General features: G+C 48.5%; 1 protein-coding gene and 2 long non-coding RNA genes across 5 annotated transcripts; 1 reads left to right on the forward strand and 2 right to left on the reverse strand.

Annotated features, from left to right (window-relative positions):
• Positions 1-1,468: 1,468 nt before the first annotated feature.
• LOC311523423 lies at positions 1,469-60,000 on the forward strand. The gene is made up of 3 exons (XR_014712334.1): positions 1,469-1,568; positions 7,362-7,468; positions 59,672-60,000. It is a non-coding gene; the product is annotated as an uncharacterized lncRNA (long non-coding RNA).
• Positions 55,971-73,727, reverse strand: LOC311523424. The gene is made up of 3 exons (XR_014712335.1): positions 73,612-73,727; positions 72,636-72,932; positions 55,971-57,696 (listed from the first exon to the last, which is right to left on the reverse strand). It is a non-coding gene; the product is annotated as an uncharacterized lncRNA (long non-coding RNA).
• Positions 73,728-81,555: 7,828 nt separating this feature from the next.
• GLYCTK (glycerate kinase) lies at positions 81,556-101,236 on the reverse strand. 3 transcript variants are annotated; one of them, XM_084633387.1, is made up of 6 exons: positions 101,099-101,236; positions 96,182-96,544; positions 90,079-90,501; positions 89,513-89,664; positions 86,228-86,403; positions 81,556-84,550 (listed from the first exon to the last, which is right to left on the reverse strand). In XM_084633387.1, the coding sequence occupies exons 3-6, from the start codon at positions 90,450-90,452 to the stop codon at positions 83,648-83,650; spliced, it is 1,605 nt and encodes a 534-aa protein (XP_084489513.1). In that variant the 5' UTR covers positions 90,453-90,501; positions 96,182-96,544; positions 101,099-101,236; the 3' UTR covers positions 81,556-83,647. The 3 variants fall into 3 exon arrangements, with proteins under 3 accessions (XP_084489513.1, XP_084489514.1, XP_084489512.1); XM_084633388.1 differs by lacking the exon at positions 96,182-96,544 and having other exon boundaries at positions 101,099-101,227; XM_084633386.1 differs by lacking the exons at positions 96,182-96,544; positions 101,099-101,236 and adding an exon at positions 93,504-94,600.
• Positions 101,237-144,179: the final 42,943 nt, after the last annotated feature.

Below are 144,179 nucleotides of genomic sequence, written 5' to 3' on the forward strand. Positions count from 1 at the left end.
CAGAGAAAGCAGTTGAAAAATAGCTTGATATTTCTGTGTTTCCCTTTGACACTCTCCAGATTATCATTAAATGATCATTAAGTTAAAGGCCGTGGAAGATAGTTTCCTGATAGTACATGAGCATGTTGCCTTGAAAAATGAATAGTAACCAAACTGGAAATATGAGCCCGGATCCTCAGCTAGTATACATTGGTGTAGCTTAATTGACACTATACCAACTGTCAACAGCTACAGTAGGGAAATGTATATTTTTTTTCAATTTGTTCCACCCTGGAGCCTTAATATTCTACCTGTGCTGTCAGAGCTGGGGGGAGGGAATCTTCATGCACCAGGAAAGGGCCCCGCTGACCAGGAGGCAGGTGTTTGGTGCGGATGATGCTGGCTGGACCTAGACAAGGAGGAGTTGCACACTGCACCATGCATGGTCTGGCCAGGTGTGTCCACAAACACCCCCCAGCTGCTTTGGCACCTCCATGAACTGGGAACCAGTCCCTGAGGGGCAGGGACGGCTTGAATTTCACCTGCAGCCATTTTCCAGCATGCAGATCTAATTCGGGGCCCAGGATGGGTGGGTAGGCAAGCAGCTTCCTACCCCTACTAAACCAGGAAGCAAATTACCTCCTTCCCCATACCTCTTCCTCCACAAAAAGCTGGGTTGGGGGCTTTCCCTACAGAGCCTTTTGACATCTGCCCCCAGTTTCAGAGACTGCTGAGCTTTCAGTTAACGAGACCCTCTCCCCAACCCCTGCACTTTCTTCCCCCAGCCTGCGCAGGCCTGGGACTACCAAATCAATCTAAGGAGGGTGCTGGGAGTGGGGAGGGGCGGGGGGTCAGATTCCAGGGCAAGCCCTCAGTTTTGTTCCCCTCCTGGCTGCCTTTGTCCTGGGCTCACTTTCCCCTTTTGTGCAGCCTTCCCTTCCCTTCCCGCCCGGCGGGTTGCCACAGCGATGAGCAAGCACGGCCTAGCTTGCTTGGTTCCCGGCTCACCCTCCCCTGCCGCAAAGGGACAGGAGTGCTGGGCTCCCAAGCGCTGAAAGGGAGGGTATCTTTCCAGTCGCTCCCCCGCCCCCGCCCCGTTGCACGGCTCAGATACTCGGTCTTTTCTGAGGTCTGCTCTACACCTACACATTAGCTGGACCCGGCAATGCCTCTCGGGGCGGCGGCAGGGAAAAGGGATGGAGGCCAGGTGCAGCTCCCGCTCGGGAGAGCCCCACTGGCTGGTCGCGCAGGGGCTTTGTTCTTGGCAGGGAACGTCGCGCAGGCCGCGGCTCTGCAGTCGCAGCCCTCCACGGGCGCGCGGCAGGTTTAGAGCGGGCGAGCATGTGCGGAGTTAGGGGGGAGGCACTGCAGCCTGCTGATGTAAAGCAAAGGGAGGATGGCTGTGCACTAGGAGCCCCCCTCCCACTTCCCCCTGCCCCTCCTCCCCTCAGCAGGGCAGGGGGGCGGTCGAGCGGAGGAAAGCAAAGCCAGAAGCAGCTCGCTATGGCAAGTGCAGCGGAGGCAGGTGCCCTCTGTTCGCCCTCAGCTCACCGGCGAGTGGGAGAAGAGGACGAGGCTGACAACCTCAGGTAGGACCTGGGGTTTGCTGGCTTCCTCCAGCTGCCCTGACTTTCAGCGGTCGCATCCTGGGGAAGATCCAGCGCAGAAGTCTGCGTGCATAGGGCGGGGAGGAGTAGGTAACAGCTTCCCTAAAGGGACTATGAGTTTTTCGGGTTTCTCAAAGTCCTACTGTCCGAGCTATAAATAGAGACATTTGCAGAAAAAACCCCTCCCCCTTCCAGCTGCATTGAAACAGATTGGGAGATTTTCGGGGAGTGGGGGTGGAATGGGGCTGTTTGGCTAAAATATGTGTGTGCTAAGCAGGGGCTCTGAACAGCATTGGGGTTGGAAGTGAAAATAAAGTCGGGGGCAGAGGAGCGGGGCTCAGAGCTGCCTTGAGAACCTTTAGCTAGGACAGTGGTTCTCAAACTTTTGTACTGGTGACCCCTTTCACATAGCAAACCTCTGAGTGCAACCCCCCCCCCCCATACATTAAAAACACTTTTTTATAATTTAACACCATTATAAATGCTGGAGGCAAAGAGGGGTTTGGGGTGGAGGCTGACAGCTCGTGACCCCCCCCCCCATGTAATAACCTCATGCTCCCCTGAGAGGTCCCAACCCCTGGTTTGAGAACCCCTGAGCTAGGGCCATGTGTATGTAGAGCAATGGGACTCAAACGCTCCACTTGGAATGAAATATGGACATCATCTCGGAGCAGCCAGTGCTTGGCTGGAAGCTGTTGAGAGAACATGCGGCCGGATAGGATCAGAGGAAACATTAGTGTAAAACCTGACAGCAGCCTTGCAGATTTCTCTTCAGAGCTCCAGGAAAAGTTTATTTCCACTGTGTTCAATTCACTGGTTTTGCTCTGACTCTAAGATATCTTGGCAAAGGGGGACAACTTAAAACTTTACCTAGGTGTAGGGTGATCAGATAGCAAGTGTGAAAAATTGGGACACTTTTTTTCGGGGGGGGGGTGTATAGTTGCCATAAGACAAAGCCCCTAATAGCAGGAAGGTGCCAATAATATGGGAACATGGTCACCCTACCCAGATGGGTTGGTGCTGCCTTAGTGCTTGGAGTATGGGAGAGCAGTGGGTTTCTTAAATTTTGGAGTGAGAGGTAGATAGAAGCAGCTGGGTGAGGGGAGGTTACTGCCTGGGTTTGCAGACTATGCTTCCCTTTGATTTTGTCTCCAGTTTCTCGTCTTCCTAGCGCAGTCATCTGGAACAGAATCCTAATTGCATTGTACTGAAAACTTAACTCCTCCTGCATTTCAGACCTGAAACACACATTCTCTCTCCCCCTCATCCCTTCCACACTCATGAACAGCTCTTCTGATTGCTTTGTGCCCAGAGACCAGATTCTGATCTTGTTTACACACGTGTGAACATGGAGTAAACCTGTCGATTTCAACAGAATCAACAGAAACATTCCAATTTACATCAGTGCAACTGAGATCAGAATCTGATCCGGTGTCTTAAATATCCCATTTCCTCCTTCTCCTCGGTGTTCAGGCTTTTGATCTATTATCTGCACCTTTCTGAATATTCCCTGATACTCATATTCTTCTCTTTCTCCATCTTTGTGTTCACATCTCTCTGTTTGTACGTGTGGGATACATAAATACACGAAGAAAACACATTGTCAGTGAAGAGTATCTCCACACACACACACACACTTTCCTTTATTGTAACATCTCTCTTAGCTCCACAACTAAAGATCTGTCAGAGTTTTCTTTAGTAATATTTCTTTTCAATAGGTTTGTAACTCAGCTATTAAAATCTACAGTTGGCTGGGATTTGGTGCAAGGAGTTCTAGCCTGAAATTTATCCGTTTGTTTTACAGGTGGGGAAAAAATGTGGACGTGTTAAAGTTATATGAGTGTTTCTTAAACAAAGTATTTGGTTTCCTCCACATTTCTTAGAGCAGGGGGAAAAGCTGAATGGTTATAGCTCTGCAATCTGACAGGGACTGGATTTGTAATAATAAATACAATAAAAGGAGCAATAGTGTTGGGGTTTGTGCATGTGCGATCACATCTTCCATTGCATTATTCAGTCTGCATATCTAGATTAACACAGGGCTGGAGCGATACTACGCGCTGATACCACTGGGTAGTGATGTACGCAACATGCTCTAACAAGAATACACCATTTAAGATGCTCTTGACTGGGTATATTTTATGTCTGGTGAGATCTGCATTTTCTATCACATTTCCCCCCAATAATGGATCCAAGGGGTATACAGGATCAGTGATCCACCTTAAAAACAGTGCTAGGATTTAGCGCTCATTAAAACTAGGGAAATAACACTGGTTTGTGTCAGGCATAGCGCAGAGAAGCACCAGGCATACATCCCTTCTGCTGGCACTGCCAATGCCCCTCAGTCCTGATCTGCAGCCCCTTGCTGTTCCAGTTCTGGCTCCCACACACAGCCCTGCCAATGCCCCTCAGTCCTGATCTGCCGCCGCCCTGCTCTTCCAGACCTGAGCCCCACACAGCCCTGCCAATGCCCCTCAGTCCTGACCTGCACCTCCCACCCCTTATTCTACTGCTGGGACAACCAGCCACGCCAAACTTTGGCAAATGAATAAATAACCACTAGTGACAAGGCTGAGACTGTTCACCTCATTGTCCCTTGCCCCCTAAACCTGGACTGAAAGCTAGACCTTTGGCATGTCAGTTCAGAAAAATTCAGGGGTGGGGGGGGAGTTTGTATCAGCATATAGGACATATGTGATTGCATCATATCCTGCAGTCAGGGAGAGGGGTCTGGACACCATGTCCCATAGCAAATGACACCTCTGTTACTTAGATAAAAGGTCTTAGTGCATGGGGACTGTGCCCAGCAGCTGTCCAGTCACTGACACAATGAGAACTTCTAGGGCAGTGGTTCTCAAACTTTTTTCTCGCGGACCACTTGAAAATTGCTGAGGGTCTCAGCAGACCACTTAATGGTCTTTCCAAATGTTGTTTGTACCGTTAGCTAACTATTGTAAAGTGCTTTGGATAAAAGCTCTATATAAAAAAACCCTTAATAATAATAAATTTTTTTTGTTCGACAAATAAAAGCACACAACTCATATTTTAATATCACTAGTCTTACCTTTCTATTGCAATGGATATGCCCTCTCTCCCCTGCCATGGCGGCCCCCAAGCTGGGGCTGGGAAAGAGGGGGGTCTCTCCCTCTCTCCCCTGCCACAGCAGCCATAGAGCAGAGGCTGGGAAGGAGGGGGCGGGGGTCTCTCCCCAGCAGCCACAGCCCTGGAGCCACTGCCCCCTCCCACCTACCCCCGATTTTCCTCGAGGCCACAACCTCATCTTACATGTGCGTCTTCTCCAGGGTCCAGACCAATGTTCCCTCTAATTTTTGACAGGCCGTGTGCGCAAAAAATTTCTTCTGTGCAAATTTTTGTGCACTCAGTGTTTCGCTGTGTGCGCGGGGTTTAGGATCTGTGTGGCTCCACTAATTAGGTGGGTGGTCCTTCATTCTCTTGTGTGCGACCGCCCAGGCGTGCAACTTAGAGGGAACTATCCGCAGACCACCTGAATGGAGCTCACGGACCACTGGTGGTCCGTGGACCACGGTTTGAGAACCTATGTTCTAGGGATATTCAACTGCAGGTTGGGGGAAACGTAGGGAACAATGTTCCCTTCACAGAAATGACTAGTGAAGGGCTTCTAAAATCACAGATGACAGAGATGGAAAAGACCTGTCCATGCCAAGGAGCTAGTACAGGATCAATCCCACCCAGTACATTCTCAATCAGTACTTGATTCAGTAATGTTTTTTATGACCCAAGAGCTGGAGCTCCCTCCCCTGCCTTCCCTTGGGCTCCCTGGCTGTGCTCCCACGAAGGCATTAGGGAGTTTATTCAGAGATCCTTTGGAGGTCAGAGTGAGCTCCTAAGGCTGACACCCTGCCATGGATTCACCTGGTGGGTGGCACAAGGGTGTCCTGTCAATGGGTTGTCTGACTGACCACTGTGTGTGTTGTAACATCAAGGCGCAAAGGAGTCAATGGGCAGAGAGTTGACCAGACTCCAGCATTCTCCTCTGTTGGATGGGGGACTAAGTCATTACTGTAGATCCGGACTAATCCTGAAGGGGTCCAGCTGTGGACTCCCACTGAAGTCAACAAAATTGCCATGTGCATAACCAGGATTAGCCCCACCATCACTATATACCATATAAGATATCTCATGGGCATGTGATTTTGTGATTCAGCGCCGGTTCCACAACTGGAGCTCCATGTCCTGGACCCACGGAAGTCATGGCTAAGATGCTCTTGGGTCTCAGGGGAGTGGGGCGTTGAGCTTATATTTGTTCAGTGCAGCTGGACGGCTGGATGTTCAACTACCCAAGCTGCTGGTGCAAGTTTGGGGGCAGGAAAAATGTGGGTGTTGTGTTTGGGGGCAAGGAAACCTACAGCCTAGGTGAGTATAGGATAGATTGTAGCTAGCATAAACCAGAGTAGCTTATTGACTTCCATGGAGCTACGCCGATTTATACCAGCTGAGTACATGGCCAATACTCATTAGCCAGTGAAGCAAGGAAAACTTCCGCTTTATCTCCAGAATGGGATTTCTAGAACAGAGGGGCAGCTCCTCAAAGCAGCTTGAACCTACACTGTATGTGTGTTCTTAACCATTTCTTCATAAAATCAGTCTTGAGTGTGTTGCCTTAGTTTTGTCTCTGCTCTCGAGGGTCCTTTTTTCATGGTCCATGGCTTTGCCATCTTTCTGTTTACTCTGTCTACTGAAGGGCTCCTACTGAGACACAGGGCTGGATGCTTGGGGACGGTACTGCTTCTCTTACAAGCCCAATAGGGAGGGGATCAAGCTGCTGACTTTAGAACTGGACCCAGATCCCCAATGCCCTAAAAAGTATTCGGACCTGGGGGCAGCTCTCCTGTGGGATACACCCTTCCATCAGTGTACATGGCTAACTCCCAATGACACTAATGAGAGCTGTACAGGTACAGAGAGGGGAGAAGATACCAGTCCACCCCACCCTACCTCTAGCGCTGCTGTTGACTCCCGTTGAATGAATGTAAGTTACAGCCCGGCCGTGTCAACAGAATACAGCAGAACAGGGACTGCAGTGTACTGGAGAGATGCGGGAGGCATTCTGCTAAGACTCCAGTCCTACTCCCGAACTGCTATTGTCCTCCAAGAACCCCAGCCCCTTCGCAGCTCTGAGGAGTCTGATTTTCTGCATATCCGTGAGACGGTGGCTCCTAACTGCTCCTAACGGAGAAGCATAGCTGGCCTTCTCACATCCCACCCCACAGAAAATGCAATTAGGGTCTGATCCAAAGCCACTGAAGTCAAAGGACAGGCTCCTATTGGCTTTGGATCAGGCCCATAGAGGGTAAGCCACGCAGTCCCCAAAGCATTTGCCTTTCAGTATAACAGGGGCTAGTTCTGCCTGTCCACTTCTGGTCTCTCTCTTTCTTTTTGTTCCTCTTTGTCTTTTGTCTCTGTGTCTCTTTCACTTTTCAGCCCCTGCCTTTTTCACTCCTTGTGTTAGTGCCAGTTTTTTCAGACCCTCTCTCTCTCTGTTGCTCTCTGTTCTTCTCTCTCTCTCATGAACAGTCTGTCTTTCTTTCTAACCTACTTCTTTGTTTCAGCTGAAAAATTGCTTCCCTTCTAAAGTTCACCCTGATAGTTGCCCTGGCAAATCAATCCTCTAGAGAACAATCCTGCAAAGGTTAGCCCAGGAACCAATGACAAACCTCCTCTTTCCCTCCAGTCTGAATTCCTTACCCAGGAGTAACAGTGGGCTCTTCCCAATAAATACCTGTCCCTTTCCAGGGATGGCAGAAGCCAGTGGAGAGAAGACGTCGTCTAGATTTACGGGTCACAGATGCAGCAGTTTCGAAGCACCCGTAAGAGCTACGCAGCATGAATGAAGTGCACAGGTACATTTCTGTACACGTTTTTAGTGTGCATCTGTGGTACAGTTGTGTGTGTTGCTGTGGTTGTATCAGTGTTTCAGGGTGCTGAAGTCAGAGTTATATGGGTGTTTCAGTGTGTGTTTAGCCATTTGTCTCTCTCTTTGTTAGTTTTGATTGCAGGATATGCTGGGTGTTCGTATTGCTCTCTCAGTGTGTGTGTGCGTGTGCATCTCAGTATGCTTGTATCAATGTCTTGGAGTGTTTGCACTGAGGTCTCAGTGTGTATTTATTCTTTCCATGTGCTTGTTTTACTGTCTCAGTGTATTAGTACTGATTTTAAGGCGTGTTTGGGTGCAGTGTTTCTGTGTGGCTGCTGAAGCGTCTCAGTCTCTTGGTGGTTTGGGTTGCAGCATCCACCTGTTTGTAGCAGCGTCTGGGTGTCTTGGAATGTCTGGTTGCCGTGTCTCGGTGTCTCAGCATGGCTGCAGCCGCCTCTCGGAGTGTTGGTTGCAGTGTCTCAATGTGTTTGATTGCAGTAGCTTGGTATGTCTGTTGCAGTGTTTGGTTGCAGCCCCTCTGAGTTTGTTGCAGTGGTTCTGAGTCTCAGTGTGTCTGCTGCGGTGTCTTAATGCATCTCTGGGTGTTTGATTGCAGTGGCTCGGTGGTTCAGCGTGGTTGGTTGCAGTGGCTTGGCATGGTTGGCTGCAGGGGCTTGGCATGTATTTATCAATGTGTTGGCGCACTGGTGGCTGGGTGGGTTAATGTGTATTGTGGTCTATCTCCGTGTCCAGGTTTGTGTGTGTCTGTACGTCTTTGGTTTTGTATGTGTGTCTTTGACACTGATGGTGGGTCTTCAGGAGTAATCCCCAGTGAACTTTGGTGGAGAGATGTGTGGCCTCTGCCTTTGCTTTGGATGTTTTCTCAGGAGCCTTTCAGACTAAAACACATCGCCAGCTAAAGGAAGAAAATGTATTGCATGAACTGATCAGTAGTTTCTGTGTCTGTATCACAGGCTGATTTTAGGAGGCATGTTCTTATGGTTTTTAAGAAACTGCTTTTGGAGCCAAAACCTGTTGACTTTGAATAAGCCTGTGGGATGCAACCCCACTGAATTTTGAGAGCAGAATCTGGCCCTTTGGCTATAATTGGAGAAGGGAATGAGTAGGTTTGTCATTATCTTTCATGTGTTAAGGAGGTTGGATCTGGAATTTCAATAAGTCATTTTTAATTTCATGCCATCACAACAAGACAGCGCTTGCTAGCATTACAGCTTAGATGCTAGTTCAGTAGCCTGGGTGGAAAGGGTGATCCCCCAGGCTTGTCTGTCTCAGATGTCCTCCGTAGAGCTAGACATACCCATCCCTGAACGGCAGGAGAAGCTGCTGTATGTCCCCGTTGAGGGTCTTCAGTAACTCTGCTAGCTTCTCCCCTGACACAGTTTAGAATCAGGTAGGAAACCAGATCCAGTATATGAGAATACCAATAGACCAGGATCTGCTTGGGTCAAATTTTACTACAGATGGCTCTCAGGCTAGAAATAGGTATGTTCTAGCTAGGTAATGAAGCAAGTGTGGGTGCTGGACTGTACCTTCTGCAAGGAGCCTTCTATAAGACATCATTTCATTGTCTGAGGCAGTTAATACCCGGTATCTTCCTTCTTCAGTCTAGGTCTTTCTGTTTCTCTCTTTTACACTATGGATGGCTCTGAAAGAAATAAAATAAGGAAAATTAGAGGAGAACTGACCAAGGAGTGGACAGAGCTCAGAATTCCCTGTGGCGACATTCCTTCTTCAGAGCATTATAAAGACTGTGTGTAGATTAGATTACATTTAAGAGAGAGATGATGTGTGAGTGTGTAGGTTTATGTGAGTATGTTTTTATATCTATATCTATATCTATCTAAACATATGAGTGTGGGCATACATATATATATCAGTGTGTGTGTGTATGGATAGATAACTACATACAGATATATGTGCAAACACATACAAGTTTTATTTGCTTCTGGTGGCTTCACAGGTTTTAAAATCAAAGAACTAAATAAATATAGGCTGTAGTCGGGTGGAGGACAAGTTGGGTGATGAGCAGAGCTCCAAGAGACTGAAGCTCCATTTCATCAAGCGAACAAAAAGGGAATGGACTGAGAAAGCTGTGAACTATCAATAGCAGAGAGAATGTGAATAGAAACAGGGTAGTATCAGTGCTTAGAATTGATACTGTACACATTCAGATAGACAGACAGAGAGAAAGAAATGAAAATAGGGATTGCATAGCTGGATAGATGAATTAAACCCAAGAAACTGATTGCACTCCCAGCAATTCATTACAACTATGCCAGTCGGAATAAGAATATGGCATTCAAGCGGACATCCCAAGTGGTATCCAGTGACCCATGTCCCCTTACCCAGCCTCCTCCTCCCTTTCCTCCTTCTCCATAAAGAGCTCCTGCCAAATCCTGTTGTAGGAGATATAATGCTGTGTTCTTTATTGTGCAGTAACTTCAGTACCAGGGTGGACGCTGCAGTGAGTTAGAGCAGGGGCTGGGAACTGGCGTTTTGGCAAGAAGGTTTGTTTGGACAGGATTTACGTTTTCTGTTTAGCGAAACTCTGGGTTACTGTTATTTTCACTTGTCATGTGAGCCCTGACTTAGCCCCATTATCATTGGCAACAGTTGCTCTGGCTTTAAAGTCTAATCAGTGCTAAGCCCATGTAGACAACAATGGATGAAGACGATAATTATGATTATTGTGCCCAAAGGTCCCAATTGAGATCCAACATAGCTAGGGACAATCCCTTGCCAGGTGGGTTTACATCTAAAGACACAAACAGATGGAGAGTGGTGGATGCAGATAGAATATGCAAGCCGATGAACCTGGTGAAGAATTGGCCCAGCTTTGTTAGTTACATGGATTGTGGGGGAGGGAGAAAGAGGTTGGTTTTGGTTTTGTTTGGGTTGGGGGTGAGATTTTTAGAGTTTGTGAGGAAAGGAGCAGAGGAAGGAAAGAAGGGGGAGAGGAAAAAAGCACAGCTTGTCCCCCGCCTAGCAGGCTGGCTTCCTCAGGCATGACGGCAGAGGTGAACCATAAGGGGTGATCTGAAGGAGGACAAGGGAATAGTTATTTGCTCAGGGAGTTTTCTCCAGGTATAATGGGCAGTGTAGGAAAGGGCACAGAGGTGACAAAGGGAGAAGCTTACTGGTGGGCACTGGAGCCTGGGGATGCTCACAAAGGCATGTGGTACCTTAATTGTGTCTGGCATTCTGTCTTCATCTCTGCTACTTACCCATCCCCCCCCACACACCAGGGACCGACCCAATCCACCCCACATCAGCGTCCCCATGTATTCACGGCCACTGCTGAATGCTGCTCACCTGGCTACATCCCTCTCCTGGCTGGCGGTGCGGGAGGAGATCATCTCCAGTCACGCCACTTGCTGCCTGCATGGGCAGGATTTGCACCTCTCTCTCAAACCACTCCTGACCCACCAGCGGGCTGAGATGGATGTGTGAAGGGACGGGGGAGGCAGCAATTATCCATAGAACCAGTCACTACCCTGGTTGCCCAGAACGCACCATCACAAGCTGCAGACTACCTTGTCTGTGCAAATTTCATCCACTGGAGAGCTGTCTCCCTCCTAGTCTCCAAGACCTTCCGCAGACTAACCCTTGTCTCTTCCTGCTATTCAGCCTCTTACGTACACTTCTCTCTGTGCAAGTTCTCGGTCTTTCCAGCATATCAATCTCCTGTGCTTCCCCCAACATCTGAAAGGCCTACGTGATCTCCTTCACCTCCTCTCAATCTCCTGTGCTGCCCCCAACATCTGAAAGGCTCAGTCACTCCACTGGCCTATGACAGCCTAATCCATCGCCTAATAAAACACTCAGATCCTTCTCCTTGAGCTCCCACTTTCCCTCTGCTCAGTCTCTCTCCCTGAAACAAGACCTTCAACCCTGCCCTGCCCTAGCTACGGTCACGCCTTGTAACAAACACATGTAACAAACACACACTGTGCTGTTTCCACCAATGGATTGCAATCCCCCACTTATGCTCTGGCACCAAGAGTGCTCCAGCACCACTTCCTGTACTGAGGAAAGCCACCCTTTCCTCACACCACCTGCCCAGGGTGTCTCTCACATTGAACCCATCTCCCAACAGTAGCCCCCCATGCCCATGCCTAGCCCGGAGAGGGTGGAAAGCAGACCAGAGTTGACCCAGGTTACCTCACACAGGATTCCCACCTAGGACTCTGTGTCCCTCTGGTATCTATTCTCACTTCCATTCCTCTACCTGGAACAGGCTCCCACACTACGATTCTCAGTTATTTCCCCAGCACATGGGGTGCAAGAGGCAGGTGAGAGCCTCATGACTCCCTAGAGTCACCACACCTTACGTGGGTCCCCTTAGCTATTGCTGCCCAAGTCCATTTCTTCTGCATCCCTGACCCTGGACTTATGGACCTTGCAGGTGCTACTGTGTCAGGAGGTTCGGTTAAAGGCCCTGTAAAGAACATGTGCCTTGGGGGCTCTCCATGGGGGGATTCAATACAAATAGATGATAGCAGCCCTGGGGTGAATGACACCCGTGGATTTCACCATCCCTTGTTTGTTCTTTAAAAGCCTCTCCCTATGCGAACCCAAGCCCAGTGAGGGATGGGCCAAAACTGGAACCATTTGTCCAAGTGCTTCTTTCCTCACACTGGACTAGTGGGACCCAGCTCAGAACAACTCAGGGTTTTGTTTTCCAAAACATGACCAACCACATTCAGCAATACCCAACACCATCTCTGCTTTTGCCTGCCCCTAATACACAAACTCTCCCTAACCTCCATGATACAGTGCCATAACTTTCCTGGAGACACTCCCCTAGTGTCTCCACCTCACCCACTTGGCTCAAGACTAACTCACAGATCTGCAAGTGCATTCCTAGATCCCTTCTTTTCTGTGGCCATTTATTTCAGCGTCCCTCTTTCTCCATTTGACCCATTCACACTAAGAGAAGGCATCCATGAACTGGAATGCCTGCTGCGGCACTGGGTTTTGCCTCAGCAGATCTGGGTTGTAATCCTGGCTCTGCCATAGACCCTCTGCCTTGTGATCTCAGGCAGGTCATTTCATCTCTCCGTTCCGCTCCTGCAAAATGGAGATAATAATCTATCTGGTCTATTTGTACTGCAAGCTCTTTAGGGCAGAGACTTTCCCTCCCCATGGGGGCGTGAAGCACCCAGTGGAGCCCTCATTTTGGTTGGGTCCTCTAATGCTACCATAAAACAAATTAATGATAATAATGAAAACTGAGGAAATTCAAGGGCCAGACACCTTTCCCATCCCCTCTGAAGGAAACAGCAGGAGATGACCTGTATGGGCAGAGGGAACCTTAACAAGGATATCTGATGCCTTGTCAGAAGGGGAGGGGCATTTTCCAATGAGGTTCTCTCTGTATCTGTAGCTTTATTCTTCTGGCTTTGCAGTCCTCCTCCCTCGTGCTGCTGTCCTTTGGCTGATTACAGCCTCATGTCCCTACATATTCATTTTCCTTTCATTGCTCCTAGTCTGTTTATTGTGCAGTGACTCTGGGAACCTAAGGTGACCCTAAACATGGAGAATAGAAGATGGCCTTAGAGGCAATAAAAGTTTTATTGCCATGAGTTTAAGATGACTGTCCCCCTTACGAACAGGGGAGGGATTCAGATAAATGGCAGCTAGATCCAGAAAATAATTAAAAAAAAAACAGTTGCAAAATCACAATTTCCCCCTGAGCCCTACCTATCCAGACTCCTTGACCAGCCTCATCACGAAATGGACACTTCTTCCTAATCCCTATCTCCATGAACAAACGTAGGGCTGGACAGAACCTCAAGAGATCATCTAGTCCATCCCTTTCCATTCCCAGTTTCTTCCTCCCTTTCTTCTCCCCACCACCTTCACATGTACATCGACTCCATCTTCCTCTCCAAGCCTCTCCACACAGACATTTGGGCCAAAGTTTCCAAAATTGTCCATCAATTTTGGGGGGGCCCGACTGGAGCTGTATGGGATATTACACTGATGTAGAGCCGTAGGTGCTCAGCCCCCTGATAATCAGACCCCAGATTTGTCAGATTAGGCACCCAAAAACAGGCCCCCTAAATTAATGGATGTGTGAAAATGTTGGCCTTAGTTACTGACTGATTCTTTGCTGTTTCTCCAGCTCCAGAGCCATCAGAGCCCCTGGGATCCTCCAAAGATCCTGATCCAATCCACCCCACTCACATCTGGTAGGGTCAGGAGTACATTATGCTGTTCTTCCCCAACAAGAAACTATAGAAGTCTTAAACCACATACACACACATGTAATGGACCATGGGGGCACGCTGTATGTACAGACATCCTGGTCATCAGTGGGGATCAAACTGAAACCCACCACATGAGCTGAGAGCGACTAGCAGGCTACTAAACTTAGCGGGGCCAGCACTTAGAGAGAGACGGGATTACATATACTATGCCAATGAATTACACACACGTGCACCCTCTACACACACAGCATCGTGCATATTGTTTACATGGCCTGTGTTCCATCTAAGATTTTGTTACATTCTCTTCACTTTTCATCCTTTTTATCCCCACCTCTTACTGCTTTCCCCCTTGTAAGTGCATTAGTCACTATGGAAACAATGATGTCATTGATGGGGCGGGGTTTAGGAATGTCCACAACTGCAGAATAAAGTCAGCGTTTAATGGCTGGCAACACACAGCAGGGCTTGTGAAATGAATGGCTGCTGTTTATGTGATGGCTATTGCAGACATTTATGCCACAGAAAATTTTATCGTAGAGCAATTTCCCTTTCTACTTTATGTCCTTTTCCTCCATTGCTCTTTATCCCATTCAGGTTCCCTCAGCATCTGCTCAGATAAAATTCAATGTTCTTGTTTCTCTCCCCTTTGGCCCTAACTACCTAGATAGGATGCGGCCGCTATGGTTTGGATGTGCCCACAAACTTCACATGTTCCTCTATGTCCTTGGGATCTGTGCCTAGCAGACTATGCACAACTATTGCAATAGCCAGGAACTCGGAAGTTCTACTCCTGCTTTTGGCATTAGACTTGCTGTGTAGTCACTTTGCTTCTCTGTGTTGCATCTTCCCCATTTGTTTTATTTATTTGGGTTATAGGGACACTTAAAGGCCCCAACCGAGATCAGGTCCCCTGTTATAGAATCCTAGAAATATATAGCTGGAAGGGACCTTGAGAAGTTATCAAGTCCAGCCTCCTATGCTGAGGCAGGACCAAATATACCTAGACCACCCTGCTTTGTCCAACCTGTTCTTAAAACTTCCAGTGATGGGGATTCCACAACCTCCCTTGTACGCTTGTTCTATAGTTAGAAAGTTTTTCCTAATAACTAACCTAAATCTACCTTGCTGCAGATTAAGCCCATTGCTTCTCATCCTATCTTCAGTGAACATGGAGAACAATTGATCATCATCCTCTATATAACAGCGGCTAACATATTTGCACATTATGCTAGGTGAGAAGAGTTCCTGCCCCAAAGAGAATATAATCTAACCAGACAATGGAAATATTATCATCCTCATGTTACAGATGGGAAAGTAAGGCACAGAGAGATTAAGTGACTGCCGCAAGGTTACAGGAGGAGTCTGGGGCAGAGCAGGGAATCTCCTGCATCCCAGTCTTAACCACAGGTTCCTTGTTCCTCTCTAGACAGGGGATAATCAGTGACGTTCTTTGCCACCCCTCACAGAAGTGTTGTGAGAATGAATGTTTCTGAAGTGTTTTGGAAGACACTGTAACATTAGAGCACACCTTCTTTGTACCATCAACTGTATTGTGCCCCATTTTTAATGACTGGATTTATTTGTTCCATTTGACCTGTCCAAAACTAATAGAAAAAATATACAGTGGAAGGACTGCAGGGCATGGTCTAGGAATCCTGTGCTCCCCACCAGAGAGACACTGAACCATGCTTCTTTGGTGCCCTGGCTCCCCTACACTGTGCGTGGCAGTAGCTGTAATACAAAATAAACTAGCACCGGACCCTCTTCTCCCTCCTCCTCAATCTTCCTCCATTTGCTGCTGCAAACTCTTTGCTAAGCTAAGTGATGGTCTGATTGCTTCTGAGCTTTCCACCTGTTTGATCAGCATTTCTGCCAACATTTCATTCCTCCAAGCTCTGAACGAATCCCATTCTTTCCTCCCTGCTCTCTGGGCTGCTCATTTTACCAGACAATGCCAGTCGATTTTTCACTTCTGCACAAAAGCACCTCAGAATGCCTCTTGACTGTGGGGCTCAATAGCATATAAAGTTCACCTCCTTGCCGTTTTCTGCATAGATTGATCCTCTGCACTTTAGTACCTGGGCCTGAATGGAAGATGTTTAACAAAGCAATCTCCCCTTCCCTTTCAGCCTTGTGTTAAGCTCATTCATTCACCTGAACAAGGAGAACTGTCTTACCCCACTTCCCTTTCCACTGGAGCTGTGCTGCTCTTCAAACAGCCTTACCTTCTCCCATTTGCTAATTTAATCTCTCTCCCCCACTCAGCTTTTTCTGTCCACTCTGCCACTTTCCTTTCTCGTTATATTTCTTGTCCTAGCTTAAGGGCAAGGCAAATTCAAACAGGCTGTAGTTTGCCAGTTCTGATCCTGTCATACTGACACCGATTTAACAGCCATGTCATCACATCAGGATTATGATCCAGTTGAGACTGGGATGGCATAGCTGGAGACAATATAGGGACAGTCACATGAATATGTGGAAGGAATTTCTCCTTGGATGCTCACCAGTCAGAGGCTCTTCTGGGATGGCATTGTGACCCACATATTGACATATTAGAACTATCAAATTCAGATCCCCGATGCTCAGATTCAGTTAGTAAATCTGAACAGAACTAGGGTGTATTTTTTTTACCATCTGAGCCATTCACCCCAACTAGATTAACACGAGTTATTTCTAACAAACAGTATCTGATGAATTTCACCTTTTTCTGCCCACAAAAAGAGCGTGAAATTCTCAAATTTATTTGTAGAGTTGGCTGGGAAATTTCTATCAAATTGAAATTTTGCTGAAAATGTTTTGACCCTCTTGCTATTTGAAATTACTCACTCATTTCTCCAGCTAGTAATTCTTGGTCTGTAGATTGTTTGCAAACAGTTCATTGTGAATATTCAAGAATCACAGTTCTTACTGCATTGGTAAGCTATATAAGACACATGGTTTTCTTTCTATTCCCCAGTTGGATACATTGTATAACTATCAGAATCAACAATGGTGCAAAATTGGAAATCCGAGTACAAAAATTCACAACTCACAGTTCACTCCAGGCAAATGGACAAGCCTCTGAGCTTCAAATCCACTTCCCATGGGCATTCATGCTAATAATGCTCACTGTCCAAAATATTCATGGAAAAGCAAACAAAAGAGGAGCCATGAACTCAGCCTATGTGAATTAACTAAAAATGAGATTGAAGAGTGGTGGGAATTTTGTGCAGTACTCACCCAGCTTTTCACCCAACCATCTCTGCCTTGGCCTCACCTGCCTATTACTTGTTTCTCTCTCCTTTGGCCCTACCTACCTACATAGGTAGTGCAATTTATGTTGAGTGAAGAAGGTAAAGTCAATAGAGTGACTTTGTAGTATATGTCTCTACCTTACCTCTCTGCTACCTTCACTCCTCTTTATCAGTATACAATAGAAACCTTCTCATAAAAGCTGTAAAACCCTAGCATGTTGTACATTGTGCTTGAGTTGCTATTATATCGGAGAGAAAGAGGAGGATGGACAGATTACCTTGGCCTTTATTTTTCTGTTGTGTGCAAAGAAAGCCCTGAGTGAGCTTGCTCATGGGAGAGGCGTTGCTGGAGAGAGGCGTATGAATACTCTTTTCTTTCCCTCCCAGTAACCAAACTTGTCAGCTCACAAGCTGCTCCTGAAATCGTCTCCTGGCTCCCCAGGGTGTTTTAACGTCCTTCACACAGCCAGGCCATCCTGTTCAGCACATTCGTTCTTCATATTCGCAGGACATTTTAAAAAAAGAGGGTTTAAGGCCCTTTGAAGGCTGATTCTACAGGGTGAACGCTCTTCATTTCAAAAGGGCAGCTTTGCTGGAAGCGGCGCCCTGGTCACCATGTGGGATGGCCTCCTGTGCCAGGCAGTCTCTTGAAAAGAATACAGGAAATATCATTTCCCAGTTCTTTTCAGTACCAATTTAGAGTCAAACTTCCTTAAGGCTGGATAATAGAATGTGTCCAGGTTCAGGTGACATCTCCTGAACTCTTCCCTCCCCCCACTTTGCTGTGGCCATGCCAAATAAGGGATATGCCCTCACCTCATCCTTGTGTCCAGAGTATCAGGTGGTGTTTCCTCACTCCCATCTTTGTCTAGCCCCTCTGCATGGTCTCCTCCCACCGTGAAGATGTTTGCTCATCCCCCCCCAATGATCAAAGCGGGCTCTGGATCCTTCACTGCACCTAGACATCTTCACTGCACCTAGACATCCAGAGAGCAGCAATGAGGGGCGGGGGATATCTTCTGCTACCTTTGAGCAAATGATTATGCCTATTCCAGGCCAGTACAGGCACAGAGACAACAATTCATTGCCTCCAGACTGGGCTACTGCATCTCAGCCGAAGGCTTACCCAGTACAGATAATAGATGGTACAGCAAGTGCTGCGTGAGGTTCTAAGTACAGCTAAGCCACGCGACCACATCCCAGAAGCTCTCTGCACTCTGCTCTGTCCCCCAGTGGAATTTCTTGTCTGGTTCGGATTCCTCATTCAGATGTAAAAGCCCCAGATGGTGACAGCTTCTCTCTCCACTCCCCGCTGTACCTGCCGTCTCAGCCAGGAGGTGCTAGCTGGTGAAGTGCAGCTCTCATCTCAGGACAGTCAAGTCCAGGGTGGTCTTAGGAAGGGCCCAGGGCTCTGGATAAAACTGCAGGAGTTCCCGCTGAGCTCAGAGGCTGCAAGATGCACCTGCGTACGCTAACAGTTCCTCAAACAACTGTCATAAGGCATCTTGGGCAGGCAGAATAAGACCCTGTCAATCTAAGAAGCTGGGCTAGAGACTGAATAGAGGAGAGCTCAGACTTGTAGGGGTCATTTCAATTCGGTAGGGCACCAATACTCCAGCGAGGAATGTTAGAGAAATGTCTATTCACCCGTAAAATAAAGTTTCTCCCCCAATTTCTGGGTCAATTGCGTCACCTGGTTTCTGTGTCCATTCACCCTAAGTGACAATTGATCCTTGTCCAGTCCCCATATTGACAAGTGCTCTATATGTCCAGTCCCTCTTGATGAACATCTCCTGAATTGGGTCCATTCCCTGTGCAGCATAGGCACTCCTCATGCAGGCACATGTGGCGGTCAATTTATGCACTCAGCAGAAGCTCCCACCCAGCCATGATCCTTAACCACCGGTTTACCTCTGAGAGAGAACATTGGCCGAGACACCCAGGTTGTATCAAACTCCTTTTGTGAAGTGCCTTGTGCACCCTCCATCAGCAGGGAGCTAGGCAGAAAACCCTCGAAAGCATGCACCAACCTTAACTGGGCATTGCAGTGTCACTTCTAGGTTTGGCCTCAGGTCCTACAAATCTTCTGGCCCACAGTTGAGACAGCTCCCCACTGGCATGTGGCAATGAAGACAGCAATACAGCAATAACATGCGCAATGTAAAGGCAGTTCATTAGTGTTCATCTACTCTCCATATGCTGTGACATGCAGAAAGCACATCATGCTGAGGCATGGCACATCCAGCTCTGGCTCCCAGCACACAGCCAGAGACAGGCGCACCTTGTTGTGACCAATGGGACCTTAGACAGAAACCCTGTTGTCACTCTCTCTAGTCTCCTTCAGATCACAGTGCATTCTGAGTGCCTGCCTCCAGAATTTCTGGTGTGGGAACTGAATGCGACTTTGGATAGTTAAGCCCACTGAGGGATACATCTCAATTTTCAGTGCTAGGTCTAAGCCCAAAATTAATCTCTCCCAAACCTCCCATTTCTCCTCCTACTCCTCTGGCACTGTTTGTAGCCAGATAATAGATGAGACTTAAGGACTGTCCTTTACTCCGGAAATGACAGTCTTCAGACCACTGCAGTGATGAGTCGGTGAATGAATATTCTCAGTGGAGTATATCCCCATCTCCCTGAGCTCCCTGAATTAAGAGCAGGCCTTTGGGATTCTTAATGGGAACATGCTGAAATTACCTGCGGGACATGACTACAGAAGTTCCTCTATTTGGGGGATTGGAGAGGGAATGCGACCCTACAGCTGCCATCTCGTTAGCCATTTGGTATTTAGCTAGTAGGCAATTAATTAATTAATTAAACAATCACTACCTAGCACTTCACATTTTAAAAGCATTGCTTGGGCACCTAATTAAATAAACTGTAATTAACTAACAAAACTTGATGGTGCTCCCATTTTGTCCTCACCTTTGCCTGTACTGTGTGTATGAATTGCAGCATTTACGTACAGGGACTTGGGGACACAGAGTCATCTCACTTAAAGGCACCAAGTTAAACTTGGATTTGGGTCTTTTCTCCCTTGTGTGTACTGACACATAGCAGTGGTGCTTTGTGTCTGTGGATCTGAGCACACTGCACTTAGTGTGTCCTTGGTGCTGGCTACTGCTAATTTGGAAGCTGTCTCTTCAGACCCTATTTTGTTTGATCATTTCACTGCGGACAGCTGGATCTTGGCCTTTTTCATGTCACCCGCAAGCGTCTGATCACTCCTGCCTGTGCTGGCTCAGGAGACATACCAGGCCCCTATAACTCCGGTGTCAAAGTCACACAGTCTGGCTGCTTGGTTGCTATGGCGACCGCACATTTTGGGCGGGCAGCCTCATTGAGGTCGGTGGTTGTCATTTCACTGAGTGAGCTGGATAGCTGGAGAGGCACGTCCATGCCTCTGCTCTACCTCGGTGGGGCGGGCTGGCTGCATGTGATGGGAGCATGTTCCCAGGAGGAACACGCCCATGGGATCACAGAGATACAGGGCCGCTGTTATGGACCGGGATGTAGGCGGTCTTGCCCAGTGGTCAGAGCAGGAGTCAGGTCTAGAGGGCAGAGCAGGCATCCAGGTTGGGGAACGAAGCTAAGGATCAGCACCAGAGTCAACTGCCAGTTACCAGAGCCAGGGGCAAGCCAGAGTCAGAACCAGGAAATTGGAGCTGAGGGTCAGAGCCGAGGTGAGATGCCAAATGCCAAACCAAGGGTCAAGCCAGAGTCAGAAGTCAGAGGCAAGGGTCGGAGCCAGGACTGGTCACTGGGGACTGGAGGCCAGGTGCAGGGGCAGGAACTGGAGGAGAGGCAAGGATCAAGCCTGGAGCACGGTGGGAACAGGAGTGAAGGCACGGGTAAGGCAGGAGCCAGGAATCAGGAACAGGGTTAGGTGCAGGAGGCAGACACAAGCAGGGTCCAGCGCAGCCACAACAGGAAACCACCTAGTTGCTCGGACAAACTTCCTGTGCCTCCTTCTGGCTTAAATAGCTTAGCTGGACCAATCAGTGGAGCCAGGTAATACTACAATCAAGATTCCCGTAGGTGGTGCCTTGATTGGGGCTATAGTCCTAGTAGTTTCTCAGCCCACCAGGGGTATGTCTACACAGCAAAGGCTGGCCCATGCCAGCTAACTTGGGCTGTGGGGCTGTTTCATTGCTGTGTAGACTTCTAAGACCATCCCACTCCACCAGATCCTTGAGCCTGGGCCCCAGCCCAAGCCCAGAAGTCTAAACAGCAATGAAACAGCCCCACAGCCTGAGTCCGAGTCAGCTGGCATGGGCCAGTTGCAGGTTTGTCTTTTCTGTGTAGACACAACCCAGGTTTCAATAGACACTGGGTGGAGGTCAGGATGCGGCGGCTGTCTAGGGACTTCCAGGCCTGGATTCAAGACCCGGCACATCACAGCCATGTGCAAAATCCAGCTTTGACTACACTCACAGGCTGGTATGGTTCAGGCTCATCTATGGCGGCCAATTTGTACTTCCATGGGAACTGATCTGCTTCTTCCTTTATGCCAAAGCCCTTGTTAGTCCAAGCCCTATAGATTCCTGCTATGGTTCATTCCTGTGCTGGCCAAGCCCAGGTGAGAGTGACAGTAACCTGCCAACTGGTGACTGCAGTGCCTGCCCTGACTGCAGGAGGGCTTCTGATGGAAACCAGCTCTTAGGAGGCTCACGCAGCTCCTGGCCATTCCCCAACGCCGGCTATGTGCACTCCATTATCCTTAGTCTGCAGGATGCCCCAGCTGGTGTGTTTTGCCTCTCTCCATCCAGGAGGTTTTCCGCTTGCATTTCTTTCACATTATTTTCCTCTTCGCTACCTCTCCCTGCTTGTGAAGGAAGCTGTTTGAGCTGAAGAATATCTGCCCCTAATCTAGTGCCAGCCTTTACCTAGCCGGGCTGTTCATGCAGAGACAGCGGGTAGGTGGACTTGCGCTGATGCGGCCCTAGCCATGTCAGGATTGACAGCATCCGTGTCTCCATTCCCAGGAGCAAGAGGATGATTGTAAAAGGCTACAGGTAGCTCAGGGTATGTGTGCTGCATTTCAAAGAGCATGAGCAGTGGTGGGACGTGGATACAGATCAAACAGCAGAAGGACAATTCTGGAGCTAAACAAGCCCCCTCAAGCACTCAGCACTTCCACCTTATTATATGTATAGCGGTAGTGCTTAGAGGCCTCATTCAAGATAAGGCTCCATCATGCTAGGCACTAAGATGACACAGTTCCTGCCCTGGAGAGCCTATGATCTCACCTTAACAGTAACATCCTGTGACTGTTTTCTACACATTCATTATTCAAGACAGCTTCCCATTGGGACAACCCCAGCAGAGGCTAGTGATGTGTGGAATGGCTGGCAAAGGGTGCAAGCAATCTGCATCAATCTACAGTAGCATGTAAAGATCTCACACACAGTATCTGCACCTCTGCCCTGAGCATCCACTGGACAACCAGCCTCAAGTAGACAGTATCGGTAACTAGATTACAGGGCTTGGCTTTTATGGAATGACTGCTTACTCTACCTCTTAGTGGGATGTCCTAGTGAAGTACCTTAGTATTATTTTTGTATTACCAGGACCCCATTGTGCCAGGTGCTGTACAAACACAGAACAAGAAGCTGGTCCCTGCCCCCAAAGAGCTTACAACTTCTACCCTATGTTATCTACTGTAACTTGGATTTAGTAATTTTCCCCAGCATAACACAAGCAAAAGCACTTCAGTGGCCTACAGTTTTCTATTCCTGGTTGTAATAATAAAATAAATAATTATAAATAATAATCATCATCATCATTATATGCTCCAAACAGCATTGTCCCCAGCGTGGATCGTATACATTGAAGTCTTGTGTCTTAACCAAAATCCCATTTTAACTGCATTAATTTCATTCCTCCCCCCAGCCCAGTTTCATCCAGATAAACAAGGTTTCAGAGTCCTTTGCATTTCCATCCCAGGCTCCATCTCAAAGCCCTTCACAGGCTGAGTGAATGGAGCCTGAGGCCGATACAGTATTGTCCCCACTATACAAATGAGCAAACAGAGGGACAAAGAGGGGAGGTGACTCAGCCAAGAGGCCAGTGACAGAGCTGGGAACAGACCCTAGACTTTCTGATAACCAGTCCAAAGCACGAACCTCTAGACCGTCCTCAAACCCACTGCTCTTAGGATATGTGGCCATCCAATAGGGGGGAAAAATGGGTGAGAAACCAGTTGAGGATCCATCTGGCAAGAATATTTCTCCGATGTTCCCTGTCTTTCACTAGTGCTTTTTGTTTGTTTGTTTCTCCTCTGCCACTTTCTAGTGACTTGAAGCTCTTAAAACATGGGGCTTAAGCCATCATGGGGGAGAGGGGTTAATCATCCAAGTAAGTAGACTGAGGAACAGAATTGGTTTAAGCCCCATGTGCCCAACATGTGGAACTGTCATCTCCCAGCTGGGCGCTGTCACTGTCTGGACCTTGCCAAACACAGCTCACTTCAAGACACTCTTCTGTCTCTGGAGGTTAAAACAGTGGGTGTATCAAACCAGCTGAACTTGCTGGAGGGCTACTCAGACAAAGATGAAGGTAAAGCAAAGGGCCCAGAGGTTAAGGTCCTGCTGCCGAGAGAAGTGCTAAGCCAAAGATGTTATTAAAAAGGCAGTCATGCAGCAGGCTGACTCCTGGAATACCTGTGAAATCACATTAGAGCCAAGAATGGCTGAGTCCGAGGTACGTGTGATAAGGAAACAGCCTCATCTTTTTGGTCCTTGATGGAGACTGGAGAGAGTGTTAATTCCGAAGCTAGCGGTTAAGATTCAAAGCTAACCATTTGCATTGAGAAGGCTTATAGCATTCCCAGGAGAACACCAACCATGGCAAATGCTCTCCTGCTCCCTTGAATCTGAACATCTCACAAGCAGACTGGTCTTTTACTTTCTTTGTTTTGTCCATACATTGATGGCCAGTGAATGGTGTCGGACTGAGCACACAGACTTCTTTCCCCATGGAATAGCTACATCCCAGGCAGCAGCAGTATCCACCAGTCCCAAGCAGCAGCTTCCCCCATGGCCCCTCACCAGCATGGCCCAACCTTGCCCAGGACATGGAGGTAGGAGGAAGCTCAAGGCCAGTTCCCAGTGAGAACACTGGAGAACCCCTGCCCCAGTGAGAACAATGCTGAGTGCTATATGTCTAGCCACTTCATTGTAGTACCTTCCTGTGAGCCAAGCTCTCCTGGAAATCTGGCCATCGGCATCCATGGCCCCTCCAGCTCTTTGACTCTGCTGAAGCTGCCAAGAGGGTGCCGATTATGGCACTGGTTTTTGTCATAGATACAATGAAATGGTGATGGTTTCATTTACGGTGTTCAATTGCTGATTTCTGCCACCATTTTACGGTTAGCTAGTGCTGGCTGTGACCCTCCTGTGCCTGGGTCCTATTACGGTAGTTTATGTAGCTCATGGCAGCAGCACACCCCCAGATAGTGTAATTATCAGCTTTCCTCCCTAGCAAAGTGCATTGGCTGGCCTTAATACAATTAATTAGAGCTTAATCAAGTTCTGATAGCTGGGCACAGAACATAGCAATTTCAGCCTATGTAGCAAGATTTATTAAGAGGTTAAAGTAAATGAGGAATAGAAAGAAAAAGAAATGGTCCATCAGTAATAATACAGGAGCGCGTCTGAAATCGAAGATGAGCTTCAGCCGTGAAATGCAAATTTCTCCCAGGGGTTTGGATCCAGTGTTGTTCTTTTGATGCAGAAGGCTCTGAGCTGCTAGGAATGGATCTGAATCCAAACATCCTAAAGTCCAAGGGCCTTTGTGTCTGGCATGCTGGTCAAGGTTCATCTCTGTTTAACATATAGTTGTTTCTCTGATTGATTAGCTCTTATTGCTGTTTAGATGGGTCATATCTATATATAGATTCATAGATATTTAGGTCAGAAGGGACCATTATGATCATCTAGTCTGACCTCCTGCACAACGCAGGCCACAGAATTTCACCCACCACTCCTGCGAAAAACCTCTCACCTATGTCTGAGCTATTGAAGTCCTCAAATCGTGGTTTAAAGACTTCAAGGAGCAGAGACTCCTCCAGCAAGTGACCCGTGCCCCATGCTACAGAGGAAGGCGAAAAGATGCTTTACGAGCCATGGGTTATACAACACCAAACAAACCCCCTGCCCCAAGCAGCTTACCGTCTAAAACAGCAGGTAGGGAGGACACCAGGAGCAGGCACTGCTGTTGGCAGGCTGCGTGGAGGGGGTAGCCTTGTTTTAAGGGGGGAGGGGGATGGCAGGCACTTGGTCTCCATCAGTGGGGTAGCATGGATGATGGTTTGGAATCAGGAGAGTGAGAAGGAGCCAAAGGGAACAAGTAGGGGAAAAGCTCTGGAGGGGGTGCAGGAGAGGAGGGTCAGGGTAAAGGGGCAAGCACAGTTAAGAAGGAGTATGAGTGTGAGAAGTTCACGGTCGGTGCAGAAGCCCTGTGGAGAGATCACAGAGGGGAGCATGGTTAACAACCTACAATAAGGACTAGTTCCACTCTGGCGGGGAGACAGAGCAGAGGACCTACAGGGTCTCCCAATCTCCCAGTCTTACGATTCATGCAGCTGCGCTAGAAGCTGGCAATTCCCCACTCTGAGGCTGACATCCTTTACTCCTTATCTGCGCAATAAACAATAGATAAGTCTCTCTCTTGCCAGATTGTCACTTAAATCTGTTGCTGGCAGAGAGGTTCCACGGCTATTAGACATGTAGCTTTAGCAATAATCTAATCTCTTACAGCTACGACCATCAATAATATCCAAACTTTAGCCACTAACACACACACGCTCAAGAGGGTTATGGCAATGGGGCTGGACTCCTAGACTAGTTAGATACATATATTTAGGACCAAATTTTACCCACCCTTGGAGACACCTGGGCAGGGAAAGATGAGGGAAGAAAGCTAACAAGCAGGCCAGAGGATTCAATGAGAGCCAGTCAAATCCTGGGGGCAAGAGGGGGGTTGAGCAGGTGGTCTCCAAACCCTATGATCTGTGGGGAAGGGATTATTCTTCTGTGCTGCTGCCCTGCCCCATCACTCCCCTTCCCCCACCACTCCATCACAGGATACCTGTAGGAACCATGCTGCCAGTGCTGATGGGGATCCAGGCCTGGAGCATTAATGAACATGAGGCTCTTCACTTGGATCCTCACTCGGCAGGGGAGTGGGACTCCACTCCTGCCTTTCCCACCCCAGCCCTGCACCCCCAATCTCTGCAAGGCTTCCCTGGGGTCTGAGAAAGGAGGGGTGATGCTGTGGAGCTGGCAGTCCACGTATGCCCCAGGTGACGTCCCACCCTAGCAGAGTCCTTGCAGACACAAAAGGGACACAGGCCCTGTCCACATGCAGGACACGCTTCCCAGTGTAACTTCATTGGCGCCAGCCCCTAACATCGACTGGCTACACTGGCACAAAGCAGGGTTTACCCCATTCTGGTTCCTGGGGTGCGTTGCTGGATTAAGGTGCACCATGGCAAGCCTCAATTTACAGCATGCTGCTGTCTGCATTAGCGGATTGCACCAGTGTGAATTTTTTCCACACGGACATGGCCTGAGTCTTTTCCTTGCCCCTAGTTGCCACCTCCCATCCCTGAGCAGGGCCCGCGGCCTCTCCCCACGGTCTGCACTGCCGTCTCTCAGTTGCCCTCCCGTTCATTTGGCTCGCTGTCTTGGGATGGCTCTGACTGGATACTTCAGGTTTTGTGGCTGGAACCTTTCCAGCTTCCTTCACCTGAAGTTTTAAAGCACAAACAGTTCAGTAACCTTCTCTGCCCGAGGTAGGCATCCCATCTCAGCCTTCTGCGACTGCACAGCGAGGAGTGGAAGGTGGGTGGGCAGGGCCAGAGGAGAGTGGAATGGATTTAAGAGGGTAAGATCTGAATGACGAAGGATTAAAGGAAGGGAGCAAACAGACCCACTAGGTCACAACCCACACAGCACTACAAGAATGATTCTGGCTTCCTGCACTTCCCCAGGAAGATTATTCCACTGGATCTTATTATTGGGAAGTTTTCTTTGCTACTGAGTCTCTTAATTTCATTCCATTACTCCTAGTAATAACCTTCTGCACCATACTAACATCACCTCCCTCCTTGGCCTTTCTATCCTTCAGATAGTCGTATTCTCTCTCTCACTTGAGTCATCACTTAGTCACGCTTTGCCTATTTAGCCCTTTGACTCTTCCCCAGTAAATCAATCTCTCCAGCTGTCTGATCACCTGCATTGCTCTTCTCTGAACTCTCAAGATCTTTCTGGTAACGCAATGCCTAAAACTAAGTTTCACGTTGCAGCTGTGGATGAAGCAGAGAGGCTTGGCCCAAAACGGTATTGGCAGTTTGGGCAACCACATCACACTGCAAATTCCTGTCTCAGTCACTGTCCTCTCTCGCTCCTAGGTCATTATTGCATCTCAGGGCTGTCCCTGGAATGGGAGTAGGTGCATTTCAGATTATTCTTCCACAGCGTAACAGGAACTTACTGTTTGTCTGGGCCATGGCCCACATGATTCTAGCAGTGGCCAGTACCAGTCGATTCAGATCAAGAACCCCCTGGTGGACAATTATAGAATAACCTTCCCATACAGGATGTTTCTTGCTAACCCCCATCAGTTAGAGTGGCTTTTGCCTCCTGAAGCGTGACCATTTATAGCCATTCTTTATTAAAATAAAATAAATAAATAAAGAGTTCTCCCACCTCCTGTACTGGTGGATCCTCTCCTCCATATAAATGGCTAAACCTTATTTGAATCTTGCTAAGCTCTTGGCCTCAGTGATTACCTGTAGCAACGTTAGCATGTTTTCCCAAGCTGAAGCTCAGTTGGGTATTTTCTCACCGTGTTTCTAATCTCTCCCAGCTCCTGTGTCTTATTTTTCTATCCTCACTGGTGTTTGCAACTCCTCCCAAATTAGCATCATCTGGGAATTTCATTAGCATGCTGCTTAATCCCTCTTCCGGATCATTAATGAAGATGTTAAATAAGACCAGCCCCTCCCGCCAATTCCTGCGGTCCCCCCACTAGACACTTCTCTACTAAATAGAAGCTGCCATTTATCATTAGCCTGTGTTTACAGTCTTTTAACTGGTTTTCAGTCCACACGGCAGTGTTCAGATCCAAGCCAATTTGAATTAATTTTTCCAATTAAGGTTTTGTGAGACATCTTCCCTGAGATCTGTGGTTGATTAGAAGCAGGAGGATGAGGATTAGTAGGAAGTATGTGATGCTAGCACAAGAGTTTGAGTGTTGTTGCAGGAGACCCATTAGCATGTCATAGTAACAGGGCTCGTAGTCACAAGCAGCAGCATTGCTCAGTGACCCTGAATGTTTAGTGGGCTTCAGCTCTGCAGCAAACCAAAGCTAGATACAGTCAAGTTCAGATCACTGAATGCATGTTTCTCACAAGGCGGTGCCTTCCCAGAGGGAGCGGTGTGTGTGTCAATGGCTTTCTCTGAGTCAAGGCAATTTAACATACCTGGAGTGACCCCCCCCATACCAAAAGGGTTTTGTCATATCAAGAGCTCTCCACTAGGAACTGGCCTGAAACCAATTCATTTCACACCAGTCATCAGCTGGTGTTAACTTCCGGTTCCTACTTCACCTGGTTTGGATTTGATCCAGTGAGCTTCGGAAGCCCATACTGTCAAAGGCATCACACATGAGCCTTGCAAATTATGGCTCTCTCGATCTCATGTTAGCCAGGCAAGGGCCAGTGCTTTATTTGTAATGAAAGAGGTGTCAGGGCTCGTGCAATTAGGTGCCAGGGCTCAAGTAATTTTTTTACATTCATAACTGACGCAGCAAGCCCAGAGGTGCTGGGACTATGAACTGCCAGGCCTAGAGGTGCTGGGACTCAGCCCTGGCACAGATTAAGCCCTGGGAACAGTGCAATAAAGGAGCAGAGGACTTTTATCCTTTCCAGCTCCACGCAGGGGTGGTAGCAGCTGTATTTGAAGGAACTGAATTGGCAGGTTCTCTCTCGGGTTTGATATGAATGGCTAGTCAATGGAAGGTCTCTGGGTTTAAACACTGATTTCAGATTTCTTGAGGTGGGGACATGTGGCCATGGGAAGTTTTTGGGGAGGGGAAATCCGGTCCCAAGAACTGAAGGATGAGCTGGGCCATATGGCTTATATGCTTGTGCTTCACACTAGGTTTGGCAGGTTTAGCTGCTGGTGCTGGGCTCATCGAGTAGAAGATGCTGCAGACTTCGTGGCACAATAGGTGGTTCAGCAGGTGGCAGTAATATATATGCCTGCTCTCCAAGCCCATAGGTAAAAAGCAGGATTGTTATATTCTGTCTTTGGCTGCCCTTCCAATGAGTGCCAGCTATGGCTAGGGAAACATATCTCTCCTCATCTGATGCAGCCTTCGCTACAGGACACACGTCTTATATTCTTCTGTGCAGTGAATTTACTGACTGAGGGATGTGTGAAGCAGAGAAGGCAGCAGGAAGGGCTGAATAGCGATGGTTATTCACCGGGGAAGCATGGTGGAGGGGTAGGAAGGAGCAGGGGACTAGACATCAGAACTGTTGGATCCATCTGAGCCTGTGGAGCCAACCACTTGGCCAAAGAGCAACAGCAAGAAGTCTTCGAACAGGCCTATTTTCTCCCCACACCTCTGAGGTGCTGAGGTTATGACACAAGCAGCACAGGGGTTTTATGCAAATAGAAGAAGCCCAGGATTACCAGCCACTGCTCCTTCACAGGTGGCTGAGGAGCTGCTAGAGTCATCTCTAACTCAGGGGATGCTGCTTGTAGAGAGGGGTCTGGCTCACTGCTCTGTAGCTGACTGGGCCTCCAGTCTCCCACGCTGCTTCATTATTCCCACCCTGTGCACCTGTCAGAGCGCCAGGCAGGGAATTAACCCCCTGGTGGTCAGGTGGGGCCTAACCACTCTGCAAAAGAGTTTATTCCTGGCTCCCTCTGGACCCTGCCTCTATCCGATGAAGTGAGCTGTAGCTCACGAAAGCTTATGCTCAAATAAATTGGTTAGTCTCTAAGGTGTCACAAGTACTCCTTTTCTTCTTGCAAATACAGACTAACACGGCTGCTACTCTGAAATAAAACACACATTGACTTCAAGGGTGTTGGATTGGGCCCTAGGTCATGTTGGCAATGTCACCGCTCTGTGCCTCAGTTTCCCCATCTGTAATATGGAAAAACAATACCTACCCCATATGGGGTGTCCTGAGACTACACTAAAGCTCTCTCAGATCCTTGGGTAGAGGGGGCTGCAGGAGCTCAAGCGACTGTTATACTTTAAAGAATTAAGAGTAAATGAAGAAAAAGCAAGGTGAGGTGAAGGAGCCAGGGGAAAAAGTTAATCGCAGGCCAGCTCCTCAGCTGGTGCAAATCAGTGGCGCTCCATGGAAATTAGTGATTATTATTATTATTATTTTTATTATAATTATTATTCGTGGAAATTAGCTGATCTACTCCACCGGCAGAGGACCTGGCCAGTACTGTAAGTGTGTTCCATCAGGCTGGGGAAGCAGAGAGAGTCCTGTTGTTCTGGAATATTTTATCAACCCCGAACAAAGCACTGGAGAACACACTGCTGGCTGGAGCGCTGGGCTAATAGGTCTTAGCCATCTAGGATTCTATTTGCATTGTGTCTGAAAGCATCAGCGCACCGTTCCGCTCTCTGAGAACTGGGGGTGGGAACTGGCGCTTGGCCTCTCAGTTCCAGGCATGCGGAGCTGGGTTGCCGCCAGTATTCTCTCCAGTCGTACAATGGGAAGGTTTTTGAGAACAGGCCTGTGCCCCACAAGGACCATTAGCCCCAAGCCCAGCTTTCTGGCTGGTAGGACTGAGAAGCAGCAACGGGGTTTTGAATACATTTGGCCGTGGAGTGTCTGTTTGTTGCATGGCTCAGCCCCAGAAGAGTGCAGTGTCTCTCTCAGCTGGTATATTGATCATCCTGGAGGGCTTTATGATTATGACTCACCCCGGCCTTTCAGCCCATTGTTATTTAAATTATTTCACATTAGGAGGCAAACAATGGAGGAGGAATGTCAAAGAAAGCATTGATTCATCTGTCACATGGGCTCCCTGCCTGTTCTCTGTCCACCTGTCAGCCTCACTGCAATATCGGTCTGTCTGGTTTATCCAGCCATCAGAAAGACTCCTGCTTTATCTGGACAGCAGTACATGGTCCAGTTCTGGGGCCCGTGTGCTGCTTGCTGGGCCCATTAATCAGCCAGACAGCTCCACCATCATCACACAGCCATCAGCTAGCTCCGTGCCCGGTGCCATCTAAACACTGCGCCTGTGCCCCTCTCTACCATTCCAGCTCCCCAGCACATCTCCCCCCCATGCCCTTCATCTTTCGGTTGTAGCATGTGCATTTTATTCGGGGAGAGAGGGAGACTGTGCTGCGTAAAAACCGGTTTAGGCTCCAAGCTCTTTGCAGCAGGGAACGGTTGCTGGTTGGCACAACTCACCTGTTGAGAGAGAGAGAGAGAGTGTGTACACAGCCCTACATGAATAACAGTAACAAATAAAAGGCCTGCATCTTCCACCTTCCCTAAAAGGCAATGTCTGTAGCAAAAGCTTTGGGTGTATGATACAGTTCCAACACTTTAAGAGGTCACTAAAACTCAGGTCTGGGGATGAAGTGTCATCTGGTCACTGCTACAGCCTGGTTAAGCTCATGTCTGCTCTGAATACTTTCTCCAGGCTTTTTTTTTGGGGGGGGGGAAGGGGGCACAGGGTGGGGGCTGCAATTTGAGGCCAGATCCAAACTCAGATCAGGGAGCAGCCTGAGAATTTTGCAACTTGCCTCTATTCTGGTTCTTCTGCTGCACCCACCACCATGGTGAATGCCCCTGAATGTAGAGACCAACCCCTCCAGCCTTGAGCTTCCCACTAGTTGAAAAAACAACCAAAGCATCCCTTCCTTTATTACAAACCTTGTGATCCTTCCCCCCCACCGCAAATAAAAATGCCTGTCGATCTTTGGCTTTCGTTGGAGCCCTGTCACCCCCTGCTGGAGTCACTTTAAGCGGGATGATTTTTTTTCCCTAATGACGGTATTAAATATTAATAGTTCAGCACACCCACATTTCTAATCCATGCTGTATGGTGTGACTAGCACTGTGTGCAATCAGTGGCACAATGCGTGCCCTGCAGTAATGAGACCAGGGCAGACAAGGCCAGCGCTGGGGTCTGACTCGGAGAGATACAAGGGCCTGCACAGTGTAGCTAAAAGGAGGCTTGCCAGTTCCCTTATGCTCGTCGCCCTTTCTCCTGTGCCGTCCCATCTGCTGCTTCCATCAGGGAGCCACCAACTCCATGCCAGTTCTGCCTTGAGTGCCAGCCTAATTGATGGCACTTGGCTTCCTCCTGGCCTCCTTGCTGGCTCTGCTGCTGGGGCTGGCAAGTAGAAGGGGACTGGGCAAAATGAGCTTTGGTGCTTCCACTTGTATGAAGTGGCTAGTGGGGGTCTGCAGCTATGCTCTGCTGGGTGGAATCTGAACAACTCCTTCCCAGGAACAGAACCAAAAGCCTCCTTTTGCCACCTGAGCTCGAAGAGATTTGCTGGTAGCAGTATAGGCCCTGACACATACTTGAGCAGTTCTGTTTCTGACCAGTAGGGGGCAATAGGGCACAAACCCACCAGCCAGTTGGGTGAGAAGAGATGCCTGGAGAAGGCTGGCTTGGAACCAGCTGCTATGCTGTTACACACCATGGTGGCACCGCTCTGGAGGTAGGAACTTGGTCAGCTTTCATCTAACCGCTAGAGCTGGTTTTTTTAGGAGCACAAAACATCAGAAGTGTGAACCAAGTTTACCAGGTGCACAGGATGTCTGACTGAGCCTGGACCAATAGCACTGAGTGGCATGACCTGCCCCATCTAGCTCAGTGAGGGATTAGCTCAGGCACCCAGTGATGATCAGTACATGTCAGTCTATTATTTATTACAAAGAGCTCCACGTAAGCTTGTCTCTCGCCAGCAGAGGCTGTTCCAATACAAGATATTACCTCCCCCACCTTGTCTCTCAAATATCTTGGGACTGACCCAGCTACACCACCCTGGCATATTTCATTCATGTCAGAAAGGAGAGGGAGTGTCCCAGATCTGCAGAGTTTCCTGTGAGTGGTCTCTTCATCTGGTACCAAAAGTGGGCAGCATTTGGGAAATGCGCCAGCACTTCCTCACCCAGGGAGTCCTGCAGAACCCATGGGCACATTCAGATCCCTCTGAGTAGGAACCAAAAGCCCAAGGAGCCAGGCGAGCTCAGGGAGCTGCACGATTTACTATGGGCAGTGTCACTTTAGCAACTCCCCATGTGTGGAGCTTATTTTATGGGTGGAGCACAGAAGAGTCCCTCCTCCCTTTTTTGCCCTGACCTAAGGACAGGTGTTATGGGCTACACAGGATCAAGTAACTGTGGATATGTCTATATTGCAATCCAAGACCCATGGCACCAACCTGGGTTGATTGACTTGGGCTCGGGCCACAAGGCTATACATAGCAGCGTAAATATTCCTACATAGGCTGGGGCCCGGACTCAGAGATCATAGAATATCAGGGTTGGAAGGGACCTCAGGAGGTCATCTAGTCCAACCCCCTGCTCAAAGCAGGACCAATCCCCAGTTTTTGCCCCAGATCCGTAAATGGCCCCCTCAAGGATTGAACTTACAACCCTGGGTTTAGCAGGCCAATGCTCAAACCACTGAGCTATCCCTTCCCCCCCAGATCCTCCTGGCTTGATACATTTCAGAGCCTGAACCTCTACATTGCTATTTTTAGCCCTGCAGCCCAAATCAGTTGATCCAGGTTCTGAGTCTAGGTGCGGCAGGTCTTTCATTGCAATGTAGACACACCCTGACTTATAAATCTGTCCACACCACTGACAAGCTAGGAATCAGTAAGGGCAAATGAGGCGTGGACATAGCTCTTGCTGATCTGTTAGGCACAGTGGCCATAGGCAGTGTCTATGGTAGCTGGCAATATGGACTCCTGCTTCTTTATTAGACAAGATCATGACTGGGGCGTGTATTGTGGATGCTGATGAGCAGCATGTCTGATAAAGAAAGGATCCCTGCAGCCAGCAGCAGCTGCCTCACTTTATTCTAGGCCCCCAAACACCACATCAATATCAAGGACAGCAGATCTGCTGAACTGGTCCGTCCCACGCTGGCTGGGTGCGAAAGGACCTAGTTGCTGGCTAAAGGCTGCTCTGAGTCCCCTACAAAGCTGATGCGCACAGCCATTCAGAGCAAATCTCTTAAGCATCTCCCCATTCACTGGGACCACCGTGCCGAAAGCAGCTAGCCCGTTATCCTGCCAGCGATCCGCACTGCCCTGCCCTATCTCCCCCTACCATAGAAGGGTCTGCATTTAACACACAGCAGCAAGTATATATAACTTGATACCCTCTTGGCTGCTGTCTTAGTGCCTAGAAAAATTCCTCCTTGCCCAGGGAAGAAAAGGCTTAAAACTGGTACAGGTAGGGACCTTGGTGCCATAGATGGCAATGGAAAGATGGGCTTGTGGTTTAAGTAGCAGCACCGGCAGGAAGGTCTCTGGGCGTCTAGTCCTGTTTCTGCTACTGACTCATTGTACCAGCTTGGGCAAGTCATTTAACCTTTGTTGCCTTCTCTGTGAAGTGGTGATTGTGACATGGACCATCTCACAGGGGGCCTTGGGCTTAATTCCAGGGATCATAGCATGCTTTGAAATCCTGGTGTTGAAGGGGACAGTAGAGGGCAACATGATGTTATTACATCTCTATAGATGATGGTGTCATATTGAAGCCAGTGCCCTAGGACATGATCACATTAAAAGACTGCACTATGGGACATTTTCCTTATTTTGGTCTTCTACCTACTGAAAAGACAGCCTGGATTCATCAACAGATCCAAGCAACTTACAAGGAAATCTGGAGCCAAGTTTTTGCTAACGTGGTCCCATTTGAGGTTTTACTTTGAAAAGAGAGGTGGGCCAGGGAGGGAGGGGTTGGATTGCGCTGTGCCAGGACTGGGCAGAGTTTCTGTTTTGTAATAAGTGTTTTCCATTGGAAGATGGCCAGTTTTGAGAGTGATTTTTGTTCTGCAACATCCATTTTTGCAAGACTAGCAATGGTGTCAACATCTCTCATGAAGAATTTTGTACCTTCCCCCGCTCCCAACAATATTTTTAAATACTTTTTGTTTAATGATAACCAGGTTTTCAGGGTATGAAAAGTTTTGTAACCATTTTCCATTACATTTTGGATTTGAAAACGAATGAAAAAAATCTCTGAAAAACAGATCGGATTTGAACATTTAGAACTGAAAATGTCTTTGAAATTGCAAGAGAAAATTGGGTTTTGATCAGCTCTATTGACAGGTCAAGTTCTGCAGAAGCCAAGCCAGGGCGGGTTCAGATCTGGGATCTGTTGTTATCTGAACCACAAATGTCCAGTACACGTGTGATGGGAGAAGCTCCAGATAAAAAGCTCTGCTCCGGCCCAATCTACCTCTCTAATGTACTTATATCATCCCCATTATAGTGTCAGCACTTAAAGACAGTGAGGTCCTATATTATCCACATATTACAGATGGGGAAACTGAGGCAGAGAGACTTGCCCAAGGACACACATGGAGTCTGTGGCAGACCAGAGAGACCTGGGTTTAATTCCCAGGCTATCACCCTGACCAGTGGTGAGTGACCACCAGATCATTTTCCTCCTCTCTGGGGGTGCTGGTGGTAGCAAATGGTTTTGCAGCACCACTCCCAAATCTCTCCTCTCCTCTTCCCCCCCCCCCATACACTTTACCATCCTCACAGCATTTGTACAACTGCAGGCACAGAGAGCACAGCCTGCAAAGGGATGATGAGGGAGCAGGGCAAGAAGGGCTCAAAAGAGGAAGCAGAGAGGAGTCTGGAATCATAGAATCATAGAATCTCAGGGTTGGAAGGGACCCCTGAAGGTCATCTAGTCCAACCCCCTGCTCGAAGCAGGACCAATTCCCAGTTAAATCATCCCAGCCAGGGCTTTGTCAAGCCTGACCTTAAAAACCTCTAAGGAAGGAGATTCTACCACCTCCCTAGGTAACGCATTCCAGTGTTTCACCACCCTCTTAGTGAAAAAGTTTTTCCTAATATCCAATCTAAACCTCCCGCACTGCAACTTGAGACCATTACTCCTCGTTCTGTCATCTGCTACCATTGAGAACAGTCTAGAGCCATCCTCTTTGGAACCCCCTTTCAGGTAGTTGAAAGCAGCTATCAAATCCCCCCTCATTCTTCTCTGCTGCAGGCTAAACAATCCCAGCTCCCTCAGCCTCTCCTCATAAGTCATGTGTTCTAGACCCCTAATCATTTTTGTTGCCCTTCGCTGGACTCTCTCCAATTTATCCACATCCTTCTTGTAGTGTGGGGCCCAAAATTGGACACAGTACTCCAGATGAGGCCCCACCAATGTCGAATAGAGGGGAACGATCACGTCCCTCGATCTGCTCGCTATGCCCCTACTTATACATCCCAAAATGCCATTGGCCTTCTTGGCAACAAGGGCACACTGCTGACTCATATCCAGCTTCTCGTCCACTGTCACCCCTAGGTCCTTTTCCGCAGAACTGCTGCCTAGCCATTCGGTCCCTAGTCTGTAGCGGTGCATTGGATTCTTCCATCCTAAGTGCAGGACCCTGCACTTATCCTTATTGAACCTCATCAGATTTCTTTTGGCCCAATCCTCCAATTTGTCTAGGTCCTTCTGTATCCTATCCCTCCCCTCCAGCGTATCTACCACTCCTCCCAGTTTAGTATCATCCGCAAATTTGCTGAGAGTGCAATCCACACCATCCTCCAGATCATTTATGAAGATATTGAACAAAACCGGCCCCAGGACCGACCCTTGGGGCACTCCACTTGATACCGGCTGCCAACTAGACATGGAGCCATTGATCACTACCCATTGAGCCCGACAATCTAGCCAGCTTTCTACCCACCTTATAGTGCATTCATCCAGCCCATACTTCCTTAACTTGCTGACAAGAATACTGTGGGAGACCGTGTCAAAAGCTTTGCTAAAGTCAAGATACAATACATCCACTGCTTTCCCGTCATCCACAGAACCAGTAATCTCATCATAAAAGGCAATTAGATTAGTCAGGCATGACCTTCCCTTGGTGAATCCATGCTGGCTGTTCCTGATCACTTTCCTCTCATGCAAGTGCTTCAGGATTGATTCTTTGAGGACCTGCTCCATGATTTTTCCAGGGACTGAGGTGAGGCTGACTGGCCTGTAGTTCCCTGGATCCTCCTTCTTCCCTTTTTTAAAGATTGGCACATTAGCCTTTTTCCAGTCATCCGGGACTTCCCCCGTTCGCCACGAGATTTCAAAGATAATGGCCAATGGCTCTGCAAACACAGCCGCCAATTCCTTCAGCACTCTCGGATGCAACTCGTCCGGCCCCATGGACTTGTGCACGTCCAGCTTTTCTAAATAGTCCCTAACCACCTCTACCTCCACAGAGGGCTGGCCATCTCTTCCCCATTTTGTGATGCCCAGCGCAGCAGTCTGGGAGCTGACCTTGTTAGTGAAGACAGAGGCAAAAAAAGCATTGAGTACATTAGCTTTTTCCACATCCTCTGTCACTAGGTTGCCTCCCTCATTCAGTAAGGGGCCCACACTTTCCATATAGGAGGAGGAGAAGAGAAAGAAGGGGGAGGGAAATGGTGCAAGCAGACAGGAGAGGATCTTTCTTTCCCCTTCTCCATGCCTCAGCAGTCCCCCTCCGCCCCGACCTGGTATTTAAACAGAGCAATAGCCAAGGGCCCAATCCTTCAGGGATCTTTCCCTTGACTTCAAAGGGCTTTGGATCAGACTTTGATCAAAAGGATTGCCCTCCTCTCCTCCCCCGCCCCCCCAAGAGCCCACGCTGAAGCTTTCTGCATGGTACTCTGAGCAGAACAGCCACAAGGGGGGAGGGGTTTTCAGATCCCTGAGCCCCAGTGCTGACGGCAACCCACACTCTGTCAAAGAAACAACAAAAAGGCTCACTGAATTGAGGACTGCAGCAACCTCTGCTTCCCTTTCAGGCTTGGATGGCACAGCAGGCCCAGGACACATGATGATTAACTTTTCCTAATGAGTTTTCTCAATTAGCATTTTCGATTCCGAGAGCCAGTGAGAGAGGTTTGCCAGATTTCATATCCCAGGCAAAGAGGAGGTGGGAGAGTGGTGTGGAGAACAAAGAGACTGTGATGCCATAGGAAGGAGAAATAGCTCTTCACCCCCTTGTTCTTTCTAAAGGTGCATCTAGACTGCAACAAAACACCCGCAGCTGGCCCGGGTCAGCTGCCTGGGCCCCGCAGCCCAAGCCCCACAAGCCCATAAAATGGCAGTGTAGACCTTTGGGCTAGGGCTGGAGCCCAGGCTGTGAGATCCTGCAAGTGGGGAGGGCCCAGAGCCCAGGCTCCAGCCCGAATGTCTACATTGTAATTTTACAGCCCTGCAGCCCAATACCCGCCAGCCTGAGTCAACTGACCCTATGGCACCCATTACTGTGGGATCACAGATCTTAGCAATGACTCCCGGAGGTTATATATGGCTATGTTGCTGGTATTACAGTTGCACCTAGAGGTGCCGTGGTGCTCGGTGCTATAAAAGAGGGTAAGAGAGCTCCTGTCCCAAAGAGATGACAGTCTAAGCAGACAAGGCAGAATTATCACCCCTGTTTTACAGAGGGGGACCGGAGGGGCTGAGAGATTAAATCAGTCTGTGGTTGAGCTGGAATTGAAGCCAGACCTCCAGGTGCACAAGACCTGCCTTCCTCGCTCTCTATGGCATAGCACCTTTCATCCCACTCCCGGCTCAATTCTGTCACCCCACTCCCACAGGCATCCCCATTGGCCTCAATGGGATTATTTGCCTCAATAGGGGTAAGAAAACCAGACCCTGTATGATCCTAGCACCACTGAAATACAGCGGCTTCTCAGCTTGGAGGTGGCAGCGAGAGACAGGGGGCCGTACCGTTGGGAGAGGGGGCCATTTTGGCTCAGGGCACAATGACAGGCCCCTGCAGTGGCTATTTAGCATCCGTGCAGAGCGGACCGGCTGGGTTTTGAAGGACCTTGTCCTAGAAGCCTGCATGGAGCTCAGTAACGAGCGGCTGCATTTGTATGCAGCACGAGAGAGCAAGGAGCCAGCCAGAGAGGGCAGAGGAGTGCTGTGCACCGGTCATAGGGAGGCTGCTAGCATTTCTGAGATGCCTTCGCAAAGAACTGAGCACAGGTGTCTCAGATTCTGAGTGCTGCTCAGCCAGCCCTGGTTTCATTAGGAGAGGTTCTTCTAGCCCTGGTGCTCTCAGGCAACACTGATGCATTTGGAAGATAAATAGTCTTTAATTAAAGGAAGGCATCAGCAGCTCGCTTCTACCTACAGAGTCTCTGTGCTCCGCTCTTGTGCCTTTGCCGGCGGGCTCAAGGCAGGGTGGGGGAGGTAGGGGGGAATTGCTGCAGGAAAGAAACGCTCAGATCAGGAAGGGGGCTACAAAAGGGTTTGAGTTTGGGGGAGTGATATTCTGAGACTACCCCTGTTCTGTTCATTCCCTCTGGGGCACCTGGCACTGGCCACTGTCAGAAGACAGGATACTGGGCTAGATGGACCTTTGGTCTGACCCAGTATGGCTGTTCGCATGTACCACTTGGATGACTTAAGCACTGAGCTCTCGTTAATTGTAATCCGATTGGCCAATTCACTTTACTAGGAAAAGAACCAGCTATATTGCACTATTATATACAGACCCTCCCTCTTGCCCACAAGAAAAAAAAAATCTTTGTTTTGGATGAAGGCTGCACGGTTAAATTCACACAATATCAGGAAACTGCAAAAGTTAACACTCTGACGGCAGTGCTAATTTGGCCACACTGCACATCGGAGATGTTCTGTGGTATCCCTTTAACAGCATAGTCAATAAGATACTAAGCTAGATACATAACCAGGAAAACCAGAATAGACAACAGCGCCCACGTGTAACACAGCAGAGTTAACAGCACCGTTAGAACCTTAATGTTTGCATTTCTTGGGCCAGATTCCCAGCTGGTGTAGGTCAGCAAAGTAGAGCCACACAACTGTACACCAAGTAAGGATCTGGCCTCTTAACTTTTTGTGATCTTAACAGTCTCCAAGCAATCTGTTGGCATTTTATTACTTTGTTCCTCAAAAGAAAAAAATTGGGGCAAGAACTGTATTGTATGGGTGTACCGCACCTAGCACAATGGGATGCTTTTCCCCTGGTGGTAGCACGTAGGTACTACTGCAATAAAAAGAAGGTAAGCATTATTTGGCTTGTAGCACTTAAAACTCTTTGCTCCAGAGCCAGAGCTGTGATGCTTATAGGCTCTGGCCTAATACATACTTAGTGGATGTGCATGTTACATGGACACACAGTACATCTGTGACCCCTAATTAAGCATGCACCATACGTCTAGGCTTCTGGCCTGATTTGCAGAAGTCCTGATAACTAGCAGACCCTATTTATGTCAGTGGCAGCTACTGAGCAACTTTCACGTAATCTGTCCATCCATCGACCCCCATTTACCTGACCAAGAAGGATGGCTCAGTGGTTGGGGCGCTGGCTGCCACTCAGGAGACCCCTGGGTCCATTCCCTTCTTTGGCACTCACTTCCTGTGTAACCACAAGCACGGCTCATTAGTCCCACAGCTTCAAGAGTTATTTGGGCACCCGATTTCTGTCGATTTCAGTGGGAGTTAGGCACCTAAAATACCTTTGAGGATCTGGTCCTTATGGTTGGACTATTTGGAGTGAGCCTCCCAGCTCAGGTGGACCGACTCTAGCTAGTGGGGCTTGCGCTTGGGCTAGATGGGCTCACACCTGTGCTCTAAAAGAACAGCTGTATAGACAGCTCTCTGAAGTCATGGCTCGGGCTGGAGCTTGGGCTCTGAAGTCCAGGAATGGGGGTGGATTTCAGAGCCTGAGCCATGACTTCAGAGTGCTGTCTATACAGCTGTTCTTTTAGAGCACAGGTGTGAGCCCACCTAACCCAAGTCTGTCAACAGGCCGAGAGGCTCTCTCCAAAACGCTGTTTAGATGGTGCTTAATTTGTGGCAGGGCTGAGCCCCGGCAGCTCTAGGCGTGGCAATTTATAACCCCGACACCTCGGGGGCTTGCTGCATAAGTTACGAAGGTAAAAAATTTGCCTGCGCCCCAGCACCTCTTTCATTGCAAATTAAGCTCTGTGTATGTAGACATACCCTAAATCTCTCTGCACATCTCTTTCCCATCTGTGAAACAGCACTGCCCTACCTCCACAAGGACTATGAGGAGAAATGTGTTAAGGATTTTGATGTGCTCTAGTAAAGGAAGATAAATATGTACCTCAAAAGAGAAATATTTATCATGAAATTGGAAAAAAAAAACACCAAAAAACCCTCAGATCCTGAGCATTTTACCTTTACTTTCAATTTTGTAAAAAACCTCAAAACCAACCTGCTAACTGTCGGGAGATTTTAATTCACAATTAGACCCATTGGATCCAATTGAAGATTGGTCTTTTCTTTTTAAAGCAAAATCCCTAGAATTTTTGAAAATTTGAAACTTCCTTTCGGCGATTGACTTTCACATCCAAACATGAACACATTTTGAAATTTAGCAGGTTTTCCTGAGAAAAACCACTTTTCATGAAATTGTCACAAAATGGTGGCATGTTAGGGCTAAGACATGGCAAGTGAGTTTGAGAGAGTGTGTGAAAAATATAAATCTGAGTTTCCTTGCAAACCTAACAACTGTTGTATTTTCATTAGCTAAACATACGCTGGTGCCATGACTCAGGAGTTAAGTAACTGCTATAAATACAGCTAGCATCGCCACATGCTAAAGGGAGATCAGGAGTAGAGGAAGATGGGCAAAATGCCCCCAACATGTCTCAAAAGCAATGCCAAGGCAGCTGTGCCAGTCTGATAGGCCCACAATTGTACCTGGGTTATCTGATTTCACGCAGAGAAAAGCGCCAGGAATTTGGGGTCATTGTCAGACTTTGCTTCCCTAACTCCTCATTTACACACACGTACAAAGATGAGCAGCATGTAATTTATTTTAAATTTGATTAATTTAAAGACTTCTGAGAAAGAGACCATCTAAAGGCAGACGTAGCGTAGGCAGGTGTTACAGAAACTTCCCACGCATAGCTATGCTAATGCACCTTGTTCCTGAGGCTCTAGCACCTCCTGCTGAGCAAAGCAACTGCCAGTCAGGCCAGATTCTGTTGTGGGTTTGTAATGCAGATAACCATCCACTGAGATTCAGCGTGAGACCACATAACTCATTCTGCTTCTGTCCTAGAACTTACAGACAGCCCCCAACCTGAAGCAAATACTTACCAGCAACCACACACCACACAACAGAACCACTAACCCAGGAACCTATCCTTGCAACAAAGCCCATTGCCAACTGTGTCCACATATCTATTCAGGGGACACCACTATAGGGCCTAATCACATCAGCCACACCATCAGAGGCTCATTCACCTGCACATCTACCAATATGATATATGCCATCATGTGCCAGCAATGCCTCTCTGCCATGTGCATTGGCCAAACTGGACAGTCTCTACGTAAAAGAATAAATGGACACAAATCAGACGTCAAGAATTATAACATTCAAAAACCAGTTGGAGAACATTTCAATCTCTTTGGTCACTCGATTACAGACCTAAAAGTGGCAATTCTTCAACAAAAAAACTTCAAAACCAGACCCCAACGAGAGACTGCTGAATTGGAATTAATTAGCAAACTGGATACAATTAACTTAGGCTTGAATAAAGACTGGGAGCGGATGTGTCATTACACAAAGTAAAACTATTTCCCCATGTTTATTCCTCCCCCCGCTGTTCCTCAGACATTCTTGTCAACTGCTAGAAATGGTCCACCTTGATTATCACTACAAAAGGTCCCCCCTACCCCCAATCTCCTGCTGGTAATAGCTCACCTTACCTGATCACTCTCATTACAGTGTGTATGGTAACACCCATTGTTTCATGTTCTCTGTGTATATAAATCTCCCCACTGTAATTTCCACTGAATGCATCCGATGAAGTGAGCTGTAGCTCACGAAAGTTTATGCTCAAATAAATTTGTTAGTCTTTAAGGTGCCACAAGTCCTCCTTTTCTTTTTGCGGATACAGACTAACACGGCTGCTACTCTGAAACCTGTCCTAGAACTAGTTTCACCTCAGGTCTATAGAGCTTAAGATTAATCCACAGTACCACCAAACACCTACATGGAATTACTTTTAAACCTGTCTCCATCACGCACATGTGAGGGGCTCCAATGGGCAGAGATCCCAATGCTACTTCAAGACGAGTCATAGACTTCTGACCTGGGGAGTAACCACAACCCATGGTTAGGGTGGGTATTTTCCTAGACATGCCTTTGCTTCACTCTGAGGGCCACACAAACGGTTATATATCCCAGCATCATTCCTAGGGGAGCTGTCTGCAGACAAAGTCTCTTGAAAGGGATGATAACCAACTCACCGTTGGCTGCACTATTGCTCCCAGAGGTGCCATCTCCAAAGATGGACATCTGGCTGGAACAGAAGCCACAGGTCATCATGAAAACAAGTCTCTTCTTGGCATGCTCCATGAGTATCCATAGCCTGTTATATCCCAGCCATTAAGTGCTGTCAACAGAGGACACGTAGTCACACTGATTTGCACCAGCTGTGGATCTGACCCTTCCATGCGTGCTAGTTAGAAACTTGGAGCTAACCCAGGGAAAGATTAGAACAGCAAGTCTGAAAGCATGCAATCTCCATTAGGAATACAGAAGAAATACAAGCTACTGGGTCCTCTACATTGGTTATAAAATAGGAGCAAGATCCTTCCAGGGCTGAATCCTCCAAGGTAGAGCTCATCAGCTTGGGGTGGAAATCCTTGTTTAGGATTCATGGAGACCTAGGTGAAGATCTCTAGAAAACCTGATGGAAGTCCTATTGAAGGAAACTGATAGTTGGTCAGTCTTAACTTCAGGGGCTTGATAGTACCTTTGAAAAATGGCAGTGTCCTAGAAGCTTTTAGGAATGTTGGAGCACTGCCAGTTTTTTCCAAGACTCATATCCCCAAAGTACTGCCTGTTTGTAACCTTCCTTCTAGGAATAAGAAATGTCTCAGACCAACAGAACAGCTGCTGGTCAACCAGGGTAACTGAGACAAGCTCTGCAGTTCTTGTTATAAACTATTGGTATGCACTGCTACACAGAACTCTGTTTGCTTGGAAGAACTGTGACATAGATAAGAGTGACTAGGATAATTAAAGAGGATATGAACAAAGGGGTTTGAGGTGGAGGATGGTCTAGTGGTTAGGGCACTAAGTCTGGGTATACCTCAGTCTCCCTGTGTTGACTTGGGCAAGTTGCTTAGGGTACATCCGTAGTATTTCCAAGCTGTGTACTCTTGAGTTAGTAAACTTGCATTAGATAACATGAGTTAAAATAGCAGTGGAGACCCACCAACTCAAGTTCAACCACAGGCTCCAACGGGCGCTACAAAGCTAAGTTGCTGTGTCTTCACTGCCATTTTAACCCAAGTTAAGAGCCTGCCTTTTTTGCCATGTAGACATACTGTATTCTCTCTCACCCAGATCCTCACAAATATTGAGGTGCCCTATTGCCAATGAAGTCTAATACTTCTAACTACCTTTGAGGATCCTGCCCTGTAAGATGAAGAGGGTCGCACTTCCCTGCCTCATGGAGATGTCCTGAGGCTAATTACATTACAAGTCAGGAGGTACTCAGGTACCATGGTAACAGGGGCCATCTAAGTACCTAAGGACGATAATGCAATGACATGGAAAAGGTTGGCTCACTCTCAGAGGAAATTTCCCAGGGAGTAAATGTATTAGATCTGGGACGTTGACCAGTGTAGCTATAGCAGAATAGCTTTTCTAGTATAATTCCTCCTTGTGGGCACTCGATTCTGGAGTCCTGTCACTTCAGACTAGAGAGTCCCCATGGAGAGCTGGAACATCTATAGCAGAACAGTTATGTTGCAACAGCTATGCTAGTCATTTTCCCTATCTAGACACGCCCTTAGATTGTGGAGTAATCATTCAGGAAAACTGGCAGATGCTCCCATCACTAGCTGGACAATGCACTATGCAATATACTGATGGGAACCATCCTGTATTGCTCATGGGAGTGGGCAACGTGACCTAATAGGTCATCTCTTTTGATTCTCAGATATATGGTCCAGCAGAGATCACCTGTATTAGGCCTCGGTTCTGCGAAGAGATAGGAACAGTCCCATTCAGAGGAGCTGGGCCATTTTGCTGGTCAGGGTGGAAAATGTTTTCGGACCCCGTTCCGAGCACTCCCTCCTCCCCCAGCAGCCAGCCATCAGAGCAAAGACAGGCTAGCCAATCACAGTCAAGCTAACAAAGCCAGGCAACGCAGCAGTATGGCGCCCTCTGGGAGTTAGCACCCAGGGCCACTACCTTGCTTGCCTGCCCCTAGAGCCAGCCTTGCCCATTAGTTTCGAAGTTTAGCTCATGCATAAAAGTCTTCACAGGACTGGGGCTAAGGCCAATCAATAGTGATGGAAGCCGCATAAGAAATATGGAGTTATATTCCCAGCACTCACAATGGGACATGATGACATGCTTCTGGAGTTCATTTTCCCCCACTTTTTATAATCCTTTCTTCCAAACTGGACAATAAATTAAACTGTTTCCTACCAATTTTGCTTTTTTGAAAAATTGCAATTCCTCCCCCTCTACCCTACACCCACGCCCCAGTTACACACTCAAATTAACCTGGCTACCATATTTGGTTTGGCTACTTATTTGTCTAACATCCCACCACCACCAATGGTCAGACTTGTGGATTAGGAGTCAGGAGACTAAGGTTCTGTTCCCAACTTCGTCTATAGCCTTGGGCCAGTAATAGGATTTCCATTCCTCAGTTTCCCCCTTTTCTTAATTATTCTTTATGAAAAGTTAACGGTTTATGGCAGGAGAGAAAGCATGAAGAGTCTGCTGCCAGACAATCCCAGACCAGCTAATGTGATGGGTAGTGTTGTCTGGTGGATAGAGCACTGGGCTGGCACTCAGGAGACCTGGATTCTGGTCTTAGCTCCACCAGTGGCCTGCTGGGTGAACTTGAACCAGTCACTTCACCTTCCTGTGACTGAGGGATAATGATTCTGACCTCCTTTGAAAAGCGCTTTGAGATCTATGGAGGACAAGTGCTAGATAAGACCTCAGTATGATTCCTGCCAGGATTTGGGAGCTCCTTTGCTTCCGCATTGCCCCACAATGCAACAGGTAGCTTTCCAGCCATATTGTGGTGCTTATTTGCGCAGTCCTCAGCTGTAGAAGTATTTCTCCCCCCACCAATTGGCCTGTGTATCAGACCTCCTCCCCTTAACACTATGGCAGGTGGGGACTTGTGATAGGCCTTAATGTATTTTTAGAAATGGTCTCACTTAGGTCACACAGGGCCCTAAGTGACACACAGAGAACCCCAGAGGAAAGGCTTGGTAGGAGAGCAATGTATTAATAATTGTTTTATTACATAGTCACAGCTGGGAGGAATGAGCTCTGGGCAGCAGCCTGGGTCTTGAAACCTCACATGCTGTATTAAGAGTTGCCAGAGAGGGGCAGGACTTTGATTTCCTGGGGCACTATCTGGCAAGGCATTCTGGGAGCTCTGCCATCGGAGCAGGGCTCTATCTGGGACAGCAGCCTGGAAGTGGACTGAGCCAGACCTTTGTGGGTAAAGGAGCAGAGGCATGAGGATTGCTGCAAGATTGTAAGGGGTTGCTTAGCAGGGACCCTTGGAGGAGTTGGGCTCCAGCGGGGAGCAGAGCAAATTTAGTGTTGCCAATTCTTGCAATGCTTTGAGTTTCTTAAAGCCCCACTTCCTGGAGTCAAGGGACTACAGGAGATTATCTGCTTTTATTTTTTAAAACTAAGGAAAGATTCAAGACCTCATGACTGCAGAGGAAAGTTGGGAAATGTGACCACCTAATTGCTCAAAAAGAGCCTAATGTTTATCATTAAAAAAACACCTCACATGGTTTTTAAGCCATTCTTGATTTGGGGGCCTGGCTGATGATTTTTGTACAGTTGGGGTTTGGTGATGCTATGGATCTGTCAGGGCAGCTGAGGCAGGAGGCTCAGCCAGAGCAGCCTGAGCCAGGATTATCTGGTTGAAGTGGCTGGGTCTGTGGGCAGGCTCACGGCTATGATATATGCACAGCCGTGGTCGCTGGGAAGGTGTGTTATTGGGCTGGGCTCCCTTTTGCTGGCTGGCTCTATGGCAACAGAACAAAAGCAGTGTAGAGTGTTTGAATGAAGAGTGGCAACCATTGTCGTGGGCTCATTTGTTTTTATGCCAACTCATTAATTTTAAAGAGCTAATTAGGATTCAATAGACCTTCTTCACCAGATTATGTTCCTTGTAAGTTAGTGAATATTTGGGGCCTCCAGAAGAGTCCTGTTAAGAGCTGTAGCCCTTATGTAACCCTTCTGCCCTCAGAGTTGGCAGCAATAAGGCCGAGTTCAGTATCTAGGGGTTCCGTTTCAATAACACAATGCAAAACCTGCTCGAGCCCCCACCCAGTGACCTGGGACAATTACATACCACCCCCTGGGCACCTCTAAGAGGCAATACTTCCCCTCTCGCAAGCACAGAGTCTGAGTGTAGCAAAAGCCTTTCAATAAAGGAGGGAAACAATGTGGCATTATGTTGGGGAAACACCACAAACAGGATTCATAACACAAACCATGAGCAAAAGACCCATCCCCAAGTAAGTTTGGCAGTGTCCTTTTCCCCTCAGGATCTTAAGTCCAGCAACCCCCCAGTCACCTCACCCACGGTTTCTGTCCTTGGTCAGTGCATCCCCCAGAGTTCAGAAGTTTATCTGCAGAGTTTACTTCCCAGCCCGGGGGGAAGTGAGGGGAGGTATGAGGGCATCTTACACACTCCACTGCTCAGGTCAACGGCCAATTGCCACACCTCTCCATAAGGATCTGTTACAGTCTTCACCACCAGCTGCACTTCTCCACCAGACATCCTGCTGGCCACTCCTCTCCCCTAGCCACCCTGTTAGCCATACCCCTCTACTATCCACTCCTTTCACCACCCTGCTAGCCACTCACAAATATATTCAGCCCCCCCCACAACACACACACACTTAACACAGCTCTCAGTGATTTCAGCTGTTAGTTAGGAATGGGCGGGGGGTCCACACTCAGAACCACTAGTCCAAAGTCTAATACTCAGACTTAGGTATCAGTGATTTCAGCTGTGCTATTACATAGTGGAGAAAAGCAGGATCAAAATAACATTCACAGCCCTCAGAAGGCACCTCACACTACCAAATACACATACCTATCCCCAGCTTCTCTCAGTTCACTAGGCTTTGGGACCCATGTCCCTTGCCTAGCGAGTGCTACTCAGTGGAGGGCAAGACCCTCCATCGTAAAATGCCAAGTACAGTTCCACTGTCCTTGATTCACATAACCAGGATAACAACACTTTATTACTCCTGCCCCAATAACAAAGAGACTGGGGATCCCACAGCAGCCAAAGTGACCATTTGGGCAAGCAGTCCCATCATGCTAGGTGGGGTGGGAGTACCCATGTAAATGTCCTTTTCCACAACTCACCACCAGATGTCAAGGTAGAGCTCATTCTGATTCTGCCTATGCTTGGAAATCCCAAACCAGGACTGTGTCTTCTTCCTTCAATTCCCAGTTAATCCTCTAGCTTCCCTCCTCCACCCATCAATAAAGCCTCTAGAAGCCCAACAACTAGGAAATGCCATTTGACAATTTCACTCCCCGGGGCCAGGCTTCTCATATTACAGGTTATTAACAAAATGGGAGCAGCGAGAACAGAGGGATGAAGAGGTCTGAGGCACACAGCTCCAAGCCAAGGCAAGAACTGCCTGATATGAGCCAGAATTGGTTGAGGGTATGTACTATCACCCAGATCGGGGTAAGTCTGGTGCCGATACTCCTCAACAGTCACCCATGTAGCATCTCAGGTCACACAGATATTCATGAAGGCTTAGTTCTGAAAAATGGAGCTAGCCCCCCCTTTTGATCCAATCGGCACTGCCTACGCATTCATTTAGCTTTCGGGCTCCCATTTACACAGCACTATCTGAACTCCTAGCATTCCAGCACAGTCGGGACTTGATGTAAAAACCTGGCAAAGGTTCCTTGGGGGCCTCTTTTCATCACCTGTTCCCAATTCCTGGTCAGTAATCTGGAGGGGCTCTGGCCAGAATATTATAGCTGTGTTGGGTGAAAACAGATCATTGGGCCAGCCAAGAGAATGGTCTAGCCAATCAGAGATTTTCGAGGCCTGGAGCCACCCTCTAGGACATTACTAACTCAAGAAGGAGCAACTCAAGGTTCAGTAAAGGGCAACTAAAATGATTAGGGGTTTGGAACGGGTCCCATATGAGGAGAGATTAAAGAGGCTAGGACTTTTCAGCTTGGAAAAGAGGAGACTAAGCGGGGATATGATAGGTATATAAAATCATGAGTGAGTGGTGTGGAGAAAGTGAAGAAGGAAAAGTTATTTACTTTTTCCCATAATGTAAGAACTAGGGGCCACCAAATGAAATTAATGGGCAGCAGGTTTAAAACAAATAAAAGGAAGTTCTTCTTCACTCAGCGCACAGTCAACCTGTGGAACTCCTGGCCTGAGGAGGTTGTGAAGGTTAGAACTGTAACAGGGTTTAAAAGAGAACTGGATAAATTCATGGAGGTTAAGTCCATTAATGGCTATTAGCCAGGATGGGTAAGGAATGGTGTCCTAGCCTCTGTTTGTCAGAGGGTGGAGATGGATGGCAGGAGAGAGATCACTTGATTATTATCTCTTAGGTTCACTCCCTCTGGGGCACCTGGCATTGGCCACTGTTGGTAGACAGGATACTGGGCTGGATGGACCTTTGGTCTGACCCAGTATGGCCATTCTTATGTTCTTATGATCAAGGTGACATCATTCTAAGAGTAACACCATAGTATAGCGTATTGCTCTGTCACTTAACGCAGCACTGAATCCTGGTTGCCAAGTCTCATTTTATGCAATTTTCCCAAATCAATGGCATTTCTAAATGCCATTAATTTAATCAGCTTTCAAAACTGACTAATCCTAGTGATTTCCCAAATCTGAGATCTACAGTAAAATGGAGAGATAATTAGAGCATACCACAGCCAGATGTCTGTGAAACACTAACCCATAAAAACAATGAGGAGATGCATCTGAAAAAGTGGGGTTTTTTACCTACGAAAGCTTATGCCCAAATAAATCTGTTAGTCTTTAAGGTGCCACCGGACTCCTTGTTGTTTTTGTGGATACAGACTAACACAGCTACCCCTCTGATACTAACCCATAAGCATTCCCAAATCAGAAACAGCTCTAGATATATTCACTCGCATGACATAGGCCAGGCCGCCCTCATTTCAGTCAAGCCTCAAACTCCAAAATGAACTATTGCCCTTGGAGAAATGCGTACGCTAGTTCCAGAAACATTACTACTTCTCCTTAGAAATTCTGGCTCAGGTGAGCAAAGACTGATGGTGCATTCACCTCTACATCACCAGGTCAGCACAAGATGAAAGTATATTTCTAGGACTCAGTGGGATGCCTTAAGACAAGAGCAGTTACCAAGGAATGATGCTGGCCTGATATGCAGTTGTTATTTTATATAACCACAAAGAAATTTCCTATAGCTACCTAAAGAAGGCTGTCCAGCTCCCAAGAGATGACATTTCCATCCTTTTGCTTCATAGAGAGGCTATGGACTAATTTTCCAGAGGATGCAATACCAATCCTGCTTCTATCCTTGGAGACTATGAAACCATTCCCAGAGGCGAGGGAACAGACTAAATCCTATTACTCCCTAAAGAGACTATTGCAGAGATTCCTAGCGGTTACAGAATAAATCCTATTATCTCTCAAAAGATAACTCCCTGGAGACAGTATATCCTATTGTTCCCTGTATTTAGTGTGAATGCATTCCTAGGGAATGCAGTGTATAGTTTATTGCTTTCTGGGAACAGCATGGACTTATTCCCAGGAGTATGCATCTTTGTCAGAGAGACTGCAGGTTAATTCCTGAGCTGTACAGCTGTACTGTTGCCCACACAGACTGTGAGCTAATTCACAGGCCTGGCCAACCCCAATTTTAAGATGTGCAAGATGGTATAATTGTAGTTTCAGGTTCTCAGACACATGAATAGTTAGAGAGAAAGTATGGTTTTGTGGTTAAGACTCTGGTCCAAGACATTGAAAAGTGGGGATAAAACTGTGTCTATTTGACTAAGCTCTTTGAGGCAGGATCGATCCATTATGAATTTGTCCAGCACCTAGCACAATGAAACCCTGATCTTGAGTGCGGCCTCTGGGTACCACCATAACACAAACACAAAGGAAAATCCCAGTTCATAATTAGTCAAAAATGGTCATGACACCATAGAGGTGGAAGAGGCCTATTAGGTCATGTGATGCATCTGTTTGTAGCCTGATAGGTCAGTGATGCAAAGGTCTGAAAGAACGTTAGCCAAGGAGATCACAACATGCTAAAAATGCAACTTTGCAGGCTGCAACTGAGTTCAGGGAAAACACTGAGTCTTCGGCCAAGTTAGTTAGATGGCCAGCACTGAATAAATAGCCTTTTCTGTCCCTCTAACTTCCCTTCCCTTCCCTTTTAGTATACAAGTTTACAAAGACAAATTGTGCTAGAAGCTTTGCTGAAAACACCAGCTTCAGCTATCAGCAGACACCAATTCAGTTGTGCCTCAAACTAGACATTTAGGTCACGTTCTTGATTTTTCCCCTCCCTGTAATCTGTGGGCCCAGTTCAGAGGTGACCCGTAAGACACTGTGAATCAGACCCCCATACATGCTGGTATTCTCTCTTCCATTCAGTAGGGCCTGATCCAAAGCCCATTAGAATTGGATCTGTCAATTTCAGTGGGTTTGGATCAGAGCCTTAGACTCCCACAGGCCAACTTCCTGGTGTGTGGGAGGAGTGCGACAGAGCCTAGGTTGTTGGGATGTACCTGCAAAGGAGCCAGAAGAAAGTGTAAAAGGATGTTAGCGAAAGCAGGTCGTGGTCTTCTCCTGCCCTGCAGCTTTTCTGGCTACAGATGCCTCCTTCTGGCCCCTTGGCATGTAAGCCTTGGCTCCACGACACTAGGCTAGATTGGCTAAGGTCAGGGCTAGATTCTGATCACACCCCAGCATCAGAACCTCAGTGATGGCCCAATTCTGCATCCCCTACTCACATAGAAGTGTACTTTATGGAAGTCTCACGAGAGTAAGTCTTGAGAACTGGACCCCAAGCCACATTTTCAGTAATGGCCACTGATTGGGGGAGTGGTCTGGATTTTTTTGGGGTGCCCAGCTTAGGTTATCCACCCAGGGCCTGACTTGCAGAGATGCTGATTAGCTGAGGCTGCCACTGATTTCAACTGGCATTGCAGGTGCTCAACACCTCTGAAAAACAGCTCCAAGGTGCCTCAGGCACTGGGACACCCAAAACCAGGGTACACTTTTGAGAATTTTGACCTAAATAATAGAGACTCAGGGGAATCCAGAGAGAACTTAAGCCAGTGAAATCTACCTGTTGAGGGCATCAGAAGAGGTAATGACTGCAGCTTAGACTCCTTGCTGATTTAGGCTCAGTTAAAAACACTTCTGAATTTGGCCCTGCATCTGCCTAAGGCTAGACCGTGAACTCCTCAGTCACATTGGTGAGCAACAAGTCTGGTTGAAGGGTTTTTGGAAGAATGTTTTTCCATTGGAAAAATCCCATTTTAATTGGAAAAGGACATTTATTTTATTGCGAAATTCCAGCATGAAAGATTTCAGAGGGAATTTTCAATTTTATTTCTAAGTTGTGGGGAAATATCCACCTTCTCATTTCTCTTCCCTCCCACCCCCAAGAAGAGTGGAGGGGAGGAGATGAGTTTAAAAAAGATCATTCTTTTAAAGACCACTTTCTCACTTAGAGAGTTAAAAATGGAAAGAGACTAATTGTTTTCCAGTGAGAACAGCTTCAAAGTAAGAGTCGTTCCCCCCACCCTCCAATAAGGAAATTAAAATTTTTCACCCCAAAAAAAATGTAGAATGCAAACAAATCTCTGGGTTCCCCCATCCCATTAAAGACATTCGTCCAACTCTAGTGAGCAATTTGTCACACAACTTGTCCCAGGGCAGTTACAAAATTTGACCCTGAATATTTATGCAAGAGCAATAAGCTAAGTGTACATGCAGGTGTGCAGCAAATGGGGCATTCCAGTCACATACGCAGACTAAGGCAAGGAAATATATTGTGTCCACCAACCTCCATCCCCTTTGCTGCTTCACACGTCTCCCTATTCGTGCTCTCACTTATACTTTGCAAATGGCTCATGAAAGTTCCTCATGCCAAGCGTTCAATGGCCTATTAAAACTAAATGAACATTAGTAAAGGGCAGAAGGCAATTTTCCATGATGCTCAGGCAGCACTATGAATTACTTTAAAATATTAACGTGTTTTTTCCTTCTGATTCCCTTTATATATGCCACAGAGATGAATCATTTGTTTGCCAAGCCAGTAACTCTGAAATAAATACACTTCTGAAAGACTAACCCTTACCCTTTATTCCCCATTTGCAGGCAAAAACAAAATAAAAATTCTTAAAAAGCCATCGCACCTTTGATTTATTTTCAGTGCAAATGAGAAAACATTGGAGATCCTTGGGATTTAGAGAGACAGATTTGGCAGCCTTTCATATTTACTTGGACTGGGAAATATAATTTGAATATCTCTCTCCAAACACACACCCACACAGGATTATTAGTGTAATATATAGAGAGACAGGGGCTCAAGCCTACCACTCTGTTTGAAGTCCAAGAGGGTCTTGCTGCTGAGGTCGCCGAGTGGAGAAACAGGTCTGTGGCATGTTTTTCTAACTATGTTTAAGACCTACAAGGGCTCTACTAGGCAAGGAGGTCCAGTGGATAAGACCCTGGCCTGGAGCACAGAAAGAATGGAGTTCTCTTCCTAGCTCTGACGCAGCGTGACCTTGGGAAAGTCACTCCATTGCTCAGTTAGATATTTGTACGTTCTTTGGGGGCAGAACCTGTCCTTACTATGTGTGTTTGTACACATAGTACAATCTCAACTGCAGTCTGTAGGTGCTACCATAATACAAACAATAAGGCCACCGTGTTTATCTGGTGGCATGCGGGGCTTAAAAACTCCTACAGAATCTAGCAATCTTGCTGAAGAATGAGATTTTGTGGCAGCTAAATTTGGAAGTGTTGGTTTTCAGCTAATGATGTAGAATAATAGAATCAGTATTGCTGCTCCTTGTATTATTTAGTTTGACATTAATTCAATTTATTTTTATTCTCACAACAAAGAACTGATTCTTTGGGGATTTGGGCATTTGAATAAGGGACAGTTGGGGACTTTTAGCACCTAGAGAGTTTAACACAAACATCCAGCTAGTGTGATTTGTTCCAGAGAGATCAGTAGTGAAATAGTCAACAGTATGGGCAGCTAAGCACAAACATACAGAGGGAGTTAAACAGTTAACTCTCATTATAAGTCAGTGAAGGCTGCTGGGTGCCTAACTTCCCTCTGTGACCTTGAAAATCTCCTCCAAAGTTGACAATGAAGATGTCATCTTTAGATTTCAGAATCAACACTCGTTGATATGGATAGGGCAGTTCACATCTCTCAGGCCATTATTTCAACTGGCTACAAGCTAGAAGACATCATTTCATCCATTCATGCCTTCATCTGTTTCTCCAAAGCTATAGCAGCTAAAAGCATAATTTTATTTTAAATGAAAGCTGAAATTCTGGAGCATAATTCTGCAGGCGGGGGGGGATTCTACAGTAAATTGCATGGATTGGGCCCTGACTGTATTAGCTGGCTCTCAATAACATTGATCTGTATAATCTTACACCATTTCTCCCCACCCCATCCCACTCCTTCTACATTTACACTGTTGTATGCATTTTGTCATTGTTGGGTGCTCTCTTTGTAGCTGTCTTCTAAACTTTGATACAAAAGAATTTCAAGATTCAGTGATTTGATTTGTAGGAAACAAGCAGTGACCCAGCCAATGCACTGACCCAACTGGGCATACAACTAGAAACATTAAGCTAGAGATAGTTTCATGCTTAGAGAAATGCCCAGTTATTTCCATGCTTCTATTTAGGGCCTTGATCCTGCAGGTTCCATGGACAGACCCTTGCCTCCATGTAGAGTCCCACTGAAGTCAGTGGGGCTTCATGAAGATGCAGGGATCCACCGACACAGATCAGATCGCAGGGATGTAGCACCTAAGTGTACAGGAATGTCTTTTGCAACTACATGCTACTGCATTGTAACCAATGAATGAACATGTGCTATCAATTATTAAAGGGAATTTTTTGGAGTCCTGAGCTGACTACACCATGCCATTTATAACTACAGCTGCATGGGCATCCTGATACCCACAGAGGGAACATGGACTCATGGAAACTAGAAGCTTCAAGCTGTTCTACGTACCACATGTTGGAACAACAGGAGATTATTCTGTGATGGGTTGGATCACAGAAACCCTCTTGGAGGCTGCCAACTGATGTGCCAAGACTACTTCTGCTTCTGCTTTCCTGCCCTGTGAGCTTAGGACTTCAGTGCCCTGCCTGGTTTGAGCCAGACCTGCTAGCCTGCTGCAAACCCAGACCAAGGTCTGAACCACATCCCCTAACAGCTGTAGGCTTAACTGAAAGCAGCTTACAAAAGTGTTCCTCTCTTTAACACTCAGATGCCCAGCTCCTAGTGGGGTCCAAACCCTAAATAAGTCCATTTTACCCTGTATAAAGCTTATACAGGGTAAACTCACAAATTGTTCGCCCTCTATAACACTGATAAGAGAGGTATGCACAGCTGTTTGCCCCCCCCCCCGGTATTAATACAAACTCTGGGTTATTTAATAAGTAAAAAGTGATTTTATTAAATACAGAAAGTAGGATTTAAGTGGTTCCAAGTAGTAACAGACAGAACAAAGTGAATTACCAAGCAAAATAAAATAAAACACGCAAGTCTAAGTCTAGTACAGTAATAAAACTGAATACAGATAAAATCTCACCCTCAGAGATGTTTCAATAAGTTTCTTTCACAGACTGGACGCCTTCCTAGTCTGGGCACAATCCTTTCCCCTGGTGCAGCCCTTGTTCCAAATCAGGTGGTAGCTACAGGATTCCTCATGATGGCTCCACTTTGGTCTGTTCCACCCACTTATATCTTTTGCATAAGGTGGGAATCCTTTGTCCCTCTGGGTTCCCACCCCTCCTTCTCAATGGAAAAACAACAGGTTGAAGATGGATTCCAGTTCAGGTGACATGATCACACGTCCCTGTAAGACTTCATTACCCACTTGCCAGCCCACAGGTATACAGGAAGCCTTACAAGTAAAACAGAGCCATCTACAGTCACTTGTCCTGGTTAATGGGAGCCATCAAGATTCCAAGCCACCATTAATGGCCCACACTTTGCATAACTACAGTAGGACCTCAGAGTTATATTTCATATTTCTAGTTTCAGATACAAGAGTGATACATTTATACAAATAGGATGAGCACACTCAGGAGATTATAAGCTTTGTAATGATACCTTACAAGAGACCTTTTGCATGAAGCATATTCCAGTTACATTATATTCACACTCATTAGCATATTTTTATAAAATCATATGGAGTGCAACATATTCTATGTTTGTAAAACTCAACTGCCGGAGCAGATTTACCATTAAACAAACAGTTCAGTGGCACAGGGCTCCCAACGACAGGGGGGCCCCCAAAATGCGACCGCACAGCAGGACTCAGGCAGGCAGGCTGCCTGCATGCCATAGCTGGTGGCCCCGCACCGCGCCCAGAAGACACAGGCTGCTGGTATGTTTCTGTGCGCCTCTGGTGGGGGGAGAGGGGGAGGCAGCTCGAGACACTGCCCCCACACCAGGCAGCGCACGGAGACTCGGTGATCCCCCTCCCCTCAAGGGGCGAGCAGAGACATGCCAGCAGCAAGGCTAAGGTGGCTCCCTGCCCACTTTGCCTCCCTCCCTCTGTGCCGCGCCACTCCTGGAAGCAGCCAGCATGTCCCTGCAGCCCCCGGGGTGTGTGTGTGTGTCTCCGCATGTTGCCCCCGTCCTGGGTGCCGAGTCCGCAGCTCCCATGGGCTGGGAACTGGGATTGCCACTTGGACTGTATGGCCATGCAAAGGAGTAAGAGGGAGTAGAAATGCATCCCACCCTTACACCAGGAGTTTGGGTATGCAAGGGTCTGCCATGCTCTCTGCCCCAGGCAGCACAGGGAAAAGAGAGTAGTTTACAGCTGGTACAGGCCACTTCCAGCTTCTCCGAGATCAGCAGGAAGTGGGTCTGCAGGTGTCTTGGACATTCTGTCCCTTTTCGAATCTCTGAACACTCACTACTTAAATCAAACCTTGACGCTGCTTCATCTGTTTAGCACGAGGCTGACTGGCACTGACCTGTCCCGTGCACGAGGGATAGTCACCCTGGTGAAGGTATGCAGGAAGGGCTTGACGTTGCAGAGACCTCTGTTCCTCTCCACTCAGCCATATGCAGACTCACCCTACTCAGACAGGCTGAGTGTTGGGAAGATTGTTTGAGCGGTTGAGAATCGGGGAGTGGCTTCAGACCAGTGTAGAGCTGAGTCCCCATTGAGCTCTGTAGACCAGGGGTGGCCAGCCTGAGCCTGAGAAGGAGCCAGAATTTAGCAATGTACATTGCCAAAGAGCCACAGTAATGTCAGCAGCCCCCCATCCTCTACCCCCTCCAGCCCCAGCACCTCCCGCCCACCGCAGCCCCACCAATCAGTGCCTCCACCTCCCACCCGCTACAATCAGCTGTTTTGCAGTGTGCAGGAGGCTCTGGTGGGGAGGGGGGAGGAGCAGGGACACGGCAGGCTCGGGGGAAGGGACAGGGGCATCAGGGGAAGGGGTGGAGTGGTGGCAGGACCTGGGGCAGAGCAGGGGGTTGAGCAGTGAGCACCTGACAGCACATTGGAAAGTTGGCATCTTTAACTCCAGCCTCGTAGTCAGTGCCTATGCAAGGAGCAGCATATTAACCTCTGAAGAGCCGCATGCGGCTCCGGAGCCACAGGCTGGCCACCTCTGCTGTAGAGTGGTGGCTGGAGGTGGCCTCTGTTTTCCACACTTGAGTTAGATTAAATCACTCTCTCAACTAAACCATTTTGATAACAGAAAACTCCACCGAAGTCTTAAACAAACCAGTAAAATTTTAGAAAGGTTCTTGTGAACTGTTTTTTCCATCAGATTCTAGTGGGGACCCTTGCCAAGTTCCCTGCAGAATGTACCTTCCTCAAGTTTGCTGATGGTGCCCATTAGTGGCTTCCTCAAGAGAAGACATGCAACCTACTACTGCTACAGGGAATCTCCCGAGCTCAAGTGGGAGAGATCTGTGAGTTTTGAGCAGGACAGCCAGGCTTCTAGTCTTAACTAACAATATGTGAATGTGCAATTTATCTAGCAGCCGTGTTTATTATCAGCAGCACATGGCTTCTTTATACTCCAGGCTCTCTCCTGGGCACTAATATTTCTAATGTATCTTCCAGAGATGAAGCAAGGGCCACAGAGTGTTCACCACAAGCCTTTTATGATCTCCAACCATACTGGGCAAGCGTGTTAGCAAAAGTTACCCATGTGAAATAGACAACTATGCTGATAATTTAAGTGTCCTAAATAGGCTTCACAGTCAGCACTCCACTGAGATGAATGGAGGCAGTTATAAGAGCTATGGTTTTAGGCTATCTGTTGGCAGACAATACCACCCCACTCCACACCCCCACCCCCAGCAGCGGTAAGGCCTAGCAATTAGAACTAGTCAGAAATTTTCTCTTGAAGTTCTCTTTCTAGTGGAGATGAGTAACTTTAACAAAATGGAAAATTTCACACCCAGAAAAGGTTGGTTTGGATTGAATTTTGGGGTTTTTTTTCAAATCAACAAAACTCTGGCTTATAACAAAACACTGAAATCAGCTTTCTGTTGCCAAGTTTCAATTTTTGCTTGCTGAAAAACGTTTCGTTTTTCATCGAAACACTGAAAAAAAATCTCAAAGGAAGTTTTGACAAAAAGGAAAAAAGTTAACAAGGCCGGGGGGGGGAGGGAGAATGACTTCATTTCTCAATCAACTCTACTAGAAATTCTTTTAACAATAAACAAGGGCTTAAATTCTGTACAAACTAAGAGGCGGATGGGTGGGAACAGGCCGGGCACTGCCGCGTAAATCTTATTGCTTCTTGCTGGAATTATGCACTAATTCCAGGAGTGCAGCATAAATACTGTTGCTTTTTGTAGAAGCTGCATCAGACTGATCAGAGCAGTAGTGCACGGAGAGACTGGGCTGCGCCTAGAGGACACGCTGGTTCCTAGACAGGTGGCTGGCTGGCCTAATGGGAGCCAAACTCCCTGATGGCATAAATGAGTGTCAGTCTATTGGCCTCAATGGCATTGCACCGGCTAATGCCAACGGCGATTTGTCCCCATGCCTCTAGCCCTGCAGGGCTGACGCAGATGCCTTCTTGTGTTTAGTAGACTAGCATTTCACAGGCAGGGAGCGGGAGGGCTCCGTTTTATTGGAGGGATTCAGAAGCCAAGAGAGGTCTTGCACAGCGTGGCAGTTCTGAACCAAATTATTTTCTTCCGTGCAGACCCTGCATCTCAGCAGTTGTTCCACGCGACCCCCTCAGAATGCGGCTGCTCATCTCTGTTCACCTGGCTGCTCAGCCTGCAGAAAGACACAAACCCAAGGTAGGGATCCTACTGCTTATCATTTTCCAAGACTAAAAGACCAACCCACAGCTGGTGCTTATTGGCACAGCTCCAGAATCTGGCCCATAGATTTTAAGGGGCACAAAACCTAGTGCTTTCTCCTCCCTACTGGCTTTGGGGTTGGAGAGCAGAGTCCTAGCATTGTTGAAATGCTTTAAAAGACTATAGCCCTTCCCGTTCAACATTGCTTGGGTTAATTTCAGAGTCATCAAGCCAAGCATCGAATGACAAATACATTGAGGATGACTAGAAGTGTGGGATCCCCAGAGCTTTCCCGGGGAGGGGGGGGCTTGATTCCTTCAGTCCCACTTTGCATCGCTGACACCAGGAGCACCCTGCTGGGAAGTATCACTCATGTGAGAGCACAGAAATGTTCACAGAGCATAGCGATGGGCATGGTATGGACAGACAGACATAACAACCCTAGTCACCACCACGAGATATTCACGCAAGGATGGTGTGTCTCAACACTGAGCTTTGGGAAAGGCAGCTTTTAAGGCATAAGTTCATGGTGCAAAAACATTTAGCTAAGGGAGCACGGGCCAGATTTTTAAAGGTGTGTAGGTGCCTAACATGGGAACTAGGCACCTAAGTACCTTTGGGGAGCTGGGCCCTGTGTTGAATATTTTCAAACTTGGGTGTCACAGCTCACACCAGTGCCAACAGCCGCTGGGGATGCTCAGCAACCAGGCTACAGCTATCCTTCGAGCACTACAGCCGCACAGCTACAGTGCCACTGCTCTACGCCTGCAGCGCAGCTGTTTCCTACATCAGTGCAACGGGGTTTTCCACAGATATCGTTAATCCTTCTCCCCCCGCAAGAGGCAGTAGCTAAGTCGACAGAAGAGTTCTTCCATTAACCTAGCTTCGCCTACCTGAGAGGCAGGGGCGGCGGATATAATAGGCCGGGGGAGGCTAAGCCTCCCCTGACCCAGGCTGTGGCCCTGCCCACACTCTGCCCTGAGGTCAAGCCCTTGCACCCCTCTCTCCCAAAACTGGCAGGGGCTCAGCTCAGGCCAGCGGCCTGGAGTTTGGGCATGGCTGGCTGGCGGCTCAGGCCGGCCGGCAGCCTGGGGCTCAGGGCAGCAGGGACAGGTGGGTCGGCCTGGGCTCCTCCGGCCACGAGAGGGGGGAAGAGCAGGGCCTCAGGCAGAAGGGCTGGGGGGCTAGCCTTCCTGAAGGGGGGTTCACGCACCATCCATTCTGAGGGGTTAGGTTAATCTAACCATGGTGCTCAGGGCACAACATTTTTCACTGCCCTGAGTGACATAAGCAGGTCAATCTAATTTTTAAGTGCAGACCAGGTCTTATTCAGACACTTTAGACACCCAGATTTGAACATTTATTCCTATATAATTCCTTGAAAATCTGTGTAACACCTGGATGCCGCTGGTGCCTACATATCAAAGTAAGCACGGCCTTAAAGAAAAACTCCAGTCTATGAAAGTTTCTAGTACCCTCCTGGAGAAGGGAAGAGTAGGTTGAACTCAGGTTTAACAGGTGCTGTAAAGATCCAGCGAATGTGGAGTGAGGTTTGTTCATAGCACAATTATTCTTTTTAAACTCATTTCTCTTGAGTGAGGTTTGTTCATAGCAGATTTAAAAAAAAAAAAAGCAACCCTCATTCCTCTTGAGTGACGTTCTCTCGTTAGTCATTTGGAACATCTGTGGAATAGCAATGCACCCAAGTTATCAGCTATTCTGTCTCACTGTCTGATTTTGAAACCTTGGTGACAGTGGAAGCTAAAGAAAGACATGGTTTTAATGAGGGCAGAGGTGACAGCACTTATAAGACTACGGAAATCTCTATCTTCTTCCCAGCGAGAAAGGCTGTGTCATTAACATGCAACAGCAGCCCTGGCACTTTCACTCTGTTATGCACAGGAACTAGATCCCACGTATTTATACAGCCCTATGGGTAGGCTGGGCCTGATTCTGAGCTAGGTGACAAAGTGTAACAGCAGGAACAACTCCACTGCAGTAAGCGCAGAGATGCCTGCATAGAAGTGCTGTGAGAGCAGACTCAGGCCTGTGCTCATGCCACCTCGAGTACTTCTTACCCACATGTTCTTAGAAATAACATGGCAACAATTGATCTTGGATATTACTGGGGAACCTAGGCTAATACAGTGAGGCTCATTGTCCCCCTCTAGTGGCTGGGTCACATATAACATGTTCGTGTACTGCTGCTGCTCCTGTATTTGATGCTGCAGAGGCATGTGCTTTTAGATCCAGAGGTCCTGGCTTCAGTCCCTGCAAGTGACCTAACCTAGGATGTCACGGCAGGTGGTACCAAGAGCCGCACGGTGTTAGAATGCGTAACAAGGTGATTTTGAATGCTAGAGCCTTGAGAAAGGTTTAAAGCAGGGCCTTCAAGAAAACAATACACTTGATCTAAGATGGGGATGGATAAACCACCGGTTTCCTTTTCCCTAGGGCTGGAGCAAATTGCAAGTTGCAATACCGCCTACGTCTCCCCCAATTCCACATCTCCCCCTATGAGCAGTTTAGAACAAAAAACATCTTTATTTGAAAATTTTCAATTGAAAAATATCAGTTTTGCCGCGGGAAGTTTAGAACCTACTTGAAACAAAATTTTCGTTTCCGATTGACATTTCAGACAGAAACAAAAATTTCTCATTTCATCTTCACGTGTTTCATTTCACTGTTTTCTTAAAATCAACATTTCACCTTAAAATGCCATTTTCTATATGGAAGTTTTTTTACACTGCAAACCTGTGATGTAACAACATTTCGAAATGGAGTTGAACATTTCTGCTTCATTTTGAAATGTCAATTTAAAAATGAAATTTTGTGTTTCAGAATTTCCCATGAGAAAATGTTTGTGTCAGAACTGACATTTTGCTTCAAAACAGTTTGGTTTCAACAAAGTTGTGTTGTACTTTCTGCATGAAGAATTCTGACCAGCTCTAAACTATAATTTCTCCCTGCCTTTTCAGGAGGCCTTTAACAAGCTGTTACCCCTTAGAGGCCACGTCTTGACCCAAACCAATCTCTACTAGGCAGTTTCCCTTCCCTTATCCTACTTAAGGAGTTTAACCCATTCACTGTGCACTCTAGCACTGGGTACAAAACCCCCATCACAACTCTTCCAATGCAGTTCCTGCCCTAGACATGATCTGTCTGTCTGCCCTAGACATGATCTGATTTGGAATCTGCAAAACTCCAAGGACCGAGCAAATGACCTAGTGATGTACCTACAGTAACACCATTGTTATCAATATTCATATAACTACCAGCTGTGCACTATCTCCAGTGTAATAATAATGATCAAACAGTTATATAGCGCCACAATGGACTTTTCAATATTCCACAGGTTGACTGTTCAAACTATACAGGAAACACTTCACCCACCTCTGAAATGCATCCACTACCTGTAGATAAATATGACAGCAATATGAGTTAATAATACAGTCAGGTTTTGAAGTTCTCTTCTCCTCTCTTCATTCTATTTTCCCTTCTGGTTTAAAGCCCCCTCCCCATTTTTCTCCTAGTACAACAGCTTGAGCTGCTTTTAGACATTGGTTTAGCCTCTAGTTATCATCTTTGTATGTTTTAGAATAATTACAAATCATGATTCACACAATTATTGAGAATGATTGTTTCAAAATATAGCCCAAATGGTATTTTTAAGTGATTCATAAATGCACCTTTTCTCATAATGCCTCGAACAACAATTCCTTAATTGCCTATGCATATACTTTAAGTAATTTTAAAAATAGCCAAGGAATTAACATAATACATCATATGCCACATTTGCAGCCTCCTAAGCTACTTTGTATGTTCCTTCCTCCCTATCTATTTGGTTCTTTTCCCCTCCCCTATTTTGTCTATATATTGTCACTTAGGACAAAATTGCTATTGACTTCAGTGGAAGATTGCTCTTTTGGGATAGGGACCTGTCTCATATGTGAGAAGTGCCTAGCACATATCAGGAACTAGCTACCTAATAATTATTGTATCAATAAGCAATTGAATCAAAACATAAAAATGTTTAAGAAACTGGCAACAAAATCAGACCTTGTGTTTCTTTTCATTTCATTAGACTAATCAATAGGTTACATGAAGAAGAGGTGTGGTGTATTGTACTATCTGAGCCACAGAAAGTCTGTAGATGCTCCTTGGTGTCCAGCCCTTGGCAAATTGTAATTTTTCATTGAAAAGTTGAATCCTGAACATTTTTGGTGAAAACCCAAAATGTTGTGATTTTGGAAATGTTGCTATGGCGTCTCCTGGGAGTTGTAGTTCAGGTGCCTAGCTCACTCTTTTATCTCTATAGGCTGGGATCCCCTACTGGACTACATCTACCATGATGCACCATGGTCTCCCTCCTTGGAGAGGGTAGCAATGTATTATGGGAGTCCCTGGCTATGCTGCACCATGGAAAATGTAGTCAGGAGGGGGAAAATCAGGATATTTTTTGATCAGTCCCAATATCTGTTAACGTCCACCTATTGGTGGCACTTGAAATTCTTTCTGATTTGCACGCAGCAAATAGAGGGCAATGTGGTCATACATATGGAGAGTCTGAGCAGCTCCTGCTCTGCATCTTTGGTAGCCATTTACACCTGTGCAAAGTGAATGCAAAACCTCCAGCTGAAATCAGCGGGCAAGGACCCCAATCATCCAGAACAGAAATTGTTCATTACAACCTGTTCTCTTCTAATGTAGCCAGCAAGTGAGATTTCCAGGAAACTTAGCTACCTGGAAATGGCCAGCCGCCACACTTTTTTGGGAGAGGGGGCAAATGGAAGACGGTTTAGGTTGAAGTCCAAATTTCAAATCAGAGTAATTTTGAAGGGACCTGTAACTCTCAGCATTTGATGGATTTTCCTCTCAAACGTTACAGAAACAGTCTCTTCTGCCTGCAGAGTAAACCTGGCAATTTTCCAATCAAACCAGTTTTCCAAGCCAAAGTTATAGTAGGGCTTTCTGCTCAAAGCTGATTGTAACACGATGGAGTGGCAACTGCACAATAAATACTTCTCTCTTCCATGGTGTTTTGTGGGCATAGGTCTCTAATCGCTTTACAAATGAGGGCAAGTATTATTATTCTCATTTTACAGATGAGGTATAGAAGGTAGGTCTCCTGACCCCCATCAAGTGTCTTAGCCATTGGGCAACAAGCCAGATGGTTTCATCAACCCTTTAACTTCTCAGTTCCATCAGCAAATCTCCATGGACAGTATATAATATCAGTGTCAGGAGTGAATGTGTCAGGCACCAATTAGCCATACGTTGTTACACTTCAGGAACCAAGCCATTTCTGAGAGCATGGGACGGAAGGCACTGAGAGGCAACTCCTATGGCCAGCAACCAGCCTGAGAAGCTCAGCAAGACACAGGGCAGATGCCTAGGAGCCTGGGGCAGGTAGCAATGCCCCAACACGATCCATGCATCCGATGAAGTGAGCTGTAGCTCACGAAAGCTTATGCTCAAGTAAATTGGTTAGTCTCTAAGGTGCCACAAGTCCTCCTTTTCTTTTTGCGAATACAGACTAACACGGCTGCTACTCTGAAACAATCCATGCAGTGGCTTCAGAGCCATTCCGTGGAGGCTACTGCAGCCCAAGAGCGGAAATAGTCTACGCAAGCCCCTCACCTGGCATAGGACCGGAGACTCCACATAGTGCAGGATCCCCCAGACCCATCTCTCCTCCAGCCTCCACCCATCCTCTGACATGCAAGATCCACTGCAGCACCAGGCTCCATCCTGCACTGCTCCCCCAAATTCTGCCCCTCCTCCAGGCACACTGCTTCCACTGCAAAGGGGCCTTTGCATCTGTGGAGGCAGAGGCAGGGTTTGCCCCTGAGTGCAGGGTGATTGGTCTTAAAAGGATTTGGAATGACATTGCAGTCTATTTAAGAACAGGAAATGTAGCTAGCTGGAACAGCCCAGTGGTCCATCTAGGCTGGTGTCCTGCCAATGCCAGATGCTACAGAGCAAGGCAGAATGCCCCAGTAAAGTAATTAATCTTGCAATGTTGTACCAGGGTGGGAGGGGTCACTCTCTGACCCACTTATGTCCCGGAGCCTGGGGATTGATACCTTTCTCTAACTAGAGTCACTGCGGATGCTAGTCTCTGCCCTGTAAGCATCAAATCCTGCCTTTTGAAACACATGTTAGATCCTCAGCTAGTGTATCTGGATACTGGCTTCAATGGAGATACACCAAAGCACAGCAGCTGAGGATCTGGCCATTAAAATGAGTTTCCATTTGGAAAAGTGACGGTTCAAACAGCATCATAGGGGTCCGTGTTTATTGCCTCTCGCTCTCACAGATTCATTTCATGATTACAAAGATGGTTCTCCTTCAAACTCAGCCTGGGAGCAGAGTGGCAGGGTAGGCTGCTTTTGGCTCACACATCGTCACCAGTAATGAGGAGTGAACAGGCTGAGCTCCACCTGTGCAAACCCATTCTGGTGCTTTGAAGGCAAAATCTGACTGGCAAAATATTTAGCCTAAGCTAGAAGCAAGCCAGAATAGCAGCAGTGTCCAAGCTTAGAAGCAAGCCAGCTCGATTTTCAGATTCCGGGTTACAGGCCAGATGCCTCAAGGGCTGAGTTTGAAAGCTATAGGACTCCCTATTGCCCTTCCTTGGTGCAGAGAGGGTGCATAACCCTCCCATTCCAAGTTAGCCAGTGTTTCATACCCACTTTGCTCTGGTGTAAATGACCACAAAAGATGCAGGGCAGCAGAGGATCAGACTCCCCGTTGCTTCCAGATGTGGGCAGCAGTGTAGATGCATCTAGGCCTGGCGTGCTGTGCATATTCAGTAACACAGTTTTCAGGACACCATCCCCTCTCCCCCGATGCCTGTGTGGTTGCCTCATATTATGTTTATTATGTAAAAAGCAAAGGACACAACAGGACCATAGCTGGCCACCATCAGTATCATAACGCAGGTGATTGCTTCTGTCTGGGCACAGGACTGGCTGGCTGATGCAGGCTGGCATGGCTTGGGGCTGGAACTTGCAGCTAACTGCCGTGTTCTCAGTGGTGCCTTGTTGGGCCCTTCTCCCATCCTGCCCGTTGGCAGTAGATGATACCGTGATTACGGAGCTGTGTAAATCCTGGAATCCTGTCACTCCCCCGCTGGGCTCACGCAGGCTGGATCTGGGACCAGAACTGCCCTGGTGCCCTTGCCACACACAAGGGCCCTCACGTATGGCAGGATTCCTGGAACCCTGACTCCAGGAAAGGGCATGTCACAAAGAGGGAGGATGAAGACATGGGTGCATTGGGAAGGAGAGGAGCTGCCACACAGCTGGCATCAAATCAAAGGGGATATTCCTGAGGTCCTACCAGCATGAATCTAGCTCCGCCATATCATGGCCCAGCTACAGCTGTCCCTTCAGGGTCAACTCCCAGCCACAGAGCCTTAGAGGGATCTGTCGAATAACATGATCTGGCTGAGAGCTTGGGGCTCCCATGGGCTCTCCTCCCACAGCCCTGGGTTGGTGATGCTTTGACATAGAAGTGGGGCTGTTTCCTGGCCTGGGATGTGTCCCAGGGTCCTCCTGCCCCTGTGTCCCACACTCCACTTCAGGCAGTTCAGCACTGTGTGGCCTCCCTGTAAAAATGAGAGCCTGAACATGGCATGATGCTGACTCACCCTGGCTGCAGGCGACTTGTGCAGCTGCCACCCCGGCCTTCGATTCCCACCGCTCACACCAGTTTCAGAAAGGGCGGGGGAGCCGCAGGTCTCACTGGGGCAGGGAAGGGCCCAAAGGTGCTGCTCCAGATCCCGCCTCCCAAGGCAGCAGTGAGGTAGGTGGGGAAGAGAGGAGGTTGGCTGCCCCAAATCCTTACCAGGCTGAGTTTCCCACCAGTGAGACTGGCCGAGGAAGGGCAGCGGCAGAGGGAGAGTGGGGGCAGAATGGGCTCCTGCAGAGCCCCCATCCCTCGGTGCCATGTTGGGGACCATGCCAGAAAGGGCAAGGTGTGCCAGACAGCACTTAGGAAAGGTAGAGGCAGCAGGTGAGGGCTGGGAGAAGAGGGTCAGTCAGACAATTGAAAATCATTTCCATCTCTCAGGTCTTAGCATTCCCAGGCCAGGCAGGTCTCCCACATCTGGGCTGTCCTTATTCATAACCCCTGAGAAGAGCTTGGGGATTTCAGATTCACACCAGAGAACAGATATTCTATCCCCAGATTAGCCCCACCCCCACCGCAGGGCATTGTGGGGTGGGAATCCAGGCCTCAGTCCCCTCTCCTTCCTGTCCTGCTGCTAGAACAGGTGCCCAGAGAGCAAGTCCCCCGCTTCCGCTTCCACTGCCAGATCAGCCAGTGACTTGGCTCCAGGTCCAGCCTTGCTGCCAGAGTGGGAGACCAAAGCATCCCCTGGGTTGCAGCTCAGCAGGGCCCCAAGGCCAACCAGTCACAGCTGCCAGCCCAAGCAGGTGATAACCTCTCTCCCATCTGCACATGGGAGGGCCACATGCCACGGCTCCAGCGCACAGACACTGGAGCTGGGTGGCCAACTGCTTTTCAGTCCCAGTGCAATTTGCTAAGTGCCTGCAGGTTCTGGAAAAACAGTGTCAAGCACTATTCTGTGCGTGTAAAACCCCCGGGCTTCAGGCCCCTTCGGATCTGAAGCCTGCACCTGAGCAGCTAACTCTTTGATGCCTCTTTGAAATGGACGCGGCTGTGATGGAGGCGCCTCTCGAAAGAGAAGCTAGCAAGGCTGGGCTTTTTCCCTCCCGCTCTTTCATTAAATATCTGTTTTTCCTGCTCCGTTTCCATAGCGGGCTTCATAAGGAAGCAGAAAAACATTTTCTTTGCTAAATAGCAGCTTCTCTCTTTCAAGAGCAGCCTCAGCCTGAGCAGGGTCATCATCTCCACAGACATCAAAGGCGCAGCCAGTTGGCTTGAAATGAGACCAGTGGCCCGCGTCTTCAAGTTCCCACAGCAAGCAGCGGCTTAGAGACAGTCTGTGTAATTACAGCGAAGTCCCCAAGCTGCTGACGGTAGAAAGGGCTGCTGTGTCAAAACCGGCGCCTTCCTCCTCAGCAGCTCTGCAGCCCGTAGGCATTAGGGTCAGAGCAGCTCAGTGCTAGCCACAGAAGGTAGAGCTCCCAGCTCAGGGAGACAGATTTGCACCAGCAGGGTTCCAGCTAGTGTGCTAAAAATAGTGTGGACGAGTCAGCTGGAGTTCTCAAGCCCACCAAGGCATCCGAGCTGGAGTTGCAGCCCAAGCCGCAATGTCCACACCGTGATTTTTAGCGCACTAGCTGGAGCCCAGTGGGCAGAGGCTGGAAAGCTTGCTTCCCGCTGCATTCGAGATATGCCTAGTCCTGTAGCCTTGCAACGTGGCGCAGCTGAGAAGGGGCCAGCCAGCTGAGTTCTCTTCTGCCTCATGAATCATCAGCTAAATCCTGGCCTTGCTGCACCTTATGCTTTGGGAGGGCTCCACATCCAGATTCACACCCAGCCTCATTTAAATGCCTCCTGAAAACCAGCCTGTGCTCTGATTATGTTGCTCAGGCTGGGGACCACCTATGGCTGTCAGGACCACTACTACAATTGCAACAGGAATCACAGAGCACCTGTCCCTGCAGTCACCCTGTCCTCTTGCCCACCTGCATCTACCTACTGAATATTATCTAAGCCCTAGATTACTACACTCAAGGGCAGGGACTGGCTCTGCATTATTTGTGCAATAGGGTCCTGATCCCTGGCTGGGCTGGTTAAAGTTCTGCTGTAATAATAATAAAACACATGCCATGCTGATTGTTCTAGGAGACATTCGAACACTACAGGGATGGATGCCAGTACAAGAGAGCGTAGACAGATGAGCTAGTCGTGAATTTGTGGTGAAAATGTTTTTCAATGGAAAATGCATTTTCTGCAAAGTCTTTCCTGGGAAAACTTTGATTTTCACCAACATTTTTTAATTTGCAATCAGGAAAATTGAAATGAGTGGTTTTGTGAAGCTGAAACATTTCCCTTTTTCAAACCAAATCAGAAGGTTTCATTTCAGGTCAATTTGACACTATGATGGGTCCCCCTGAGCTGCCACAGCACCTCGGAGAGTTATACTTTGGGTGCCCATGATGCATCATGGTTTCTCCTCTAGCTGAAGCACGGCATAATGAGAGTCCTGTGACACCAGTGCATCATGGGAAATGTAGTCCAACTGGGGAGCCCAGCACATAGAGGCTAACAGAGGCATTTGACATATAACTCCCATGAGGCTACCCCGTATTTCAGACACAGGTCAATGTTGAATGGATCCGGAATGAAACATTTTGATTCAGGAATGTCAAAATGGTTTTGATTGGGGAAAAAAACTGATATTTTGACTTTTCATCCCTGTATTCAGGATGGAAACTAATGTCAAACTCTCAGAACTGGCCTCTGGGATAGCAATTCCGATTTTCTCTCAGCTTTAATAGACTGATGAATTGTAGATTTTGGTGGCAACAGACAGCTTTTGAAGGGGACAGTGGCGAGGGACACATGGGAAAAAGCATCTGATAGATCCCATGAGATCCTTGGGGCATAGGCCAAACTTCTGTTCATTCTATTGGGTGAGGGCAAGAAAGGGGCAATCTAACCCAAGGAAATTATAGCCATTCCTTGCTCAGTAGATGCATATTTCATCATAGTTGAGCCCTTTAGCAATAGAAATAAGGAGTTGCTGCTTTATTTACTCCCGTTACCGTACAAAGCCAGCCCAGGTAGAATGGAAGAGGGAGTTAGAATTTAGTGCTGCTCATGCATCATCCATAGAGTTGGTTACAAAGTTCTGGGCAGTGACCCCTGTGCAAACCCATCAATGGTAATAGGGGTACGTAGGTGTCACCAAGGGCTGAAATTTGGTTGCAGTGGGGTGACTGAGTGCATCATGGGTGATTACTAGAGCTGGTCAGGAACTGATTTTTCTTCTTGGGGAAGGGAGGAAAAAAACAAAACAAAAAATGGTTTTCCCATTGTCATCCCATTTTTTCTTTGAAATTGTGTGTGCTTTACCCATAAACCTGAAAACCAAAAATGTTCAGCTTCCAACCACTGAAAAATATTCTATTTCTGGCAACCCAAAACCAAAACCAATTTTAGTTTCTAGTAGCTGGGAAAAAATCCTTGGTTTTTGTTTTTCTGATCTGTTTTTTTCTGAAGCCCCGAATGTGTAATGCAAACAGGAGACAAAACACAACGTTTAGTCAAAAAGCTGTTTCCGCCGAAAAAAACATTTTGACAGAAAATGTTCAGCCAGCTCTGGGGCTGGTGCACGGGAAGGAAAGGCCTGACTTAGATCCAGCATGAGCTTGTGTGTGACACTAGCAGTTAGGGGAAAAACCAACTCCCAGGTATGCGTGACTAAAAGGACAGACTGTATGGCATGGAGTCTTTGGGTGTAGAAAGCCATGCAGCTACATCACTACTTCGCATTGGCTCTCTAACTGGCCTATAATTACATAGACAATACAAGCCCATTTATCCAGCCCCTTTAAATCAAACTCCTCTTTTCATCCAAATTTCAGTAAGATCACTCTGGATAATTATCCACTGGGTCCTGCTTTTGATATGCCTCCTTCCCACACAAAAATTGGATAAATGAGGGTTCAGTCTTATAAAATGGTCAGCAGAGCCAGTACATAGTATTGACTTTCCATAATACCACTTATCGTTCCTTGCACCGAGGTGCTACCCCAAGTTTCATCTCGGGCCAGATCATTCTTTCATTGACTAGTAACAAACCTCAGAATTCCCCAGCTCTCCACTGATATATATTTTAGCACATGTTTCTAACCCTGGAGGTCCACAAAATATTTGACCTTTCCTTGGTTGGTGACAGTGTCTGAAAATCACCCATCCTGTTCCTTAGCTTAGTACAATTTAAAGGGCAAAAATCTCATGTTTTGAAAGAAAGAAAAACATTTTTGTGAAAGCTGTTTGAAGCAGCTCAGAGGTTTGGAATCCTAGAAATAGCTCCAGCAAAGTGCAGGTGAGATGGCCAAAGCAGAATGATAAATGCAGGTGATCACACTGATGGCCGTCACTTCCATATGCGTGTGTGTATCGAGAGCTACCAGTAGCGAAAATCCCACAGTCAGTTGGAAAAGAGATTGTGTTGCAGATCTATGATGTGATCAAAGGACTGCTCTTTGCTGCTGAGCTATCATAACCAAATAATACAAACCTAGTTCAACTGTAGGGAAAAGCCCAAGGTAGATTTAAAGCATTTTATCAAGAGACTAGTATGAACCAAAACCCGGTATCCAAATCGCCCTAAACTTTATGGGGTTTGAAATCCCACTCTGAATCTTGCAGTTTATCCCTATATGTGCCCTTAATTAAAGTCAAACAGTTTGGTAGCAAATTAGCAGCCACATACGCTGATCAACTAAGTTACCTCTGATGGCCTAATAAAAATCTTTGGATTGGTTGAATTATCTCTGATGGCCCAATCTCATCACCTGGTGAGGAGTGGTTTCATATGTTCTTGAAAATTAAACCTAAAGTATTACTGTGCCGAGGAGTTTTTTCTTCTGGTTTTCTACTGCTTCTTTCACAAGGAAAATCTGACAAGAGGAGGACCAGGACCATGACACTGTAATATGGTTTAGTGTCCTGTTAAGTTTTAAAGCTTTCTTTGTGCCCATCCCTCTGAGGACAAGCAAAGCTCATCTTTCCTTGCATACACCAGGGGGGGTGCCAACCGATTCGCTCTCTTTCCATGTCTGAGAGGGCTGTTCCTTAGCCTGCGATCTTGCACTCAGGGAAAAGCCAAACTGGGATGTGCTGTCACTAAATAACTTACAATGCAATTGTGAACGAGAGCTGGAAGAACGTTTTTGGAACCACTCTGGTACTCACCAGCCACTTCTTTTCCTCAAAGGGGAAGCAGGTGCTTTTCCTTAGCTGCCATTTCACCTCTTCTGCGTTACCAGCCCAGGTCATTCCTGGCTCCCCACAGGCAGCAGCAGCGCCTCTGCAACAGGCTCTCAGGCAGGGTTGGGGACCCCAATCTTTTGAGTTTGGGATCATGCTGCTGCATAATAAACGGTCACCCAGGCTTATTTTCACTGCCTCCTGTGTCATTCAAGCTGGGCCCAATCCAGCACGCTGGAACCAGCTCATCCTTGCCTGGGTAACTGGCTGATCCAAATGCTCCTGTGGGAAGCAACAAGGGGATGATTTGAAATGCAGCCTGGCCCCACCTCTTTAGTGCTGTGCAACTAATGGCTGTCCCTGCCTGTCAGGTAGGTAGTGTTATCCCCGAGGCAAAGAGCAGTCAAGTGACTAGCCCAAGGTTACAGAAGGAGTCAGTTGCAGAGGAGTTCCTGGTTCCCAGCTACGTGCTTACCCCATTAAGTCCCTCTTAGCCCCACTTATTCTCTCTGTCCTGCCTTAGTGACAAAGTGCCGTCCGGGCCCCTTACTATTACCTTTACGGGCCAAGGCTTTCCCCCCCACACTCTCTCCTCCAAAGCCCTCTCCACACTGGCAAAGCTGAGATCCCTCATTCACCCCCTGTGGGAGCTGTATTGTGGACAGGGCTCGGCCGCAGCACCAACCCCACCCACAGTCTGATCCCCATCTGCACCACAACATCTGCCATTGGTGGCACAGCAGGGGGTGAGTTACAGGTCCATTTGGCCAGCATAGAAATCGTCCTAGCACACAACCCGAGCAATTCTGCCAAGACCCCATCTCTCTGCAAATCCAGGAAGGTGGGTTCTGGGATGGCTCTTGTTATTGTACAGGCAGGGCATGCCACTGAGGGCTGACTAGACCCCTCTACAGGCCGGGAGTAACAGGAGAGAATTGTGTGACCCACTATTGGCACTTACACTAATGAGAAGCCCAAGCTTGGTGCAGAGAGAAAGAGGCCGATACATGTGATTTTCATGCCATGGAGGCAGGAGAAATGCTTGAGAGGAAGCGTTTTTCCATGCTCTGCTCCTCTCGATAGGCAGCTCTGTAAGTATTCATCAAATGGCCTCTAACAGAGTAATAGATCCCAGATTTCATTCCGCCCACGTACACCTTCTTAACAGAATATCTGTGTTTGTTCACTCTGTTGTCTGGCCTCCTGTCAAGATATCCTGCAGCCAGCCTGGAGCTGCTTCTAATGGGCTGCCAGGGGATTTGTTCTCTGACAGGAGTGTGTACCAGGTGCTGACAGCTTGCTGGAAAGACTTGCTGTGCTCGCAGGATTGGAAATTGGTCCCTCATTCTCACCCTGTCAGAGCGGCTAGGTGGTGGACGATGAACCGCGATGCGCTCTTCTGTAGCTTTCCGTTGCCATGTGGGGCCAAGAGATTGTGTCGGGGCTGGCATGTCTGCTGATCGGCGTTTGCACAGTACCCCAGGCCTTGCAGTGTAGTGTGGGCTGCAGCATTCAAAGATGAGCTGAAATTAACCTTCTGTTCCTCTCAACTTCAAATCAGGGAGTAGCCACAGCCAGTATTAGGACTATGCAATCAAGCACCATGGGGACCCACCAGCGCAGCGTCAGGATCAAGCTGAGTGTCTTAAGATGCAAATCTGTTTCTGTGTTTTCCATGATCCTTCCTTTGGGGAGCCATTTATCATGGGGCCACACTAACATGAGCTCTGGTCCCCTTGAGCTTCTTCCCCCAGGGCCCGAAGGAGCCTGAAAAAGCCAAATCAGTAGGTGTGAAGAAATGGTTGCACAACTACGTGGGAGCATACAGCAGGTGTGTGGCATGCTTGTGCTCAGGCATAGGAGAGCAGATGCAGGTGTGTAACACTGTACGGAGGGCTAAGTGTGAGCACAGAGGCAGAGAGAGAGAATCTTTATAAGTTAACACAGCAGTCATACTACAAATATTTCTTCTTCCCTTTCACCAGGGCAGGGAACGTGGCCCCTGCTCCATGAGTCACAGCCTGAGCTACTGAGGAGGAAGACAACTTTAGCTTAGTTGTGAGTGAGCAGCTGCCTTCTGCCCTCATGACATGAGCCTGATTATATGCGAGTGCTCTTCTCTAGAGTAAGGCAAAGTCCTGCCCCTCGGGGGTGGGTAGGGCGTGTGCTGGCCATTCACTGGTACCTGAGCCCTCACGCCAACACAGATTAGCCTGTGCAGAGCAGGAGGAAGCAATGCAGAGTGGAGCAGACTTTGCAAAGGGGAAGGATACACCCGTTTAGCCATGGCTGCAACACCTACCCGAGCTGACTGGGTATCTGGCCACGCCCTGGCAATGGAACAAGCCAGCGTAGAAGCTGAGGCCCACACCCCATTGCAACCCATTACTGAGCGCTAGGCTGAGATCTTACCCTGCATGTGGGGTGGGGTGGAAGAGGCTCCCTATGCACTATTCTCTCCCATGCAGCCACATGCAGGTCAGGATTTGCCCCTTACTGGGGCAAAAAATAGCCTAATTTTTTGTTAATGCATGCACGCAATTGCTGGTGAAAACTGCATGCACGTGTATGAGTCCGCTTTGGATACACAGGTACTGTGCGTGCACCCCGGTGCGGGGCCTGGGGTGCGCCCAGATAGATACGTGTGTCTACAGTCACTAGCTCAGGAAAACACGCAATCTGTAGTAACTGAGCACACAATCAGGAGCACAACTGCAGAGGCTCAGCTGAAATCGGGCCCTGACAGTTTTGAAAAAGCCCTGGCTGGGATGATGTAGTTGGGGATTGGTCCTGCTTTGAGCCGGGGGTTGGACTAGATGACCTTCTGAGGTCCCTTCCAACCCTGATATTCTATTATTCTATTCTGTCACTCTGCATCAGACACAGTGGCCCAGAGCATCACAGCTCTCAGGCACGAGGGGTGAATTTGTGGGCCGAGTGCCATCTATGGTAAAACTCCCATTGCATTGGGGAGGCCAGGATTTCACCTGGGATTCCAAGCAGAGGAGCTGATCCTCTGAAGATCTAGGGTATTATGCTGCTGACAGTCCCCGGGATGAGAGGATGTCCAGCACATGGCAGGATTGGGGCAAGGAAAGCTGCAGGAGCGAGGGGCAGAGGAGAGCAGGACGGAGGAGGGGAGAGGGACGGGAAGGAGAGAGTGCAAGGTTTCTCTGGGCACGCTGCAAATCAGGCAGGGCTGGGTGAACTGGCTAGGATGGAATGAGACCTGAAACTCTCACCTTTGCCCTGAATCAAACCCCGGGAACCAGACAGACATTTCAGCTAACTCCCCCCCACGTTTCTGTGCACTTAGATTCAGTCAGGGTTGGAATGGAGGCTGCAATCCTACCAGGTAGGTTTAATGGGGCAGGGTCTGCGAATGACTCACCACCAAACAGTGCTAGAAACTGGACTGAGCAGGCAGCTCTGCCAGCATTTCCAGCCCCAGTCCTACACCAAAGAGAGCCAGGCACATTTAGATCAGTGTCCAACAACCTCAGACCCTTCCAGCCTCACCATCCCCTGTGCCCCAGGCTAAGACCTGTCCAGTGGAGTCAATGTAAAAGCTGGGATGGATACACGGGGGACAGTTCTCTAGTTGTTCCAAAATCCTGGGCAGGAGCCAGAAGCTGATGCCACAAGGGCATGACACTCATCACTACCTAACGATCTGGAGCGGAGATCTGAGCTCAGGGGTATATGGACAAGCACTCTGCTCCAGAGACCACCCCCCCGGAACCAGTCCACCCTAGGTCCCTTCTGCTTGAGTCTCTGTCTCTCTCTTTTTTTTCTTTGTTCCTTTCCTGAAATGTTTTTCTCTTTCCCCAGCATCCTCCACCTGCACAGACCCGATCAAGACTCCTTCATGCATCATGTTCCAGGGAATGGCTCCCATCTGAGCCTGCCCCAGGGTCAGTTCTGCAGCCAGATGTGCTGTGAGAAGGCATCAGAGCAGCAGCCTCCCCAAGGAAGAGAGAGGGAAGGAGGAGGGGATAGGAGGACATACCTGATGGCATGCCACTCAGAGGCCTGTCTGCTGCCAGCAGAGGAGACGTGTCCTGTGTCCCACTGTCTTTTATGGCTTTTTATTCCTATGTGATTATACTGCTCATTTCATATAGGGATTGAAGCCGTGCAATACGCTGGGGCTGGCCACCGGAGAACATCACCAGTTCCTGCGGACCTCGCTTTTAAAGGGCCACTATCGCCAAAGTGAGCTGCTGGTGCACTGGGTCACTGCCCCCAGTGCTCAGGGGCCTGGAGTAGCCCCTGTAGGAGAGTCCTGGAGTATCAGTAACTGTCTGTGCTCAGCCAGGAGATGCTGCCACCATGCCAGGGTGGGCATCCTAGGTATGTCCACATGGCAATCAGGGGGTGAGGGGGTGACTGCAGCATGTGCAAACATAGCTGAGCTGGCTAGAGCAACGCTAGCTTGAGTAACACTAGCAGCGACGCCCCAGCACAGGCTGGCCGCTCGAGTTCGTCCCCAGGGTCTCCGGTGGGCTTGTACCATCCATGTTGCAGCGGCTTCCCTGTTACTTGAACTGGCGCTGATCTACGGAGCTCGGGTACATCTATGCATGCTGCAGTCACACCCCTCTGAGTGCAGTGCAGTGCAGTCGTCCCCATCCGGAAAAAGCAGGGCCTGTTTAACCTCAGCCCTGCTTTGGATGGTATCCCCACACCTGGCTTCTGCCAGCCCCGCAGAGTCCCTGACTCGGGTAGATGCTGCGAGCCAACCCACCCACTGGGGAATGCACCTGAGAAATGAACAGAGTAGTGGCCACACCCAAAGGCTACCACCACCAGGGGGTTAGGGGAGGGTGGTGACTGGAGTACACTGACACAAACACTGGAACCTGCTCCCAGTGAAGTCAATGGCAAAACTCCCATTGATTTCAATGGAGGCAGATTAGAGCCTTGGCCAGCCTGGTAGGTGTCGGCGCAAATGGGAGGGTTGTGAAAAACACGGCTGGAGTGACTCTGACCAGCTCAGACAAGACCGTCCCAGCAGGGGCCAGTGGAACTGGGCACTCCCTGACTTGTACTCCAGGCTCTGCCACAGACCTACTCTGTGAGTTTGGGCAACTCACTTCACCCTGCATGCCATTTTTTCCCTTCCGCCTCGTCTATTTAGACTGGAAGCTCTCTGGGCCCTGGGCCCTGGTCTGTTAAAAGGCACTAGTCTGGATGATTGACACCTGGGTGCGGGCAACCACACTGCAAAGCCCTACCCATTACTCCAACTGTGCTCCTCCGTGTGCACCACTAGGACTTCTGGGAGCACCTCCCATGGTCCTTTGTGCTGCAATAAACCGAGTCGGTGGAGAACTCTTTCCCAGTGAATGGTGGGAGAACTCCACTGCCCCTGTGAGCATATGGAGGGAATTGTGGGAGGCACTGGAGAACTGATCTAGTGTGCATTCTCACTGCACAGAGGCAGATTGCCAGCTGGAGTAAAAGCAGAACCTGGGCTCTAACTCACATCCCCAGCCAGGCCAATTAGCCTGGCTTGAAAGCACCACTACCCTCAGGGGAGAGGGTTTTATGTGTGGACAGAAGAGGGAGGTGATGGGTAACACCTGAGTTAACTCAGTAACGAAGAAGCACTCTACTGGTTACATAAAGACAGTTGTACCTGCATTGTAGACAGGGCCTTAAAAAACAGAGTTCCAGCTAATCAAATGTTTCTAGGGCTCCAGAACAAAGGGAACATCGAGACTATGATGCCTGGGCAGGATTACCTCTAAACAGTGTTTTCCAAAGTTTCTCAAGAGGCTTCTGTGGCTCTTTAAAGGTCTGCGTAATATCTGTCACAGTAGCGAAAATGGGTAAAATTACACAGCTTGTGAAAGAGATTAAAGGCAGACCCCTTCCGCTCACTTCATAAAGGAAGGCCCCCATTAACACCTTGTGAAATATTAGCCATTAAGCAGCCTCCACGCAGAATAAAACCATCAATATGTATCATTATTGGCTCTTTAATGAAGTGAGAATGGGAGTGCTGGGGAGCTGGGATATTAATGTCTCCTAAGAGGCATGAGCAATGCCAAGGCCAGGAGCCAAGATTTTTAATTTACTGCCAAAAGCTTCCCCCGTTAATAATGTGGTTACTTATCCTGAACATTATCACTGTTTGGCCACAAGTGTTCCATTTACAGAAGTGAGCTGGGCCCTCAGAAAGCACGTGGCCAGCTGCTGCACGTGGCCAGCTGCTGCATCTGCCAATCCTCTCACCCTTGGCCTCCTTACAGGCAGGAGGGGGCTGTACAGTCACTGAAATCTTCCCAGCAGTCGTACCCACTCCTACCCCTGCTTTGCTTCCCTTCTCACTTGCACTTCAGGACTTTCTTTACAGTTAGGAGTGTTCCTGGCTGCACAGAGCCTGCTCTGCATACACATGCTGTATACGTTTCCCTGGAGTCCCATAAAGTCACTGTCCTCACTCCTCCACCTTCATTTATCTCCTCAAGACCCACTTCTTCCAGGATCCCAGGGAGGACAGTCTCTTGAGTCTATTGCAAGTGGCTGGTATCCGTTACCTTTTCAGTGCATAGAATGTATATATAATAATGTGTGTCTGTGTATATAAATAGATTGATATATTCGATTGTAAACTTCTCCCCCATTCTGTCACTTGTCTTACACTGTAAGCTCCTTGGGGCAGGGACCATGTCTTTTTATGTTTGGGGGGGATCGAAACCCCTGGGTGTTACTGTAATAATAAATAAATAATAATAATAATAATAAACAGATTCCGGCCTTTGCAGTTGTCTGACTAGATTGAAGTGGCACTAATATCACTCCAGGATCACATAGGCAAAGCCCAGCTATAAAAACCCCTCCCCTCAGAGTTCATGGAGACAAATTCATTATACTGCCAAGACAGCAATGATGCCTTCCAGGCTCTGAAGGTCAATCCATCACACCTTTGAGATACCTCCAACCTCTCTTGAATGTGGTGAAGGTAATAACAGTACTTGGCAGTTACATACCACTTTGTGGCTCAAGACATGATCCAAACAATCTTCAGACACAAACCTGTGAGGTACGGCAGTACTATTCCCTTGGTACAAATCAGAAGCTGAGGCAGCAAGAGGTTAAATAACTTACCTCTGATCTTGTTACTGGTAGAGCCAGGATTAGAACTCAGGAACCTGAGTCTCCTTTCCCATGCTGCTTTTCATCACAGGGGAATATTTATCTCCCAGGACAGCAGGGATGGCCCGATAGCTACACAAATTGCAGTTAGGAAAAGATTCTGCTCTTAGTCATATTTGTGTAAATGCAGAGTAACTCCACCGAATTAAATAGAGCAAGACAGATTATCATATCCCCTAAAGACCTCTTTACACTGTTCTGGCCTTAAAGTGTGGGTGTAGCCCCAGACCTAATGAAAATGAGAATCCGGCCCAATGACTCCACATGCATGCTGGTGTGAGTAAAAGCAGGATCTGGCCTGGAGAGCAAGCTACTGTTGGAGTCTTCTGCTGCTGGTGAATGGCTTTAGAGCCATAGGGAGCTTTTTCCATCTTCCGCTTCCAGCTTTTATAATCTGAGTTATAACACAGGTAGCTGCAGTTCTGTGCTAAACACAGTTAGGAGGAAGAAATCACATCTCTTTCCAGCTCTATGGCAGCAAGGTTTGGAACCCAGGTGTGTGCACTATACTGATAATAGCACATGGCATTACAGGGCAGCATGGTGATGAAGCTTTCTTTCCTAAACTGAGGACATGCAAGCCCCTCACTGAGGTCAGCTCAGAGATGAAGCTTAGACTACACTGCTTGAAGAGTAAAAATGTTAATATAACCTCACCGTCCTTGACCAATGCCCCCCGTCCTACTTTTTCCTCATTAAAACAAAAGGGAACAGTCGAAAAAACTTGTAGGGGAAAGGAAGCCACGTGAATGAAGATGTGAAATGTGCTTCAAACAGCTGCATGCTTTCATCAGACCTTTTATCAGCCTTCCCCCTCCACAAGATGAGCTCATTTTAATCATTAGTGAAACACTCCTGTTTAAAAAAGCCAGGCCGATGTGAGTGTCTGATTAACAGCTCAGGGACTTCCCTTGAGGAGTGAATGCCAGCCAAAGTTTTCAGAACTCGACTGCGACTGATTTCAGATCAGCATCTCCAAGGGCTCAAGCAATGCTTGGAGTTAAAAAAAAAAAGGCATTCTTTTTCCAGGGCTCTGAGTGCAAGGGATGAAATATGGGGCTAGAGTCTCAGCTGGTGTAAATGAGAATCATTCCATTGATGTCAGAGGAGCTGTGTCAATCTACACCAGATGAGGATCTGGCCTCTAATGTTATTCCTTCCTGCTCTGAGGTTTGCCTCCCCGCTTTTTGTTTTGCATAAATCCTCAAACATTTTTCTGTGCCACTGACCACTCGCGTGATGCCATATGTTTCTGAGATCTCCTCTATAATACATCTGTATGCTGCTAAACGTACCAGCTACAGCCGTACTGAACACACAGGCTGCTGAGCATTCCAAGGCCCTTCAGGTAGAAATCACCTGGTCAACTGCAGAATGTACCAGGTACCTCCAGGCAGAAAGGCAATTGGGGCCCATAACTCATATACACTGGCTGCAGTGCTGAACATTTCAGATAGATCCGGATGGAGCACACCTACCCTGCTGCTAGATCTACCAGGCACAGCCTCGCTTCCACTGATGTCTATTAAATGATAATGGACAAGAACAGCAGAGCAGGTGCAGTAGAGTGCGAGCAACAAAATGGTTAAGGACTAAATTTTGCACTCATGGTAGTTAACCCAACAACTCCAGAGTGACTCCAGATTTACACTGGTTGAACAAAGAGCAGGATTAGGTGCTAAGTAACTAACATGGCTGTCCAACCAATCGTCCTGACCCATAAACAAGCTCTTTGAACATATTCATTTTCCCTTTATGTTTATTCATGCTATTTGCACCGCAGACATGCACAGGGACCCCAATCAGATCAGGGTCCCACTATGGCAGGCACCACACACACAGGGAAATTCAAATGGCATTCTCCACTCCACTGAGAAACCTTCAAAAACCACACACACAAGCCAGAACAAACTTCCCTCCACAGTCTGCACCCTGACATTGTATTCATGCCTCCAAATTACCATATGTCATAGGTCTCCAGCACCTTCCAGCAGAGGGTTTCACAGCACTTTGCAACCACTTGCAAATTTAGCCTCACAAAACCCCTGGGATGTAGGTAAAGATGGTCATCCCCATGTTATAGAAGAATTTGAGCCTCAGAATGTTAGTGACTTGCCCAAGCTTATATCTGGGAGTGTTAGCAGAGCTGGGATAGGATCTAGCTTGTCTAGTTCCAAAAGCTATGCCTTAACCACAAGATCACACATCAGAACATAGGATCTGCCAGACTGGATCAGACTCAAGATCCATATAGTCCAGGAACTTATCTCCGATAGTTACCAGTGCCCAGATGCCTCAGAGGAAGATACAAGAAACCCCTCAGTAAACATGTAGGTCCAATTCTAATCTCTATTGCATAGGGATTGACTTAAACCCAAAAAGCATGAGGTTTTATATCCCCTCCAAGAGTGTTATTAGCATTAACTATTCTTGGATATTCTTGTTATCCTTATAAATGTCCAGTCCCTCTTTGAATCTTGCTGAGCATGACTGTGCAATGACTTCACTGTTTACGGTATTAATAGGATGGTATACTTAACGTTGCAAAGTTAGATCAGCCACACGGCACAGCTACATCTGTCTGCAAACCGTTTGCATCAAATGTGGCCTTTTAAATCAGGGCTGGAATTTCAAGCGAGCTCAGCTCCCATTTAGGCACCGCAATAAGCGGCCAGATCTTCATAAGAGACGAAGACATTGATTACTGTGCTCCTTAGAAAACCTGGCCCCAGGTGTCACGCTGGGAATGAGCTGAATATGACAAGACAGGATCTGAGTTCAATTAATGACAAAGCTGAAGTAGCTGGTGCTCCGCATTGTCCCAGAGGCTGGAGGGACCTGCTGTTTGACAGAGCAATAGCCCCAGCTGCTTTGCCCTTTGATCAGTGTAGCAACAGGGGTCAGGAGAGTTGGATTTACGGATTTTGTGGCCTTTTGTTCTATGGAGTTAGAGGAGTTAATCAGCATGACACGGACTACTGACTTTACCCAGTAAAAAGGTCAATGACTCAGGCTGGAGGCTGTATTGCTTTCTGACCGGTTTGGTGGTAGCACCCCAAATGCTTGTAGCATACACACACATAATACAGCACGCTACCCCATGAAACATCAACCATGGGGCGGAAATGTCACCACACCAGGGCAGAGGAGGTTACATAGTGGAGGAGAAACTCTCGTGTTCCGATGGTTTTTGCACCAGTGAATCTGAATCATGGTTCACACCGTTCTTCACTTCACATGATGTTAATGCCACAGCTCGGTGTGTTTTCGCCATGTATCCAAGATCAAAGGTTCAACCTATGCCATGTGCTCATCTCCACTGAACTTGGAGTGCAATGGATTTAGGGTCCTATGGACTAATCTAATATACCTTGTTAGCTTTGTATGGAATAAGAGTTACAACGGCAACCTAGAGATTCAGGCTGGGTGTCAGATGTCCAAAAACCCCACTTGAACTCAAACTCCCTAAGACACCTTTATAAATCCCAGCCTTATTTGCCTGCCAGTCATCAGCCCTGCATTCCTGAATTCTTTGTAACCACAGCCAAAATGCAGTATGTTAGTGGCTCTTCAGCTGGAAGGTGTTAATGCAGCCCCAATCCCGATAATGCTGGTGCTATCTTACCTTTCTCTGATCCTAACTAACAGATTGAACATGCTCACGGTCACCCACCCATATGCCTCACTAATGTAGCTTTTACAGCCATGATATTAGTGCCCTTGCCAGCTGTCCCTAATTTAAGCAGTCTGGATTTGTCCAGAACATTGGTACCCTCATTTTTCACCAATGCCTCTAATTAAAAACAACTGAGGAGTTCATAGAGGTGCTCTCCTTATCTGTCTCTAGCCCTAATTAAAATAGCCTGGATGTCCATGACATTGGTGCCTGTTAAACCAGTCAGCAAAAGGTGATGTCCATTTTGGAACTTACTGAAGAATGTGTAGGAGTCATTGTTGCTCAGAAAGGTCTCCACATTGAGACCTTCCTGAGCAGCCTTATCCACCAGCTCCTGGCTAGAGAAGGCACCAGCTGCCTCTGTTGGCCCATCTTGCCCATCAGTCCCACAACTGAGGAACAGGACTTCATATCTCCCAAGGAAGTCGCCAGCCCCAGTGGCCTTAGCTCGGTGTAACTCCAATGCTACCTGTAAGGCCAACTCCTGGTTCCTCCCACCCTTCCCATTTCCTCGAAGCTGGACAGTGGTCTCTCCACCAGCCAGCAGGCAAACTGATCTTTCAGACTCCAATCCTTGCAAAGCCTTCAAAGGATCCACAAGGTTCAAACCTGGGATCTCTAGCTCTGCTGCCAGCTTTAGAAGATCTCCTCTCACCTGGTCTCTTAGAGGACCTTCTGCAAGTCCAGCTGTGCTCAAGCAAACAAACTGAATCAGCTGGCTGTAGAGTTTGGCCACTCTACTGACTTCCCCACACATCGCTGCACTCAGAATCAGGGTCCAGTAGCCCAAATCCTCTGCTTGGCATTTGGCCTCCTCTAAAGCTAAACTGTTTGAGCCAATGACAACATTGTAGACATGGGAATAGTCTTTCGGACCGCTGGGATATGAGACGGAGCTGGACAGCACTGTTTCCACAGATCTGGGCAAGATGCTCAGCAGGTTGTATTTTGTCAGTATCTGAAGGCAGTCTTGAGCACTGGGGCAACTGTAGACAGTGGGGCCACTCGCAATAATGTCCACTGGGTTGCCAATGACATCAGAGAGGATGAGGCTTAGCACCTAGAAGCAGAAAGGATGACAGATAAATGCAGTGCCTGCAGCAGAGACTCACTGACATGAAAGAGTGATCAGACCAAGTTCTGCATTCAGTTACACTTTTGCAATCCAGCGGATCTCAATGGAGATGCATGGGTGCAAATGACGGCAAATTTGGCCCATTCTGTTTTAAGATAATGCAATAAGAGCTCTCAGGGCTCTAACCCATGGAATCAAAATGATATTTCATGTTGGACTATAATATAGGAAAGAGTAGGATGTTTTTATGTGACTCTTCTCAGGCTCCTAACCTGGTATAGATTGAATTGGAGCTCCACTGATAAATACAGTGAAAAAGCCCAGAAGTAAAATACGAGGCCAGATCCTCTGCTAGCGTAAATCCACACAGCTCTGTGGACATCAAGGATGCTTTGCTGATTTACTTCAGTTGAGGCTCCAGCCCACTTACTCCAGACAAGTGGCCCCATCAGACAATGGTAGTGCAGTAGTGAGGGAAAGGCTACTATTGAACGAATAAGGAGTCTGAATTTCCTTCACACCACAACGCTGGTCTGTTCAGATTGTGGTGGGGAGTCAGCATTTTGCATGTGCACAGTAACTGGGGGCTGCAGTCATTAACATGGCCAGTGCTCTCATTTGAACCTGTGCACACATTCATTGGACAGTTTAAAGGGGACAAATTTGGCCCCAAATGTAGGTTTTGAAAAGATGAATGAAACCTAAATTCAATAGAAGCATTTCCACTATTGTTCTGCTACCAAGTGACAATGGGTTTTTTTTTTTAAAACAAAGAAAACTGCCCGGTGCTGCTTTCAACCCAAACATCATTGCAGCATTGTGCTAGAGAGCCAGAAAGTGAAACTGACTAGAAATTAAAAGGAAACTGACCAGCCAATTTTCATTCCCTAAGCCACAAGAAATGCTGAGAGTGACCAGATTGCACAGTGAAAAAACAAGACACAACACAAACTGTGTTAACAATCTCATGTGCTATTGAAAAAGGTAAGTAATGATTTTTTTAAATTTGTTTTTGTAAATATGGACCAAATTTTTGAACCCTATAGTTGATTCCTAACTGCATATTCAGGCAGCTAAATAGAAGCAGTGTGATTACCACAGATGCTGATTCCCACTGACTTCACTGGGAGCTGAAATCATCTGAACCAGTGGTTCTCAACCTTTCCAGACCACTGTACCCCTTTCACAAGTCTGACTTTTGTTGCATACCCCAAGTTTCATCTCACTTAAAAGCTACTTGCTTACACAATCAGATATAAAAATATAAAAGTGTAACAGCCAGTATTACTGAAAAATTGCAGACTCTCTCATTTTTAATCACATAATTATAAAATAAATTAATTGGAATATAAATATTGTGCTTAGATTTCAGTGTATAATATATGGAGCAGTACAAACAAGTAATTGTCTGTATGAAATTTTAGTTTGTACTGATTTCACTAGTGCTTTTTATGTAGCCTGTTGTACAGCTAGGCAAATATCTAGATGGGTTGATGTACCCCTTGGAAGACCTCTGCGCACCCCTGGTTGAGAACCACTGATCTAATCATCAGGTCATTTCTAGTGAGGTCTGTTTTGGCCATGACTTTTAATCTCATGGTGTCTCTTTAAAACTGCCTTAGAGCAGAAGCTATGGGCAAGTGAGAAGTCTCCCACACTCACCTGTGCAGGATATGCAGCCCGGGCCAACCCTCCACCCTTCATCAAGGAAAGGGCCTTCCGGATGGTGTTGAGCTCCTGTATGGTAGCTCCTCTGGAAGCCAGAAGCTTGGTGACCTTCTCTTTCTCTTCCAAGAGGATCGGAGGAGTAGGAGCAGGCAGTAGAGCCGATCCGCCTCCTATAATGCAGGAGAAACTGCAGTAAGTGAATGCACGTGTGTAGCAGGGTGGGAGGAACCCCCCCCCCAGCATTCAAAGGCTGGCCTCCCCCAGACAAGGGGCTAAGCGAGGGCATCCTACAGCTGGAGTTTTCCTTCTTCTCTTCCCTCAGCATTCTGTCATAAGGGCATTTAGTGCTGGTGAAAGATGCCAGACTAAAAGCCCTGGAGACTGATGTCTTCTCTTTCTCCACAGAGCAGGCTGGATCTCTATGGCAGTCAGTTTCACCTGTGCTCAGTGAGCTCATTCACAATGGTGCCTGCATTTTATACCTACTTTGCCTGGCATAAATGAGAATGCAGGGTGCAAGGCGAGACAGAATCAGGCCCAGGTGCTACTGTTCTCACTACACTTCCCTGCGAATGTGCCTCAAATCTGACTTCAGTGACCGCTTGTCTGAGAGAGAGGGGACTGCGGACTCCATGGCTCACTCAGTGTTTAGCTGCAGGGAAAGAGAGACACTTCTGGCTTCAGCGTTTCACTGACCTCATTCATAATGAGAGGTTTTTAAAAAAATATAGCAATGTCTAAACCTAAATATAGAACTGCACTACAGCAAAAAGCTTATTGAGAGAGAGAGAAGGATGGAGAGTCACTGAGGAAACAAAAATCAGGCTGGATACTATAGTGATGGGTGCATTAGTAATCTGATTAATGGGAGTGGCAGAGCATGGCTGACGGCATGATTGGGCCCTTGAAATGCAGTGAAAAAGAAGGGGGAAAGAGAACTAAAGGGGGAAAATAGAGGGTGAGTGTGTATAGAAGTGTATCAGAAAACTACCATAGAAGGGCAAAGCCTGCTCTGAGGTTTGAGAAAAAGCACCATCAATAAAATATGACGAACAAGAAAAACAAATGAAACTGCCTGAGTTTCAGGCAATCAGTAGGGATCTGACTGAGAGGCAGAAGCAGCCAGAGGGGCCTGCGTGGAGGTATGCATGCTTTGGGAACTGCTGCCGACAGCAAATCTTGGGATGGCTGACTTAGGGGCCTAGGAGTCTCTTGAAAATATCAGTAGCCAGAGGACAAGAGGAAACTCAAGGGAATCCCCACCAGACATGATTCAAATCCAATTATATCCGTGTCTGGATAATCCTGCAAAATTCTCTCTGAACCATGGCAGAATAAACTGCAGCCAGCTGAGCATCTCGATCGAGACCTTACTCAGCTGAGCAGCACAATCAAGAACCCCACAAAATCCCTAAAGAGCAGCTCCAAGTGCAAGACTGGAGACACCTACTCACAGGGGCATGTATATAGCTGGATATCCACCCAATTAAATAAACCCCACAAGTGCACTGCCGCATTGCTTATGCACTCAAAGCAGAGCACATTCCCTCATTGTGTGCCCCGCTATCTAGGAATGGGGGAATAAGGCACTAAAGGGGCAATCGCTCCTGGAGAAACCTGTGAGTTTCAAATGTATGTGCTTAGGGGCTGATCCTACAAGGTGCGGAGCACCTCTTACTTGGCACTGAGTGACTCCTTTTGATTTGGGGGGTGTGAGTGTGAGAATGCAGAGCACCTCACCCGTGCTATTTGGCCCCTTGCAGGATCAGCCCCTCAGTGACTCCAAGTCTCAGATAGGGCCTCATTTTTCCAACTTGGGTACCTAAGTTAGTCCCCCATGACAACCCACGCACTGATGCCCAAACACCTGGACCTCCTGTACCTGCTGTTCTGAGCTCTGCTGCCACAGCCCAGTGGCTCAACCTTTCCAGACTACTGTACCCCTTTCAGGAGTCTGATTTGTCTTGCGTACCCCCAAGTTTTACCTCACTTAAAACTACTTGCTTACAAAATCAGACATAAAAATGCAAGTGTCACAGCACAATATTACTGAAAAATTGCAACTCTCATTTTTACCATATAACTATAAAATAAAAATATAAATACTGTACTTACATTTCAGTGTATAGTATATAGAGTAGTATAAACATTGTCTGCATGAAATTTTAGTTTGTACTGACATTGCTAGTGCTTTTAACGTAGCCTGTTGTAAAACTAAACAAGTATCTAGATGAGTTGATGTACCCCTGGGAAGACCTGTGTACTTCCCGGGATACACGTACCCCTGGTTGAGAACCACTGCCCTAGCCTACGTGCCCAGATTTAAACACGGGGTACCTCCCATTCTGAGGGAAGAAAGCATCTACATGGCTGTGTGGTCAGATGACCCAGGAGAGTCTGTCTTTACAAATACAAACATGGAAATACAAGACACTGGTTACACTGACTTCATGGTGTCAAACCGATGTAACTCAGAACAGACTCGGGCCCTAGGACCCAGACCTCCATACAGCTCAGGATGCCTCTCCTCAGTGCTTTGCCTTGGGATGGGCTTATATTTGCAGAGCAGCGCTTTCTGATTGCCTGGCACCACCACATGGCAAAATGGTGCCTTGCTGCTTCAAACTGCAAGTCCTGTGGATTGATATTGCTGGCAGGACAGCAGCGAACCACAGGGCAAGGCCTGTGGGAGGAGGGAGAGAAACAGCAACACAACTGGCTGGCCCAAATACTTGGTCTGCCAACACTCTAATGAATAATATAGCATCTCCCATCCCAGAGCGCATCCAACTCTTCACACACAGCCCTGCTGGAATGCAGCCACCTCTTACGTGGGAGGGCACAAAGCAACAGCCGGTGGAGGAGGGAGATTCTAGACCAAGGAATCAATAGTGGATTCTTGTGACAAGTTCCTCTGAGAGGTCTGACTGGGAGAGAAGTGTGTCTGCCCGGGGCCCAAGCTGCTGCCAACTCACAGCTGCTGCCAGAAGACCAGGTACTGAAATGTGAACGCATGCAGTGAGCTGCCACCGGTGTGGGAGTCACATTAGGAACAGCTCTGACCCACTTTACGCCTCTCCTCATCTTCTTTTGCAACAGGCAACTTGACCTAGTTTGCCAGGCATGATTCCGGATCTGTCTCCTGCATGCACGAGGAAAGGCAGAAGCCAGGCTAGAGAAGAGATAAAGGGAGGAAAGATGGGGCAGGAGAAGGGAGGGCAACAACTGACGGCAGTTCCACAAGAACTCACTCCCCGCTCCTGGGATTCCAGACGTTACCTGAGATCAGCACAAGGAGGAGGTCATCAGCTGTCAGCCCTTCAGCTAGCTCCCGAATCATGCTGGCTGCCCTCAAAGCCTCTTTGTCAGGGAGGTTGTGCTTAGCTCCTTCTATGACCTGGATCCTGCTGTGAGGCTTCAGCAGCATCTCCCTGCATGGGTTAGAAAGGTGATCAGGCCACTGAAACTTACACCTATCCACAGCCCACCTGGCAGCCCCACTCCCACAACAGGGATTTGGGGGACAAGGTTCCTTTGCTGATCCTGGTCTCTCCCCCATGGGGCCGGGTACACTATGGGGGCAGCATACACAACCCCAAGGACAGATCCGATGGCCCACGAAGTGGGATGGAGACCAGTCAAGGCTGAGCTATAAGTCTTGATCCCATGGTCAAGGGTTAAAGTTGGGACAGGTGGAGAGGATCCAAGAGGGATTCAGCAGTGACCCCAAGGGGAAAATATATGGCAGGCAGACATTTCTGCAGGAGCCTAGGTCTTTGTGCTTGCCTGTCCCCAACCCTTCTCTACACCCTCCCACCGGACTATCCGGGCACTAGCAGTCTTACTCCATTCCCGCCTGCTGCAGACATGCCCGGATGCCGTGGGGGACACTGACAACCCCCTGAATTAGGTGGTCCCCGAGGATCTTCTCTGCTGCAGCCGCCATTCCCAGCACAGCTTTCCCAAAGCCCACCAGATACAGGTTCCTCCTCACAGGGAAAGCCCTGTCCCTCACGACCAGCCTGGGGCATCCGTCTGTTTTGAGCGCCATGGCCCTTCTCAGCATGGGGGCTGGCAGGACAACACCCACGGCGCTGCGGAAGAGGTGCAGCCCGTGCTCCCAGAGGGATATACTGCGCGGGTAAGATGCTTGGCCCTGACAGGCTGGGATCATGCAGGCTCTACGGATGTTGGGCAGGGCCTTGAGAGCTGAGGTCATGTCTGGCCCACGCTGCCTCTTAGCAGTTGGTCAGCCAGCCACATCCAACCTGTAACAAGGGGAAGGAATGGTTAACTACTCAGCCAGCAAGAGGTGGGCTTTTGATTGGAAAGTGGTGAGCTAGCAAGCTGTGAACCCAGTACAGGACTCAGCCTTGCTCACGCAAAACTCCCACAGAAGCCAATGAGTGTTTGCCTGGAGTAGTAGCTAAGAAAGAAGCTCTGGATTTGGCCCATAGTATGGAAATCTGGCCTCCCAGCATAGGTAAATCCATTATGCTACCCACATCTGCAGTGCACACCCTTCCCCTGTAGTCTGAGACAGCACGATAGCAGTTATATTTCCTTTATTTTCAGACTTCTGCCATTTGGGAGGTTCACAGTCAGACAACCAGATGGCAGCTCCCCTCATCCCCTTGATGTTTCTTACAACCCGATCAAACCCCTGCGAGGGCTGAACATCTGCTGGCTAACTTCAGGTTCATTGTAGATTTCACAGACTGCCCATTACTTTGACTCGCTCATTTCTTAATGACTTCCCAACAACAGAGGCTGTTCTCTACCCTTCAGGGGGAAGATTCAAATAGACCATAGCCTCCAGCCCAGCTTTTAGCTAGGGTGAAGCCCCTCATCACTGTGGTATCCCAAAGCTCATCTAAGATCATTCACTGTTAGTTACTCATTTCCCTCCCATAGTTTCTGCTGGAGCCTATGGTAAAATAACAGGCTCAGCATCTTTGTGGCTGTTTGAACTCCTTGATGATGGTTATGTCAGAAGATGCCAGTCATGGGGGTTTTCACAATAAAAAGCAAATCAACTGAAGACAGAAAAATGCTCCAATTTCTTGGCTTTATTAATGGCACATCATTCTTTAAAATCATGTTCAGACACCAGACAGGCTTCTATGCTTACACAGCCAAATCCTGCGCTCCTCCTCCAGGCAAAACTCCCGGACGGTTCAGTGTAAAGACGGTAGGCTTTGGTCTACTATAAACATTTGGGTCACATTCAGTAACAGTCAAGTTGGGAAGGAGACTCCATCTCATCAGCACAGGGGTATTAAGCCCAATAACTTGTATGCTTGACTAGAGAAGATCTTCCAGACAGCCAGTCTTGATTTGAAGACATCAGGAGATGGAGAATCCCACCACTTCCCTTGGTAGCTTGTTAACTCACTGTTACAAATGTGTGCCTAATTTTTAATATGAATTTTTCTGGCTTCAGCTTCCTACCATGGGTTCTTCTGTTCTTGTGCCTTTCTCTGCTAGATTAAAGAGCTTTTAGTACCTGGTATTTTCTCCCTGGAAAGGTACTTTGACACCTCTGATAAACTAAACAGACTGATCTACTTAAACTGGCTTTTGTAGGCCTTGCTGGAGCCCAAGGCATAACTAGCAGTGTGAACCAAAGGCTGTAAACCAAAGCAGGCTTGGCCTTGGCAGAATAGTAACACACCAGGTATTGGCTAACCAAGTAAACACATTCCTGATCAGAGAGGATGGTACAAGAACACCCAGAATTCTCAAGTACCTATGTAAACCAATTCCTAAGAGACTTTGCAGGCACACACCGAAACCCCCATAAGATAAGGTGGGGATGACCGGATAACAGAGGAGGAGGTTTTGTTCGAATTAGCAGGTACAAGGTGTAAGGGTGGTAACTAACATCATCTGGAGCGATGCTTGTTTGGATTGAGGTATAAAAGGAGAAGTTATAGGAGGGGCAGCTTTGTGTTGGCCGAGGGGACAGAATCCTGGTGTCCTGACTGAGTCTTTACTTTGTCACAGGCATACATAAGTCAGTGTCCCTGTGACACATTAGACAGGGCACAAGTACTGTGCTTTGTTGACAATAAACCTGGCCGAGTGCCTCCGCCACCAAACCAAGCCTGTGGTCTTTCTCTGCAAACATCAAGGTCTGCTGAATGAACACGCTGCACGGTCTGCTAGCGCAGGTGTCATCGGGGCTCGAAGAACAGCTCCGAGCAGCCATATCAACTCTCTGCAGCTGCGTGTGTCTAACAAACACCAGAGGGCCCCTCTAACGTCAGTACACTGAGGAAGTTAGAGAGTACCCTGTTTCACGCATAACCTATCTATATATTTATATGCCACCCCCACCCCTCATCTTCACAGCAGCTATGCACTTCACAGTCATTAATTAATGTAATCTCATAACATCCCCGTGAGGCAAGGAAGTGCTATTATCTCCATTTTACGCATGGGAAACTGAGGCATGGAGTAGCTAAGTGACTTGCCCAGGGTCACAAACGGAGTCTGTGGCAAAGCTGGGAAATAAGCCCAGCTCTGCTGGGTGGGAGCACTCTGAGACTTTCACTGGACTGTGGCAGCAGTCACATGACAAGTTGCTGCACAGCACACTCGTGTGCTGTAGAGTCACACCACAGCTTGCCACGGAAGTAACATGGTGTTCAAACAAGAGCCCAGAAATAACAATGGCCCACTAAACAGGGAAAGTAACAGGCAGAGTTCTTCCAGAGAGCATCAGCCTGACTACACTCAGGGGCAGATCCCACGCAGGAAATGGCCACCTTATTTTGTGAGATGGTCTCTATTTAGGGGGAACAAAAAAAAGGACAATTTATTCCCCAACACAATAAAGAGTGGGGCGTGAGCAGCTGGAGGGAAAATTCACAGGCGACCCAGATAAAACCAGAAAACCCAGCCACATCTCTGGCCAAATTCCCTTCATGCAGTTTAGCAATTAGTAAACCCCAAACAATGAACACATGGCAATTCTTCTGTCTCAAGCAGGCCCTGTTCTGGGTTCCAGCTGGCAAAACTCTTGTCTCTGCCTCTCGTGAGAGTAGCTCAGCCTTTTGAGGATCTGAGCCCAGCCAGGCTTAGTGACACTTGGCTGCCTCGACACAGGGAGCCTCTCCCTGCAGGGAATTCACCCAGGAAAACCACACCACTGTCTGATTCAGAGCTGGGCCATCACTGGGACGAGAGGTGGCAAGGCTGAGGTACCCTGCTGGAGGCACCGAATTACTTGTACACCCGGTCACAGGGGATGAGGGGTTAAAATTACCTTCCAGTTGCGTCTTCCTCCAGAGCATGCACATGTGAATGCTCTTCCAGGAGAGCTCAAGAGTCCAGAGGTCTCTTTATCAAAACACTCCCACAAGGTAGCAAGGGTTTAATAATTAAGAGAGTGAGGCCCTCCTAAAGCACCTCTGAGCTCAGATCAGTGCAGGGCCTCTTTCTGCCACTGAGGAGCTCAAACCCAGAGCCCCCATTAAGAGCCTCCAAACCCACAGGCTCTTTGATAGTCGAAGCAGCCTGTCTGTGCATGCTGATCGAACCCCACAGCGGAACAAGGGCTTGAGAGAAATAACAAGGATTTGCTCAGTGCTGAGGGCGACAGCATTTCAAAGTGAAATAACAAGGGTGGAGGGAAGAGGGCCTAAAGGAGCTCACTTGGTGGGAAAAGGGGAACTCGACCCAAGGTTGCCCTGACCACTGGGCTACAGGGTCATTCCCACACTCACTCTCTCCGGCCCAATGATTGTTCAAGTTAGTGGCAGAGTTGTGAACCCAAGCCTCTCCAGTCTCATTTAGCCTTAGACTCTCCTGTTCCTAGTGGCACCTGTGACAACCCATTTTCCCCACTACCGTCTGAGTCTGTCGTACGTAGTCTCCATGAAAGCAGCATCCTTTCCAATTGTCCTTCAATAGGTCATTCTTTATCCTCTGTGCCTCCTCATGGAATCCAACCTAAGATCTAGGCTAACACTCGAACCACTGGACCATCCTTCCTCTTTGTCAATGAGCCGTTTTCAGTTACAAGATTAAAACATGCACAGAGTCACATCTTAACACTCTTCATAGAAATGTATGATTCTTTACTCGACGTCTGAACTCCACTCAACAGCACATCTATTTCAGAGTTAGGCCAGCAAAAAGGGGAGCTTAAATGCTGCCATTCAGGGCACCATCAGGAACTTTGGGTCTGGAAATGACTTAGCTGCTTGAGCTAGCCAATGCCTAGCATAAGGGAAGTTACGCCATCGCACATCTGGTTTTTCTTCTCTCCACCTGCTGGTTGGGGAAATAAACTCATGCATCTGGGCTGATGGAGAGGATGCTGGAGAAGATGGTGATTTATACTAAAGATGTTATTCTCACATCATTTTAAGAGCGCTCCAATATTAATTTTTCTTGTCCCCTTTTTGGTTCTTTATTCTACATTAGAGCCATTAGAGCCTCAGTGAAAATGATCGAGCCACATTCTGCATGGCCCAGACCTTGCACTCTCCTCAGTCCCCACTGCCTAGCACAGAGGAGGGCAAACTTTTTGGCCCGAGGGCCACATCTGGGTGGGGAAATTGTAGGCAGGGCAGGGGATTGGGGTGCGGGAGAGAGTGTGGGGTGTGGGCGGGGACTCAGGGCAAGGAGTTGAGGTCCAGGAAGGGGTGCAGAGTATGAGAAGGGGCTCAGGGCAGGGGGCTGGAGTGCAGGATGGGAGCAGAAGGGGTTTTGAGGGCTCAGGGCAGGGGGTTGGGGTGCAGCGTGCAGGAGTGGTTCAGGCTCCAGCCCGGCACCGCTTACCTCAAGCGGCTCTGGGGTAGCAGCGATGAGTAAAGGGGCTAAGGCAAGCTCCCTGCCTTCTGCCCCCCCGACCCTCCAGAGGCCGCAGGGACATGGTACCAGCTGCTTCCAGGAGCGGCGCAGGGCCAGGGCAGGCAAGGAACCTGCCTTAGCCCCGCTGCACCATGGGGCTGGCAATCCCATGGGCCAGACAGAAAGCCCTGATGGGCTGGATCCAGCCCGCAGGCCATAGTTTGCCCTCCCCTGGCCTAGCAGAACGTTTGGTTTGGCATGCATCCTTTCAGAAAGTTGTCCGAGAGTCTACATTAAACTTTGGAGGAAAACAATCCTGAGAACTGCCTGTTCTGAGTGAGGATTGCAGGAGGATTGCGAGGGGTTTACATTAATCCCCTTTAAATGAAAACTTCCTGAGCTTCCATTAATGAATGATGTCTCCAATCTGCATATTAATTTGCATAAGTTAACATTATAAAATCTAGCACTCGCTCTTAATAAAGCTCCTCAATCTGCAGCTGCCCACCAGCTTCAAGTTCCACAATTAACTCTCTCAACACAAGACACCAAAAACCTCAGCTCCCAACTTCCATCTTCTAGGGAAGGGACTTGGCGATGATAAATGACCGGCAAAAGACAGTTTCTGATAACTTAGGTAACAACTAGGAATTGGAATTGTAACCCTTCTACCCATCAGAGTTGGCAGCAACAAGGGCCGGGTTCAATCTCTAGGGGATCCATTCCAATAACACAATGCAAACTGGCTCGAGCCCCCACACAGTGACCTGGGACAAATATATACCACCCCCGCTGGGCGCCTCCAAGAGGCAATACTTCCCTTCTCGCAAGCACATAGTCTGAATGTAGCAAAAAGCCTTTTAATAACAGAGAGAAACAATGTGGCATTATGTTGGGGAAACACCACCAACAGGATTCATAACACAATCCATGAGCAAAGAAAAACCCCACCCCAAGCAAACTGGGGCATGCCCTTTTCCCTTTGGTTCTTGAGTCCAGCAACCCCAAATCACCCAAAGTCCCAAAAGTCCAATGACCCAAAAGTCTCCGTCCCTGGTCAGGGCAGCCCCAGAGTTCGAAAGTTTATTTGCGGAGCTTTACCTCCCAACCTGGGTGGAGATGCGACGGGGGTAAGAGGCACCTTACATGATCTGAAGCTGACCGCCCCACAGCTTCGCTTCGCTCCGGCAGCCGCCCCACGAACTACTTCGCTCAGCTCCGCGGCCCACAACCAGCTCCTGCCGTCCACAAACTGCTCCGCATCGAACTGCTTCACCAGCCTGTCCACAAGGCACTCCAGCCATCCCGCAAACTGTTCCACAATATATCTTCAGGCTCCCCCATTACCTGACACAACGCTCAGTGATTTCAGCCCTTAGTCAGTTCAGCTCTTTAGTGAATTCAGCTTGTAGTAGGGGAGCCCTAGTGCTGGTGCACTGTTAGCCCAAAGTGAGCTCAGCAGCCTATAACTAGACTTGTAATGAAATCAAAATTAGCTCTGATATTCCACTGTGGAGAGAGGAGGAAGTGCAATTAGCATGTAAGGCCCTCACCAAGGGGCCCATGCCACCAAGTATTAATATTTGTCCCCATCCTCTCTCAATTCACAGACTTTTGGAACCCATGACCCTTGCCTAGCGAGTGCTACTTAGTTGATGGTGAATCCCTCCATCATAACAAAAGGCCACGTACAGTTCCCATAATCAGGGTAATAACAATTTATTCTTCCTGCCCAAATAACAGAGACACTGGGGATCCCACAGCAGCCAAAGTGACCATTTGGGCAGCTATGGTCTCATTCTAGGCGGGGTGGGTGTGCCTATGCAAATGAGATCAGCCCCTGAAGTTCTTTTCCACAACTTGCCACACCTCACCACCAGATGTCAGGGTGGAGCTCATCCTGACACTGCTTACAGAATCAAACCAAACTTTAGGGGGAGGGAGAGCTTAGTGGTTTGAGCATTGGCCTGCTAAAACCAGGGTTGTGAGTTCAATCCCTGAGGGGGCCATTTAGGGATGTGGGGCAAAAATCGTGGATTGGTCCTGCTTTGAGCAGGGGGTTGGACTAGATGACCTCCTGAGGTCCCTTTCAATCCTGATATTCTGTGATGTGCAAGCAAAGAGCCAGATTCAGGTGAATGGGTCCAGCAGTCAGGTATCAGGGTGAGGAGCATAATCTAAATCATGGAGCAGGTCCTCAAAGAATCAATCCTGATGCACTTGCATGAGAGGAAAGTGATCAGGAACAGCCAGCATGGATTCACCAAGGGAAGGTCATGCCTGACTAATCTAATCGCCTTTTATGATGAGATTACTGGTTCTGTGGATGAAGGGAAAGCAGTGGATGTATTGTTTCTTGACTTTAGCAAAGCTTTTGACACGGTCTCCCATAGTATTCTTGTCAGCAAGTTAAGGAAGTATGGGCTGGATGAATGCACTATAAGGTGGGTAGAAAGCTGGCTAGATTGTCGGGCTCAACGGGTAGTGATCAATGGCTCCATGTCTAGTTGGCAGCCGGTATCAAGTGGAGTGCCCCAAGGGTCGGTCCTGGGGCCGGTTTTGTTCAATATCTTCATAAATGATCTGGAGGATGGTGTGGATTGCACTCTCAGCAAATTTGCGGATGATACTAAACTGGGAGGAGTGGTAGATACGCTGGAGGGGAGGGATAGGATACAGAAGGACCTAGACAAATTGGAGGATTGGGCCAAAAGAAATCTGATGAGGTTCAATAAGGATAAGTGCAGGGTCCTGCACTTAGGATGGAAGAATCCAATGCACCGCTACAGACTAGGGACCGAATGGCTAGGCAGCAGTTCTGCGGAAAAGGACCTAGGGGTGACAGTGGATGAGAAGCTGGATATGAGTCAGCAGTGTGCCCTTGTTGCCAAGAAGGCCAATGGCATTTTGGGATGTATAAGTAGGGGCATAGCGAGCAGATCGAGGGACGTGATTGTTCCCCTCTATTCGACATTGGTGAGGCCTCATCTGGAGTACTGTGTCCAGTTTTGGGCCCCACACTACAAGAAGGATGTGGATAAATTGGAGAGAGTCCAGCGAAGGGCAACAAAAATGATTAGGGGTCTAGAACACATGACTTATGAGGAGAGGATGAGGGAGCTGGGATTGTTTATCCTGCAGAAGAGAAGAATGAGGGGGGATTTGATAGCTGCTTTCAACTACCTGAAAGGGGGTTCCAAAGAGGATGGCTCTAGACTGTTCTCAATGGTAGCAGATGACAGAATGAGGAGTAATGGTCTCAAGTTGCACAGGGGAGGTTTAGACTGATATTAGGAAAAACTTTTTCACTAAGAGGGTGGTGAAATACTGGAACGCGTTACCTAGGGAGGTGGTAGAATCTCCTTCCTTAGAGGTTTTTAAGGTCAGGCTTGACAAAGCCCTGGCTGGGATGATTTAGTTGGGGATTAGGTCCTGCTTCGAGCAGGGGGTTGGACTACATGACCTTCAGGGGTCCCTTCCAACCCTGATATTCTATGATTCTATGATTCTAAGGGCAGGTCTACACTTAAAACACATTGATGCAGCCACATTGCAGTAGCATTTTAATGAAAATGCTCTAAACCAGGAGTTCTCAACCTGGGGTACACGTACCTCTGGGGGTTCTCAGGGGTCTTCCAGGGGGTATATTAACTCATCTAGATATTTGCCTAGCTTTACAACAGGCTACGTGAAAAGCACTAGCAAAGTCAGTAGAAACTAAAATTCCATACAGACAATGACTTGTTTATATTGCTCAATATAGCTTTTGCTACGGTCTCCCACAGTATTCTTGCCAGCAAGTTAAAGAAGTATGGGCTGGATGAATGGACTATAAGGTGGGTAGAAAGCTGGCTAGATTGTCGGGCTCAACGGGTAGTGATCAATGGCTCTATGTCTACTTGGCAGCCGGTATCAAGCAGAGTGCCCCAAAGGTCAGTCCCGGGGCTGGTTTTGTTCAATATCTTTATTAATGATCCGGAGGATGGTGTGGACTGCACCCTCAGCAAGTTTGCAAATGACACTAAACTGGGAAGAGTGGTAGATGCACTAGAGGGTAGCGTTAGGATACAGAGGGACCTAGACAAATTGGAGGATTGGGCCAAAAGAAATCTGATGAGTTCAACAAGGACAAGTGCAGAGTCCTGCACTTAGGATGGAAGAATCCCATGCACTGCTACAGACTAGGGACCAAGTGGCTAGGCAGCAGTTCTGCAGAAAAGGACCTAGGGGTTACAGTGGACGAGAAGCTGGATATGAGTCAACAGTGTGCCCTTGTTGCCAAGAAGGCTAACGGCATTTTGGGCTGTATAAGTAGGGGAATTGCCAGCAGATCGAGGGACGTGATCGTCCCCCTCTATTCGGCATTAGTGAGGCCTCATCTGGAGTACTGTGTCCAGTTTTGGGCCCCACACTATAAGAAGGATGTGGAAAAAATTGGAAAGAGTCCAGCGGAGGGCAACAAAAATTATTAGGGGGCTGGAGCACATGATTTATGAGGAGAGGCTGAGGGAACTGGGATTATTTAATCTGCAGAAGAGAAAAATGAGGATGGATTTGATAGCTGCTTTCAACTACCTGAAAGGGGGTTCCAAAGAGGATGGATCTCGACTGTTCTCAGTGGTACCAGATGATAGAACAAGGAGTAACGGTCTCAAGTTGCTGTGGGGGAGGTTTAGGTTTTATATTAGGAAAAACTTTTTCATTAGGAGGCTGGTGAAGCACTGGAATGCGTTACCTAGGGAGGTGGTGGAATCTCCTTCCTTAGAGGTTTTTAAGGTCAGGCTTGACAAAGCCCTGGCTGGGATGATTTAGTTGGGGATTAGGTCCTGCTTTGAGCAGGGGGTTGGACTAGATGACCTCCTGAGGTCCCTTCCAACCCTGATATTCTATGATTCTATGCTATACACTGAATTGTAAGTGCAATATTTAGATTCCAATTGATTTATTTTATGATTACATGGTAAAAAATGAGAGTCAGCAATTGTTCAGTAACAGTGTGCTGTGACACTTTTGTATTTTTATGTCTGATTTCATAAGCAAGTAGTTTTTAAGTGACGTTAAACTTGGGGGTATGCAAAACAAATCAAACTTCTGAAAGAGGTACACTAGTCTGGAAAGGTTGAGAGCCATTGCTCTAAAATGATGAGAGAGAGCGCGTCTCCCGTCAATTTAGTTAATCCACCTACACGAGAGGCAGTAGTTACATCGGTAGGAGAAGCTCTCACACCAACATAACGCTGTCTACACGGGTGCTTAGATCAGTATAACTACGTCACTCAGAGGTGTGAATAATCCACACCCCTGACTGACGTAGTCATACCGAAGTAATTTGGTAGTGTAGACCAGGGCTAAGTATTAGATAGCTAGGTTCACAGACAGTAATCTGAGTCTGAGGGAGTGTGAAGTGGTGTAATTTACATGCTAGGAGACTGGACAGCACTGTAAGAATGCATAAATTAAAGTAGAGGGTGGTCAAATTTAATTTAGAGCTCCCTACACACTTTTGCTACTCCCCTTTCTTTTGGGGGCATAAAATACACTTCTCGCTGTGACAGGTTTCAGAGGGGTAGCCGTGTTAGTCTGTACCAGCAAAAAAACCCGAGGAGTCCTTGTGGCACCTCAGAGGCCAAGAAAAGCGATGAAGTGGGTTCTAGCCCACGAAAGCTTAGGCCCAAATAAATGGGTTCGTCTCTAAAGTGCCACAAGGACTCCTCGCTTTTTTTCCTCCTCCCACTGAAGCCATGGACCAGCAGTGTACCTTTCCTCCATGGCCAGCACCACCGGGTCGTTCTAAGTGACTTCCCAGGAAGCCGGCGGCACCGGGCCCAGTACCGACACCAGCACCACTGGGACCAGCACTGGAGTCTATACTGGAACCGGCGTCCCCCGCACGGGGCCCTTGTTACGGCGGCCTGGCGGGCGCGGCAGCCTGAGCCTCTGGCCCCCTGCCGGGCCTCAGTCTGTAAGGCCGGGGCGAGGGGGGGCCGGCGGAGACCCGCCCCCGCGGCCCAGGGCAACCCGCTTGGCAGAGAGACTAACCCAGTGCCCCGGGCTACTTCCTACCGCGTCTGGGCGGGGCCCCACAGCGGCCCGGGCTCGGCCAATCGCGCGCCTCCGCGGCCGGGCGGAGCTGGACCCCCAGCGCCGGGAGGCGAAAGCTGCGGCGGCCGCGCGCGCACCGGAGCAGGCACCTCCCATCACGCGCCTGCGGAAGTGAGCGAGGCTCCCCCCGTCCCCTCCCTCCAGGCCTGCCATTGGCTGCGGGCGAAAGGGGGCGGAGCGAGCTGGGCCCGGAGGCTGTGTTTAACCTTTCCGGTGCTGGCTGGCGGCGGCGGTCCCAGGACCGGTCCCGCTAAGATCCCACCATTGGTGGCAGTACAGACCCAGTACTGGTCCCTAGTACTGGTCCAAAAAGAAACCCCAATAATGGTTCCAGTACTGGTCCCAGCAAGTCCCCACTACTGGTTCCAGTATACACCCCAGCACTGGTCCCAGCACTGGATCCAGTACTGGTCCTAGTAAGACCCCAGTACTTGCCCCATTACTGGAACCAGTATAGACCCCAGTACTGCTCCCAGTAAGATCTGAACACAAGCCCCAGGACTGACCCCAATACAGACCCAGTACTGGTCCCAAGTAGACACCCCAGAACTCATCCTAATACTCGTCCCAGTGAGGCCATAGTACTGGTCCCTTTATAGACCCCATTACTGTTCCCAGTTCTGGTAGTAAGAGATCAGTACTGGTCCCAATAACACCATAGTACTGATCCCAGAATATATCCCAGTACTGGTCCTAGTAAGACTCCATTACTAGTTCCCATATAGATCCCAGCAGTGGTCCCAAGTACAGATTCCAGTACTGATCTCAGTACTGGTCCCAGAAAGACCATAATACTGGTCCCATTATAGACCCAGTACTTTCCCCAGTACGAGTCTCATTATAGAGCCTAGTACTGGTCCCAGCACAGACACCAATACTGGTGGTAGTACTGGTCCCAGTATAGACTCAAATACGGGTCCAAATATAGACCTCAGTACTGGTCCCGGTGCTGTCCCTAGTACAACCCAACTACTTATTCCAGTATATATGCCACTACTGGTGCCAGTCCTGGTCCTAATAATACCCCAGTACTGGTTCCAGTCCTGGTCCCAGTAAGGACCCAGTACAGGTCCCAGTATAGACCCCAGTACTGGTACCAGGATACAGTCCAGTACTCATACTCATCCCAGTATAGAACCCAATACTTGTCATACCACTGGTCCCAGAAAGACCCCAGTAGTGGTCACAGAAAGACACAAGTGCTGGTCCCAGTATACACCGCAGTGCTTATAGAATCATAGAATATCAGGGTTGGAAGGGAGGTCATCTAGTCCAACCCCCTGCTCAAAGCAGGACCTAATCTCCAACTAAATCATCCCAGCCAGGGCTTTGTCAAGCCTGACCTTAAAAACCTCTAAGGAAGGAGATTCCACCACCTCCCTAGGTAACGCATTCCAGTGCTTCACCAGCCTCCTAATGAAAAAGTTTTTCCTAATATCCAACCAAAACCTCCCCCACTGCAACTTGAGACCATTACTCCTTGTTCTATCATCTGGTACCACTGAGAACAGTGGAACTCCCTTTCAGGTAGTTGAAAGCAGCTATCAAATCCCCCCTCATTCTTTTCTTCTGCAGACTAAATAATCCCAGTTTCCTCAGCCTCTCCTCATAAGTCATGTGCTCCAGCTCCCTACTCATTTTTGTTGCCCTCCGCTGGACTCTTTCCAATTTTTCCACATCCTTCTTATAGTGCGGGGCCTAAAACTGGACACAGTACTCCAGATGAGGCCTCACTAATGCTGAATAGAGGGGAATGATCACATCCCTCGAGGTGCTGGCAATGCCCCGACTTATAGAGCTTATCCCAATATTAGTCCCACTGAGACTCCAGTACTGGTCCCAGTAAGACCCCAGTACAGGTCTCAGTACTAGTCCCAGTAACAAATCCAGTACTAGTCCAAGACCCCAATACTGATCTCAGAACTGGTCCCAGTATAGACCCCAGTACTGGTCCCAGTAATACTCCAGTACTAGTTCCAGTACAGGTCCCAGTATAGACCCTAAGAGTGGTCCCAGTACTGGTCCCAGTATACAGCACAGTACTTATCTCAGTACTGGTCTGAGTGTAGATCTCAGTACCTTTCATACTACTGGTCCCAGAAAGACCCCAGTACTGGTACCAGTGTACACCCCAGGTCCCAGAAAGACCCTAGTACTGGTCCCAGTAAGACCCCAGGACTGGTCTCGGTACTGGTCCCAGTATAGACCAAAGTACTGGTCCCAATGTACACTCCAATATTGGTCCCAGTAAGACTAAAGTACTGGTTCCAGTACAGACTACATTACAAGTCCCAGTACTGATCCGATTATAGACCCCAGTACTGGTCTCAGAAAGACTTCGGTACTGGTCCCAGTACTGGTCTGATTAGAGAGCCCAGTACTGGTCCCGATTCTGGTCCCAGTAAGACCCCATAACTGGTTACACTGTACATCCCAGCACTGGTGCCAATAGCGGACCCAGTGAGACGCAAAAACTGGAACCAGTAATGGTCCCAGAAAGACCCCAGTTCTGGTTCCAGTGTAAACTCCAGTATGGGTCCAAGTACTGGTCCTAAACTCCAGTCCCAATAAAGAGACCCCAGTACTGGTCACAGTACTGGTCCCAGTAAGATCCTAGTACTGGTCCCAGTATACACCCTAGGACTGGTCTCAGGGCTCGTCCCAGTGTACCCCCCAGTAATGAGCCATAATGGTCTCAGTACTGGTTCAAATAAAACTCAAGTACTGCGCCCAGTATAGACTCCAGTACTGGCCATAGTGCTGGTACCAGAAAGATCCCAGTACTGATCCCAGCAATACCCCCAATTACTTGTCCCAATACTGGTACTGGTCCCAGTATAAAGCCCTGTACTGTTCTGAGTACTGGTCCTAGTAAGATCCCAGTACTAGTTCCAGCACTGGTCCCAGTATACACCCAAATAGTGGTACCGGTACTGGTCCCTGTCAGACCCCAGTACTAGTCCCAGTAAGATCCCAATACTGGTCCCAGTATACACTCCAGTTCTGGTCTCAGTACTGGTCCCAATATAGACCCAGTACTGATCCCAGTATAGTTGGTAGTACTAGTTGTAGTACTGTTTGCAGTAAGACCCCAGTACTGGTCCCAGTATAGACCTCACTGCTTGTCCCAGTACTGGTCCCAGTATAGACCTCACTGCTTGTCCCAGTATTGTTCCCAGTATAGACCTCACTACTTGTCCCAGTACTGGTCCCAGTATAGACCTCACTACTTGTCCCAGTACTGGTCCCAGTATAGACCTCACTGCTTGTCCCAGTACTGGTCCCAGTATAGACCTCACTACTTGTCCCAGTACTGGTCCCAGTATAGACCTCACTACTTGTCCCAGTATTGTTCCCAGTATAGACCTCACTACTTGTCCCAGTACTGGTTCCAGTATAGACCTCACTGCTTGTCCCAGTACTGGTCCCAGTATAGACCTCACTACTTGTCCCAGTACTGGTCCCAGTATAGACCTCACTACTTGTCCCAGTACTGGTCCCAGTATAGACCTCACTGCTTGTCCCAGTATTGTTCCCAGTATAGACCTCACTACTTGTCCCAGTACTGGTCCCAGTATAGACCTCACTGCTTGTCCCAGTACTGGTCCCAGTATAGACCTCACTGCTTGTCCCAGTACTGGTCCCAGTATAGACCTCACTACTTGTCCCAGTACTGGTCCCAGTATAGACCTCACTGCTTGTCCCAGTACTGGTCCCAGTATAGACCTCACTGCTTGTCCCAGTACTGGTCCCAGTATAGACCTCACTGCTTGTCCCAGTATTGTTCCCAGTATAGACCTCACTACTTGTCCCAGTACTGGTCCCAGTATAGAACTCAGTGCTGGTCACAGGACGAGTTCTGCGGGTCTTACTGGGACCAGTAAAGGGACCAGTACTGGGGTTTTTGTGGTACAACTACTGACCTCTATACTGGGACCATAACTGGGACCAGTTGTAGGGTCTATACTGGGACCCATACTGGATCTTACTGGGATCAGTACTGGGACCATTACTGAGGTCTTACTAAGACCAGTACTGGGGTCAATACTGGGACAATTACTATGACTAGCTCTGGGGTCTATACTTGGACCAGTGCTATGACCAGTTCTAGAGTCTTACTGGGACCAGTACTTGGGTCTATACAGGCACCTTCCAGGCACTTTAGTATCTGAGCGTGGCAGGGTCTGTAGTTTAATAGAACTAAAGCTGCACCTTTGAAAGAAATAACAAAAATAATTAAGAGCCCCAGGAGGGTCTGTATGGGGTCCCCCACTTGCTGCGAATAAAGGAGGTGGGTACAGAGTGCCTGGTGTGGGGCCGGACATCCCCATCCATTGAGGTTGGGGGTCTCAGATGTAGGACCAGATTCTCTTTTTAGCTAACCCAGAAGAAGAGGCAGAGAGTGGGTGTATCTAAAGTGGCATATATGGAAGGAAGGCAGGCGCAGTGGCACCTCATAAAAGGACACTGACCCAGTCATCCAGAGATGCCCCAACAGGGTGAGGATTTCCCTGTGGAAGTCAGGGTACTTCTGATTTCTGGGGCTCACACTGGACGACAAACCTTCCCCCACCCCTTTCCTGAGGAGACTATTCAGAGGACTACACAGCAAATCTCCTGGGGGTTTCCGCAGAAGTTGTCTCCTTCCTTGGTCTTTGTGGAAAGGGACCATAGACCTCAAAGGCTGGTGCAAATGGAGCAGGTTTGCTTTAGATATAGGCTGGATGGATTCATGCTCCCAGCAAGCACTGTATTCCCATCATGTTGAAGTGCCATTGCTGCTTCCTTCTCTCATGCTGGAGTGGGCAAGCAGCATGACACTCGCTTTCTAAATATTTTATTATAAGCATTAAAATAGTGACAAGGAAACAGGAGAGAGCCAGGTCAGTTTGAGCAGTTGATAAACGGCACCTGGTTTCTTGAGGTCAGGCTGGAGAGCTTGTGAAACTAGGCTGTCTAGAAACAAAGAGTCTGAAGGGAACCCAGTGCAAAGTACGTAGTCCCGGGCAGCACCGTGCTCACTGCAGGCTATGCTGACAGGAAGGTGGCTAATGCAAACTTTGGTTCTCTCCTCAGAATCAGCTTATAACAAACCAATGAACCTTGGGGAAAAATGCTCCCCTCCCCAAGGCAAAGCCAAATCAAATATTCCTCAACCACACATCAAATGTCTAAGGACCTAGAGCTGATTTGGAGAGGCAAGCTCTGGGAGCCCAGAGCTACTTACTAGTACTACATGAGCTGGCTTCCTAGACAGCATGACTCTAGTTCCCCAAATGGACCAAGGACCAGTATAGTCCAAGTCTGAAGTATAACTTTGCAGGATGGTTTGGGGGACCAGACCAGCAGTACACGCTGCTAGCCTGTCTCCCCAGGCCAGGAAGAGCTACCACCACACTCACAGTTGGCTCAGGCCCTTCCTTCACGCACAGTTTATTCTTCAAACAACTCACAAAGCAACACCCAACCCAAGCAATTCCTCTGGCCAAAGCAGGATGTAGGGACCTACAGAGAACCAGCCACAGAACTCATCCTGCTTCCTACAGCTCCTCCTTCAGACCTTTATAGTAATCACCTGACCACTTCCCAGCTGCAGCTGCTAATCCCCTCTACCTGGCCCAGATACCTGTTCCGAAAGAGGCTGTCTCTGGACAGGGCTGGCTGGCCCCTGACCTGCTGTTCCTTAGTGGGGTAGAGTACCCTCTGACAGAACCTAACAACTGTTTTGCTCTTCTTTCTCTGATCTTCCTTTTCCCTTGAAAAGAGACATCACATACCGAATTAATTCCTCCATGGACTCTGCAGATCAAGGCCTGGGGTACATTTTCCCCTACCTTTAGATTTGGCTAAAGGGCATTGAGAGAGCAAAGGAAGGGGGAAGGACAGCAGAGGGGAAGAATTTGAAGCTTCCCTGTTCCTTTATCCTTGAACAGATCCCTTGATCTACCCTTTGAAGAGTCACCCAGGGCCTGATCCAAAGCCCATGGGAGTCAGGGGCAGTCTTTCCACTGACTTCAGTAGGCGCTGCATCAGGATCTCCATGTGGAAAACACTAAGTGAAGTTCTCCCTTTATCCACATGGTGGGGCCCTCCCACCACATTTTGCAAAGGTGAATTTCACATCTATATGCTGTCAAGATAACACCTGCAAGTGTACACGTGACCACAGGTCTTCAGAAACCTCCCCTGCTGCAAACAGTGACACTGTGAAAGGGGTGCAGCTAGGTGAATCCCAACACAGGCACTAATAGTACAAGTATTAGCTAATTCAGAGCTCTCAGAGGCTAAATGCCAGGAATATTTGAGGTGAAAACCCAGGCCCTCTCCTTAATTTCTCAGAGCTGTCCCCTCAGGCGTCTGCCTCCATGTCCTCTTCCTTCATTGCTCTGCCATCTTGACCCCTCCGCTCACACATTTGGCTCCATCACCTCTTTCCCGCCCCAGGCTTCTGGCTCCATCCATCTCCTCAGTCCCCATGACTACCCTGCTCTGATATAGGAACCCACGGGGAATAGGTTTAATCTCTGGCAGCAGGTCCTGCAACTCTGCACTGAACCCCAGCACAAGGTTTATCCTCTGGAGCTTCCCCAGAGAGGATTCCCCCCTGGGAACATCAGAAAACTACTGTGTAGACAAAGGCCAAGACAACTCCTCCCACCCCACACTGGAATTAGCCAAGGTCAAAAGAAGAGGGTGGAGTTAAAGAGAGGGAAGGACAAGGGAAGCTGATGGTAAAGGAGGGATCGGCTAGACAGGACCCCAGCTCTGACACCCCTTTCCACCAGCCTGCCCTGATGGTTGAGTCCCACATGGAATGCTACTGCCATGCCAACCTGGGGAACAACAGCTCCTCATCTCACTCCTTTCATTTCCCGTTGTAGCCTGCCCTCATCGCATCAAAGACCTTGTGCTGCAAAAGCCAAAACTGTGCAGGTGGGTCTCCTGGACAGGTCTCTATTAGAATGATGGTGGCTGCAAAGAGGGGGATGAGGGAGCTGGAAATAAAGCATGGTAGCACCGTGGGGCAAGGAGGACACATGGACCATCAGCAGACTTTTGCTGGTCGGAATCTCCCAGTTTTGTCTACCCGTTCTGGGGGGTCGGGCTGGCTGCTAACTGCGAGTGCAAAAGGACTCCAGAAGGCTATAGACCTCAAAGGGATGGTAACACACATGTACTCAGCTCCTCAAAGGCTGATTGATTTAAATGGGAATGAGGTGCCTAAATACCTCTGAGGAAGGATGTTGGCCATAGAGAATAGTGAGGCAGCCCATCTGATTGGCTACATTCCCTCCACAGTCAAACTTGTGTGGAAATTCAGAGACTGGGATAGGTTTATCCTTAGTGTGACTCCATCAGCTACTAAGGAATCACTTTAAGGGAGGACTTGGGCCCACTCTTCAAGGAACACCCTTGGAAGGGGAATCCATCCCTCAGAGGAGCAACTCTCCAGGGCATGAGACAAATGACGCTAGAGAGACAGCCAGCAAAAGCAAGAGGCATTTCCCATGTACTGAACTGTGCAGGCACCATAGACACCGACAAAGCCCCTGAACGGCTGTTGGGATCCAGTTCTGCGCTAAAGAGCTATTCATTCCACTGTAACGGTGAATGCCCCACTGGTTTGGCATTGGAGTGGATGGATCTCAAATTCACTCTTGACCTAGCCTGGCAAGGTTCTGCCAATATATTCTGCATGCGGGAGTGGTCTCTGCCTAGCCAGTGGAGTGAGTGGCTCAGATGGATGGGCAGGGAAGGCCCTGAAGAAGCCTTTTCTTTGCATTGGGCTGAGGAGGGCTGGGCAGGCGCAGGGTTTATGTTACGAGGCCTTCACTCTGGAAGGACAGCGATAGCACTGTTGTTCAGTGAGTGGCTGGATGATTGGTGAGGCCTTTCCCCGCAGGAGCTGAGAATGGCTGGTGTGGCTTTTGCAAGAGTGATCACGCCCCGGTTATTATCTCACCACTTAGGCGCCAAGCCAGTGCTGCAGCAAGCGCAGTTAAAAATAGAACCGCAGGAAAAAGTTACAATTAAATAAAATTACCTTTAAACAGCTATTTCGGGGCAACACCGAAATAAAATGAGAGGCAGCAGCCAACAGAATTGCTGGCTCGCCCCGGGGTGCGTGTTCTCAGGATGAGACCTCAGCAGGCACCTGTGCAGTGGAACTGCAGGAACTCCTCCAGCCCTCATGTTCTTGATACCCCCTGCAAGCATACAGCTGAGCCACCAGGATGCCGGAGGACCAGTTCCACTGACAGGTGCTCTGAAGGAAATGCTTGGATTGGGGGGGATGGGGACAGAGGGCTGGGCACACAGTACCTACAGGTCAGTTAGCTATTTTGCATAAACTAAGAACAGGTCCAAAACGCAAACCAAAGCTTTCTGGAAACTCCAGAAAATGTTGCTGGGGTGGCAGGGTGCATGCACAAACCCTGCACTCCTGGGGACTGTCTGGAAACGGAATGGGATGTACGAAGGCACTGAGAGAAAGGCTTAGAGGCTAGTGGCCAGCCTGATTGGAAACCTACCAACAAAATCCTGATTTCATGTGCTTTTCCAGATCGGCTGTGTCAGTGCTTCTCAAACTTTTTTACTGGTGACCCCTTTCACATAGCAATCCTCTGCGTGCGACCCTCCTTATAAATTAAAAACACTTTTAAATATATTTAACACCATTATGAATGCTGGAGGCAAAGTGGGGTTTGGGGTGGAGGCTGACAGCTCACGACCCCCCCCCCCATGTAATAACCTCATGACCCCCTGAGGGTTCCGACCCCCAGTTTGAGAACCCCTGAGCTATGTAGTCCAAAGAAGTTTAGAGAAGACCCTCTCTGTTTGGAAGGGAATAGGATCTAGTGGTTAAAGCATGAGACTGGCATGTCAGAGAACTGGGTAAGATTCAAAACCCAGCTCCACCATCAACTTGCTGTCTAATTGTAAGCCACTCACCTAGCCCCTCCAAATGCCCATTTCCCTCTCTTTAAAAGAAGAGAAATTCAACCCATTGGCAGGGGGATGATTAGGTTGCATTAATTATTGTACAGAGATGCAGAGCTACAGAAGGGAAGAGAAATTATCTAGATGGTCTGAGGTTTGTTCATTCACCATGGACTGCAGGTTTTCTGTGGGACCATGCTCCTGAAATATAGGGAGAACCCAGGCACAGATGAACTTTAAATGCTGTGGAGTCACAAAATATGCCAAGTGTAGCAGTTAGGCTCAGGATGAGTGGGCCTGAGCTCACAATATTGGCATAGAAAAAAGGCGTCTTGCTTTAGCTGTGAAAAGTCCCAGCTTCAAAGCATTACAGGAGCTGGGGAAATTATAGTACTGATAACTTTTTTCCAAAAGACTAATAAAAGCTTGATACTTAATTTACAAATTCCTTTCAATCAGAAGGCTTCAGCAGCACAGTAGCTGGCTAGCTGATGTTCTGTCTATGGCTAACTTTCAGTTCAAGAGGTTGTGGGTTCAATTCCTGACAAGAGCTGGTATGGGCCAGGACTCCAAAAGGTTTCTTTCCAATTCTGCATTAATTTAACACATCTTCACCAAAAGCAGGCACATGATGATGACTGAGGGGTCTGAGCCGGGCTTGGGATTGCACAGCTCTGACCCTGCAGGGGGTTGCATTGTCAGTAATGATTATTCAATCCCCAGGGGGGGATCTTGTCAAATCAAAAATGTTCATAAATGAAATTTTAAAAAAAATTTCTTTAGAAAACAGAAAATGAAAATAAATGTGATAATTGTTTCTGCAGAAAAATCCAAAGAATTAAAAATGGTTCTATTTGGGAAAGTTGTGGACAAAATGCACTCAGTTTTTACGCCAGCTCTACTGCTAACAGACTCCTGCTCTGGTGGTAGTGGGGGAGCCAATAATTTCTGAGACAAGTTCCGTCTCTGCTGTCATCGGAAACTGAGTCTCCAAAGTGTGTAGCACAGTGACAACCGTGAAGGCCGTAAGTGCCTACAGATTTGTTACAATAAGAGGAGATTGAAATTAATCGATCATATGACTGGAATGCCTAGTGCCGGCAACAAGGCTGAGTAAAGCAAGATATTTTCTGGCAGACTCCCTTGATTAAGGTTGGGGTGAACAGAGAAGTATGTCAGCCAATGTGATCCTCCACTGCAGTTACCCTGAGAGCCAGGAGAACCTCCTCTAGATCTATTAGAAATCCAGTCGCCTCTGGTTCTTCGGCAGAAAGTCTGCTCTGCCTAGTACAGTATTTGCTTTTCTAATAGCAGTAGTTTTGAAAGAGATAAGCCAGAAGTCTGAGATTCTGTGGGAAATCTCTCTCACAGTCACCAGGAAACATGGTCTTCTTGTGTAATACAGCCAGGAAGGTGACACAAAGAGGACAGTGCTACAGACAGGTAGCAGGGGGGCCAGGTCCCCTTTCAAATTCAGAGCCCCACTTCAGAGGGAATCGGGGTTAGAGTGCATCTGCAGGGAGCACGGTGGCTTTTGTCTCTGAGTTCCACACTCCCCTGCTGCTTTATATCAATCCTCTCATCTGTCCTTCATTCCAGATCCAAACTCTTCTCCACCCTGCACAAACCTGCGGCTATCCCATGTTCTGTTTTCCCCCTTACCCATATCCACCTGAGACCCGAATTCCCCTCCGCTGCACACAGCCCTCTTATCCCTCATTACAGCTCTGAAGTTTCAATTGCCCTCCGCAGCCCCTGCTGCTATTATACTCTCAGTGCCAGGGAACGTGAACTCAATCTTCACTTTGCTGATTTTCTATAGTCTGTTTATCAGACAGCCCCTTTGTGAACCCAGCAGTTCACATGGGCCTGTGGTGCCAAGTGTAAAATTAATATTGACTAAAAACTCTGGGCCCTTCTTTGTGGGCTTAGAGAAGCCGTCTTGAGTTAATAGGAATGCTACAGTGCTTCACGCCCACCCTCGCCTCTCTGAAACCATCAAATACACTTGGCTTATTTGTAACAGCCGGCATTAACTCTTCGTAGGCCTGGGCTTTTTAGGGCTGGCAGGTGTCTCCTGCAGATAGGTCCCTGCTCTGGGCTGTTCTTGTGGTTGCTCTCAGGCAAGTGTCCTTGGTAAAATCAGCCAGCAGGAGGTGCTAGTGTTTCAAGTAGCTGAGTTTCTCTCCCCTTGGCTCTCCAGTTCCAGCCCATCACAGTGCTCCCCACTCTGTAAAGATGTTGTTTTCCCAATGCAGGTGCCGGCTGACAGCTCTCCTCCCTTGGCACTGGCAATGGCTGTGTGGACTCCCTTCACTGTCTGCCAGACTTGGAGGAACTAGATCCAGGGGTGAGAGAGTAACTGAGTGTCTCTGGCTCAGTTCCAGCCTTGGTTTGTCTGCTGAGACTTCCAGCAATGGGTAGGGGAGCAATTAGCACCAATTGCAGTTGCAGTTGTGACAGGGGTAGCTGTCTGCAGGGTGATGGACTGAGACCACATACCTCTTTCCTAAGGATCAGCAAACAGCCACCAGCTGGTCACCTTAACCTCGGCTACATTCAAAACCAGGACCTACCAGGAGCGGTGAAATCCTTTGTATTCCATTTCCAGTGTCAAGCCAGTCAGTCCCTCCTACTTCTGCCATCCCAGCTCAGACCCCAAGTCCCAGCAGGAACATTCACATCGAAACACCGGCTCTCCCAGAAAGGCTCTGATTTCCAGGCCCATTTTAAGATGTTGTCTTTTCACTGGGATGGGTTGTGCTTTTGCTAGTGCAATTCTCACTGCAGAGCTCTGTCTGCACAGTGAAGATGAGGGGCCTGATTCTCTGTTGCCCTGCATCTTGTGTAGTCATTCACACCAGAGCTGACTGGATGTAAAATGCTACCATTGTGGTCGAGCTAAGTGGCTACATGTGGTGCAGGGTAGTGGAGAAGCAGGTCCGTAAATGTTCAGCCCTGTAACACACACGTGTTAAGGTCTGATTTCTCTTGGAGTTGCTGAGCTACACTTTAGGATTGACATCTTACCAGCTGCCTTAGGGCAGGAGTTTCCAAACTGTCTGTGGCCTACGTCGTGATGCCCAGAGAGTGGGATGCACAGAGTGGGACACTCAAATAGCACAGCTCCTCCTCAGCACAATCCTCCAAGCAGCCAACTGCAGGCCAATCTGCCCCGAGGTTGGGGGATGTTCACATGTGGCTGAGGGAGGGTGTGCGCCTGATTTGATCAAATAGAGAGTGAGGGACTTTTTCCAAGGGTCAGAGATGTGAGATGTTAAGATCCAGGGGGTTTGTTCAGGTCCCTGTTCATAGGAAGTCATGACTCAGTAATGAGCGTTTCTCAGCTGGTGGGTCAGAGGGTTACAAAAGTGCTTGGGGTTGTAAGGCACTGAAAATGTTATTACAATCTAAAGCAGAGGTTCTCAAACTTGGCGGGGGGGGAGAATGCATTGGGGGAGGGGATTGAGAAGCGTTAGGAAAAAAAACTTACTGTGCATATTTCACCCACAGCTGCTTCCTCCAGCTAGATCAGGTCCGCATGTGGCACTGTGCATTCGACTCTAGATGGCGCTGTGCATTTTCACGGATTTGTTAAGCTTGCCTAGCATTGTACAAAGTCATGGCCACCTGGACGTGAATCTGTTTGCTATGATGCGGTGTGCTCATTTAATGGTAAGCACGGACGGCAATCGCAGTTTTGCTGTTGCTCTAATTACAATAGATCGCTGGCTCATTCGTGCAACAGGAAAAAAAAAAAACAACTCAAGTGAAAAACAAAGAAGCCGAAACTGATTCAAGTGAAGTGTATTATATTGGTATATGTACTTGGGGGGGAGGGGCATGTAAACTACTACAGACACAAAAGGGGGGCAATCAAAGAAGTTTGAAAGACACTGAACTAAAGCAAATAAAATCTTGCTCCCCTTCTCCTCACACATCCTGACCCTTCGAGGTCATGTTCTCGGAACACCCACCTGCCCCCTCCCCATCAATTACATAGGGTTATCATTGTTATCGAAAGTTTTTTATGCTTACTTTTATAGGATAAGTAAGGGAGCCGCAAAATTTTGTGACTTACAATAAAAGGTCACCAGCCTGACACCACTCAGCTAGTTTCAGGAACATGCAGGGCACTGAAGCCTTGGAAGTAGCAGACCCTTCAGTTAAGGTTATCTGTGGAATTCCAGGATAACCTTGTACTCAGTTGCCCATAACACCTTGAAAAATTCTCCTCTGGTGTTTGGTCTCCTGCTCAGCCCATTATGATAATATCAGGGGTTCCCATGAGTCTGTCACAAAGTTTGTTGGAAACCTCACTGGGCAATCTCACAACTGGATGTTTTCCTACCAGATCTGCTCTAGGAATTATTTTCTGGGGTCTTTCTCTGGCCTGTGCCATATAGGAGGTCAGACTAGATGAATATAATGGTCCATTCAGGCCTTGGAATCCCTGACTTTATGAATTTCCAGCAGTAGTGGAAATGGTGAATTTCCAGTGAACTTTTCATGCCCCTCTGGCCACTCTTCACCATTTCATGCCTCAGAGCCCACTACTCATGCTGCAGAAGGATATGGTGTGGTGATTTATCCTTTCCAGATAACCTTTTGCATTCAGTAGAGGCTATGGAAAATAATGGGCGTTACAGAGTTTATTCCAATGACTGGTCTGGGGCCAGGTGTGCCTGCCTTTCCCCTCACTGAGGGCACAGCCCAGATCTCAAAGCACTTCACAAAGGGAGGTGAGCACTAGTGCTGTTTTACAGATGGGGAAACTGAGGCACAGAGCAATAATGTGGCTGACAAAGTAACAGAACAAGTCAGGGGCAAAGCCAGGAGCTGAACCCACAGCTCCTGAGAGATAAAACAATCACTTTTGGGTGGTGATTTTTTTTGGTTTTAAAATAAAAGGACATGATGCTTCACCTGGAGATACTTGAAATAATTGGATCTGGACAGACTGAAGGCCAGTTGTAGTGGCATGAATGAACACCGAGGATTATATGTGACTATAGAAAATTGCCAAAAGGACTCAATTTCCAGATTATACCAGCTATAAAAAAAATATGGCTTCCAGAACGCTGTCAAGAGGAAAAGTGAATGCTTTCCAAATGAGTGTCGCTGGATTAGAGCAGCACAGACACTAATGAAACAAAGCACCTTTAGCGTGATCAAAGACAGGTGTGCAGTACATCTGTGCACTGCAGGTGTACGTATGTGCCTCATCTGCAAAGGGCCAAGCCTTATGAGTGACCTGGGAAGAATGTTTGTAGCTGTACAGCAACCTACTGGAATTTCCTTCCTTCTTCCAAAGCACTCAGCACTGGTCTAACTTTCCTCCCATGGATGTCCATGGTAGAACTCTCACAGCAAGGTTAGGAGGCCCCTATAAAATAGGGTGGCCTAGTGGACAGGGCACTAGACTGAGAGCCAGGAGACCTGCCTGACTCTCCCACAGCCCTTGCCCCCTCGTCTGCCTGTTCTGCCTACAGATGCCTTCCCTGAAAACTTTAGAATTGGGCAGATGCAATGTTCCAAAGTTACTGCGCTGGAGACAGAGAAACACCTTTGAGTTGAGCATAGGACCTTGCTTTGCTCAGACAATTAATTAAAAACCATGTTGTTTAAGAAATATGGGGGTGGGACAGAACAGATGTGGGGGCAGAATTGATGGCGGGATGAGATGCAGAACTGACTGGGGGTTGGGGTGAAATTAATTGCTAGGCAGGGGGGTGGGCAGATGTGGGGGTGATAACAGACCTCCTCACACACAAACACACACACTTTTCAGACCAAGTTCATGTCTGGCTGGGCATATTCTAAATTTTTTAAAAAGTATGCAGCCGACTCCCAAGTTCTTAATTTATCTTTGTCAGTTGTTTCCCCATAACAGTGTTTGCATCCTACAGATGAAGGAATCGGAAATTTTGAGGAGACCCTGTCCTGCAAACACTTATACATGGTGCTTAACTTTAAGCAAGTGGGTTACGACCAGATTCTTAAAAGCGATGTAGTTGCCTAATTCCCATTGGTCTTAGTCTCACTGAAGTCAAGTTAAGAGTTTGCAGGATATTGGGGCCTAAATTTGTGCCACTTGTACAGACACATGACACATGTAAGGGTTATGCTTAATCACCACACTATGTTTACTGTTCGTGTAAAAGCTGTAATGTCATAATACATTATAAGATCTTGGAATTATTATCATCTAAGCCTAGGTGGTTTGTATATTTAGACACAGTATATCTGCATTTTTCTAATTGATACTTGTATAATTGTGGGTCACAGAATCTTAATGCAAAATGGTCACTGATTGTCATCATTATTAAGCTGTTTGTCTAATCAGAAATGTGAGAGGTGTGCATTATTCAGTGAGTTGTTTAGGACTGCAAAGCAGGTTGGAGTTTCTAAAATAACCACACAGTTAGGACTAAGACATTCCCAGAAGAAAAGTAGGGAAATGTGGTCTAGATGAAATTTCTATGAAGTGGGTGCACAATTAGTTGAACGACTATACTCAAAGAGTAGTTATCAATGGTTCGCTGTCAAACTGGGAAGGTGTATCTAGTGGGGTCCTGTAGGGGTCAATCCTATGTCCGGTACTCTTTAGTATTTTCATAAATGACTTGGATAATGGAGTAGAAAGTATGCTTTTAAAATTTGCAGATGACACAAAGCTGGGAAGTGTTGCAAGCCCTTTGGAAGGCAGAATTAGAATTCAAAACAACCTTGACAAATTGAAAATTGGTCTGAATTGAACAAGATGAACTTCAATAAAGACAAGTGTAAAGTACTTCGCTTAGGAAGGAAAAATCAAATGCACAGCTACAAAATGGGGACTAACTGGCTAAGTACTTGTGCTGTTGAAAAGGATCTGGGGGTTAGAGTGGATCAAACTGAATATGGGTCAACAATATGACGCAGTTGCAAAAAAGGCTACTGTCATTCTGGGGGATATGAACAGGAATGTCGCATGGTAAGACACGGGAGGTCATTGTCCTGCTCTACTTGGCATTGGTGAGGCCTCAGCTGGAGTGCTGGATCCAGTTCTAGGCACCACACTTTAGAAGGATGTGGACAAACGGGAGAGGGTCCAGAGAAAAGGAACAAAAATGACCAAAGGTTTAGAAAACCTGATCTCTGAGCACATGTTAAAAAACCTGGGCATGTTTAGTCCTGAGAAGAAAAGACTGAGGGGGGACCTGATAACAGTCTTCAAATATATTAAGGGCTATTATAAAGAGGATGGTGATCCATTGTTCTCTGTTTCCACTGAATTTAGGACAAGAAGTAATGGGCTTAATCTGCAGCAAGTGAGAGTTAGGTTAGATATTAGGAAAAACTGTCTAACTATACAGATAGTTCAGAACAGGTTTCCAAGGGAGGTTGTGGAATCCCCATCACTGGAGGGTTTTAAGAACAGTTCAGACAAACACCTGTCAGGGCTGGTCTAGGTTTACTTGGTCCTGCCACAGCCCAGGGGGCTGGACTTGATGGCTTCTCAAGGTCCTGCGTTTCTGTAGATTCTATGATGCTAGTGTTTTAAGCACCAGATTAGATTATGATGATTTCTAAAGATAGATTAAGTTTTTTTAAAAAATGTTCATAATTGCATCACTGCAGGGCAGAGTGAGGGTTGGCTGGATGCTTTGGCACAACATTTCCATACACCAACGTGGTCAGATTTCTTTTAATCCTTCCTTTGAATCCTAAATCTTCTGGGATTCTAAGGCTTTGTTCTTTGGACAATTAAATGTTCCTGTGATACTTTTTAACCCTTAAATGCCTGGCATGTGCTCTGAACCTTCAATCCAGAATAACATCGTTGTTTTCCGGAATAAAGATGACATGGCATTTAGGCTCCAGTTCTGCAAACACTTCTGCATGTACTCACTCGACGGGATTACTCCCATCTGTGACATGAAGTGTAAACATCACCAAGTGAAGGTTGCTGTGCGTGACCTGTGGTGTAGAGTTCCTCCCATTGTACCTGCACCTTGGGGAGGAGGACCAGAGGCGACATGCTCTTAGCTTATGTCTACACTGCCACAGGGAGCGAGCCACCCCTCCTGGGTAAACAGACTTGCACTAGGGGCACTCAAGCTAGCACACTGAAAAGAGTGGGGTGGGTGTGTCTGCTCACACCCACGCTAGGCTGGGCTAGGTGCTCAGACCTGGGGCCAAACATGCAGGCTAGCTGCACAATGAAGAGACACCTAAAACTGCCTTAACTTTACATTTCCTTGTATTTGGGTTGGTGCCAGCTCTCTTGTGTGTGAAGCAATGCTAAATTCTTCAAAACAAAGATTTTTTTGTACCAGTTACAAAGGGCAGAAGCCAAGCAGATTTGGTTTGCCTTGTGCGGGGGTAGGTAGCATTTCTTTTTGCTCCCAGAACTAAGGCAGTTGGTTGCAAGCACCGGACCCCTGTAATAATAAACTTGGTTCCAAAGCTGTAGCTTTAATAAAATTCACTGGAATGCAACATTGATTCTCAAATTGTAGCGAGTAGTTTGAAAAACATTCTTCACCTCCCAGACTCGCTCGTGATGTAGCTGGGAATGCTACAGGTTTTGTTAGCTGATGCAGCCTTTGCAATTTGCATCTATTCCCTGAAAGATTCAAGCCTAAGGAAAGAGGATGCTAATGCAGGAGCCCGTGTTTGGATTGGTGAAGCAGATAATCCAAGATTAATTTCAGCTGACAAAAGAAATCTATTATTAAAGTGTCAAACTCTGGTGCAGCACTAGCATCTCCAAGCGGGGCGGGAGATGCAACTCAGTGCCGTCTGTTCTTGTACGCACATGCTCTTCGGCACTGCCTCTGTTTGTAATGCTTCTGTGAAAGGGGTGGAAATCAGTGTGAAAGCAGGACCCCTCTAACCACTTGGCTCTTGGGTAGGAGGGATCATTGAGCCTCTATGTGAACCAGAGTCAGCATCAAGCCTTAAACCCTGCGTTGGACTGATTAATAGGAAGGTTGTTATATAGGTACACAATGGTACACATCTGTCTGCAGCCTTGGGTTGGTGATCTTTATGTAGCAATGCAGGAGAGTCTGGAAGGAAACCCCTGGAGAGATTAAACATGCTGACCCCAATTCACTATTGCCCTGCCTTCCCTTGTGTAGCCATTTAGACCAGCGCATAGTGAATGTGAAACACTAGTGCAGGGGATTGGTGAATTGGATGCCCTGGGCCTAGTTCAGATCTGGTGTGCATGACCTTTGGCAATCTTTGGGCCAAATTCAGCAATGGCAAAGAGCGTCCACCTCCAATACTTTGATTGGGGCCAGGCCATATTGTCTGATCTCAATAGCATCCCAGCAACATTACCTCTTCTGTGCTGGAAAGGACCCAGGTAACCTTCAGCAGCTAGGTTCCTTTCTGTATTTTAAACCCTGATAGAAAACTCACCGGGAAGCCACCATACTGATTGGGGGTGGAGGGGATCAGCTGTCCTTATCACACTCACAAAGGGCTACTAACATAACCTCATTCTATTAAAGCTCTGCTCTTTTTCCACAGGGCTGCTTGGTTTCTAGGGAGCATAAAGAGGTGTCATTGATGCAGTCCACTAAGAGCCTACAGCAGCATTCCACAGTCCCACTCCTGCATGAGCCCACCCTGAGCTTAGTAACCACAGCCGCAAAGTGCCTGTGATTTCCAGGGAATTTCTCAGCTTGATCTCTGTACCTTTTGCTCGGTGTGCCAGAGAACAGGACAGAGGGAGGTAAATACCAGCCCTGTTTCTAAACTTGGGGCACAACACAGAGCGCTTGTGTGATTATTATTACAAAATAGGGTTGTGGAACAGGTGGTACAGGATAATAGCCAGACTAGAGCTACATAAAACCGACACACAGAAGAGAAGGGAAGCCACCTGGTCATGCTTTTGTCTTTTTCCACCAGCTCTGAGCCAAACTGACTGCTATCAGAGCCAGATATTTCCCATCTCTGTCCCTTCCTCACATCCGTACTGACATAAAATCATAGGACTGGCAGGGTGCTCAGCCTGGCCCCTGGCAAGTCAGAAGGGAGGGGAGGGAGAGAAAATAAAATCTTTGGCGTTCCCTGAGAAGTAGATATCAGGCCTCAGGCTTAGCACAAGATAGAGCTTGATCTTTTGCTGTAAATGGCTGTGACTTCACTCAGTTGAACGGCGCTGGGCCCATTTACCCCGGGCGCATTTACCCGGCTGACGTGTTTTCTGCTATTAAGCTGGATCCAAGTTGTAGTTGTATCGGCTCTTTCCGTTACTGAGGGACACTGAGAGCTCCTAACAGTTTACATTGAACTAATGGCTCGTTCCACGCAGAGGTCTGTTCATTTCTATGGCTCCTTTTTCATGGGAACTTGAGCCTGGAACGGTGAATCAAGGAGGTTTCCAACAACCTGGTTAAGTCATGAAAGGGCTAAAACTCACAACATTATTTTTATATCTTGGAAACCTACTTCCTCCTGCAGTTGCCTGCCAGGACCCAAACTTACAATGTTTCTTCAGCAGCAACTCCTTGACAGTACTGCACAAGCAATCCAGCTGGGTATAGACACATGCTGCAGTCCGTGGGAGTTTTGCTATTGATGTCCATGAAAGCAGAATGGCGGCTAGGTGTTAGGAAGGTCAGATGGCTTCCTAAATTCTTTTATTAATGATATTAGTACTTACCACATACAGCTTCGAAGTGCTTCACAAACACTGATGGCTTTTGTGGTCAGATGTTTGGCTGCATGTGTGTGTTCTTTCTACGTGCTGTACTGACTCTGGCCAGATAGCCCACACTGCAGGCTCCCATCAAACTGCTCAATAAATCCACAGACTTGGTTCATAGAGAAAGCACTTGGTTAGGTTTATTGTCAATGAAGCACGGTCCTAATGCCCTTGCTCAACCATTACAGGTACACTAACACATGTATGCCCATTGCAATGGACTAGCTTAGTTAATGGCAGGACTTTCCATTATCCCCTAGGCCAGCCAAAGACACTTCCTCTGAGATATCTTTTTATATACTGATACAAACAAGTCATTTATTGCCCCTCTGACATATCCAGCGGCTGCCCGTGACCTTGTACATGTTGGTTCGATCAAAACATCTCTACTCATCATGCTGACCTTATATTTAAAATAGGTCAGCATGTCTTTGGGGAATGTGTTTGGTATCGAGGCATAGGCACCGAGTCCATGGGTGCTCTGGGGCTGGAGCACCCACAGAGAAAAATTAGTGGGTGCTCTGCACCCACCGGCAGCCAAGCTCCCCCCCCCCGGCCCACCTCCTCCTCCCCCGGCACGTGAGCGCGCCGCGTCCCTGCTCTTCCACCCACCTCCCAGCATTTCCTGCCCAGCTGCCGCCAAACAGCTGTTTGGCAGCATTAGCACACTCTGGGAGGGGTGGGGGAGGAGCGGGAACGTGGCGTGCTCATGGGAGGAGGTGGGGAAGAGGCAGGGCCGGGATGGGGATTTGGGAAGGAGTTGGAATAGGGGCAGGGAGGGGGCGGAGTTGGGGCTGGGACTTTGGGGAAGGGGTTGGAATGGGGGCAGGGAAGGGGTGGGAAGAGGCAGGGAAGGGGCAGGGTCTCATGGAAGGGGAGGAGTGAGTGTGGGGCCAGGGCCAGGGCTGGGGTTGAGCACTGATGGAAAAGAAGGGAAGTTGGCGTCTTTGTATCAAGGTGTTCTGGTACCTTTCTGGAATGTGTTTGCATGTATATTCTTGTGCCTAGCACTACTTAGAAATATGTGTTTCTGCACTATCAGCCCTGTTCTTGCCAGATTTTGTGAGCAGGGTTTACGTCTTGCTCACAACTTAACTTTGCTTTGTATCAGCAAAGTTCTGACTACTACTTTAGCCCAGGCCTCAGGCCTCATACCAGTCCCCTGATACATGGGCTTATGTTTCAGGCCTGCTTCCTACTACAGCTTTTAGCAAATGTATTGCTGGGCCAGCAGCAGTGATGAGCTGGAGCTGGTTCACACCGGTTCGTGCAAACTGGTTGTTAAATTTTGAAGCAGTTTTAGAACCGGTTGTTAACCCTCTTCCCTGCAGGGGGCGCTGAGGCTTTGATGGGCTCCGGCCGCGAAGTGATGTAATTCCTCCTCCGGCCACCGGGGGCGCTGCACTGCGGGAGCCATGTGGGCTGCCGCCTGGCCCTGGGCCTGAGCCCTGTTGCTGCTGCTGCTCCCCTGGCCCTGGGGCTCCCGCTGCTGCCTGGTGGGTCCCCGGCTGCTCTGGCTGCTCTGGCTGCAGGCTGCGTCCTGCTGCTTGGGCTGCTCTGAGCCACTCTCCCCGTGAGCACCCACCACCCTGCCCGCAGCCAGCCCCTGCCCTGCCTCCAGCCAGCCCCGCACGCCCTGCCCGCAGCCAGCCCTTGCCGCACCCCCTGCCCTGCCTGCAGCCACCCCCTGCCCTGCCCACAGCCAGCCTCTGTCTCCAGCCACCCCCGCACCCCCCTGCCTGCAGCCAGCCCCTGCCACACCCCCTGCCCTGCCTCCAGCCACCCCAGCACCCTCTGCCCTGCCCGTACCAGCCCCTGTCTCCAGCCACCCCTGCACCCCCTGCCTGCAGCCAGCCCCTGCTGCACTCCCTGCCCTGCCCGCAGCCAGCCCCTGCCTCCAGCCACCCCCGCACGCCCTGCCCGCAGCCACCCCAGCACTCCCTGCCCGCAGCCAGCCTCTGCCTCCAGCCACCCCCACACACCCTGCCCGCAGCCACACCCTGCCTCCAGCCACCCCCGCACGCCCTGCCCGCAGCCAGCCCCTGCCGCACCCCCTGCCCTCAGCCAGCCCCCGTCTCCAGCCACCCTCTGCCCTGCCTCCAGCCACCCCCGCACCCCCTGCCCACAGCCAGCCCCTGCCGCACCCACTGCCCTGCCCGCAGCCAGCCCCTGTCTCCCGCCACCCCCTGCCCTGTCTCCAGCCAGTCCTGCACCTCCTGCCTGCAGCCAGCCCGTGCCGCACCCCCTGCCCTGTATCCAGCCAACCCGTGCTGCGCACACCCCCTGCCCTGCCTGCAGCCAGCCCGTCTCCAGCTACCCCCTCAACCCTGCCCTGTCTGCAGCCAGCCCCTGCCGCACCCCCTGCCCACAGCCAGCCCGTCTCCAGCCAGCCCTGCACCCCCCTGCCCTGCCTGCAGCCAGCCCCTACGTCAGCCCCTGCCCTGACTCCAGCCAGCCCCACACCCCCTTGCCTCCAGCCAACCCCGCACCCTCCTGTCTCCAGCCAGCTCCACACCCCCTGCCCTGCCTGCAGCCAGCCCTGCACCCCTTTGCCTCCAGCCAACCCCGCACCCTCCTGTCTCCAGCCAGCTCCGCACCCCCTGCCTCCAGCTAGCCCTGCCCCATGCCCCTGTCTGCAGCTGGCTCCACGTCCACTGGTGCCCTGCAGTTCCCAGGGCAGTAACCCTTCACACCTCCTTCAATGAGGGGGGCAGGGAGCAGGGAGCAGCTGGGACCCACACATGTGCACACCGTAGGGTGACCAGACAGCAAGTGTGAAAAATCTGGACGGGGGTGGGGGTAATTGGAGCCTATATAAAAAAAAGACCCCAAAATCAGGACTGTCCCTATAAATCGGGACATCTGGTCACCCTAGCACACCCCCAGGGAGTGGGGGGGACCCACACATGTGAAACGGAGCTCATTTCTAGTTCAGGCCCATCTTTTTAAAAAAGAACTTTAGGCAGGGTTAACATACATCCGTATTTTCCCAGACAGGTCAGGCTTTTTGGTTCTTAAATCGCTGTCTGGGAGGAATTTTTAAATTTTAAAAATTCCTCCCGGGAAAATAGGACGTATGGTAACCCTGTTGGTACTGGGGCACATCCCTTAAATCAGAACTTTTTATAGGGAACTGGTTGTTAAGATTTTGGCAGCTCATCACTGGCCAGCAGCCTTAGTACAGGTGCAGCACATGGGGACGCTCCCTCATATTTTCCCAGCCCCCCACCACTACAATATGTCTCAACTTCATTCAGAAAAGGCATACTGCATATAGCCTTTCAGCCTTTTTGCTGAGATGGCTCTGTTACCCATGCAGTGATTGTTCATTATGTGGACCTCTGGCCATTGGGAACTGGACTTTCATCCCTCATCAAGCAGCAGCAGGGGTAGTGAGTGACTTTCAGTTACTACAGCCCTGAGGCTGAGCTAAACTGAATCTCATTTAGTGTCGGGAGAAACAGCTTTCTGAACTCAAGCCTTAGCAGGCAAACAGCTTTTCAACTCACCTTCAACCGCCCCAAGTGGTCCTTTTGTGACTGACAGAAGAACATTTAGGTGGCTTCTTGTTGCTTAAATACTAGCAGTTTTACCCGCTAGGGATTTTCTGCTGCATACACTACAGCAGCTGTGATCCTCCACTGTCCGATACACAGATGAGGACAGAATTCAAATGCGGGGTGAAATCCTGACCCCTTGATGTCGATGGCAAAACTCCTATTGACTTTAATGGGTTCACGATTCCATTCATGGGACCAGCCTCTGTATAGGGGTTTAGGGTCTGTCATGGTCATCAGGGCCTTGGTCCATTAAGCATCCTGACTCTTGTAGCAGTCCATACCTAATGCTTCAGAGGAAGGAAACCCCATAATGCATGTGTTTATGAGGGTGGAGGGGGAATCCTTCCTGACCCCAGCAAGGTGGTCAGCTTATACTGTATGCTGAAGCTTGAGATTTAGTTAGCTCAGAAATAATCCAGCTCTTTTAATACTCTGGTGATGATAGTTGGCTTGATGACCTCCTGGGGTAGTGATTGCCACATGAGGACTCTAGCAAAATAAAGCCATAACTGATCCATGCTCCTGGGGAACACTAATTCCTCCCTTGCAGAGAGAAGATGAAGGGTGATTATTGATTCAAGAGAATCACGTAGGGCTCCTAATTCTTTGCATATGCTCTGAGGCACAAAAGAACCATGTCATGACACCGTCTTCAAGCCATCAAATTGCACCAATCTGTTATGAAGCAACATCTCCTGCTGACACCTCACCCCAACAGAAAGATGCAATGTCACCAACATTGTGATGCTCTGTCGTAAGGCGGAAAATAAATCCAGGCTTCTTTAAGTTGTCCTGGTAGCAAAACGGACCAATGGAAAAAAAAACCAGGAGTGTCTTATAAACGTGGGAGCAGGTGACAACTCTCAAAGAACAGGCATTGGGCACCGAGGGGGGAAAAACCCAAACAAACATGCACCTTTTAAAGTGACCCTAACAATGAAAAATTAACCACCACAGCCCAATATAGATGCCCCATCCTTCCTATGTTGCGCTTCAGTGTCACATTAGCTCAGCTCCCTGTCAAACCACGTTCTGTTTTGCTGCTGTCAGCACAGTGGGCTTAACGTAGCTTAAGAAAACCATCTCACACTATTCTTTATACTTCATATATCATCTTCAACAAGCCAGATAGCAGAAAACAAGCTGCTACTATGCAGATGATTATTGGTGATCATGTTCGCAGGCAGGCCAGACAACGGAAGAATAATGCTTGATTTTTTTTAAAATCAAATCAATCCCCATTTTTAGCTGTGTGGAGAGGAGATTAATAATGACACTGGGGCAGGGGAGTTCGGGGTGTGAAATTTACAGAACTCACGTGAATTATGTAAACATGATACAGAATTTCAATGTCAAGGAGAGAATAATCGTGCCCGGAAAAGCACCATTCCAAGAAGCAACTTTTAAATGTTACTCACTTGTTATTAAAGACCTACAGAATCTTTGCAAGTTATTTTCTTATGTAAGTATTGAAAGAGGGTCAGAGACATAAAAGAGAAGACAACAGAGGCGAGGTGGAATAGATTATTAAAGTTAGATCAATGGTTTCTCGCTTTTATCAGTTCATTCCATCTGGGATCGTTCCTCAAAAGGCTCATCTGATATTCTAAAGGAGGGAATAAGGGACTTCCCATTTCTTTTCATTTTATTCTGGCCAACCCTGTTTCTGTGGATTGTATTTTTTTCCTGTGTAAGCAGTGTCAGGATGAGCTCCACCCTGACATCTGGTGGTGAGGTGTGGCAAGTTGTGGAAAAGAACTTCAGGGGCCGATCTCATTTGCATAGGCACACCCACCACGCCTAGAATGAGACCATAGCTGCCCAAATGGTCACTTTGGCTGCTGTGGGATCCCCAGTGTCTCTGTTATTGGGGCAGGAAGAATAAATTGTTATTACCCTGATTATGGGAACTGTGCTTGGAACTGTACGTGGCCTTTTGTTATGATGGAGGGATTCACCATCAACTAAGTAGCACTCGCTAGGTAAGGATCATGGGTTCCAAAATTGTGTGAATGGAGAGAGGCTGGGGACAAGTATTAACACTTGGTGGTATGGGCCCCTTGGTGAGGGCCTTACATGCTAATTGCACTTCCTCCTCTCTCCACTGTGGAATATCAGAGCTACTTTTGATTTCATTAGAAGTCTAGCTATAGGCTGCTGAGCTCACTTTGGGCTGACAGTGCACCAGCACTGGGGCTCCCCTATTACAAGCTGAATTCACCTAAGAGCTGAAATCACTGAGTGTTGTGTTAAGTAGTGGGGGAGCCTGAAGCTATATTGTGGAGCGGTTGGCGGGCCGGCTGGTGGAGCAGTTTGTGGATGGCAGGAGCTGCTTGTGGAGCTGAGCGAAGGAGTTCGTGGGGCGGCTGGCGGAGCGGAGCGCAGCTGAGCGAAGGAGTTCGTGGGGCGGCTGGCGGAGCGGAGCGCAGCTGAGCGAAGGAGTTCGTGGGGCGGCTGGCGGAGCGGAGCGCAGCTGAGCGAAGGAGTTCGTGGGGCGGCTGGCGGAGCGGAGCGCTGCTATGGAGCTATGGGGTGGTCAGCTTCAGATCATGTAAGGTGCCTCTTACCCCCGTCCCATCTCTACCCAGGTTGGGAGGTAAAGCTCCGCAGATAAATTTTCGAACTCTGGGGCTGCCCTGACCAGGGACAGAGACTTTTGGGGCATTGGACTTTTGGGACTTTGGGTGATTTGGGGTTGCTGGACTCAAGAACCAAAGGGAAAAGGGCATGCCCCAATTTGCTTGGGGTGGGTTTTTTTTGCTCATGGGTTGTGTTATGAATCCTGTTGGTGGTGTTTCCCCAACATAATGCCACATTGTTTCTCTCTGTTATTAAAAGGCTTTTTGCTACATTCAGACTATGTGCTTGCGAGAGGGGAAGTATTGCCTCTTGGAGGCGCCCAGCGGGGGGTGGTATATATTTATCCCAGGTCACTGGGTGGGGGCTCGAGCTGGTTTGCATTGTGTTATTGGAATGGATCCCCTAGATATTGGACCCGGCCCTTGTTGCTGCCAACTCTGACAGGAAGAAGGGTTACACCTGCAACCATAGTAATTTAATACAGTCAGTGGCTGCACTCACAGAATTCTAACCGAGTATCTTTGGTTAACTGCAGCAAACCAAGACATTCTCCAAACATTCATAGTAATAAGAACTTGGGGGTTACATCTCTGAAATAACGTGTGTCTATTTTCTAACAGCAGCCTTCAAATTTGGGACAATCCCAAAGGACATGAAGATTGGTAGGAAGAAACAAGGCATCCCTGCCAGCATTTTGCTGTGAACTGTGTGTCTAAGTTGTTTTTTCAAGGCTGTTGTGTGAAAATGTCTAATCATAACTTTCCACTGGTATTCGCTCTATGATAGGGAACTTGTATTGCTTATAGTGGCTAGCATTATATCCCTCCAGCCCTCTGGAGAGATTTGATGGTTCATTTCCTTTTCCCAAGCTAACCTCACATTGTCAATACTGCCCGGCAGTTCAATAGAAAAAAGTGCATGCAATCCACCTATTGGTATTTATCCCAGAGATCTGTTTGTCTTTTCATTTCCTTTCACAGCACTCTATTGCAGATAAAACTGGTTTAAACTAAATGTTGGTTTTAAGCACATTTCTCCCCCAGCTCCGAAGTTTCTCTGTTAAATCCCAGGGTCATATATAAAGGTGTCCCTTATGTGAGATGTTCCTCAGGTAACCATGATGCTGGCATCTGAAATTCTATTTAGGGTCACTGCTTGGCACCAGGATTGACACACAAACAAAGAGCGGGTGCAGCTTTCCGTCCTTCCGAAAAAGGAGACAGCAGCAGAGGGATAGCAGAGTGAGCCTTCTGGTGCCCTGCTGCTCCCCCACCCACTGAATTATACAGGGTTACCTCTGGAGAGAAGGGGATCAGCTGCCTCCTGACCACAAAGATCCCAGGGCTCCTTAAAATTCAATCCCAGCAGACGTCTTCCTGCTTAGAGTCTACTCAGCCCTAAAGCAAACCTCCTCCCACTCCTGAGGACCTTGCCTGGCTTGAAGATCTGAACAGATAATGCATGGCTGCCCAAGGAAATGCAAGACCGGAGGAGGCTGGGCTAGTGAATGGTACTTAGGTTTCAGAGTAACAGCCGTGTTAGTCTGTATTCGCAAAAAGAAAAGGAGTACTTGTGGCACCTTAGAGACTAACCAATTTATTTGAGCATAAGCTTTCGTGAGCTACAGCTCACTTAGGTTGGAAGTCAGTGGGCAGCCAAGGTCACCATCACAGAAGCAGCCCAGCTGAACTGGAGGAAACTACAAGTCATAGATCATAGAGAAGGCCAAATCTCAGCAATCAGTAGCATGGGGCTGTGGAGAGGAACCCACTGGGGTCTGGAAAGAGGGAGAAGGCCTGTAAGTGAGGCCTCAGGGAGTCACCCAGTTGTAAAGGGCAGCAGCTTAAACTGCTGCTGCAAGAGTATCCCAGACTGGAGACCCAGCAGTCTCAGAGGAGGGTCATCATGGCAGGCCCTGGAGGAGGGGCTGTCTCTGTGTGTAATGGGATAGCAGCCTGAAAAGGATTTTCTGTCCTTCAAGGGATTGTTAACTATACATCAGAGCATCTCTCCTGTGAATCTGTGGGACTGCCAGCGTGGCCAGCAGGGCAGGACAACTATGGAGAGGCCCCACTGAGAGGCGAGCATGGTATGCAGCAGGCTGCTTCGGAGAATGATTCCTGTCAGACTCCCTCACCATCCCTCCAGGTTTAGGAATTCTTGTTTTCCCAAACTCTACGCTTATGTTCCTTTGTCCTGTTCAACCTCTTGTTATTTCACATCCTTCCTCCTCCTTCCCCATCTGGGTAATCACTGCTGGACATTTGTCAGTGTCAGTACCATGCCATTGATCACAGGCCCTCGTCACCTGCGCCACCGTCCACCTGTGACACCCCATGCATCACCTCCCTGTGAAAGGCTGGCATTGGAACTGTTAAACACTACTTTGCCCATTGTCAACCTGCAGAATCCCACTGGGAGGCTGCTGTGCACACTTATCTCTGTGCAACCAGGCTCTGCCCTTGCCCCGGCTCTAAAGAAATGCTAATTTCCCCAGCAGAATTGCCAAGGGGAGTTGGATTCAATTCCATCTCCCACGGAGTATGTACACTCTCCTTCACCTTTCCTCTCTCTCACTCCATGCCTACATCTCCCCAAGCAAAGCATGCCAGCTCTGCCAATAAACCCAGCACTACGAGAACATTTCTCCCCACTTAGCCCTCTGAGCTACCTTTCCTCTTTCTTACCAGGCGCAGTTACCTTTCAGCTCAGCACAATGCTGACAATCCCTACAAGCCACTGACGTCAATAGCAGGACTCGCATTGACTTCAGCTGGAGCAGGACTACCTCCCACCCCGCCCCACCCCACGCTTAAGAGTCTCTAACTGCTAGTAAAGGATTTTCCTCCTCCCAATAGCATAGATAATCCGACCCTCCCAAGTCGCTCCAGATCGAGCAGTGTGTCTAATCTAACCCTTGGCATTTACATGGTACTCAATCACTATAGAGTCTAGGCACAAGATGGAAAAGGCAACCAATTTGTAAAGAAGTATGGTGTACTTCATTACGTGTGTGTAGTTCACGGTGTACTTCATTATATGGACCAGCCCAGATATGAATTAGTAACCCTAACCCAAGGACCAGCCCTGAATGGTCTCCTAGACAAGGACGGATTCAATTTAGTTCCTGATAACACCTTCCATACCCAGGGCCTCCCACAGAGCTTTGATGTACAGGGACTGCACGGCCAGCAGAGACAGAAGGAAGGAGAGTTCAACATCTCAGCTCGCCATAATTCAGCCATGTCAGCATTAGGGTTGACTGTCCATGTCGCAGAGCCTCTTTCTGAAAAGCTGTCCAGGTGAGCAACATATACCATGAAGGGATGGAGGGAGAGCCAGATGCTGCAGGAAGAGAAAAAAATGGCACTGTCCTACACCTACTGATTCCTATTTTTCATGGTCATTCTTGTCTCCACAGAGAGGGGAGGGGAGATTGAGTCAGCCTGCATACATCTGCAGAGACCGGTCACCATGGCTGCTGGTGCTACTTCCACAGAGCAGCCAGCAGAGGGTGTTTGAAGGTTATGTCTACACTGGTGACTCTCCGTGTGTCCAGGCTGGGGTGGGCAAACTTTTTGGCCTGAGGGCCACACTGGGTTTCTGAAATTGTATGGAGGGCCTGTTAGGAGAGGCTATGTCTCCGCAGACAGCCAGGCATGGCCCGGCCCCTGCCCCGTATCCAACCCCCCCTGCTTCTCGCCCCCTGACGGCCCCCCCCGAGGACTCCTGCCCCAACCAACCCACCCTGCCCCATCCACCCCCGCTCCCTGTCCCCTGACTGCCCCCGGACTCCCCGCCCCTGACTGCCCCCCCACCGCGCCATCCAATCCCTCCTCTCATTCCTGACTTGTCCCGCCGGGACCCCGCCCCCATTCAACCCCCCTCTGATCGCCCCGCCTCCTATCCACATCCCCGCCCCCTGACCACCACCCCAAACTCCCCTGCCCTCTGTCCAACCCCGCCCCTGCTCCCTGCCTCCTTACCGTGCTGCCTGGAGCACCAGTGGCTGGCGGCGCTACAGCTGTGCCACCCAGAGCACCAGGACAGGCAGCCGTGCCGCCCGGCTGGAGCCAGCCACGCCACCGCGCAGCACAGAGCCCCGGGTCAGGCTGCGGCTCTGCAGCTGCGCTGCCCGGCAAGAGCTCGCAGCCCCCCACCCAAAGCATTGCGCTGGTGGCACAGTGAGCTGAGGCTGTGGGGGAGGGGGCTAGCCTCCCGGGCCAGGAACTCAGAGGCCGGGCAGGAGGGTCCCGCGGGCTGGATGTGGCCCACGGGCTGTAGTTTGCCCACCCGTGGTCCAGGCCCTCGGTTGTGCTCAACAAAATCCTGTGGTCCACCCTGAAAGCCATATAGCACATGTCACAGAGCAAGCAGATGCAGAGCCATCTAGCATGCCTAAGGGGTGTGGGTAAGGGCTGAGGCTTGGCTCTGTACCCAGCCTGCTTTGCAATGTGGATGTGGGTAAGCAGCAGGTACCACATCTCAAGTTTCACTACCTTTCCATCCCCCCAGCATGCAGTTGTTGTCGTGTGCTGCACGTCTTGCTAGATTTCTGCTGCAGGCTGCAACGTTTGCTACTACAGGGGATAATGGCAACAGCTCAGTGAGCAGCTAGCCCGCCCCAAGCGCATACCCGGATCTTAATAAATATCTGGGTGGAGTACAGCGGCCAGCACAACTTCATGAGGAGCAGCAGGAACACGCACCTGTACAGGCAAATATCCAGCAGGCTGGAGGAGTTGGACATTCAGGGTACTGACATTCAGTGAAGGGAGCAAATGCAGCACCCGAAGGATCTGTACAGGAAGGCCTGAGATTCCAACACCCAGTCCGAGAATGCACCTGCCACGTGCCCGTTCTAGGAGGAATCTGACTGTACAAGGCCCCCAATATGGAGCCTACTATCGCTCATGATGTGCTGCCGAACACTGCTGGGTCCGAAGGGACAGCGACAAGGCTGCTGATGCAGCTGGGACCATCAAGGACACCCTTGAATACCAGGAGGAAGGGATTCTGCAATTGTACTCAGAGGACTAGGTTGCAGAAACCCTTGAGGAGGACCCTGAAGATGGACTGGAACCAGAACCCCAGGCTGGTAAGTTAAAATGCCCCCCTCCCCAATACCTCCCTTTGTGTAGAGAAAAACATCCACTTTCCAGATCAACAGCATTTGAATCATAGAATCATAGAATATCAAGGTTGGAAGGAACCTAAGGAGGTCATCTAGTCCAACCCCCTGATCATCCCAGCCTGATCATCCCTTTGTCAAGCTGGGCCTTAAAAACCTCTAAGGATGGAGATTCCACCACCTCCCTAGGTAACCCATTCCAGTGCTTCACCAGCCTCCTAGTGAAAAAGCCCATCTCTGCAGAAAGTGGGGCATTTCTGTTGCTCCCATCGCATTTTTTCCACAAGAACGAAAAGCCGTATGACGGAAGTTGGGTGGTTTTATGACAAAGACAGGCCAGGAGGCAGGAGTCCTGCGATCTGTTCCTGACTCTTTTACTCACCCTCTGTATGACCTCCGCCAACCACAGCACCTCTGTGACTCAGTTTCCCCATATATGCAAAAGACAGATACTACTTCCCTTCCTCTCAGGACCACTGAGGCTTAATTCATTCATGCGTGTCAAGCACTTTGGGATCCTCCAGTGCTAGAGAAGGGCTTTTTTAAACACAGGAAGGAAAACCTTCCCCATAAAAAAGGCAAGCTTCCACCAGGGGGAAAATTGCTGAACATTCACGATATTGGAGGAGGTGGAAGAACAGAAGAATATAGCTATGTACAGAGAAGGGAGAGATCCAGGTTTGTCCCACATGCATTTTCCTACATGGAGCAGAAAGACACAGCTTCAGCTCTGCACGGCTGTGGGCCCTGCTGGTGTGTCAGCATCCAGAATTCTACATCCTCATTATCTCCCTGCACCAGCAACTTCCCCTCTCGCTGCATTTTACACCCAGCAGCATCCCCTTCAGAGAAATGTTTGATTGCCAACATTTTATTTTCTGCCTTGATCTTAGCCAAGCTTAGCCTGGATCCCAACCTGGTCAGCAGCAAAAAGCAACAGCACAAGCAGTTTGCAAAAGACAGACCCCCAAAATACCTGTGCTGCCAAACAAACAGACCTACTTAGTTTTCTTGCTAGCTACCGATGGTCAGGGTACGCTGGTTCCTTTAATTACTTCTTTAATACAGCAAGGGGGAGAGGGAGGTGGGTGAACATGCGTTCAGCAAACAAACCACATTGCACTGAGCGTTTCCATTCCCTTTGCTAGAAAATCAATTTGAAATTTGGGGGTGTCGGGGGGTTGTTTGGTTGCGGGGGGGAATACTGGATGAGCTGCTGCCCTTTGCAAAGAGAATATTTTGTGTGCTTCTAGGTGGTGAGGTGAGCATGTTGCTGCAAGGCAGAGGGATGAGAAGAGAAATGGTATTTTTAAAAGCATTTATACACAGAAATTCATTACTGATAGCTCCATGCGCATCCAGCCCAGGGGAGCAGCCATGCTCCCGCTGCGTCTCAGGCACCTTGAAATATTCATGATGGTGGCAGAGCTTTTTCCTGTCCTTACTTCTTTTGTATATATAATTTTTTTTTTTTTTTATTGCACAGGATTCCAAGCCAGTGCTCCTGCCCAATAGGCTGAAAACAGCTGTCTGCCTTCCCCCGCTGCTGACAGCGGGCTGAGGGGATGTCTTCTCCCGGCAAATGAAGAAGTCAGAGAGCTTTCAACGCGGAGAATTAAAGCAGCCCCCTGTGGCCCAAGGAAAAACAAAAAGCAAATGTAAGCCTGGCACGTTTCCTGGATATGTGTTTATTTGACAGTCCCGCATAGACTCCTTCACTAGGAAAGGGCTTTTTAGGGCTTTTTATACAAAGGAAAAAGAGAGGGAGGGGGAGCAAAAAGAACCCAGACTCTTATTTTTTATTACAGTATTAGGGTACAGCTGTCCAAAGTGGGGTGGCCACTTGCGTTTAGCCTCAGCTGACAGCTCCTTCCTCAACTACTAGGGCAGTGGTTCTCAGACCCATTTTAATGGGGTCGCCAGGGCTGGCTTTAGACTTGCTGGGGCCCGGGGCCGAAGCCCAAGCCCTACCACGCAGGGCTGAAGCCAAAGCCCAAGCCCCGCCACCCAGGGCCGAAGCCAAAGCCTGAAGGCTTCAGCTCTGGGTGGCAGGGCTCAGGTTTCAGGCCCCCCCCACCAGGGTGGCGGGACTCAGGCGGGCTTTAGCTCTAGTCCCCCATCATCGGGTCGTGTAGTAATTTTTGTTGTCAGAAGGGGGGTGCAGTGCAATTAAGTTTGCTCCCTACACTAGGGGTTCCTCTTTTGGTCCTGTCTACAATTCCAATGAGGCTGGGGCATAGCATGGCTCCCCAACAACAGGGCTCAGCAGGAGGTAGCAGGTTCTAGTGGGAACAGCACTAGACCCAGATCCAGGACAACTAGGTTCTCTTCCCAATTCTGCCAATAACCTCCCCTGTGAAATGGGCAAGTTGCTTCCCCTCTCTGTATTTTTGTTTCAATGAGTGTAAGTTCTTTGGAGCAAGAGCTGTCTCCTCCCGTGTTGTGTTTGTACAGCCCCTAGCACAATGGAGTCTCCATTGTGGTTGGGGCCACAGTGCACTACCATGTCACTAACTGTAACTGGCTTTGCCTGTGTAGACTGTTGTAAAGTGATTTGCTGCTATGTTAAAGAAACCCTGGTGCAACCGGAAAAAGTCACCGCTGTACAGCTTTGTCCAGTCTCAGAGCATCTTCCCGTCCCATCGATGGAGCACCGTTTGGTGCTATCTTCACTGACAAACCCAAATCATGTTCTAATGTAGCTGGGTAGCACAATAGAACCTTTGCCTCCCCTCCCTTCCTGCAATGATATGGAACCTCCAAAAATCTGGATGGCCAATAGCCCTGCAGATAGGCATTTGGCAAGAACAGAATGTCTTGTGAGATTTCCAGTGCTCCCACTACCAGCCTCAGTTGGGATATTGTGAGAACAGGATTCCGCAATATTTTACTATTCTTGCTTCTGGTGTGGAATGGAAATCAGAAGTGATAACAAGCATCGATCCAACCTTGTTTACAGTTCGGGCTGAGTTAGATTCTAGACATGGACAGAATTTCTGAATGGTTCATTCCACTCAGGACCCTGGGCAGCTGTATGAATCCTCAGGGGGCCTTCCCATCCCTGAGCATAAGGTGATCCATAGTATTTGTGCACCTTGCCCTCCAGTGAGGTGAAAGCTGAAGTCATACCCTGGTTCTGAGGGCTGGTACAAGGCCTTTTGCACCACTTAATGTTGCACTGGCCGGTCAACCAGCTGAGCAACCGTGCAGCAGTGCCTATGTGTAGAGCTGGTCTCCACAGCAGACTGTTTGGTCCTGGTGTGGAAGGAAAATTTGGAGGCCAAAAAATCAAGCCTAAATGAAAAATCAAATTGCAGAAAAATCACACCTGTTCTATCACTTCCACGAAGTTCCTGTGTCCCCAGCCGGCAGAGTCCAGTACTAGAGTGAGAGACAGGGATCCTGAACTCTAATTCCAGCTCTGCTATGGAGGCCCACATTGTAAAGAGCGTATACATAAAAATGGCCATGCAGGGTGAGACCAAAGGTCCATCTAGCCCCAGTATCCTGTCTTCTGACAGTGGCCAATGCCAGGTGCGTCAGAGGGAATGACAGTACAGGCAATCACTGAGTGATCCATTTCCAGTTGTCCACTTCCAGCTTCTGGCAATTAGAGACTAAGAACACCCAGAACATAGGGTTGCATCCCTGCCCATCTTGGCTAACAGCCATTGATGGACCTGTCCTCCATTAACTTATCTAATTCTTTCAAAACCCAGTTATAGTTTTGGCCTTAATGACATCCCTGGCAATGAGTATGTTGTCTGAGGAAATACTTCCTTTTGTTTGTTTTAAACCTGCTGCCTATTCATTTCATTGGGTGACCTCTGATTCTTGCGAAGGGGTAAATAACACTTTCTCCACACCAGTCACAACTTTATAGACCTCTATCATATCCCATCTGAGTCCTCTCTTTTCCAAGCTGAACCGTCCCTGTCCTTTTAATCTCTCCTCATACAGAAGCTGTTCCATACCCTGAATCATTTTTGTTGCCTGCTCTGTACTTATTACAATTCTAATATATCCTTTCTGAGATGGGGTGACCAGAATTGCACCCAGCACTTCAGGGGTGGGTGTACCATGGATTCATATAGTGGCAGTATGGTATTTTCTGTCTTATTACTGATATACAAGACCCTTGATGCGTGTATGTGCAAACTGGTGTGGTGGCTCTGCAAAGCAGGGCACTGCAGCTCCCATCAGCCCCTTCCCCATTCTACATCCACTTCCTACTGGGTAAACAGGGATTACGTTTCCCTTCAGCCCCCTCCCAATTACACTTCCCAGTCCTTGTGGTCAGGTATGGGGAAAGATCCTGAACCAGGAAGTGCCCAGGGCTCTGTTTGGGAGTGGGGGCCGCATGGAGAGCGGGGGCCGCAGGGAGCTGGAGAGACGCCCCAGAACTGTGGCCAAAGCTGCGGGTGGAAAAGACTGTGACGGCTGGACACCACAGCTGGGTGCAGCTCTGGGTGGGATTTATGGGGGAGCAGCAGCGGTTGGGCAGGAAGTCAGTGCAAAGGGGCCCCAGTGAGAGACACTGAGCCTGACTTGGAAACCCATAAATGCTTATTTGCTTGAACAAAGACTGGACTAGAGAGAGCACCCCAGGCACTAGGCCTGCAGATCCCTGACTCTCCATGGGTCTGTCCTAAGAACCCACACAGGGATGGCTATTGCTCACCTTGAATTGCAACGGTTTAAGCCGCTGTACCTACCATGTTTGCGACCTTTCCCTTTCCTACCAGCCTCAATAAAACCTTGCCCTAAGCCATGTGTTTGAGTGGTTACTGGGACCCACCAGGCCTAGTGCCTACAAAGCCTAGCTGCTAAAGCACCTGTTATGCTTGCCTCCAAGATGTAGTACACTGGGCATGCTACTGGCACCCTTGGGTCTGGGGTACAGAGTAACCCCAATAATTACACTGGGATTTATGCACACAAATCCTTTTGTGGGGGTGAAGCCCAAACATGCATGTACACGTCAGCTGCTTTGTGTGTGTAATTCCGATGCACAGAAATGTTGCCGGCACCCAGTGCCAGAGGCAAGCAACAGCAGGGGTTTGTTGCCCGGTGTGCGTCACCCAATAATCAGAACGGGGTGGAGAAGCAGAAAGATTTATTTGGAGCTCCAAATAGGGCGCAGGGAGACTGAGCTGTCTCAAATTCTGCCCCAGCGTAGCAGATTCCAGTATACATTTTATACCTTTTCCTACTTCACTACACAAGCTTATGCAACCAATTACGTGTTGCCCTGTACAATACCGTAGCCAATCAGCTAAAGCAGCCAGTTGTGTTTTTCCTCAGTAGCATTGCCCGAGCCTTGCCTTATTTGGTCCTATTTGTTACTAGTTTTTGCTAAACATTTCTGCCTTATCTATCTGTTTCCCAGGCCGAAGCTGGCCTTGGCTGGCGAGCCATGTGCAAACCTGTCTGTTTGTGTGCTAGCTTCCTCAGTGTTATGCAGGATCACAGAGGGTTCAAGAAGCGAAGGGACCTTGGTTTATCCGGGCCTAGAGCAGGAGGGCTTCGTCGACACTCGTGGACTTCCACCCTCCCGAGTTACCTGGTGTAGTGCCCAGTGTCCCCAACAACTCCCTCCTTTGAGAATACTCAACACGCTTGCAACTGAGTCTGCTCATATTCCCTGGACAATAAGTGATTCGGCGCTGAGGCGTTAGAATCCTCAACAAGAGGATATAATGGGGAGCGGGAGGCACATATCTTGTATATGAGTGCTTTACAACAGGCAAGCAAGAGGAGAATGATAATACACAACACGGCACCTGTGACCAGGAGACAAACAATGCCTCCCCCCGGGTCAGGCAGACATCCCCAGAGTGAGGCAAAGATAGCGGGCTTTCTTTCCTGGGCTTTCCACTGGTTAAGAGCCTGTTCGGCTGGCAGGATGTGCTTGTTAATATCCTATGAATTTTCTGGGACATACGTACAGCATTCATCCCCAATCAGGGCACACACCCCACCCTGTGCAGCCAAAAGATAATCTAGGGCTTGGCGGTTTTGCAGGGACAACAACTAGAGTTGATACAGTTCCATGTTGAGGCTCCTCTCTATGGCCAAGGTATCATTGGCGAACTTGGTGAGGAATACAGAGAGCTGGCGATAGAGCTTGGCCAATCTACCCACCCCATATGCTGGGAGGAGGATCATACCGAATCTATCTTCCTCGCTAATGGGTTTGGGGGTGGCATACAGGGACTGCTAATGCTGGGAACGGCCTGATGGGAGGTGGGCCGCGTTTGCAACCAAGTGGTGTTTGCTTTTATCCACCCGTCACAGAGGTCTGACCAGTTGTGTGGGGGTTGCCCTCCAAGGGAAGCTGGCTGCATGGTAGGGGATCTGGGAACATATCCAGCAGTGGGACAGATTAAATTCCCGGGCAAAGGCAATTTTGAGGGCCTCATAGGTATTTACATTCAAATTAACGGTCCCCATCCATCCCTTCTTCAGAGAAAGAGAGACGGGGAATACCGGCAAATGGCACCCACTATGAGGGACCTCATGGTGTATATGCCCTTGTAGCCCCGCCCCTCTGTGCTTATGTCTTTTTAAACAATAATTTGAGTCCAAAATCGTCGGAGGGTGATGTGGTGATGGGCTGGACAGTCCACTGTTCCACTGGTGGAGGAGTAGACACCACCTTCAGGCGAGAGTAATGGATACAGTTTTTGTGTCGCTTGACCTTTGCCACCGTGTGGGAAACCAGCAGGACGGTGTGAGATTCCTTCCACTTCTCTTGGAGAGGCTCGTCCTTCCAGGTACGAACAAGCACGGAGTCACCTGGCTGCAAGGAATGGACAGGGGTATCCAAGGGAAGAGGCTGGAAGTCTTTGGTATACCTGTGGAGAAAAGAGAGAACAGCAGACAGACAGAGAGCACATGTACTGAGACAAAAAAAACACACCCCATTTCCCACTCCCCTGCCAGAACCGGTGTCCCATTCATAGGCCATGCCCTTCCAAACATAATTTCAAAGGGACTAAGCCCTAATCTACCCTTAGGGAGAGCACGGATGTGGAGCAGGACGAGGGGCAAAGCATCAGGCCATCGCAGTGAGGCTTCTTGGCACACTTTTGAGAGATGCCGTTTAAGGGTCTGATTGGTCCGCTCCACTACCCCACTGGCTTGCGGTCTCCAGGGGATCTGTAAGGCATGTGAGATGCTTTGAATTATTTTTGATGTGAAGTGCGTCCCGTTGTCAGATTCCATCCACTGGGGGAGTCCAAAGCGGGGAATGATTTGCCTAACAAACTTGAGGGCTACTGTTCTGGCAGTACAATTATGGCAGGGGAAGGCTTCTGGCCATCCGCTGAATCAATCCACTATGACAAGGAGATATTTGAGCCCTTGGGTCCGGGGAAACTCGGTAAAGTCTATTTGCCACACCCATCTGGGGCCTGGAGCGGGTTCCAGGGCAGCTGGTGACACTGGATGTCCTGGTCAGGGGTTATTCTTTTGGCAGACTAAACAGTCAGCTTGTACCTGGGTAGCCAGGGGTCGCAGTCCAGAAGTTAGGAAGTATTTTCCCCATCAGTTGGATAAGTGCTTCCCTGCCAGCGTGAGTGGTCTGGTGCAGTTTCTGCAATACTGGCCGGATCAGGCCCTTTGGTAGAAGGACCTTCCCTTCAGGGAATGGAGCCATCCCTTCTGTTCCTGAAGACCGAGTTTGTCAGCTAATTTTTTTTCTTCACTAGAGTACTGAGGAGTCGGAAGCTCCCCCACTGATGGGATAAGGGCATGCATATGGGCATTCTCAGTTTGGGGGGACATCAGGGTAGCAGCACGCTTCGCCTCTCTATCTGCCCTAGCATTACCATTGGCCACATCTTGATCCTCCCTCTGACGGGCTTTACAGTGTATCACCGCCACTTCTGAGGGGAGTTCCACTGCTTCTAGAAGCCAGAGAACTTGGGGCCCGTACTTTACTGGAGAGCCTTGAGCTGTCAGCATTCCCCTCTGCTTCCACAGGCCAGCATGAGCATGCAGCACACCAAAAGCATATTTTGAATCAGTAAAAATATTGACTCGCTTCCCTTTTGACAGTTCAAGTGCACGGGTCAGGGCTACTAGTTCGGCAAGCTGGGCAGAGGTCCCAGCAGGCAACCTCTCGGCCTCCACGGTATCATGGAGGGTCACGACAGCATAATCCGCCCTTCTTTGCCCCTCCATGACAATGCTGCTACCATCAGTGTACCACTGATAATCTGCATTTGGGAATGGCTGATCCTTTAAGTCCTGGCGGCTGGAGTATTGGGCATCTATGATCTCTAAACAGTCGTGTTCCTGTTCCTCTGTTTCTGGCAAGAGGGTGGCTGGGTTAAGGGAGGGGCAAGGCTGCAGGGTGACCTCGGGGTTCTCTAACAGCTGAGCCTGATACCGAGCAATCCGAGCCTGGGTGAGCCAGAGCCCACCCTTGGTGTCTAGCATGGCTCGGACCATATGGGGAGTATAGATTTGCATATCCCCTCCCAATGTTAGCTTCTCAGCTTCCTCAAGCACTAGGGCAGTAGCTGCGACCGCCCGTAAACATGCCAGCCAACCCTTTGCATCCTGATCCAGTTGCTTAGAAAAATAAGCCACGGGACGTTTCCAGGTCTCTAACAATTGGGTTAGCACTCCCAAGGCCACCCCTTTTCGTTAGAGATCCGGCAGACCCAGGGCTGGAGCTTCCATCAGCTTCCTTTTTAGGATTTTAAATGCCCTGTCGGCTTCTGGGGACCAGTGAAAGGGGTCGTGATCCATTCCCTTGACACAGTCATATAACGGTTTAGCCCATAGTCCAAACTCTGCAATCCAGATCTTGCAAAAGCCTGCCATACCCAGAAAAGCTCTGAGCCGTTTATGAGTGCTTGGGGGTACGGACTTGACAGATAGCTTTCTTTCTTTTGCCTTGAAAGCTGATTGCGCTCCACCTCAGACAACAGGGTTCTCAGAAGGATATTACAGTCATCCCAATCCGGCTTGTGACTACTGAGGCACCCCTCAAAGACTGAAATAAACCAGCTTGGGTTCGTGGAGAATTTCCCAGCCTGTGTTTTAAAAGCTGCTAGGTCTATTGGATTGAATGGCACATGGGTGTAAACTTGCATGGTGGTAGCCTGACGTCCGTCTGCCCCTGGGCAAGCCACAACAGTCTCGGTAATCAAAGGATAGAGTCCCACCGAGGGGGCAATCTCTGTAACCCGAGGCATCCTACCCTTGTAAGGTGGAGGTGTGGGGGCCGAAGGGGACACCAAATCTGCCATTACAACATTGGGGGGGGGGGGTTCTGGGGGCTAACATTAGCTACTACCAGTCCTGTTGGAGTCAAATTACAGCTCTGTAGAATTACAGCTCTGTTCTATCTCTTAAAGCCATAAATGCTTGTGCATACAGATGTTCATTCCATTTACCCATTCACTGACAAAACAAAACTAATTGGAGGATCGTATTATAATTGATTGACCCTCCTGGTGGCCACCGTTTCTGGTCCTCTAGCCGATATTGAGCCAGTCTATTGTACAAAACCTTTTCAATTTGCTTTTTGTCATTGGATCTGATCCAAACACTTTCCAGTTTGCTAGAATGCATTCTAGGGGCGTACACTGTGCCCTACCTCCTGAGCTCTGTCCCTGTCCCATACCTACAGGATAATTCTGGGCGTCTCCAGGTTCCAACAGAGCATAAAATCCGGATTTCAAAAGGTTCCTACCTTATCCAAGGGACCGGTTCCCCACCGTCGCCCGCAGCTGTTCCTCCCCTGTGTCCAAGGGACCGGTTCCTCACCGTCACCCACAGCTACTTCTCCACTACATGAGTGCATTGCTCCGTTGTGCCCTCCGGGGTTGATCAAATCACGTCTCCTCTGAGGCCCCCGATGAACTCACCGGTGCGCGCTGGGCGTCGGTTCTTGCCGCAATCCTCGACCTCCAGGAGGGGTCCAGGCAAGGCTAAATAGCGGCCTCATGCCCACCCAGGGACGCCAAAAGCTGTTGCTGGCACCCAGTGCCAGAGGCAAGCAACAGCAGGGGTTCGTTGCCCGGTGTGCATCACCCAATAATCAGAACGGGGTGGAGAAGCAGAAAGATTTATTTGGAGCTCCAAATAGGGAGCAGGGAGACTGAGCTGTCTCAAATCCTGCCCCAGTGTAGCAGATTCCAGTATACATTTTATACCTGTTCCTACTTCACTACACAAGCTTATGCAACCAATTACCTGTTGCCCCGTACAATACCGTAGCCAATCAGCTAAAGCAGCCAGTTGTGTTTTTCCTCAGTAGCATTGCCCGAGCCTTGCCTTATTTGGTCCTATTTGTTACTAGTTTTTGCTAAACATTTCTGCCTTATCTATCTGTTTCCCAGGCCGAAGCTGGCCTTGGCTGGCGAGCCATGTGCAAACCTGTCTGTTTGTGTGCTAGCTTCCTCAATGTTATGCAGGATCACAGAGGGTTCAAGAAGCGAAGGGACCTTGGTTTATCCGGGCCTAGAGCAGGAGGGCTTCGTCGACACTCGTGGACTTCCACCCTCCCGAGTTACCTGGTGTAGTGCCCAGTGTCCCCAACACAAATGTGCATGCATGCTTGTCTACACATTTTTTTAAAAAACATTTCTCCAATTTTTTGCATGACTGTGACCAAATCACTTAACCTCATTGCTTTAAATTTCCCCATCTGTAAAAGAGGGGAACCATACCTCCCTCCTTGGGAGAGACTTCGATAATGTTTCTAAACTAATGAACAGTGTTGCCTAAATGCTGGATATAACTATTCCTGAATGCAGGTTTCCTGTGGCTCGGCCCTCAAACACCTGGACTTGAATTTGTTTCACCACTTAGAACTGCCAGGGCTCATCAAGTCATTAGCACAATGGCTCCGCATCTGTATCGAATCAGGAGGACAGTGAAGAGCTGTTGACCAGAGGCTTGCTTAGCGGCAGGCACTGCTAGAGACACAGTCTGATGAAGCGAGCCGGTGTTTTCGAGCGCTAACGCAAATGCCACCGCCGCAGAGTCTGACTATACCCCTGAGCTAGAGCTAAAGTAAATCCAGGCTTTGGTTTGCTCCAGCCAGTTAAAACACTAAGGTCACCTACGGGAACAGCCATGCGCATTTGAAAGTGAAGCTATGTAAGGCACGTCTTCACGGGCAACGTTAAAGCGCTGCCGCGGCCCCGCTTTAACGTGGCTTGTGTAGTCGCGGCACAGCACTGGGAGAGAGCTCTCCCAGCGCTCTAAACAAACCCCCTCCACGAGGGGCGTAGCTCCCAGCACTGGGGCACTGTCTATACCGGCACATTACAGCTCTGAAACTTGCAGCGCTTGGGGGGGGGGGTGTTTTTTCACACCCCTGAGCAAGAAAGTTGCAGCTCTGTAAAGTGCCAGTGGAGACAAGCCCTAACTGTGTCTCAGGGCATGGCTACACTTGCGAGTTACAGCGCATTAAAGGAGCCCCGGGCACACTAGCTCACGACGCGTCCACACGGGCAAGGCACGTAGAGCGCTCTGACTCCGCGGCTACAGCGCTGCTGGTCTCCACCTCGGCGAGTGGAATAACGTTTGATGCGCCCCGCTGGAGCGCTGCGGCACCAGTCTGGATGCCCTGGTCCGTTAGTGCGCTCTGATCGGCCTCCAGAAGTGTCCCACAATGCCTGTGCTAGCCACCCTGGTCATCACTTTGAACTCTACTGCCCTGCCCTCAGGTGACCAACCGTCAGACCCGCCCTTTAAATTCTCTGGGAATTTTGAAAATCCCCTTCCTGTTTGCTCAGCCAGGCGTGGAGTGCTCTCAGCGAATCTTTCCAGGTGACCATGCCTCCACGCGCCAGGCAATCCCCAGTATGGAGCAATGGCGAAGTGCTGGACCTCATCAGTGTTTGGGGGGAGGAAACTGTCCAGTCCCAGCTGCACTCCAGCCCTAGGAATTATGATACCTTCGGGCAGATATCAAGGGGCATGAGGGAAAGGGGCCATGACGGGGATGAAGGAGCTGTGGAATGCCTACCGCAAAGCCCGCAAGGCAAACAGCCACTCCGGTGCTGCCCCTGCAACCTGCCGTTACTACGAAGAGCTGGGCGTGATACTTGTGGGTGACCCCACCTCCACTCCGAGTACCACCATGGACACTTCAGA

Source organism: Lepidochelys olivacea (genome assembly GCF_965140295.1).
Source record: "Lepidochelys olivacea isolate rLepOli2 genome assembly, chromosome: 7".
NCBI classification, from domain to species: Eukaryota; Metazoa; Chordata; order Testudines; family Cheloniidae; genus Lepidochelys; species Lepidochelys olivacea.

Excerpts from the sequence above, each read along its gene's own strand:
- GLYCTK (XM_084633387.1), bottom strand. The coding sequence starts at position 90,452 with ATGACCTCAGCTCTCAAGGCCCTGCCCAACATCCGTAGAGCCTGCATG. Across the intron at positions 89,665-90,078 it reads CTGCAGCAGGCGGGAATGGA|GGAGATGCTGCTGAAGCCTC; the intron begins GTAAGACTGCTA and ends TAACCCATGCAG. Across the intron at positions 84,551-86,227 it reads GGGCTGCATATCCTGCACAG|GTGCTAAGCCTCATCCTCTC; the intron begins GTGAGTGTGGGA and ends TTCTGCTTCTAG.